Source organism: Numida meleagris, unplaced genomic scaffold, assembly GCF_002078875.1.
Source record: "Numida meleagris isolate 19003 breed g44 Domestic line unplaced genomic scaffold, NumMel1.0 unplaced_Scaffold180, whole genome shotgun sequence".
Lineage (NCBI taxonomy): Eukaryota > Metazoa > Chordata > Aves > Galliformes > Numididae > Numida > Numida meleagris.
Genome location: NW_018363597.1, coordinates 44349 through 154019, shown reverse-complemented (window position 1 = coordinate 154019; position 109671 = coordinate 44349). Strand labels below are relative to the sequence as shown.

Here is a 109671-nt window from a genome sequence, read left to right as displayed (position 1 = left end):
CGCAGCCCGTCCGTCCCTTCCCCGAGGCCGCCTCAAACGCCCCGCGGCGGGCGGGAGCCGTCCGCAGGGGCGCCCCGGGAACCGGGAACGTACGGCCCCCGCTCCCGCCTCCAGGAGGCGGCCCGCGCCGCCCCCGCGAGGCTCTCGCAGGGACCGCGGAGCTGCCGCCTTCCCGTCGCGGAAGCGGCGCTAAAACGCGAGCGGGGGCGGCGGGAGCGGCCGCCTTCACGCGGCGCCTCCTCCCCGGCGCTCGGGCTCTGCGGGAGGGCCGCTCCGCGCCGCCGCCCCTGCGCAGGGTGCGCGCGGTGCGCGCTTTGCAGACGGTCCCTGCGCCGCTTTCCGCAGCGTCGCGCAGGCGCCCAGCGCTGGGACGGCGGCCCCGGTGCGAGCGGGAGAGCGGCGCGGCGGCGGCGGGAGGAGCATGGCTGGGACGGTGAGCGCCGCGCCCCGCGTCCCGCTGCCCCCCCCCCCCTCCCCCCCGCCCCGGGCCGGCTCCGTCCCGCCGCCCGCGGAACGCCTCCGCCCGGATGCTGCTCTCCGGTAGCGGTGCCCTAGGGCCGGGGCTGACCCCGCGCCCCGGGGCTCGCGCCTGGCACCTGTTCCCTGCGGGCGCGGCGCTCCCCGCCCGCTCGGCCTCCGCCGTTTTCTCAGCGCGTGCCCCCGCATCTTCGGGACGGGCCGCGGTGGCTTCGCTGAGGCGGGCGGAGCGGGGAGCGTCGTCCCGGGATATCGCCCCACGCGTGGGTCGCGGAAGCCGTCGGGAGCCGCGCTGCGTGGGTTGAGCTTCCCGGGGGCGTGGAGCGTTCGTCCGAAGCCGCCCGGCTTTCCCCGTCCTCTCGCCCCGAGGCACCCGGTGCTGCCCTGCAGCGCTGCCTGTGAGCGGTGCCCGGCTGTGCGCTCGGAGGGACACGCATCGCCCCAGGTGCTCACAGAGTGCGAAGCGCTCCATATGTGACCGCTGCTCTGTGTCCTACCAGCGAGGCCCCCTGCCTCCCACCTGCAGGCCGTGCCGTGCTGCTTCGGCAGATGCTTCTCCCTCCCTCCGTCCCTGCATCCCGAGTCCTCCTCCAGTTCCTCTCTCAGCACCACCTGCGGAGGGACCCTGGGGCCAAGTTGCTGGGAAAGACCGGTAGAAATTAAATGTGAGAGCAGTGAGGTGAGGTGGTTCACCAGTTGTCGTGGTCTGGGGACTGTTTTTTCCGGGTTTTCTGGTGGTAGTTACATCTACCCCTGAAGCTGGTCTGCCACTGATGCTTCCAGATCCTTTCTTGAGTGGAACCAACCCCTCTGCACTGGTGAGAACCCAAGATCCCTCATCAGAGGTGGACCCTTCCAGCACCACGTCCTGGGGTGAGTGGTGGTTTTGACCGTCTCCTACCTCGTGCAGATGGACACCGCACGAGGGCCAATGCGCTCCTTGAACTTTCTTCTGGAAGAGACCACCATCCAACCTGCAAGAGAGCATCTGCATTGCTGGCCTTCTTCATGATGGTGGGAAGCAGGAGCTGCTTTGATTCTCCTTTCCTCCTCTTTGGGAAGGACACATACCCACCTCAGGGGAGTACTCTGGGGGGATGACATCCCCTTTGCCAGGTCCTGCGGGACGTCCTTGCCCAGTTTCCCAGGGAAGCTGCTGCTCTGTGCTGTCTGGTTGGCAATGAGACCAGCCCCATCTCAGACTGTGGTTTGGAGTTATCAGCAGTGCCCTTCTTGGAGAATGACTTCGCAGTACTGCGTGCCTGGAGGAGTCATGCACCTTCTGAAAAGAACCAGTTTCTTGGTAATGCCTCAGTAGCAGCCAACACCCAACTGTTCACCACGGGGACACTGCCATGAGGAACCAGACCTTCCTTCTGAGCAGGATCCCTGCCCTTTGGCGCTAGGGAAGGAATTTCCAGCCTGGCCCCACTCCTTGGGCGTGGTGAGGGTGAGACTCCCCCACTGTCAGCCTCTGATTCCTCCTGTTCTGCAGCATGGCAGTGCTGTTTCTGTACCTCATGCTCCGGCTCTTTATTCTCTTGGCCCAGTCCTTCTGACCTGCACTGCCTCTGTTGCTTTGTTGTACTCAGCCACTGCTGTCCCAGACCTTATCCTTCCTTGACTTTGACTCTTTTGGCACAATTCACCACAATCTTTCTGCCCTTTGTTCTTGCCTTGTTTTGACCCTGCTGAGCTGAGAGCCCTCCTACTGCCTTGATGGGGCTGTCTGCTCTTCTGCTGCCCAGGACTACCCAGCCTGGTGCTGTGATGCTCGTGTTTCCTGGTCTGTTCTCTGAACAGCTGCGTCTAACTGCATGGCTGGGTGTGAGCTTACACCTGTGAGTGCTGTGGGTGCACATTTGTTATGCTGTAATGCTTCTGCCCTTCATCACCTGCAGTGAAGAGCTGTTAAAACAAGGTCGTGCTCTTGTATGTTCCTTTCCAAGGAGTGGCCTTTTCCTCCTTAGCCAGGCCCATCTACTCTGGTCCTTGTTGTGAACGTGCAGCCGCTGAAGCTGCCTGACTGTACCCTGAGCCTGTGGGGTCATTTGTTCTCCTGTCTGCAGCACTGACCAACCTACCAGGACAGCCAGCAGTTCCTGTGGGAATGCCGTGAAGGCTGAGAGCCTTTAGAGATACCATTTTTGAAGCATGAAAGCAGACTGCTTGGTTAAAGTTCCCAAACTGACCTGCTTTCCCCAGGGTTACCAGAGATGTCCTGTAGAAGAAATATAACTGGGAGCATCCATGTGAGAAAATACCCGTCTTCTTGGTTAGGCCAGGCCAATTCCAGGGATGTTTTCCAAACTTAACCATGTTGTGATTCTTACCAGAGTGAGCCTCAACGTGTTGACAGATTACAGGGAAGTATACTTCATCTTATCTCCAACCTCCTCAAACACAAGCTGGCTCCAGGCTGACAGTTGAATAGCTTACAATCTCTTCAAGTATGGCGTAGTGCCTGGGCAGAAGTACCTTACAGGTACATAAATGTGCATCTGTCTGCAGGGAGGGCTTTAGTCACTGTCAGTTGCATCCTTCCTTTCAAGTTGCGTTGCTTATGAAGTGTCACATGGGTTGGTCTGTTCTAGGAAGCTTTTAGTTATATTTTGTATTTCTTCTCTCTCACTCAGTATGTGTTTTCTCTTTTCAGAGCTGGATCCAAATGTGTCCTCCACCTGCTGTCTTAGAACTGCTCCTGCTTCAGCTCAATTAGAATTTCTGCTTCTCATTCATCATGATACAGTATCTGGTTTCCTGCCCCATTCTGCTGTGGATGAGTTTGTTGCTCCCTCTTGGTCTGCACACATGTGACTCTAGGCGTTCACCATCTGCCTAGGCTGGCACAGGTAGGTGTTAGTCCTTTACAAAGTGACCTGTTCCAGCTGGGAAGAATGTGACTGTGACGTGTATTGGGACTAGAAGATAGATTGTTTTGGATATCTAGGAAATATTAGTATTTTGTGAAGTAAGCTCTGAACCGCTCGCTTGCTGTTGTTGCCCTCAGCTGCTCCTCTTGCTGGACAGCTCTTTCTCTGATAGTTTCTGCTGGTGCTGTCAGGGAAGGAGATGATGGGCAGAGTGAACAGGCTCAGAACAAGTGATGTTAGAGAACGCAGTGCTAAGAGCAGGCCCACGGAGAGGAGAACAAAGAAGAACGATAGCGAGTGTTCCTTGTGGTAGTTTATTACTTCAGCTGTTACAAGTAAATGTGATTAGTTCATGTGATGGTTATTGACTTGTAGGGCTACGCTGCTTTTCACAGTAGGTTTAAATTAGCATGTTTAAGTCTTAGCTATTAGGCTTCTCCAGTGCTGTTGTTGGAAGGTATTGGTCATCCCCATGTTAAGGCACTCTGCTCTTGTTGCTTCCACTTGTGTATGGGAACTGCTGAGTCACAGCCTGAACCGCTGATTGAGCACCTGGAGGAAAGACCCAGCCAGCCCTGGGAGCACAGGTGAAAGCAATTCACCTGTGCAACCAGAAGGGGTGGAGCCTGGCTCCACCCCTCTTAGGCCTCATTGAAGGGCTGACTGCCCCTGAGGAAGGATCTCTTCCTGGAAATCCCTCCTTGGTGGGAGTCTTTTCCTGTGAGCCTGAAATCTTCTGATCCAGGTGAGCGCTGTATTTTCCTTCCACCTTTTTTGTAACGCTATTTCTATTGCGTTAGTCCTTCTGATAGCTACACACTTGTAAGTGCCCAGTTGCATCCATTCTCAGTCAGTGATGCAGGATGTCTGTAAGGATCAGCACCGTTTTGTCTTTCCCAGCCTGCGCGGGTCATTTCACTAGTAAAGTTGCCCCTGGTAAAGTGGAAAAACAAAATCTGGTTTGCTTTGGAATTAAATAGCCTGGTTTATGGCTTTTTGGTTTTAAGAGACATTGGGCTTGTTGTCACTGTCTAGTTTGGCCTGTTAACAACCATGCTGCTCAGTTGCTGCAGCATGGTAATGGACTTTGCCTGGTGCCTGCAATGTGTGGCTCTTTGCTGCTGGCTAAGCTGGGGAAGTCTGGTACAGGAGATACTCGTAGTAGTTTACTGAGTGTGGTTTATATGAACCAAAGAGCTGTGCTGCACTTCATCAGACCAAAGCATCCCGTAATGGAAATATGAAAAAAGAAGAGGAAAATAAAGCAAAGACAGAATGCTTTCTGCATAACTTTCTGTTCAATTAATGATGGAATCAGCACTTTGGGCTAAATAATCTTAGAAAATTGTACAAATTCTTAGGTCTGCTGTTTCAGTGTTACCTTCACTGGAAGGAGTCATTCCACTTTATTGGTCTGCGCTAGTCTAGCCGTATTTTCAAACCATTTACTTTCCTGTGATTGTGTTTTCTGTTTCTGTTTTGTCCTTTCCTGTTCAACTGAACATTCTCTGGAATTCCAAGTCCAGGGAGGGCTATGGAACAATTTACTTTGCCTATTCCTGAAGGCACTGAGCACCTGAATCCAGCTCACAGCTGTTGCTGATGAAGGGTATGGCCACTGGAAGGGCAGTTTGGCAGTTCTTGTTATTCAGGCTCCTATGATAGAAGACTGGGGTTACTTGGCAGAGGCGGAGACCAGACAAAAAGGAAGAGAACTGCAGGTCCATTCCAAAAGAAATTGTACGTGAAGGCAATGAGAATAATAACCTGCTAATCACTGGAAGCTCATCTGTGATTTTCTTACTTGTGGATGGCTGGGATCAAGGTGTCCATTGACTGCATGGCAGCAAATGTGGCAAAACGCTTCTTGGAGCTAACACCTAGGGAAGTTAATTTCCTTTCCAGTTCTGACACTGCATTCAATTTGTTTCTCTTCCTGTAGCTGTCAGTGCCATAGCCTTTGTGCTGACTAATGTGTTAGAACCCACTGACAACAATGGTAATGCAGTGTATGGCTGCTAATACGGGTCTGACTTCCTGCAGAGAGTTTGTTCCCAAGCCCTCCTAGAAATCAGGAGAGTTTATGTATTAAAATTCCGTTAGCTTCTATAAGAGATAAGGATCTTAGTGGGACAGGGATCCCGTGAATTCTATGAAAAGCTGTTTTCATCTTCTTGCCACTTTAAAAAACCTCTTCTCATTGGCTCCAATGCTTGAGAGAGAAACCTGTTGTCCTTCATGGCCTCAACTGCCCATACTGGTTTGACCATTTACTGGTTTGTATTCTTAACAACAATATCTGCATTTGCTTGTGGTGGTTTACCTTCTGCACTGATGTCAGTTTTGGAGTCTATCAACACTGTACCTCAAAGCGTACCTCCTCTGGTAAATGAGAAAGGGGAACTGGCTATGACAGATACGGAGAAGGCTGAGGTACTAAATGAGTTTTTTGCCTCGATCTTTACTGGCAGACAGGATTCTTGTATTTCTCATGTCCCTGAAGCTCACATCCCTGGGCCTCTAAGTGAGAAGTGGGGGAGTAAATCCCCCCCTCTGCTATAAGGGCAGAGCAAGTCTGAGGCTGCCTCATGAGACTGATGTCATCCGGCCCCATGGACTTGTATACATGCATCCCAGGGTCCAAAAGGAGCTCGCTGATGTGGTTACTGAGCCGCTCTCCATCATATTTGAAAAGTCATGGCTGTTGGGTGAAGTTCCCAGGGACTGGAAAAAAGGAAATGTCACTCCCATTTACAATAAAGGGAGGAAAGAGGACCTGGGGAACTGCAGGCCAGTGAACCTCACCTCTGTGCCTGGGAAGATCTCCTAGCTGACATGTTAAGGCACATGAGGAATGAGGGGGTGATCCCAGCCAGCCAGCATGGCTTTACCAAGGGAAGGTCGTGCCTGACCAATCTGGTGGCCTTCTGTGATGGGGTGATGACATTGGTAGACAAAAGGAAGACGGCCAGTGTCATCTACCTGGGCTTGTGCAGGGCCGTTGGCATGGTCCCCCACCGCATCCTTATCTCTAAATTGGAGAGATACGGATTTGAGGGGTAGACTACTTGGTGGATAAGGAATTGGTTGGAAGGATGTAGACAGAGGGTTGTGTTGAATGGCTCTATGCCCAGGTGGAGGCTGGTGACGAGTGGTGTCCCCCAGGGGTCTGTCTTGGGACGGGTGCTCTTCAATATCATTTATCAATGACGGGCTTGAGTGCAACACAGTCTCGAGTGCACCCTCAGCAAGATTGCTGATGACACCAAGCTGAGTTGACACATTGGAAGGAAAGGATGCCATCCAGAGAGACCTTGACAAACTCGAAAGGTGGGCCCATGTGAACCTAATGAGGTTCAACATGGCAAAGTGCAAGGCTTTGCACTTGGGTCAGAGCAATCCCAGATGTGTATATGGACTGGGAGAAGAATTCCTCGAGAGTAGCCCTGTGGAGAAGGACCTGGGGGTCCTGGTGGATGAAAAACTGAACGTGAGCCAGCAGTGTGCTCTTGCAGCTCGGAAGGCCAATGGTATCCTGGGATCCATCAGAAGAGGGGTGACCAGCAGGGACAGGAGGGTAATTGTCCCTCTCTACTCTGCCCTTGTGGGGCCTGGTCTGGGGCCCCCAATATAGGAAAGATGTGGAGCTGTTGGAGAGGGTTCTGAGGAGGCCACAAAGATGCTCAGAGGGCTGGAGCATCTCCCCTACGAGGATGGGCTGAGGGAGCTGGGCCTGTTCAGCCTGGAGGAGAGAAGGGTGTGAGGAGACCTCACTACAGCCTTCCAGTATTTAAAAGGGGATTATAAACAGGAGGAGAATAAATTTTTTACTCTGTTAGATAGTGATAGGACAAGGGGGAATGGTTTTAAGCTCAAAGAAGGAAGGCTTAGATTGGATGTCAGGGGAAGTTCTTGACACAGTGGTGAGGTGCTGGCACAGGCTGCCCAGAGAGGCTGTGGATGCCCCATCCCTGGAGGTGTTCAGGACCAGGTTGGATGGGGCCCTGGGCAGCCTGGAGGCTGGTGGCCCTGCCTGTGGCAGGGGGCTTGGAACTTGATGATCTTTGGGGTCCCTTCCAACCCAAGCCATTCTTTGATTGTATCTTTTATTTTTATTTATTTTATTTTTACCCTGAAATTTAGCACACTCGTTCTCCGCCGGTAAATGCATTTTAAAAATAATTTGTTTAAAGCTGATTCCGCTCCTATCAAGATCCTAAACTGCAGTGAAGAAAATATAACTTACCAATCATGTACTCATAGTTTTTAGTTGCGCCGAAGTGGGAAAACACATAACCTTGAGTTTTAATATGCACACAGCCTTTGGTTTGCAAACGTGTTTTCAATTATATGAAAGAAATTGGAAGTGATGTGGAGGAAGTGCAAGGCCTAACATCCACAATGTATGAATTTGTGATGTCTAAAGATTGGCAAACATTTTCCCCTGGCAAAATATGTATGATGTATGGAAACGGAAGAATTTGCTGTTACAAGGTGATGTCCAGGTGGAGAGCAAAGAACTGTGCTTCTGTCTGCTGGGTGAGCAGAGAATCATTTTTAAATGTTACTCATTTTTAACTTTTTAAAGCTTTCCATTTTACTGGTATGAAAGGACAAGTTGCAGGGCTACTTCAGTTTCTTTTATTCCTGTGTTTTTCTTCTTTGGGATCATAGGAATAACCACGTGCGGTCGGATCAGCATCCTGGCCAGCTCTGCTGCTCTGTGGGCAGTGACCCGTATGAGCAGTTGCAGGAGAAAGCACAGAGCTCACGCTGTGGGTGATCGTGGCTAGCATGGTTAACAAAAACTTCTGTACCTCTTGACGTCTGTATTTTATTGGGCACTTGCATGTTAGTTACTGTGACAACCAGCATGAGTGAACGTGGGGCCAGGGGGTGAATCAGACTGGGTGCAGGCAGCCCTGGCCTTTCCTGCCAGCAGTTGCGAGGAGGGTGGGCTCATTCTGCAGATGAGGGATGCTGTGCTGGGTAAAATGGACAGGGGACGCAGGGGGACATACCTGCAGGGGTGACCTGTGTGGGAGGTCACAAAGTGCCCTATGCTGGCCATCTCAGCAGCACACAAATGGATCTGCCACACACACTAACACCTCTGTGAAAATGTATTTAATGTATTTAGCTGCTAGGCACAAGAGGAGGCACCTGAGCAGGGGCAGGATTGATGCTGGAGCAAAAGGAAGATGCCTGAACAGCAGTGGGGTATGCCCAGGCAAGGACAGGGAATGTTGCTGGAGCAGAGCAAGAGAAATGCAAGTGCAGAAAATATATCCAGAGGGAGAAGCACCAGAGCAGAACAGGAAAGACCATGGTGGGGAGAGACGCACAAGAGGAGGTGCCTGAGTAGGACAGAAAGGGGAAGGTGTGCCTCTAAGTGATTGTGACCCATGGAACAACTGATGCTGGAGCAGTTGGATAAGAAACCAAAGAGCTGTGAAAAGAAAAGGAACCAGCGTGTACCAACTGCAGCCTCCTGTATTAGCTGTCACCCCACCAGAGGGACTGAATGCAGCTTGTGGTTGGGGGATTGGAAACTGGCAAGTGGGAGGGGAATGTGTCCAGAGTGAAGCTGAGGTGTTTTCCCCGAGTGTGTGTCATCCTTATTTGTCAATACCAGAATAAGTAATTAAAGGTTTCTTAGTGCCAATAAATTAAGTGAAGTTCCCTGACCAAAGACCTTCCTTACCTGCTGCTGCAGTTTAAACCCAGCCTGCAGCTCAGCCCCATGCAGTTCCACTCTCGCTGCCCTACAGACTGCTTAACTGGTAGAGCAAAAGCTGCATGGAAGCAAAGCAGAGCAAGGAATCCAGTTACTTCTTCCAATTGGCAGGCAGATGGTCAGCCATTTCCAGGAAAGCGGGACTCGTTGTTCTTAAGGGTTTATTGGAAGGACAAATACAATCACTGCAAACACTTACCTCAACTTCCATCTTCTTTTCCCTAGCTTTTATCACCGTGAATGAATCCATATGGGAAGGAACATCCTTTTGACCAGGCCGGGTCAGCCCTCCTGGCTGTGCCAGCCTGTTCTGTGTGCCTCCCCCCAGCCCCTCACTGCAGCACAAGGGCAGAACCGTCCTAGGCTCTGTGCAGCACTGCTCAGCAGATGCCACAACATTGGTGCGCTGTCACCACCAGCTCCAGCCCGAACCCAAAACACAACATTGCATGAGCCTCTATGAAGGAAATTAACGAACCCAGACAAAACCAGGACACCTGGCCTTGTTGAACCACAGGTTGCTCCCACGGGCCCGGCTCTCAGGCCTTCCCACGTCCCTTGGGATGGCACCCCGTCCTTCCAGTGTGTGACTGCACTGCACAGCTTAGCGCTTGCTCCTTTCCAACTCTTGTGTGGTAAATGGCAGAGGCTGTCAAAGATTCTACTGCATCTCTGGCCCCATCCCGTGACACTGGTACTATCTAAATCAACTTGTCTCTCATCTTCCTGCCCTGCAGCTCTTTTTCCTTCTGCTCAGTCACTGCTATCAGCTGTCAGGTTGTTGCTGTTTTTCTTTTGTCAGTCTTGATGTGCACACATCTGTGCTCCATCTTAACTTGTCCCAGTAACTTCCTTGCACCCTCTTTGCAAGTTTCCTAATTCCCTTTCTAGTTAATGCTTTCTTTTCATACTTAAACCCTTTTGTGATTTCCTTTCCTGGTCCTATCACGCTTTTCCCTATCCTCCTGTTTTGGACAGGCTGCATTTTTTCTAGAGTTACTGTTGCTGTTTCCCTCTCTCCTGTCATACCCTTTCCCCTGTGTTTTGTCTGTGTCCCCTGTGGCTGTTTCAAGCCACCAGGCTGCACATGCTGCTACGAAGTGGGGTTAGCTCTGCTGCCAGGTTGTACGAGGCTCATGCCCCTGGGACTGCATGAGCTCTTCAGCTTTTGCTTTGTGGGGGCAGTTTAGGTGCGTTGTTTCTTCCATGTTTCTGAAGACCTTTCTCAATCTCATGCTTCCCAAGGGTGTACCTTCCATGCAACAAGTACCTTGTCTCCTCTTTTACGTTATCTGAATGCACATTTGTTTATATGTAGTTTTTTGTTCCCTGTTCACCGTGTGGATCAGATAACAGTACAAATGAGTCTGTCACTCATTTATGTGCCTGTCGCTGTCCCCCTGTGACTTATGAAATCTAAATTAATGTTCTTTTCCATTTCATGCTTTCTCCCGAATCACAGACATATTTTAAATGATGTTTTCACTTACGCTTACAACAGCCCCTATCTGAAGATGGTTCTTCATTTAGCTGTTATTATCCAGGGTTTGTTCTCTTTTGGATATATATTAAGTATGTGCTATATTGTTTTTGGGAAAGGTCGAGTATTTTATTAAAAAAAACTACAGAGTGCAGCAGAATACCTCAACAATGCATGGAATTGCTCCAAAAGCAATGCCTCCTATTTATTTCCATGAAAACTACAACAGATACAAAGAGTGCAATGGCACTATTTGATAGAGCACATTCTCAGCTACAAATTACTGTTTTTCAGCACAGACACTACAATTAGCTGTGCATTTTTGCCAGCGATGAACGAGGACCTGTGTGCTGCTCTCGTCACCATATGCACCAGTGGAAGTGACTCGCTGCCACCATCTCCACTGCTGAAATACACCACCCACCCTTCACCGTGCTCACATCTACTGTGCTCTCCAGAAATGTTCACAAGTGTTGATGAACGTTCATGGGTGCCATTGTTTCCACGTGACACATCTTTGCTTCACAGGGGCTTCCATGTCAGATGCCATCTTGTCAGGCTGCCCCTCTGCTGCCATGTGTCACATAGCAATGGAACGCCACGGAATATTAGTGGGAAGGTTCAACCTCTGCTACCGTACCATCAACATCTGCCTCTGATGCAGTGGGCCCACATAATAAAATAGGAGACGTTAGTTTTGGAGCAGCCCTAATCTAGAATCACAGCATGACTGAGGCTGGAAGGGACCTTAAAAATCATCCAGTTCCAACCTCCTGCCATGGGCTGGTTGCCACCCAGCAGATCAGGTTGCCCAGGGCCCCATCCAACCCGGCCTTGAGTCAGAGCTTCGAGTGTCCTAACGTGGATGGCATTTGAACTGCTGACATTCTGAGAAGGTCCCTGGCCTTTTCCTTTATCCTTTTTTTTTTCCAAAATTCACTCTTACTGAAGGGCTAACTCTGAGCTAACAACATTTAGCAATCTTGCTGTTATTCTTTGCCTGATTAATCAAAATTCGTTTATTTCAAATGTCTACAAATGCAACTAGTTACAAGGGAATTTAATTGTGAATATTCTTCACGTTTCTTGTTTGTAAACAATTACAACTGCTCTCCTTCCTTCCTATCTTTGAAAACATTGAAGTCATGGTTTTACAAGTTCTGTGTCCTTGGCTGCTTGTTCCCGTTTTTGTGGTGGTTTCTCTCCCCTACATTGCTTTGCTGCAAGCACCTGTGGGACCTGTGCATGATGCTAAGACTGGTTCTCAGCCTGAACAGTGTTCTTCTGTCACAGAATTCCTCTGTCACATCCATCTTGTGCAGAAATTCTTGAAATCTGGGTTAAATACAGGCTGTATGGCCCAGCTAAAGGCAATGAGGCGGCATTCTTCAGCTTGTGTGGTTCTTGACACGGTCATTGTTCCTGGAATTTGCTCAGCAGTTTTTTTTTTACCACAGCAGCTAACTGAAGAGTAGCAGCTTACATACAGCGTTCGCTTTGCAGCGGTACATTTCAGTGCTTGTTAAATAATTGTTACACAAAATGCTTTTGCAGTTTCAATTCTGACACTCTGTATTGCCAGTGTATAAGGAAGACTTGGTTTGCTTGATTAACTGTAGATTTCTGCATCTGAACTCCTTGCGGGTTCCTTTTACAGTGAGAAGAGAGCTTGACTCACCGCTCTGTAATACAAAGAACAGAATAGATCATGCAGTAATCTGCGGATTTAGAACTGTGGAGGGGTTGGGTTGGGTTGGATGGGTCCTTAAAGGTCATTTATTCCAACCCCTGCCGTGGGCTGGCTGTCACCTACCTGCTCAGGTTGCCCAGGGCCCCATCCATGGCCATGGGCACCTCCAGGCAAGGGGCACCCACAGCTCTGGGCAGTGCCAGGGCCTCACCCCCAGTTTGAAAAGAGAGACTTTAGCACCTTTATGTAGGAGCAGTTGTAGTAGTAAACATTTCTTTGTTTTGTTGTCATTATAAAATGTGAACATCTCCTGTGTCTTATTTCTAAATACTTAACAGACATGCTTAGTGTCAGCAACCATCTACATTTTCGTATCTATTGAATGAGACATGAATCAGAATCATTTCGAGGACATTTTTGTCACTGAAACACTACGTGAAACTCTTGTGTTGTTTTCAGCTTTGCATCACCATCGGTCTTGAGTCAATTACATTAAGTTCTTTAACTGAAAACAAGTTATAGCAGAGATTGCAGTGTGAGCACTGTCAATGTCATTTGGATTATTTATTTATTTATATTGATTATATCATTACTTTTCACTCCAAAAGAAGAATCTTTTTTTGATTTTGTTGTTATTGTTTGTTGTGGTTTTGTGGTTTTTTCGTCTTTTTTATTAATTTCCAGTAAGCGCTCCTAACTGAAGAGCTCCCCTGTATCACTCATCTTTCCTCTTAAATGTAAGTGACTTGGAAGTGCTATCAATACTTACTACTTATTTTTATGTATAAGTATTTATATATATATATATTTATATATGAGTATTTTCAGTTTGGAGCACTTTGCTCTTTAAAGAAAAGTACTGTGCATATTTTCATGATGATTGCTCATATTTTTAGGATATTTGTGTGTATGAAAGCCATGTTATTTCAGGTCAGTGAAAGAGCATATGCACATGTACTACTGCCTGATATTTATGTCTATGTATATCCCAAGCTGGGAGGAGCAGGCAGTGTTCAGAAGGCTGTAATGCCATCAGCCTCACCAGGAGCCAGCAGCATGCCCTGGCCACCAGGAGGGCCAACTGCATTTTGGGTTGCATTGAACTCAGCACAGCCTTCTGTCAAAAGAGGTAATTGTCCTGCTGGGTTCGGTGCAGGTGCAGCCACACCTTGAGTATTATGTGCTGCCTTGGGCTCTGCTCCTGGAAGCACTGGCAGGACGTGCAGGAATGGCACAGAGCTGTACCAGACAGGACATTAGGAAAATCTCTGTGCTGTAAGGGTGGTCAAGCACTGGAGGAGGTTTCCTGGTGAGATGGTCAGTGCCCCATGCCTGTCAGTGTTCGGGAGGCAGATGGATAATGATATTAATGATATTAATGCTATTAATAATTCAGTGATGTGCTGTAGCTTGTGGTTAGCCCTGAAGTGCTCAGGGCTGGATGATCTCTGTAGGTCACTTCCAACAGAACTGTTCAAATTCTCCTGGGGTGGGGGTGCATCCTTTTCTTTAAAAGGCATTTCCTTGCCATCATCTCGCGATATCTGCTGCCCCACAAAGAGTTCCTTCACTTTGAACTTCCTAGGACGGCCAGATTATTAACTGGACGCTCGTTATGATGTCACAGTTCTGCTGGCCAGGAATAGAGATGGCCATTCCTTCAGGTTTTCTTTTCCTCTTTGTAGGGAAGGTAGATAATACTATCCTCATTTTGAAAGCAGAGACACTTGGGTGCCCAGCAGTGAAGTGATAGTTAAAGATAATTGAAAATCCAGGACTTGTTACTGTGAAGACATAAATGAGAGGCACTGTCAGTTTGGCACTAGCTCTTCCTAGCAAGCTCTTTGAGGTTTCTGCTTCCTTTTTGTTTGTGGGTTGTTTTTTGTTTATTTGTTTTCGTTTTCAACCCAAATCAGATGAGGTTCAGATAGTTGTGCCCAACATGCCACATTTCATTCCAGTATTGCCTCGAAGTACCACCTAGTGACAACACACTGTACAGATTTTTGTTACAGCTTTCGCTTACTTTACCACCCACTTCTGTTTTTTATCTTTCTCTGTAAAGCCAGTGACAGTGATAAGATTTTTTTAGGTATCATAGGCTCAGGTACTTCTTCTGGTGCTCAGAGCTCCCTTTGGGCAAATCTGCTGTTCTTTGCACTCACTGAAGACCTCATGGGGCTGTACATTGCACAGGTGGATGGTATCTATTTCTTGGCTGGTTCATGCACTTGCTTACAGGCTGCATCAGTTGATCAGCAGCAGGGCTGTGCTGGCACTGAGGTTACAGAGTAATCTGAGTCCTTGGATGCAGGTGGAAATACGTGGAAGGACGTGTAAGATGATAGAATTAGTGCAATGATGAATATTGGGTAGAGTTACATTTTACCAGCCAATTTGGACTCTTTATATAGTTGATTTATACATTGGGTTCCTTTTAATGCTCATAATTTTTAGCAGAGAAATATGCAAGGATCGTATAGTGAGAAATAAAGACAAATTTGTTTAGGTACAAATGGCCTTTGGGATGGTGGTTATAGAGGAATGAAATCAGGGTCCAAGAAGGATGCCATTCTTGGGACATGACTACATTTTACTGTAATACAGGATCCATTTCAAATAGCTGTACTTCAGAAAGACTGCTGAAGTGTGAAAAAGTATTCAGAAGAGACATGTAAAGAGGTTAAAGGTGTAGTTAAAACTGTTTTATAGTGGGTGACCACAAGGACTCACTGTATTTAGTTTACCTGAGAGAAATAGAGGGGTTTTGTCCTCATCTCGAAGAACCTCAGTGAGGAAAATAGTTAGCCATGTTGTTTTATCTGAAGGCATGGACTCTTGATCTGATATGCGCAGCACACAGCAGTTAGCACGCAGGATTGATCTGCTCCTACCCAACCCTTCCTCTGTACCTGTCAGGTCGGGAAGATGACCTGGGGTCCTGCCTCCTTCACCCCTGCCCCAGAATTATCTTGATTTGTTGGGCTCCTGAGACAGTGCTGCTGTTTGTGGAGGAGGGCAGGGTTGGTTCACAGCCTGGACAAGCCTTAGTCCCTGCAACTTTCTTGGTCAGGGTCTGTTAGCAGTGAACCTCTGGTGACAGCATGTCCCACAGGAAGATATTGCCTCAGTAACTGCAGATGAGCGTCCAGCATGCCTTTCCTCGGGGTGTTAATGCATGATGCAGCCCAGGGGCTCTAAAATGTTCCTTGGAGCCCGGAGCTTGTTCCTCTTGGCTGTTAAGGTTAGCACTGGTTCTGTGAGTTCAGATAGAAGGGAGGAAGAGCCCTTCTGCTGCCAAAAATTCCACATTTCAAGGCTCTCCCACTGTAGGAGACTCCATCCATTGCCTCGCTGACCACAGTCTCCAGCTGTTGTGCTTCCCCACGTGGGAAGAGCGAGGGCCCGCTGCTCTCACATCAGCTGTCACTCCCCAAGCTGCTGCTTCTCAGCTACCAGGCTACCGGGGATTTTTTTTTCCTTGCTTTTTTCTTTCCCATCTGAAAGAATGGATCAAACAGTTGTATGAGGGAGGAAAGGATGTGTAAGGAGAACCCGTGTCAGCCCGGTGGGCGCTGCTCGCCGTGGCTCGGGGACCAGCCTTCGCTCCTCCCCAGCAGCCCGCGGGGCGCTGTGCCGGCTGCAGGCCGCTCCCTCCCGGCCCGGGGCCGTCCCCGCAGAGCTGCGGTCAGTGCTGGCGGCGGCCACACAGGGGCAGCAGGGGACCGCGCTGGCACGGCGCCTGTGTGACCGCGGCCTGAGGCAGAGCTCGAGTCGCTGCCGGAATCTGCGCCGTCCTCCTTTGTGCGCGCTGCCAGCCCCGAGGCCTGTAGTGCACACCGAGCCCTTTGGGTTTGTTTTTTTTTTTGTCTTTTGGTTTTCCATTTAAAAATAGCGAAAGTGAGGGAAGATGGAGGAGAGGTGCGCTGGTTTTGCCACCCAGCTTCTCTCTAAGTGCAGATCGGTTCCAAAGGAAGTGCTGGAGAGGAAGGAGCTGCTCGCGCTGCACGGTAGCTCAGGGTATCAGAGAAATGACCGCAGCTGCAGGGAGGACGGACTCTGGGCACGTGGAGGCGTTCCGGTTGGCAGTGCCATTTTAAATGCTGATATCAAAGCCAGTTATTTGGGAGAAACTAATACACTGTATCGAAGTGCTTAAAGCAGATGCAAAAAGGGAATGAAGAGAAGGGTGGACGTGGTTAACAGGGAGGGAGGTGCTTGTGTAACACTGCTCATGGTCTTAAGGATGCTGCAGTGCTTTGGGGACGGTGTTCACCAGGCTCAGAAAGTGGTGTGTCTCCTCGGCAACAGGAAAGGCATGTGTCTGTTCCCATGGAAATATGCAGAGCGCTTTGCAGGGAAGGCTCTTTTCAAAGCTCAGCAGCGCAGGCTCAGGGCTCCTCTTTGACTGTACCTGAAGCAAAGGCAGCCATACATCAGGTGCTCTGATCCCGTAGCCTCCAAAGAGTCAGCTGTGAATAGTGAGGTGCTGTTCCTGGCTCCCTGCATAAAACAAAGTAATTGTGCGCTGTTGTTCCCATCTGAAGAGTTCCTTCCTCAGTCACAAATTGCCACCATTGAAGAGGTGTCTGCAGTTTTTCATAAGGAAAGCAGCCAAAGAACTATCGGAGAGTTTCTGATATTAATTCTTTCAAAGGAGCAGGCAGACAAAACTAAAAATTGGGAAGCAAAGTGTATGCAGGGAGTCTATATCTCAGCAGTCCTTCATGCTACCTGAAGGGAGAGAAGGAGGGCCGTGTGAAAACGGTGGTGAGTCTGCTCACACTACATCCACCAAATAAGAAACTGATTTTTACAAATTGTATGCAACAGGCACTGCTTCTTCTAAAGCTATTGTGATGGTCTTTGAGGGGAGCAAACTTAGATTTAGCAGGGATCCAACAGCAAGAGACGGTAAATAGCAGTGCATCATTTACATTCTTTATCCTGATGTGTCCCCTTATCCCAGTCTTCTAAGGTAAGAAATGCTAGTGTTTTCACAGAATCCCAGAACTGTGGTGGTTGGAAAGAATGTTTGGAGCTCACCACGTCAGTCCCCCCCAAGGCATTTCACTATGGCAGGTACACAGGAAAGCATCTGGGTGGGTTTGGAATATCTTCAGAGAAGGAGACTTCCCCACCTCTGTGGGCTCTGTCCCAGGGCTTTGCCACCCTCACAGCACAGAATTTCTTCCTTACGTTCAGATGGAACATCCTGGGCTCCAGTTTGTGTCCGGTGCCCCTTGTCCTGTCACTGGGCGCCACCAAACAGAGCTGGGCCCCATCCTCCTGTCTGCTGCCCTTCAGATATTGATCAGCATTCATCAGATCCTTCTTTGCCTTCTCTTCTCCAGATGAACAGCCCCAGGGCTCTCAGCCTTTCCCTGTGATTAGATACTCCAGGGCCCCACCATCTTTGCGACCCTCCACTGGGCTCTTCCAAGCAGATCTTCAAACAGGGCAAAGTCTACTCTCCTGAAGTCTAGGACTGTGACCCTGTTTTCTGCTCTGCTCCATGCCCTCATATTCCTGATCGCCTCCATCTCATGGTCATAGCCGAGGTTACCCCTGACCTTCATGCTCCTGAGCAGTTCTTTCTTGAAAGAATGAGGTAGAGCAGAGCACCTCTGCTTGTCTGCTCCTCAGTCATCCATGTTATGAATTCATCGTCAGTGTTTTCTAGGAACCTCCCCGACTGCCTGTGCCCTTCTGTGTTGTCCCTTCTTCACATACTAGGATGGTAAATGTGTCCTGTGAGGATAAGGGCCTGTAAATAGGAGGATTCTTGAAGTTGTTTGCCTCTGTGGCAGACACCACGACAACAATGGTTTGAAGTATCAGAAAGTTGTGTTCCGCAGCCGTGCAAGAGGGCCCACAGAACTGGTGGATAGATAAATCAAGGTAACATATAAAGTGGGAAATAGCAAAGAACAAAGCCTTTAAAAAAGCCATAGCAAGGAGGGACTGTAGGCCTATAGCTGAGTCTTCTTTAATTTATTTCTAAAGAGGATTTGTGACTGTTGAATTGCAGCACTTGTTGGAGTTAAGTGCAATGATAAACACGTGGCAGAGCTATCATGGGGCAGGGTAAAGTCATCGAATATGTAAGACAGAAGGACGCACAAAAAGTGGATTTTAAGGCAGAATTGCAGTGGTGAAATATGTGATGGCAGGAATTGGACTGGGGAAAGGAGGGATTGACTCAAATGGCCGTGGGAGGTGGAGAAACTGAAGAAAAAAAAGAAAAAAAGGTTAGTGTTAAAACGATTGGATAAGTGGAAGAGTTGTTACAAATCAGATGCAGCAACGAAGGAACCAGTTACATTACAGATGTACAGAGAAGCTTTTCTAAAGGGCAGAAATAAGACAGGTTGTGTTTGTTTGTATTTTTTCTTCCAATATTCTGCATCCCTTATTTCTTATGAAATATTTGTGATAACTTTCCATTACATAAACTTTATGCTTTATTTTTAACTTTGTTTTATACTTGTTTAGATTAGGTATCATACTCCAGATTAATATCTGGGATTTCAGCTACAGAAATTTAAAGAAATAATTTACGTTTTTTACAACTTAAAATTTTAGAATCCTTCCTCTGTACAACCTTAGCAGAGATTTACTCCTTAGTATTTGCTGTCGCTTTTATAACCAACCTTGCTGTGCAATATGTCCACGTACCAGCTTGTCTGAAATATCTGAGCACTGGGGCATCTCTGTGAGGAATGAAGCACGCTTGCTTCCCAAGAGAGAGAGCAGGGCAGTCAAAATTCCCCACAAGCACATTGTTTCTATGGTTTCAAGTTGCAGGCTGAGTATAAATTGGTCAGGAAACAGGTGCTGATGATGGGGTGTGCAGCGTAGGAACTTGGTAGCCATTCAAAACAAGCACAGCAAGACAGCTGCTGTGCTGGGTCTGCTGCCTGTCACAGTGGCTGCTGCTCTCACTGTTCCTTTGCACACTCTTGCTATTTCCATCTGTTAACTTCATTTGTAAGCTGCAAAGGCCAGAGACCATGTCGTTTTATCTGTACCACCAAGAATTCTTGGGCCTGAGACACAACTGATTACCATGAGTGGGAAAACTGTGAAATGTGACAAATAACATGATATAACCTACAGCGGGTAGCTCTTCTTGTCACAGTTCACACAGAAACACTGCTATCTGAGCCTTACCAGCTAATTGTTAGTGTAAGCAATTGTAAATTATTCATTTTGCAAAGCACTGCACACCGTAAGGATTCCACTAATGCTTCTTCTAACCCCGGCGTTTTTGAGGTCTGGCTGACAACTGACTTGTGCCACCATTTAAGAGCCTTGTCCCCTTGGGAGCATAGGCAGTGCGTTACTTTATGGCTTCGTGACCTCGTTGCCAAATGGAGTTTGTTGCTGTGAGCCGTAGCCTGCCAGCCTGCCGTGCCTATTATATGGTGGGAGAGACAAGGAGGGAAACCACTGCCCAGTGCTGGAGCCAGCGGTTTTCTACTTTTGCAACATTCAGTTGCTCAAAAAGAGGCTCAGCTGAAAGCACATTGTCCAGCTACAGCCTGAGCGCTGTAATCATGTCACTGCACCATGTGCCTGGCATTTCCGTATTCCTGATTTCATGCATGTATTTATATACTAGGAGAATGGAAAGCTGGAAGGTTTAGAAAATGGCCTACCTGCTGCTATGGACAAATCACAGCTCCTTCAGGATGTATCTTCCACTGCTTTCTTGTGTTTTTCCAGCCAAAATCTTCTGCTATCTTAAGGCCCATTTGATTTTCTTTTTCTTTTGGCACAAGTGGCTGTGAAACTTTCCCCACATCTTCTCATGTAGATCTCCGAAGATGATAAAAGAATGAACGAAAGGAAAAAAAAAACCAACAAACGGACAAAAAGCTGCATCTAACAGCCATCCCCAGAGCTCCTGGCAGCTCCTTGTCTTCCACCTGTTCTTACCATATTTGTGACATTTTGTTTATAATCTTTCACCTAATTTTTATTTTGCTTGGAAATTACGTGCACAGTGTGTTCACGGTCAGAATTCCAGACACGTTTCCCTACACTACATTGAAGTTGCTTTTGTTGTTTTACCACTGGCTGCCATTGTTCAAAGTCATTGATCTTTGCTGTAATAATGTACTGTTTGAGATTAAAATTTACTTTTCTCAGGGGTCATCTTTTCATAATTTTGTGATTATTTTGCCAAATAAAATAATTTTAAGAGTCACTTGGGCTTGTCTAGCAATGCAGTTGCTGGTTGGTTTCTTTTTTAATAATTACCAGTATTACTTATCACTCTCGGTTCCATTGTGCTCCCAGGCTGTTGTGATTTTATTCACCTAATAATTGTTCTGCTAGCGTAGCTGCAATGAGAGGTGAATTTGTTGCTGTATGCCAAGATTGCTCTGTTCTCCTTCTTTGGTTATGGTGCGTTCTGCAGCCTCCCTGTGCTTTCTAAGATTGTCACGTCTCACATATTTTTCTGTATGAGTGCGTCCCTCAGTAAGTATTTACTCATTATTGATTTACTGAAGCTCTGAAACTATAGATTCTTTTCAAATGATTTTCAGTGAGACCAGAATATAAACATAGCGTTATTAATGAAAAGGGTCTTTCGAAAAATATTTTTTCCTAATAAAGAAACAGGAAATTCAGCTCGTTTTCCTATGTTACAGATGGGCAAAAATACTCCAGGCAGTTGCACTGATGTAATCCTAAGTCTGTGTGGCTCAAGGGAAAATAAAATAACTGAGCATGAGGAGGACGTAAATGGGATGAAAGAGTAGCGTAAATTTACTAATCTAATAGATTTCTGGCTAATTTTCAACAAAAAGGAAAAAGTGTGTGTCTTATTTATTTAGACTTCAGTGAAGCCTTTGATACAGTGCTATCTGAAAATGTAGTTGGGATTCAGAAGACAGGTAATAATAGAAGAATGGCAAGGCAGGTAAGGAAAATGAAGCAAAAGACATTGCATTTTTTCAGGAATTATCTTGGGATTAATGCCTTTTAATATTCTTCACTGAAGCCCTTGGCACAAATAATAGGAAGCATAGTAATGAAAAGTGTTGATGATGCAAATTAGACAGGGATTGTTGAAGCAAAAGAGTAAGTTATCATACCGAACGGAATGATTCTGAGGACCAACCAATGGAAATCAGTGCAGCTCACAGCTGTGCTCTCAAGGACCAGTAACAGCAGCCAGCATTGCAAGCCGAGGGCTTACCTAATGGCAGCAAAACAAACAACCTGGTGTATGAGACACTTGCAGCAGAATTTGGAGTTGTCACTGTCGTAATATTATGGAAAGCGGTCGTGAATCTCGGAAAATTTGATAGAGGGTTCTGCTGGTAAGAGAATTATCGGTGCCTCACCGTTACATGGCCTTTGAGAATATAGGTACTGTCCTGTTTACCCATGTTCTGGGTAGATTAACCAGGGCTTATTTAAGGAAACTTGATGAAATGATAGAAATGGGCATTTCTGTTTGAAGAGACCAAGTATGGGTCTCACTTGTTTAGCCTGGCGAAGGGTGGCTTAGTGTGGGCTATGACTGCTGTCTGTAAATGCCCCAAACCAGAAATGTTAGACTTAAAGAAGGGCAAAGTCGATAAAAGAACAAATGACAAATAGCCAGATATACTTAAAAAAAAGTCATTCAGATAATTTTTTTTTTAGCAGCTGTCTAATAAGACCAAGGTTTAAAGTGCAATACAATAAATTTATGTCTGAAAAGATTCTATATGACATGGCTGCTGTTGATTATACAGCACCAGCCTTGCTGGCCCAGCAATTCCGTCCTCTGTTCAGTCCATTTGTGATTGTGGATTGTGTGTGAATACTTCATGGTGCTGCCACCAAACACACCCCAACCCATCATTCTAATCAAGTACCATAAGATACCTGCCTGTTTTGGTCTGGGGGGCAGTAAATGTAGATCTGAAAGTATTATGTATCTTTTTCTCCACCTTTTGGCATCCCTGCTTTTGTCTGTGATTACTCTTAAAGTAATCAGGACATCTGTTTTTAATTATCTCCTTACCTCTGCAGAGTTATGTTTGGAAACTCTGGAGAAAGACAAACGTTTTTCTTTGCCTTTTATTTATTCTTTATTGCCTCTATTTCAAGCCTTTTTTCTTTATGCGTGATACAAATTGCTTATAGGATTTCTTCACTGCAAATAGATTTGAAAACCCAGTGGAAAGGTCTAATGTGAAGTGATATGTCTAGAGATGGTTATGTAGAATGGTAGTTGAAGGTCAAGGAAAATGTGAAAGGCCACAGTATAAAAGCTGTGTGGTACCTGGTAAGTTTCAAGGGGAACAGGCCGCAATCAGATACGTATTCTTTTTCCAAAATCAGAATTTTAAGGGACCCCTTCTGATCACCTCACACTTGTTTTGAAGCAGATCTGTAAAATCGGTCAAGGGGAGCCACTCTGGGTGGAGAAAAGCTGTATCTTTGTCTCACTAAATTCCATGCAATTTATGGAGGCAAATAGGGCAAAAGGAACCATTTGGAATCAGCTCGTCACCTGTCCTGCCCCACGTCAGGATCAACACCAGCTGCATCACTCAAAGCAGATGCTTGTCTGGCATGTTCCTAAAGACCTTCAGTTATGGAGGTTCCCATCCTTATCATAGAATCACAGAACCCTTAGAGTAGGAAGGGAGCTCTGAAGGCCATCTAGTGCAACTCCCCTGCGATGCACAGGGACACCACAGCTCCATCAGGTTGCCCAGGGCCTGATCCAGCCTCGCCTTGAAAGTCTGCAGGGTCGGGGCATCCACCACATCTCTGGGCAAGCTGTGCCAGTGCCGCAGCACCCTCACTGTAAAAGACCTTTTTCTTAGATCCAAACTAAATCTCCGCTCTTTGAGTTTGAATCCATCCTTGACGGAAAAAGTATCCCAGCACATTTCTACTTTTACTGCTGTACTCTTCTTTAATGTCTGAATCTTCCTGGGAGAAATTTCAATCTGTTAGTTCTTGCACTGTGAATATGCAGAGCAGCTCTTCTCCATATTTGCAGCAGCCTCGTGGCTGTTATCTTCTCTTTCCCTCTTTAGGCTTTACAGTTCTTATCACAATTATGTTCCTCAAACCATCTTGATTTCTCCCACACATGTTTTCTTTGACACACAGAGCCCCAAACTGCAAAGAATAGTTTGGCTGAGATGCTAACAGCGCATAGCGCATCAGAAGGATTACTTCAGAAGGGTTCCTCACCAATATTTGCAAAATTCAATTTTGCAGCCTCAGGGAAGTCTTGAGCTGGGAGTGTTTGTGCCTTGCAGGGAAGGGATGGGGAGAAGGTGTACCCAAAAAGTGGAGGAGAAAAATAAGAATCTGGAGTGTCATTGTCACTGCTTTTGTTGCCACCAAGGGGATGAGCAGTGGGGCAGCATTCATTGTTAATGCTCACTTGGTGTTGTGTGTGTGTCTGTTTACCTGGTGCAAGCATAGTACTATTAATTCACATTTAGCTTATGATCTTATATCCCCAAATATTTTTTCTGAAAAAAAAGGAGCAAAAAACAAACAAAACCAACCAAAATACCACCATCAGTTTTCTCCTCCCTCTCTTTATGCAGTTGATGATTCATGCCTTGGTCTGAAATCCTGTGCTCTTTCTGATTGCATTATGTCCTGCTCTTTCAAACTACATCTCCAGCTTTTTGGGATTTAGTTCTGATTCTCTCCCACAGCATACCTGTGACCACTGCAAACCATATCTTGCTAGGAAGTTTAATAAGCATGCTCTCTTATTCATTATCTATATTGTTAATGAGAATATTGAACAATTCTGAACTCAGGAACATGTTACCATTTCTTTAGAATACTCAGAACCTACATCTCAGGATATTTTCTGTCTCAGTTTGTTTTTTATGCAGTACTGCATAAATTCCAAAACTGTTGAGAATACTGGAGATGAGATGCTGGATAGCAGCCTTGCTGAAAGAGATTTGGGGGTTTTGGTTGACAGCAAATTGAATATGAGCCAACAGTGTGCTCAGGTAGCCAGGAAGACCAACCCAGGTAGCCAGGAAGACCAACCCTACCCTGGGGTACATCAAGCATGGTGTTGCTGGCCAGTCGAGGGAAATGATTGTCCTGCTTGACGTTGCACTGGTGTGGCCATACAGTGAGTACTGTGTATGGTTTGGGGCATCACAGTACAAAAAGGACATGAAACTTAGAGCCTCCAAAGGAGGGCTTCAAAGATGGGGAAGGGCCTGGAGAGGAAGACGTGAGAAGAGCAGCTGAAGTCCTTTGGTTTGTTCAGCCCGGAGAAGAGGAGACTAAGGATAGGCCTCATGGCATCCTGCAGCTCCTCACGATGGTCCACAGCTCCCTCATAGTGGCCTGCAGCTCTTCATGGCAGCCTGCAGCTCCTCACAGGGAGTGAACAGGCAGCACTGAGCTCTGGTCACAGTGACAGCACCTGAGGGAACAGCATGGAGCTGCGTCAAGGGAGGGTCGGGTGGGGATTAGGGAAAGGCTCTGCCCCAGAGATCAGTGGTCATGGCCCCAAGCTCAAGAAGCCTCTGGACAGCGCTCTCAGACACAGGGTCTGATTTGCATGTGGTTCTGTGTTGAGCCAGGGGTTGGACTCAGTGACCCCTGTGGGTCCCTTCCAACTCTGGATGGTCTATGAGTCTATGCTTTAAGCTTCCAAGCCCTGTTGACCTAAGTGAAAACTGGACGGCAGAAACCAGGCCCTTTTAGAGCAACCTTAATGTATTTCTTTAACTACTGTTCATTAAAAAAATTGAATGCAGCTGCAAACATATTCCTCCCCTCCCACAACTTGTGTTTCAGCTTTTTTAGCCTGACTAGTATAGTATAAAATAGCAAAGAAGTAAAAACAAACTAAGCAAATTTGTGGGAGAAAAGGTGGCCTCCTAAAGCCCAGATAAGGAGGACGAATGTCAGCTTTCCTTGCAATGCAGTGAGTTAAGAACATAGCACAAAGTGAGGCTGAAGAGAGCAGTGGAGGGCTGGAAAGATGTCCCACTCTGTGCTCAGCATCCAAGAACGTGTGAAGGAACGCAGGCACTGCGGGGTCCATCCATCCCCAGGGCCAGACATGGCAGGGAGCTGCAGAGCAGCTGTGGCAGCCGGGGAAGAGAGATACTTGGGTTGAGCCAGGCAGCTTTTTAAAACAACAGCAAATAACATTTATTTTCTACGCTTTTTGAAAGAAAATATGTGGGGAAAGTAGAGAAAAAAAGTGTGAATTTCAAAAAAAATTGTATGGTTTTTCTCTTGAGAGAAGACATGCCTGCACTGTAACCTTTATCCATTTGTTATGTTAGTGCATTTCACACCGGTCTTCTTTCGCAATATTGTGGTGAGGGGAAGAATTGTAGGAAATAAATGTAATTCTCAGGTAGGTGGTGATGGGCAAGTCAGTTCCATCCGTTTGTACCGTGGGCTTCCCCTTGGAAAAAGAAAAAAAAAAAAAAGCAAGTTACACTGTTTCCTAAAGTACTTCGTGAGCTACAATTGTACTAAAAGCTGAGTGTTATTGGTACATAATTGTTTTCTTTCAAGACTCATTAAGTCTATGGCTGCAGTGTGCCTGCAGCTCCTTAATTTTCGGGGGGCCGACCTGCTCGTCCGATGTTCTCCTTGTAACTCTCGTTACACAGTTCCTGCTAGGAACGTCCAGACAGAGGGCAATACCGATTCTGTCGTATTCCCTTGAAATCCAGTAGCACTTCCCGCCCCATCCTGGTGCTTCAGGATGTAGCCTGCTGCTGCCGGAGCGAGGAGCAGCTGCCTCACGTCGCTTTATCTGTAGCGGATCAAAACCACGAACGAAACCCCACCCTGAACCCTGCCGTGCTGCAGCAGCCCCCCCCCCCCGCCACCCATCTTACAGCGTCGGCAATGATGGCAGCGGACCGCGGGGCGCTGCGGCCGTCATCGCGACGGCTCCGACGGGCGCGTGCCCCTACCGGGCCGCCCCGAGCCCCGCGGCTCCTCAGCTCTCCCCGCACAGCGGTCGCAGTTCCCGGGGCGCCGCTCGACGCGGGAGCGGCACGGAAAGGGTTAATGCCGTTCCCTGCAGCGGCCCGGCCGCCCCCGCCCGCGCGTCCCCGCGAGGCCGCGGCTGACCTTCACGGAGCCGCGTCGGGCACGCGCGCCGCCGCCCGTGGCTCGCGGGAGCCGTAATCGGTCCGGCCGCGGCCCGCTCGGGTTCAGCGCGGACCTGGAGGGGGCCCGGCCCGAACCCGGCCCGCCGCCCACCCAGGCTCGCGGCTGGCGCACGCCCTGCCCGTGCCGGGCGCGCCGTGGCCATTCGGTGCCGACGGTGCTGGCGGAGGAGCGCGGGGGGACTCGAGGGGGGACCGCGCGCCGCGCCGCGCCGCACCGGAGCCGCGCCCTAAGAGCGCCGGGCCCGAGCTGGGGAGGCCGCGGGCCCCGGGGCCCCGTCCCGCGCCCATTGCGCCCTTTGCGGGCGGTGCCGCGGCTCCGAAGCAGTCACCGCTTCTAACGGGCGTTTGCTCGGAGCCTTCCCCAGAGACCCGCGCTGTGCTCGAGCACCGCGTTCGCTGCCGTTTCGTGGAATGAGGGTGGGGACGCGGTTCCCGTTAGGAGTGGGAACAGCGACGGGTACGGCTTTGTGTCAGCAGCGTTGCTGCGGGGGAACCGGTGCGTCCCTGCGCTGCGCAGTCTGCAAAGAGAAGGCACGTCGTCTGCTGGGAGCAGAAAAGGGCTCACAAGATGGGAGCTGATGTCACCGCGTGCTTTTGGGACCCGAGCCTCGCAGAGGCAGGGCAGTGCCGCCATGCTGACACGCAGCAGCTCGGTGCCAGATCCCACGCACGCTCGGTTCGGGTTGGCCAGAGCCGCAGCAGCACTTTGGTTCGTGCCCCGAACAAGGCTGTGCTGCTGTGCTGGGTGTGTCTGAGGGAGCGGAAGGGGGAGGGCATTGATAACAGCACCCACACGCCCCAACGCTGTGATTCTGTGGTATCCCACACAGCGCTGCCTGGGTTGGGGTCACCTTGAACATCAGCAGAGGTTGTTCCTCAGTCCCTGCGTGCACGATGCCGTGTGATCTCCATGGTCTGCTCTTCACTGCTGCCCGATTCAGTGTCTTTCCTGCGCTTGTTTTTAACCACTGGGTGAGGGCAGCGATTTTCTTAAATTCAGGTCCGATTCCCTTCTATTTGCAGTCTTACCAGAAAATTCAGAGTCCCTAGACAAGAATCTCAAGCAGAGGAATAGAGCAAAACCCTCTCGTAGCCTGGCAACATCTCTATCGCTGTATCAGACGGACGGGAGACGTGAGCCCCCCGGCAGCCGCACACACGCGCAGGGCTGCGGTCAGCAGTGAGCCCCAGGGCCGTGCTGCTGCGCCGTCATGGGAGGGGGCACCGCTCTGCCAGCACGAAGGTGTGGACGCAGTGCCATCATGGAGGGACCACCGCCATGCTCCATTATGGAGGGCACTGCTGCTCCGCACCGCGGAGAGCTTATTGCCGCTCTCCATCACGGAGCGGCCGCCACTACTGCGTGCAGAGTGGGCGCCAAGATCAGGAGCGCGGCAGAGGCCCCTTTCCGCCACGTGGGCCGCGGGGCCCGTGGGGTCTCGGGGTGCCGCACGGGGCTGTGTGCGAGGAGCTGCGGCTGCCTAACGGCGGCTGCGGCGTTAACAATGTCTGCGGCCGTCAGTCACGCGGGTCCTTCATGGATCCGTCGTGGCGGGGCCGGTGCGCCCCGGAGAGATCGCCCCGCGCGGGGCCGCCGCCATGCTGCCCGCCGCCCCCGCTGCTCGCACGCCCGCTCTCCCCTCGCCCCCGCGCTCTCCCTGCCCGCTCCTGGCTCTCCGCCTCCCGCTGCCTCCGCTCGCCGGAGGGACCGTTCTCAGACTCGCGCTGGAATCGCCGCCAGCGAATGTTTGCGCGCTGCCGGCGGTCCCCGGGGACGGGGCCTGGAGCGCGGCGCGGGCGGAGCGCTGCGAACGGGGGGAGCCATTGTTTCCCATCGCTCGCCCGCTGCATATTCTAATGGGAAAACTCCCGAGGAGCCGGGCTGATGCTGATGCTGATGCCGATGCCGCTGCCGATGCCGCTGCCGAGGCCGCCCCCTCCCCCTTGCCCCAGAATTTACCATACCCTGCGCCGAGGAGGAGCGGCTGCAGCTCTGCTGCGAAAGGCCGGGACGTGTTTTCAATTTGCCTGCCGCTTATCTCGGGTGTTTGGACAGAGAGGTTTAAAAAGCGGGATTTTCTGTCCCCGCAGAGTAAACATGCAGAGCCCGGCAGCGCAAACTATTTCTGGCTTATCAGTGGAGGAATGCAGCAGCTGAGGCCGACCGCGAGTGGGCCGTCAGGAAGGCCCTGAAGGGGCCCCCTCCCCACTCCGCGCTATTAGAAGTGTGAGAGCCCAGCAGGACTCAGAGGGGAGAGTTGGAGAAAAAGGCAGAAAAGGGAAAGAAAGAGGAAGAGAGAGAGTGAGAGAGGCTGAGCAGACCCCGATGGCTACAGACGAAGTTACAGGAGGGGCTCGCAAAGCTACGAAAAGCAAACTTTTTGAGTTTCTGGTCCATGGGGTGGTGAGTCGGGAAAGTTAGCGAGCTGGCTGGCTCCGAATCGAGGGATGAGTGGAAAGCGGAGGCTGCGCCGGGCTGGAGCGGCCCCTGCAGCGTGCTCGTGCGGCGCCGCTCCCCGCCAAGCCCGAGAGCCGCGGGGGCTGCCGGCGCACACGATGTGACCGATTCGTTGCTATAAGGCTTTGTCTGGGGGGTTGTGTGCTGTGATTGCTGCTTTGATTCTCCATGCTTGGCGAATAGCATGCTTCTGAGCCTCGTCACGGTGCGGGATCCGCACCGGGTCTGACCCAAATGGGCTCGTAGGACACTTCGTTCTGTGAGCAAACTTGTGTTTTGAAAAGCAATTCTGACGCTAGTCCGATGCAGCCGTGTGGTGCTGCCTCTGGTTCTTGTCTCCAGCCTTCGCTCTGATGTATCCTCTGGCTACTTAACAGGTGACTTTCAGGGGCTTGAAGAGATTAGCTCTGCAGATCTCTGCCAGCCGATGGGCGCTCACCCACGAGGGAACGTCATGTTGCCGCGCTTAATTAAAGGAATCACTCAGGTCTTTAAAAAATTACAAGCTTTTGTTTAAGGAATCAGGTCTTTGATCTCCATTTAAGGGGATGTGCTAACCTTGTTTTGCTGCCAGTGGAAACGATGTTCTTTAAATGACTCTAATGGTTGAAAGCGATCACCATTTATAGCGTCTGGATTTCTTGTGCTGATAGACTTTTAACGAAATAAGACCCAGGAAATGCAGCTATTGCTCAGATAGCGATAGTCCCTGTGTGTTTTCTCTCTCGTGCGTTCTGGCACCTTCTGTGACACCTTTTTGAAGACATCCTCTGGGTGTTCCTGCACAAAGGAATCTCGGGAGCTCACTGCAGGCCTCTGGGTTGTCTCCATAATTCAGGCTTGCTCCAGATTTATTGGATCTAGCTTGTGTCCTGCAGAGCCTGGCTATGATGAGCTTGCAGGGTGAAGGACTTTTAGATGGCATTCTGTTTTTTGAGAGCAGTGAGCAGGCAATGTGGTTGCCGATGTACATCAGCAGTCTGTTGCTAGATGGGCAGATATGACTGAAGCAGGTGTGCAGATCTGTGACAGCAGTTGTGCTGGGGACATAGGGTGTCATTACGATGGTCTGGCTCAGGGTGGCTGTAGCTGGGAGAAGCCATAGGCAACCTGGGAGGGCTGTGTGTATGGGAAGCTGTTTCCTTTTCCAAGGTTTCTGTCAGTATAACGCTGCTCCTCCTTCTGTATCATGAAGAGTTGCTAAGATAGTTGAGCGAATCTGCTTCTTTCCCATGTAGATGTGAAAGGAGCCGGCTAGCCTCTTAAGCAAGTGAAATGTTAATTCGTACCAGAATTAATGCAGCAGAACTTGTTTCCATTACTTGTTGGGATGCTAGAAAAGTCTGACTTGTCTGCACTGGCTGTTTCGCCATCGGTGGCGTCTCGCTTGGTATCTGCGTTGCCTGAGTACCTGCATCTGTTTGTCATCTTTCCACTGCCCACCAGTGAGACCAGAGCTTCTAGGCCGGCTCCTCCTGTAGGGCCCTCTGCACCCCTCCATGATTATTTCCTTTGATTCTGCTTTTCCTTCCATGTTTGTTCTTCACTTCTAGTTTCTTCCTGATCTCAGGTTCATTTTGATCAAAGCAGGTTGAGGTAGTCAGTCTTCCACTGCTTACAAAAGACCCAAAGTTACAACTTCATTTATCTGTTTATGTGTCCTATCAAATAGAAGAATGAGCCTCTACCCCGAGTTCACCTATTGCAGAGTCTTATAACCACACACGGTGTGTCTGCATCTGAAGAAATTCCTTGAAAATTCGAGCTGAAGAGCAAACTTCTCCAGAATGTCTTGGGATCAGGTTATGCCCCCACTTCAGGGAAAATCTCCTCTCCAAATTGTTACTGCTTTATTCCATCTTTGACAAAATTGTTTGATTATTACAAGTATTATTATCAGTATTGTTTTGTTTTTCAAAAATAGGGGCATATAGACAAGGATAGAACGTTGCGAGAAATATTTGTACTGTTTGAACAATTAAATAGTGGAGAATTTTGCAGTATTTACTAAGAGCTGTTAGATTTTGGGTTCATTCGATCTTTCTGAAAACAGACGTTCCTTTGCTAAGGTCACTTCGCCCTTTGCTCTTGTGTGTTTCATTTTGCCTTTGTTCTTTTCCATATTGCTGGCTTAGAAGATATCTTCTTCCTTTTATGTCATTCAGATTGGATCCCTCTGCGACGTCACATCAGTGGCCAGAAACCTCGTGTGATGCTTTGTCCTGCTTGACTAGTTTGTTACACCTCTTCTGAGCAGTTCTTCTCAGAAGGCCACGTTTCTTTCAGTTATTAGTTAGATTTCTCTAGCCCCTGGTCTGTTGCATCAGGGCCTTGCACGTTGTATCTGTGGGAACAGGGATTTTTTCAGGGGCCTCATCCTTCACTGTTGTTTTTTTTCCCCTCTGCTCCGTTTCCAGAACTTTTATGGATGAATACAGCTGTAATGTCCACCTTCATGCTGATATGTTTTTATTGATGTGTTTTCTACTGTCCACGGTATATTTTGGTCTGCCTTTATGACATCTCCCTCTGGGTGTCTAGTTGTTGTTTTCAACTCTTCTGACCCAAACTGAATTATTAATCTTCCTGCAGGGTACTCCTCGGTTTCTTCTGTCATGTAGACCCTAGCATCGGCTTCTTTGTTGTCTGGATCCCTTCTCTGGATGCTATCTTTGTCTTTTTTTCCTTCTTTTTCTTTCTCAAATAGGTATCTTCACGTATGGCCTTGAGAAGATGCATAGTGTGCATCTTGTCAAAGCTCTTGTCCGGACATTTGTCCTTTTGTGACTCAATTGCAGAAACGTTCTCCTCTTTGGTACTTGTGCTGTGGACCTTGCAGCGTCGTCTTCACACAGGAGGCAGCTGGGGGTTCATTTTCTGGTGTGGTTGTTCTGACCCTTTTTCAATCTGTTTCCCTGTCCTTTTTCTGTTCCCACTTTCTCTTCCTTCCAAAACTAACCTTTTTAAATTTTGCACACAAGCTATGCTTATAGAAGTCCGTGTCTGTTTCTCAACTATTGGGTCTTTTCTGTATCTACCATATACTTCTCAGTTCATATCTCCTTCTTTCTATAGGGATCTAGTTCTTTGCCCTCTGAGTTGTGCTTGGGTAGCTCTTCCTCCTAACTTAAGTGCTTATACATATTTATTTTCTGCTAATAAGTGTGATAGTTCCTGCTGATCTCTACAGTTTAATAGTCGTTATACGTCACTACTGTTAATGTATATAAACCCATACATCATTTCTGTGACTCCTTTTTTGATTCCCCATTCTTCTTATTGTGTGATTGTCCACTTCTCAAGTCTGGTCATAGAGTTTGACAGTAAGTTGAGAAGCTGTCTTATGTGAAACAGCATTTAGTACAGTGAAAGAAGGGTCTCAAAGCATGCCATGATGTATACAAATATTTAATACGGCAATTAAATAAGTAAAAATAGGTTAAAAGACAGGTCTGATGTCGCAAGGATGTATGTGGAGTGTTTAATAGATTTAGTACTGTTATGGAAAAAGGGATGAGCACTGAATTTCATAGACAAATTTTGCATCTCCTCATCCACTGCAGGGTTTAAATGAACTGTGACCATCCAGGAGGAAGACTCGGGTGTCACTGTGGGCTGCCTACTCTGCAGCAGCAGCCACTGCTACCAAGAAAGCAAATTAAATGTTAACTTCTTAATGAAGTGGGACAGAGGGTAATGCAGAAGATGTTGTAAATCAGTTGGAATATCCTTACCAGAATATATATTTTTTTCATGTTGATTATCTGCATGACAAATAAGCAAAAGGAGGAGTAACCCAGATGGCAGTGACAGTGGGAGGGCTGAGAAGACTTCATCAATAAGAGACTGGGAAACTGGCGGTGATTAGGCTTTGTAGGAAGCACATGTGTGTTTTATTCCATAATTCCTAAGGGTGGAGATTGACTAGGAAAGCTGTAAAATCTCCATCGTTGGAGGCTCTTAGAAACTGGTTGAAGAAGTAAATGTCTGTCGTAGATGGTGGAAACACTGGTGATGCTTTACTGAGAAAAGGAAGGACTGGATGACCTCAAAGATTCATATTTCAGTATGGCATAAAAATGGTGTTTATTCTGTTATCGTGGGAAGAACTAGAGGTCTTTTCCCCAAACTGAATGATGATCTATGTTAAGTAAATAAAACCAATCGTTTCTTTCAGCTATAGAAATCACTACAGAAGTAGTGAGGTGAGGAGAATAGTAGGCTTGAAAAAAAAATAACTTTGCTACTGAAAGATATCTCAGCAATTTTTATGTTATCATGGATATAAATACTATCTTGTCAGTGCCCAAACTCTAGAATGGGTAGAAAAGAGCTTCATGAACAGTCATTTTTGAACAGTTTGTTCCACTTGCCTAATACAGGGTGCTCTGTGCTAGGACATTGTCAGAGCATAGTTTCTGGAACACAGTCACTGGTTTTCTGCATATGCATTTCCTGTTTTATTAAACAAGGAGATGTTTGGGTTGAGCTTAAGGCAGCCTGGGGAATTGAGCGTTTGTTTGGGAAGGTACTTGTAGAAAGCTGGTAGAGTAAGAACATTGTACAGCCTTCAGAAACATAAGCAAGCTGCCAGTGGGAACTGAGGGCTGGCCTTCTCCTAGCTCTCAGCTGATTGCAGAAAAGTTCACAAATAATTAAGAAAATCGAATCATCCTAATTCTTGATGCGTTTTTAATAAATAGTTAATGAGACTTTGCAAAATGAGCTTGTTCAAAATATTTGTGTTGTCCACTGAGAAAAGTTGAATATGCTGATAAATAGAGGTGCACAGATGTAACTGGTATGTGAGATGTTTCAGTTGCTCTTCTGTTTTTCTCAAAAAGAAACACTGTAGAAACATGAATCGAGTTACACTGGATCACTGAGCCCCGAGTCCCCAGGCCCCCAGGCCCGAGGGGAGCAGCAGTAACTGCATGGAAGTATAGGAGCAAGGCAAAAAATTAGCAGTGCTCCTTCCAAATACTCTGCGCTTTGTAGCCCTGGAGTTTTCTGACCCAGAGGGGTACTGCATATTTAGCACCTCTGTGAATTTTATTTATGGAAATTAGTTTGCTGATATTTTCTTGAACGCACACGAACTTTTAGCAGGCACAGTGTTCTGTGTCAGGAAGTTTTTGCAGCTTATCTTGCATAAAGAAATGCCTGATGCCACCAGCTGTTAGCTGCTGTCTGGTTCTTGTAAGGGAAGAGACAGTGAGGACTTGATGAATCTCCTCCTCCTCCATGCGAGCCGTGATGCTGCAGAGCTCTGCACTCTGTCCCCTCCCCAAACCGCTCCTTCTACAGAGTGCAAAGGCACATTCTGGCTGTTGTTCCTCACACAAAATCCATTCCATAGCACATAGATCGCTGCAGTGGATGTGATCAGATTTATTAAAAGTAGCAAGCTGATTGAACTTAAAGATAGTACATTGGGTCTGCTAGTTTCAGTTCCAAAGGCTGTTCGTGTTTGCTTGTTTGTTTGTTGAACTGTTTGTATCCAAGTGCTTTGTTTGAGGTTCAGTATCTGGTTGTTCTGAGCGATGAATAGGCATGCATGAAAGAGACGTTCACTGACCTTTGTCTCAAGTTACAATTCACAGTTCTGTAAATGTAGTATTTTTCAAGTGAAATATTTTTGGATTGTTGTGCACATTTTTCAAAATGGATGGAACTTGGAAGTCACAGTGGTGGAACGCTTGGACCCTATTCCTAGGATGTGAGTGCTTTAGAGAAATGGAAGGTGAATACGGTAGGTGAGCAATAAGAATGAAAATACTGATGTTTCTGCTTACTAAATTTATAAAAGACTCATAGATGTTAAAAACAGGAACCCATACGAGGTCATAGCTTTAATTGTCATAGGGCAGGGGAGAAGCTGTCTCCAACTTCTTTTATTGTATGAGTCCATTTGGAAATGGCACATTCGGTAGGGCAATCTCTGTTGGGAAACCATTTGCGCGGTCACGATTCTGTTGCCATGAGACAATATCACCTCAGCTGAATTTCTTAGCTGTTACGTATACTTCTAGTGACCTGTTCTTAGCTCAAGACATCATCTGATGTCTCGCTTATACCATAAATGAATTAGCAGCTACTGTAATGCTGTTTTGTAAAGAAAGGTTGCCTAGCCAAGGTAGCTCCTATTTCTAGTTTCCGGACTACTCTGTAATTTTTGTTGTTCTTGTGAAAATGTATCAGTTTGTTTGTGAACAAGAAGCCCGTAGTTGTTCACTGCTTGCCATCAGAATCCTCCTACACGGTACTAAGGTGGATAGACTCTTTGCTTTTCAGAACTGTAAGTTGCTGTATGCACAGCTCGGTGCTATGTTGCACTGCAGTGACTCCCAGCTCTCCATTCAGCCCCTTTCTCAATCTTCTGTAGGTGCCTTTGCTTTTCCTGACACCTTCTTTTCCTTGTACCTATCAGTTCTCCATGTTTTTGTCCTCTCTCTGCTATGTGCAGACAGCAGCCCTCTTTTTATCTACTTCAGCATTTTGACTACTGTGATGATGATGTTGCTTGAGAAAAGCCTTTGCAGTAGAAATTCACAGAAATGCACCTCTCCACTGTGGTCTCATTTCTTCCATCAGAGAGAAGTTCGCATCAAGAATGTATTAGGTTGGAAGGGACCCTAATGATCATCTGCTTCCAAACCCCTGATGTGGGAAGGGTTGTCGGGCAGGGCCCCATCCAGTCTGGCCTTGAACGCCTCCAGAGATGGGGCACCCACATCTCTCTGGGCAGCCTGTGCCAGGGACTCCCCACCTCTGAGTAAAGAATTTTTTCCTCACATCTGACCTAAATCTCCCCTCTTTTGGTTCAAAGCCATTCCCCCTTGTCCTGTCACTATTGGACCATGTACAAAGTTGCTCTCCCTCCTGTTTATACTCTCCCTTTAAGTACTGAAAGGCTGCAGTGAGGTCTCCCCAGAGCCATCTCTTCTCCAGGCCGAACAAGCTCTGCTCCCTCAGCCTTTCGAAGAAGGAGAGGTGCTCCAGCCCTCTGAACACCTTTGTGCCCTCCTCTGGATCTGCTCCCTCAGCCCCACGTTTCTCTGTGCTGGGGGCCCCAGGACTGGACGCAGTGCTCCAGATGCGGCCTCACAAGGGCAGAGCAGAGGGGGACGAGCCACTCCCTGCCCTGGTGCCACTCCTCAGTTGATGCAGCTCAGGATGCAGTTGGCCTTCTGGGCTGCAGGTGCGCACTGCTGGCTCATGTCCAGCTTTTTGTCCATCAGGTGCTGCAAGTCCCTCTCAGCAGGGCTGCTCTCAGTGAGCTTTTCCCCCAGTCTGTACACATGTCTGGGATTGCACTGACCCAAGTGCAGAACCTTGTTGAAATTTGTTAGGTTCACATGGGTGAACCTGTTCACTTTTCAGACCTGTGCAGATCTCTTTGGATGGCATCCCTTCCTTCTGTTCTATCAACTGCACCACTCAGCTTAGTGCCATCTGCAAACTTGCTGAGGGTGCACTCAATCCCAGCAACTATGTCACTGATAAAGATATTGAAGAAGATGAGTGCTGTCCCCCAGGGGTCAGTGCTGGGACCAGTACTCTTTAATATCTTCATCAATGACATCGACAGTGGGGTGGAATGCACCCTCAGCAAGCTTGCTGCTGACACCAATATGTGGGGTGCAGTCGATGCACCAGAGGGACAGGATGCCATCCAGAAGGACCTAGGCAAACTTGAGCAGTGGGCTTAGGAGAACCTCATGAGGTTCAACAAATCCAAATGCAAGATCTTGCACGTCGTTCGAGGCAGCCCTCACTACCAGTACAAGGTGGGGGATGAAAGGATTGAGCACAGCTCTGCTGAAAAAGACCTGGGGATGCTGGTGGATGGGAGGCTGGACACGAGCCAGCAATGTGTCCTCGCAGCTCAGAAAGCCAACTGTATCAAAAACTGTGTCAAAAGAAGCGTGGGCAGCAGGGCGAGGGAGGGGATCCTGCCCCTCTGCTCTGCACTGTGAGACCTCACCTGGAGCAGATATGTCCAGATGTGGAGTCCCCAGTACAGGAGAGATGTCAACCTGGTGGAGTGCATCCAGAGGAGGGCCACAAAAATGTCCCAAGGGATGGAACACCTCCCATACGAGGACAGGTTGCGAGAGCCAGGACTGTGCAGCCTGGAGAAGAGAAGGCTCCAAAGTGACTTGGTAGCAGCCTTTCAATATCTAGAGGGGATCTATAGAAAAAAAGGGACAGACTCTTCAGCAGAATCTGTGGTGATAGAACAAGGAGGAATGGCTTCAAGCTCAAAGAGGGTAGATTTAGTTTGGATCTAAGGAAAAGGTCTTTTACAGTGAGGGTGGTGAGACACTGGCACAGCTTGCCCACAGATGTGGTGGATGCCCCGACCCTGGAGACTTTCAAGGCGAGGCTGGATCAGGCCCTGGGCAACCTGATGGATCTGTGGTGTCCCTGTGCATCGCAGGGGGCTTGGACTAGATGGCCTTTAAAGGTCCCTTCCAACTCTAAGGATTCTATGATTCTAAGAACACTGGTCCCAAGACAGACACTTGCTCATCAGTGTCCTGCACCTGGTCATGGAGCCATTGACCACAACCCTCTGGCTGCGGTTGCATCCAAATAATTCCTTATCCACTCAATAGTCAGCTCTTCAAATCCTCTCTCTCGAGTTTAGAGATAAGAGTGTGGTGTTGAACCATATCAAAAGCCTTGCAGAAGTCCAGGGAGATGACATCAGTTGCCCTTTGTCCACTGATGCTGTCATATCATCACAGGAGGCCACCAGACTGGTCAGGCACAATCTGCCCTTGGTGAATCCATGCTAGCTGTCGTGGATCATCTCCTTATCTTGCATGTCCTTTAATATAGCTTCCAGGGGCACGTGCTCCATGATCTTCCCAGGCACTGACATGAAGTTCACTGGCCTGTAGTTCCCCAGGTCTTCCTTTATCCCTTTCTTAAAGATGGGAGTGAAGTCACTGGGGTCTTCACCCGACAGACGTGACTTTTCAAATACAATGGAGTATGGCTTGACAACATGAGGACGAGGGCAGAGTCAGAGGTACTTCATAGCCATAGCCAGTGGTACTTCACTCTCAGAAGACGTAATAGTACTGTAATGTTCTTTAGTATCATGACTACTTTTTTAATGTCGGTATTGTGAAAAATTCAGTGTGTTGTCTGCCACTGTCTTCTCTTGCACATGTGTTTGAGAGCAAAAGAAACCTTCAGGTAAGATAAAGTACTCCTTCTACAAAGGCTTAAATAGAGAAAGCATTTCTATATCTGTTGGGAGCCTGATGGGTTTTCAGCAGGGAAATGGCAGTTGTACAGTGAGTAATATTTTATCTACATATGATGTAGGATATGAGAGGGTAAGAAGTTAAGGGAAGGACTGAAGCATGTGAAGGGGTGAGATTAAACGAGCTGTCCACGATGTTGCAGCACTTGCTAGAGCTGTCTCCTTCTGTTTTGTCCTTTCAATGTTTTCATCTTAACAAAGGGAACTGAAAGAAATTTGAAGATGTCATCCTTAGGTCAGGAGTAGGCCTGGCTTGCTGACCTCGTTCCCCAGTCTTTAAGGTGTTCTTTGCGGAATCAGAACAGTGGGCCTGCAGCGTGATCCCTGTGGCCAGACAGGCTCCATGGGGAATGAAACATGAGATGGCTCTGCCCAGGATCTTGACTCTTCTGAGTAACTGTCAAATGTCCCAGAATGATCAATAGGCAACAGCAGGCCCAGTTCTTTGGAAGAAGGCCACAATTTGTAGATTGACAGACAACGGAAAGATCTTAAATACAAGCTCAAGTGTGAAGCCTGTTCTGGGCCATTTGTTTCTACTGCATCTGCCAGGGTCAGAAAGTGGGAAAGGAGGGGGCTGCTGTGTTCCAGCAGTCTTCATAGTTCAATGTTTATGAAAGAAAATGTTTTCAGTTCTGCACAGAGCCTCCATTTTGCCTGTTTGCTGCCTCCTGCTGCTTCTGTTCTCAGTGGCCATACCCATAATCAATCCCCTACGTGAATACTTGCTGAAGCCTGCTTGGCTGGCTGTGCTGCTCTCTCTCCCCTCAACCTTCCCTCTCTGTCCAAACCAGTTATAACCCTTGGCTCTTTAGTGATCATTTCCCTTCTTTCTTTCTTCCTTTTCCTTCAGGCATCCAGGCACAAGGAATATGTAAGACTGGTAATGAGTTGGGAGGGCGCTGAGCTGGGGCTTTGGGAGCTATGGAGGACGTGGTTTGCTAATTTGGAGATGCAGCAAAGCACTGTTGTTTAGGGCTTGCAGCCAGAATAGGTGCTTTTTTACTGTAAAATGTATGTTGGAGCATAACATAGGAGCAGCTTTTGTGGCTCAGAAAAGGTTCCCCTGGGCCTGCAACGCTGTGTATAACAGCAACCATAGCAGATGGCTACAGTAGACAAGGACAGGACAGCTGTACAAAGCAGCCGTCTCCAAACTCTTTTGGTCTTGCATTCCTATCATTACTAATGTACCAATATGAACAGAGATTAAAAAAGAGACAAGACAAAGATGAAATAATCTAAGTAAAAATATATATATATTTTTAATGGTACAGAAAATGTTTTCTTTCTGCATCCCAGCGTACCCCCTGGGGTGCACACATCCCACTTTAGTGACCACCAGAATACTGCTCCCACGTATTTTTTCATTCTTCAACTGTTGATACCTCAGAGAAGTTTCTAAGCCAAAAATATTTTCTATGTCTTTAACATCTCTTAGAAAAGTAGTTCCACAGGCTCACTACCCACTGTGTGGCAAACCACCCCATTTTGTCTATGAACGTGACTCCTTGTAGGTTCCTCTGCTGGCCATGGTTTATGTACCAGATGGGACAGTGAACAGTCAGTCTCCATCTGCCCTCTCCAGGCTGCTCATGATTTTGCAGAGCTCTTGGAAATGCCCACGTAAGATTATCATCATAATTCACTTTCACCTCATTTATATTCTATAACCAATTGTTTATCCATAATGGATGCTATGGCCTCATAGCTACATTAAAAGAATTTGTAGAGAGAATCACACGGAATCACAGAATTGTAGGGGCTGGAAGGGACCTCTAGAGACCATCGAGTCCAACCCCCCTGCCAAAGCAGGCTCCCTAGAGCAGGTTGCACAGGTAGGTGGCCAGGCAGGTCTTGAATGTCTCCAGAGAAGGAAACTCCACCACCTCCCTGGGCAGCCTGTTCCAGGGCTCCGTCGCCTCACTGTGAAGAAGTTCTCATGTACATTTCTGCGGAACTTCCTATGCTCCAGAGAGGGTTTACAGAATCACATAATCCCAGAGCTGTAGGGGTTGGGAGGGACCTCTGGAGCTCCTTCACTCCAACCTCCCATGGCAGTTCTCTGCAGCAGTTAGTTGCACAGTGTCCAGAAGCGTTTGGGATATCTCCAGAGGAGATGCCTCCACGTCTCTGTGCTCCGTTCCAGGGCTCTGCTACCATCACAGCACAGAAATTCCTCCTCACACTCAGATGGAACTCCCTGAGCTCCAGTCTGTGCCCACTGTTCCTTGTCCTGGTGTTGGGTACCACTGAGCAGAGCCTGGCCCCCTCCTCCAGCCCTCTCCCTTCAGATATCGATCAGAGATACCTGCTCAGAGATCCCCCTCAGCCTTCTCTCCTCCAGGTGCACAGCCCCGGGGCTCTCAGCCTGTCCCCATCAGGAGCTGCTCCAGGCCCCCACCATCTCTGCACCCCCCACTGGGCTGTCTCCAGCAGTTCCCAGTCTGCCTGGAACTGGACAGCCCAGCACTGGCTGCAGCGCTCCTGATGTGCTCCCACCAGGGCAGAGCGGAGGGGAGGAGCACCTCCCTCACCCTGCTGGCCACGCTCTCTGCAGTGTCCAGGGTCCCATTGGTCTTCTTGGCCACCAGTGCACACTGCCAGCTCATCATCAGCCTGTGGTCAGCCACTGCTTGACTGTTGGCTACCATGACGCCCAGGTCCTTCTCTGAAGAGCTTCTTTCCAGCAGCTTGGCCTCCAACCTGTACTAATACTGCAGTTATTCCTTGTCACATGTAGGACTCTACACTCGCCGTTGCTTAGAATTTCAAAAGTCTTTTCTGTATGATAGTTTTTATTTATATATTAGTTCAAATGTATATAATACGTGTGTGTGCATCTGTATTTTCAAAGATACATAAAGATCTGTAACACATATTTTGATTCTTCTTAGAGAGAAACTAAGCTCTTTCCTCTGTTTTGAATCACGTTTTTCGGGTGGCAATTATTTTAATGGTGGTTTTCCTTGAGTAATATAAACTTCTGTATGGCATCGACTTTGCTGAGTGTCTCGTTCAGCGTTAAGCTTGCAGTCTCACCTAAAGGGAGAGTCCAGAGCGTGCTGAAGTCAACATAAATGTCTGGACTTTAGAATGCCTTCAGGGGTTGCTGACAAAGTATCACTTTGTTTTTCTTCTTGATCTGAGACATGACCTTTCCTTAAACGGTTCTTGGCGTATCATGAACTTACGGTGCTCTCCAGTGTAGGTGGATGCAAGGGCTTTCGGTGGAAAATGCTTTACTGCAGTGCTTCCGTAGTTCAGCTCTGCTTGTTTCAGTGTCCCTACTGCTCAAAGCATCCTGTTGGCCCATTCAAAATCTGGAGTACTGTAGATGTCACTTTGCTTTTGCTTTGATTAGCCTGCGGAGTGCATCTGTTTGAACTGTGTGTTGCATGCCATGTCAGCTTCTGTAAGAAGGTAGAGCTGTCTGCTGTAAGCTGGCCTGAGTGTTGCTGACCACTGAGTGCTTTCCCATGTCCAGTATTTTTCATCTCTGTTTCCCGTCTCCATTATCACTGTGTTCCGCTTTATGATGTCCAGGGAGTTCCAATTCAGATCTCTTGTGCTCTGTGTTGCTGCTTATATGTAAGGTTGGTAAAAATGGGGAAATTGCGGGAACTAGAGTCTGATTGTGTACAAATATTATCGCAGCTGGAGAAGCAGGGACCAAACTGGCTCTTTTTTCCTGTTTTGCTTCTTCCCTAGCGACCTGGGATGCCATCAGGAGCTCGAATGCCCCATCAGGGGGCTCCCATGGGTCCCCCAGGCCCTCCATATGTTGGAAGCCCCTCGGTGAGACCTGGGATGCCCCAGACTGTGATGGAAACAACAAGAAAACGAACTGCACCGCAGCAGGTCCAGCAACAGCAGGTGCAGCAGCAAGTGCAACAGCAGCAGCAAGCTACTCAGAACCGAACCAGGAGGTGAGTGTTCCAGAAAGGAAGTGTGGGAGAAAAACTTGAGGAAGAAAATCTTTATTTAGCAATAACTAAGACCTTTAAGATTGAATGAGACAAACCAGAAGATGTATGTAGTGTCAGTTTCTTAAAGCAGGAAAACAAAGGTAAATTTTACTCCATGCTTTGTTTAGGAATGGTCTCTAAAGATGATGACCTTTACTGATGTCTGTTTCTGCAGATAAAATGCTTTCACCTTGCAGGTATATCGGGCTATAGAGCTGGCCATCACATTTAGCCCATAAAATTAATGATTAGTTCTTTTGTAATATAATGCAATTATTGTATAATTTGTTATCTGTTCTCTATAGTTTCTCTGATTTCTGACTGGCTAACAAATTGGTTTGTAAACAAGGCAAGTGGAAAAGATCTTTTTGTTGGTGACATGAATACTTGTACTATGGTCACTCAAAGGAGTGGTCATAAAGCTTGCAATTTTTGTAGGCATTGCTGCGTTAAAGGAGAGAGATACTCATGGGAATTTTTCCTACAGTCTGAGGATTTTTTTTTTTAAAGAAGCTTTCTTTCAAATATATGTCCACTTTCTACAGTGCTGATTGCATTCTGTCTTAAATAATATTTCTCTGATTTCTTTCTGCAACTTATTAGACCTTATCATACTTGTGTTCTGAGGTATGAGCCAGTTCCTGATAAACTGATAGGGTGCAGTCATCTAGGTTTGACTGCCCTTTGCAAGATTCTTATGGGTATATATAGGATCATACAGTGTTCTAGCGGTGTCATCATATCCAGTTTTAGGTAAAACACGATTTCCTAAGATCTATGCTTCGGGAGCCCTACTCTGTCTAGTTTATATGCCTTGGGTCAGCAAGCCAGACTCGAGAATGCTTATGTCTTGGATGCATCTGGAAAGGACACAAGTCCTGAGAGTATTAATATATTAAGGTTCAACAAGATTAAATATAGAAGGAATGTGTGTGGGTGCAGCATAAGATGCATGTGCGTCATGGAGGCCTTGCCCATGCACTAGCAAAAATGTGCATTCCACAGCACCTCCCAGGAGATCCTCCAGGAAGCTGCACACGAGAATGCCTAGCCCTCAAATAAATGGGATAGATTCAACCTGAAAAATTGCCATAGCTGAATGATCAAGTTAAACTTCAGTCACTAACCAGTTTCCAGGGATAATTAAGGAAGAATAGTTTGTTTCCTAAAAGTCAGTGTCATAAATCACAGAAGGAAGCAGTTCTTCCCTCCCAGTTCTTAATTTCCACACTTCTAGCAATAATCACTACTGTTATGAGTACAGTTTACACCAGTGCATGTTAGTTACTTAGGGAAGTTTCTCTGTTCCTTCTGCCATACTGTCACTCCAGATAATCTTTGCAGTGTTTCCCCCTGGTTCATTCCCACCTCCCTGTCATTTCCCATTGAAACTTTCCTAGTTTTTCAGGCAAACTTTTCTGGAACATTGGGTCCCGTTCTAGGATTAATTGAGCCCCATGTTTTATGGCACAAAAGGGCCAAGAAAGTGTAATTTTCCTTTCTTGGCAGGTTTGCAAGACAAAAAGCAGGTAAATCTTTTTTTGTAACAGTCATGGAAAACTTTTTAGAGCCACGTTGTTGGGGTTTTGTCACCTTGTTTGTTTTTGCTACTTAGCTGAAAGCCTTTGGGGTTGCTGTGGGTGCATATTCCACTTCTGTTTGGGAGGATGGAGCTTGCTCCAGAATCTTTGAAGAGTTTCAGTGCAGTTTTGATTTTTGTCAGTTGCAGAAGGTGTTGGAGGTTTAAACCATGTAATGTTCTGGTCCCGTTATTTCTGCACTTTTAAAAAAGGGGCATTGTTCATCTGTGAAATCGTGTGTGACTGCGTGCATAAATTTTCTGCCCGAGGAAGGATGTAGTTTTCACCTCCAAGCACAAGGAGTTCCTCAGGGTTAGGCTTCTGTGCAGATGGGGAAGAATCTGGTATTTCAGGCCAGGCTTATTATTAGCAAATGTAAGAATAGAGTTTGTCACACGGGTGTGTGTGGAAACAGCTTTGATGTGGACGTGGCTGATGACAGATTTCCTAGATGAAAGCCATGAGGAAGGGCATCCCTGTGACGTAGCAGATCAGCGGCGGGCGGTTCTCTTTACCTCATTTGTCTGTGTCACAGATGGAGTGATTAATCTTCTGCTTAAGACAAAGGCCTCACAACTTACGGAGGTGAAGAGTAAGGTTTGAATTTCCTCTTAGCCTCGCTAGAGAAAGCGAGGTGTCAGTTTGATGGGAGCAAATGCTTTTCAGAATCTGACGACTTCAAATTACAATATATTTGGCAGTTTTCCTAGCAGTACCGTTTCTGAGGCATATATAAATTTGGCTGTATGCATATGAACACAGGAATGTGTTTAAAAGCATACTTCTATAAATGTGCTTGTGTATGGGCTTGGACACATTATACATATGCACTACAGGCACACGTTTATCTTCTCGCATTGACATTCATAACATGACTGATGAACAAGCATGGAGACAAACTGAATTGGCATTGTAAGTCACTCATTTCAGTAAAACGAGCGTATATATGTAAGGGTGCGTATATATGTGTGTTTTCATACGCAAATGAACATTACCACTCAATTTTGGGCACGAACGAATGCATACTCGGATCCATTTGAACAAGTTCGCATCAGCTTACAGGCACTCACCTCTTCCTTGTGCATGTACGTAGGTATGTCTGTGCACACTTCCACACACGTGCTGTCCTTCGACATGCTCTTTCTGTATCCGTGGACGGCACGTGCACATGTACTTGCATACATTGCTGCTCTGCACCGTAGAAGATGCCGCGATCAAAGAACTTGCGTACTTCTTTCCAAGATGCATAACAGACAGCCCTGATTTGTTCTTAGCTAACTGCCTCCCCAGGCTGCTGAGAGAAGGGGTCCTAGGTCCTGGGCATGGGTGAGACCCTTTTGCTGATGCATGCACAGCTGTGCACCAGCATGTGGAGATGTCAGGATAATTTAGCAGGTGGCCTCGTTACTCCTAGATCTGTCACCATGGTAACGTGTTTTTTTCTTTAAAAAATGTACAGTGCCAAGAGGAGGAAGATGGCTGACAAAATTCTCCCTCAGAGGGTGAGTCGCTTTCATTTCCTATTCCCTTCACAATCAGTTCAGCATCTTAGCGTAATTAGAGGGATTTTAGAAAATACTTTCAGTTTTTGTTTAAAAATCTAATTAAAAAGTAAGTAGGCAGTGGGTGAAAGTCTAGAGAGCCAGGCTGGGGCTGGGGCTGGGGGCTGGGAGCGTGGGGTGCAGCCTGGCCTGTCATCCTCTTGTGCTGGGTTAGCTGTGCCAGCACTGCCACTTGCTGGATGGACAGTGGTGCTGGACTGTGAAGTACATTACTTGATGCTGGGGCTCTTTGAGGTTTAAAGATGTTTTTGATCAATTTTTGAGGCTGGTTCAGAGTGCAGCTGTGCTTGTAGGAGGTGGACTTGTTCTTAGTTCTCCCTGGCCCAGTAGACCTGCCAGTTTCTAGTTTTTGCAGTTGTGTCTTAGAATCTACATAAACAACAGAGTTCAGTGGGCCTGTGTTATTCAGGCAGTTATTAATTCTCTTATCTCTGCAGATATGTCCATCTCTTAGTTGCTGACTGTGCTTGATCCTCAATGCTTAAATCTTCCACTTCCTTTTTAAACACAAGAATTTCTCTTGTGTTCTCTTTCATTATTCCCAGGCTTCTCTGTTCCTGTCCCCTCCTTAGTATAGTTCCCCTAAAACCTGTATGGTCCCAAAGGACAAGATCCTTGAGTCTTCAAAGCACATACACTCGTCATAAGGTAGTCCCAGTTTCTTTGGCTTCTGTTGCTCTTTCTGGGCTCAGAATTCTTTTCATAGGTGTGTAGCTCTCCTCTTCAACTCTACCTTTCAACCACTAGCGTAAACCCAAACTCTGCAGCAACCTCCAGATTCTCTTCTGTGACATTCCAAAGGTACCTAGTTACAATCAATTGAAGAAATGAGCCCTTTTTGGTACACCTGATAGCAAATTTTCACTGCCTATCACTCTGCCACTCTCTGATAATACAGTCTCTCATGGGTTAGCCATTCATTTTCTCATGCTACTGTCTTGAAAGGAGCAGGCTACCGTGAAATCCAGAGCTCTGAACTACTTGCAGACTCCAAGGTGTCTTAAAGCCTCATTCCTTCTTGGAGTCTGTACTTTCTTAGAATGAAAGCTTCATTTCTTGTCTGTCTCACAAATTGTGTTTCAGAGACAATGATCCCTTATGGATGACATTTTAAACGTGTCTATTTGAAAGCTGTTTTTAAAAAATTTTCCTTTATCTGGTGCCTTTACAAGATGCAAGGGTCTGAAAACAGAGGTAACCAAACTTCTCTGGCAATAGAAGACTTAACGCCTCTTTATCAAATCCGTGATAATTTTTAATAGATGGAGCCTAACTTCACATAAGTCAAAAAGCTCTACAAGTGCTTGCACCATTCAGAACCATGCTGTCACCAAGTCTTCCTGCCTTTCATTGCCTTTGTTACTGTCAGCCAGTAATTTTAACTGATGTGATAATATGACAACACAAATTGCTAGAGTCCTGTCTGTAATGGAGTTTTTATCAGTGCAGCTGAAGTGATGATATCAATGGTATGATTTTGTGTCTGGATTAAAGTACTTCATTTGGCGTAGTCAAGTCTATCAGAACCTCCTTATTCTCACCATTCATGAGATAGTGAAATGCTGTGTAAATCAGCGTCCTGTCAAGTGGAAGATTTATGCTCTGGATAAGGAATGAGATGAAACTCGGGATAGAAGTTCCAACTTCCCAAAGCTACTTCTTGAGTGTTTTCCAGCCAGTCAGCATTTGTTGCCGCAGGCATTCTGCAGACTCTTCCTTGTGTTTTCTGGGAACCGTGAAGGGGAGAGGTGTTATATTAAACAGATTTTACTCCTGAGAAGTGTCTTATGTGACAGTAGAAAAGGAGGTGAGTTCTCAGGGTTAGTTGCTGTGATAGTCAGGTAGCTGCATAGCTAACCAGTTACAAGACTTCCAGGTTTCTTTACCAAGACTGTGCTTTGGATGGAGTGTCTTGCTAGTTGGGTGGGGTTGCTTATCTGCTGCAGTTCAGCTATTCGACATGAACTTAATTTTACATAGGTATCATTGTATAAGAACAGTCCAGCCTACCCAACTGTTGCACACAGGAAGATATTACAGAACGGTAGGTGACTTCCTGTCACATCCAGTCCTGTTCGCTCTGTCATGGAAGCCATCTCATGTAATTACTGCCTCAAGACTAATTAGCTTCCTTACTTCTGCGATATTTAAATTTGGCAGCTTCCCCTCCACACATTTTTTTTGGTTGTTGTTAGGCTCAGCAAGGAAAGTGCTTTTAGTTTTCCAAACACGAATGGCTCCCTATGTTTCTAATGCTCACAGTCCTTCATTATGTCTATTCTAGGCTAAATTCACATCTTTTGAACCTCTTTAAATTTAATTCTCGGGAAACCAGAACTATACGTGGTATTCCAGATTACCTATATCACCAATACTTGAAAAGCAGTAAGGCATTTTTATGTCCACTGGAAAGAGCAAGTGATGCCCATTAGAATTAGATTCTCCTTTTTACAGCCTTGCCACAGTGATATAGCATATAGTCATTCTATGATTGATTAATACTCACAAGTATTTCTATTTTTTTGCAAGTGATGAATTCCCATGTTAGAGCAGGAATTATTGGTATAGACTTCGAGGAACATGATCTTGTGCTTTGTAATGTTATATTTCATCCCATTTCTATTGTACATTTCTTTGCTTTCTTACGTTCTTTGTACTATCCTCTGCCGTGTATTCACGATACTACCCAAATTTATCATTATTAAGTTTTGTTAGCATGCTTCTCCTTTTTTTATTTTTGATGCTAGAGCTATTAGTAAAATTATCTGAATAAAATCATTTTCAAGACCAGTCCATGAGGTACTTTCTGCTTATTTTCTTTTCTATGCCTGTTCTTTACCACATCGTTTTTGTTCTAATCCCCACTTTTTCAGTCTTAGGTAGCTCTTCCCTTTATGACTGTATTTTAAATGCTTTGCTTAAATGAAGGAGACCGGATCTGCTGAATATCTTTTGTCTAAAATGCAGTTTTAATGAACAGAAAGAGACTTCATGAACTCCAGGCTGACATACTGTAACACAACAAGGTTTAGAGGTTTTTGTAGTGTGTTCAACATTAATTACAGTTCTGTGCTGCAGGATATGCCATGCCCTGTTTTCTTTACCTCTGGATCCTGTCTTTCTTCTCAGGTCATTAATACCCTCATAAAATTTCAGGAAAGTTCATAGGCATCTTCATTCATAGTTGGGTATGCAGATGTCACCAGCTGACATGGCCTTTGTGACCTGAGTCTATAAGGTGTGCTTCAGTTTTGACCTGAGGCCGCAGACTGCCCTTAGAGAAACATGACTGCACATCAGACTGCTCTTCTTTCTTCAGGCCATGTCTTCTCATTACTTCTGGTCAGTGTCTATCTTTTCTTAGTTCTGAGTCATTACATATTTTTCCAGACACTGTGACTGTGATTCACTGTTCTCTTTCTCCAGCTTTTATGCCTACTCATTCTAATGCAAGAAGCTCTACTGAAAATTCTTCTGACTCCACAGCTGTGCGTCTCTTTTCTTTTCCCCATTTAGCTTGCTGAGTGGAGTGCAACTTTAGAACAGGAAACTATGCCTCCTTTGGAGGCAGGCTTGCTTCTTACTGTTAGTTACTGTCTTTCCTAGTGCTTCTCAGATTCTTCAGAAGACTTCTCGACTAGCTGTGTTGATGGGTTTTCATACAGCTGTCCTTTCTTTTTAATTTTCTCTTCTTCATTCTCCCTTATAAAGATAGTCAACTCCTGCTGCCGTTCACTGACCACTATAAGGGATTCCTCTGCTTTACTCTCATGCTGTGATAGCTGTCCTGTTGTTTTTTGGTTACTGCATGGCTGTTGTCCACCTTTTTCTCCATCTGTGCCAGGATGTAGTGAGACATATCTGGATCTGCTATTTGTTCATAAGGAAGAAAGGGCAATCTTAGCAGTAGTAAAGATGAAATAAAGAAGTTCCAGATCCTGAAGGGAATAAGAAAGGGGAGAGGTGAAGTATGGACCATGGACTTTAAACAAGCAGAGTTTGTCTTATTCAGGGAACAGGTATGTGCAATCCCATTGGGAGGCAACTCTGAAGGGACAAGTGGCACGGGGAAGCTGGCAGGTATTTAAAGACAGCGTCTTTCATGTGCAAGAGCAGTCCATCCAGATACCCAGAAAAATGCTAAGACTTATGAGGAGCCCAGCTTGACGAAGTGGGAAACTCAGAGTGGAACTCCCAGCATCAAAAGGTAGTACACAGGAGGTGGAAGCAGAGATAGGCTACACAGGAGGAATTTAGATATATTGCCTGGGCTTGTAGGGAGTAGTACCAGGAAATGCTGAACCTTTATGAGGTTCAGCAAGGGTGAGTGTAGAGTCCTACATGTGAGAAGCGATAGCCACATGCATCAGGTTAGGGGCTGTCCTTCTGGAAAGCAGCTCTGCAGAGAAGGACCTGAGTGTCCTGGTGGACAGCAAGTTGATAACGAGCCAGCATTGTGCCCTAGGAGCCAAGAAGGCCAGTGGCACGCTGAGATAGGCTGCACAGAGCGTAGCCAGCAGGGTGAGGGAGGTGATCTTCTACTCTGCTCTGCCCCGGGGTGGCCACATCTGGAGCAGTGCACCCAGTGCTGGGCTCCTCAGTTCCAGGCAGACTGGCAACTGCTGGAGAGAGCCCAGTGGAGGGCTGCAGAGATGGTGGGGGCTTGGAGCATCTCCTGATGGGGAAAGGCTGAGAGCCCTTGGGCTGTTCAGTTGGGAAAGAGAAGGCTGAGAGGGATCTGATCAGTGCTGATCAGTATCTGAAGAGTGGGGATCAGGAGGATGGGCATGTTTCTGTTCAGTGGTGCCCAGCACCAGGACAAGGGGCAGTGGGCATTGACTGGAGCCCAGGGAGTTCCATCTGAACATAAGGAGGAATTTCTGTGCTGTGAGGGTGGCAGAGCCCTGGAACAGAGCCCAAGGAGGTGGAGAAGTCTCCTTCTTCAGAGATATTCCAGACTCTTCTGGACACTGTGCAACCTCCTCTAGGGAACCTGCTTTGCAGGGTTGGACTGGAGAATCTCCAGAGGTCCCTTCCAACCCCTACAATACTGTGGAAGTCTAAGTTCAGCTGTAGTTGAGACTTGAAGGGATCATCGGGGCAACAAGAAGAGTTTTTACTGGCATATTATTAATAAAAGGCTGGCCAAAGGAAATGTGGGCCTGATGCTGAGTGAACTAGGTGATACAGGGATAATGGAGACACATAAGACTGAAGTACTCAAAGCCTACTTTGTCTCAGCCTGCACTAACAATGTCTGCCATACCACTGTGATCAGAGAACACATTCAAGAAGAGCAACCAAGAATGGACAGGGATTAAGCCAGGGATTCCTTGAGGGAACTTGACCATACAAGCCACTGAAACTCAACAGGCTGCATCCTTGTTGTTGATGGGACTGGGCAAGGTCCTTGCAAGGCCAATCTCTATCACCTCTAAAGTGTTGTAGAAAGCAGGGCACGTCTCTGATGACTAGAGAAAAGCAGTTGTTGTGCCCATCCTCACAAAAGGTGGAAAAAACAATCCAAAGAACTGCAGGCTACTCAAACTCACTTTGATCCTTGGGAAAATTGTGGAGCAAGTCCTCTGAAATACATTTCTGAGCATGTGAAGGAGAAGGGTAAATCATGCCTGAGCAACTTAATTGGCTCCTCTGATAAAATGACTGGATCTGTGACCAAGAGATAGCAGTGGATGGATTTCATTTATCTTGGCTTTTGCAAAGTTTTCAGCATTATATTATTGTATTCAAGTTGATACATTCTGGTCTAGTTTGGTGGACAACCATGCAAGTTAAAATATAGTTGCATGACTGTGCCTAGAGAATAGTGGCCAGTGGGTCACTCAACCCATTGTGGAAGACAGGGACAAGCCAAGTATCACAGGGATCTGTCTTGGCAGCTGTTCTGTTTAGCACCTTTGTCACTGACCTGGAGGAGGCAGTTGATGTGCTTGCTCATAAAATTTGCAGGTGACGTGAAATTGGGAAGGTGAAGACATATGCTTGAGGGAAGGCTGCCATCTAAGAGAAGCTCAGCAGGCTGGAGGAATGGGCTGACAGGAGCCTCATGAAATTCAACAAAGTCAAATACAGAGTTCTGCCCTGAAAGAAGAGTAAGCAGTTGCTGGGACTGCCAGTATTGGGAGCACCTCTGCTGGAAAGGCTCTGAAGGTCATCTTGGTCAGTGAGCTGAACATGAGCAAGCAGTGTGTTCTGGCCACAAAGGCAGCTAATGACATACTAGCCTGTATGAGCAGGAGCAGAGATTAAAAGAGATTAAGAGATGTGACCACGCCTCATAGCTAGAATGCTTGTGTTTTGTATTGGGAAGCCTGATTCAAGAAAGACATAGGAAAACTGGAGTGAGTTCAGCTGAGGGTCTTCACAAGTCAGGAAACTGGAGCAACACCTGTACCTTCAGGAGAGGCTGAGAGAGCTGGACTTGTTCATGCTGGAGAAGGAGTGGTTCTGAGCCAAAGATCCACTGGAATTGGACCTAGCAAGAGACATGACAAGCAGCAAGAAAGCCTTCTGCAAGTGAGTCAGAAAGAGAATGAAGACTAAGGAAAAACCTGCGTCTGCTGCTTAAGTCAAATTCTATGGAAAAGGCTGAGGTGCTCAGTGCTGTTTTTGCCTCTGTTTCTCTTGGTAAGTCGTGTCCTCTGACCCTGAGCCTGAGTCAGAGTTGGGGGAGCAGGGCTATCGGAAGAGATGAGACCTTCACAGGTTGCACAAAGAAGATAGCAATTCGACATCATAAAGTTCAATGCAGGCAAGTACAAAGTTCTGCTCCTGGGATAGAATAACCACCTGCACTGCTGCAGGTGGGCATCAACTGAGTAGAAAGCAGCTTTGCAGTGCAGGACCTGGTGGCCCTCATGGACAACAGGTGGTGAATAAGTCCATGAGCTAATCCAGCCATGATAAAGGTTGACTGCAAAGTGGGCTGTATTAGCCTGAGTGATGCCATCAAGTCAAGGAAAGAGGCTATTCCCTGCTATGCCGTACTTGTGAAACTGCACCTGGTCTTCCGAACAGAGGACCAGAAAGACACCTGATGTACTGGAATGAAGCCCACAGTGGGCCACGAGGATGGAGCACATGTCTACCAAGAGAAACTGCAAGAGCTGGCTCCCACCTCCATGCACTCTTTTTTTGCGTTTGAAGGCATTCAGGAATTCCCTATTTAACTCTGCTTGTCTTCTGCCAGGCCTGTTCAACTTTGCACTTTGGTCTGGATTGTTCCCCTGTGCTTTGAAAAGACTGTCCTTGAAGGTCAGCCCACATCCCCTGAGCTCCTTTGTCCTTTAGGGATCCCCATCATCCCATGGAATCCTTCTGAGCAGATACCTGAACATGCCAAAACCTGCTCTTCTGAAGCCCCGATCTTGCTCTCTTCACAGAGCATCCCCAACTCCACTATCTCATTCTTTTTCTGCAGCCAGGGTTGCCTTTAATCTTCATATCCACAACCAGTTCTTCCTTCCTTGTTTGTAATAGGTTCGGCAAAGCACATCTTGTCAGTTTGTTGATCACCTGTGTTAAGAAATTATCATCAGTCCAATGCAGAAATCTCCTTAGTGCTTATGCCTGGTGCTGTGCCTAGGCAGATGTCAAGGCGGTTAAAGTCTTCCATAAGTATGAGGGTCTGCAACAATGGAGCATTTTTAAGATGTAGAAAAGGCTGTGTCTCCTCCTTGGTCAGGTGGCTTGTAGGAGATCCATCCCACGGTCTCAGCTGTTCTAGAGCAACACTCACTCTTTAGATCAGGCCTTTGTGTAGCGTGCAACTTGTTGTCATTGCCTTCCAAGACATCACACTCTGCCAAGTCATAGAAGTTATCCCATGATGTTTCGGTTATCCAAGAAATGGTAGTGCTGCAACTGTTCACTGACTTTGGATTCCATCTGTTTGTTTGTTTCACAAGCTGTGTGTATTTGTTTACAGGCACATGCATATTGTGCTGCTTCTACAAGGAAGTTGTAAGCCTTCCCCATTATGCCATTCCTGCTCACTGTCCTCATTGCCTCAGTTCTACTTTTTCCATTCTTTGGCCACCATCAGTATAAAATAAGTCCATGGAAATCAAGGATAAAAGCACAGAAATTAATAAGTATGTTCTTATTTTTTAAAAATTTTTGAAATGTTTGAATTTTCACAGTAGAAAGAAAAAGAGCCTCAGCCCCTAGAAAAACCCTACCTTACTAATGTTAATACGAATTTGTTCCAGTTATCCATATAATTATAAGAGAGGATTTAGCATACATGCTTCAAAATATCAGAGGATGAGTTGCTGCTGCTCAGTAATTTTTGTAGCTTCTTGGAATGGAAAAAGGCCGGAGTAGGTAATTCAGGTCTTGAAGTACGCTTCACACGTTTATACCTAAAACTTTCATAGAAGAGAGTAAGCTTGCATGAAAAGCTATGGACTTTTCAGTTAGGGGAAAGTGCAAGAAGAAAACTCTGTAGGTTGTGCAGATCCTTATGACATAAACACCAAGATAACTGAGTCTCAGTTACCTATGAAGAAAACAGAAAAATGAATTACGTACTATTGGCTGCAGTTCAAAAATATCTTTCTCTTTTTGAGCTATTATGTTAGAGAAACAAATCAAATTATTCTTTGTGATGTGCTACTCCTGGAGCTTACCTTTGATTATTCTCTTTCTTGAGGCAAAATTGGGAAAGAGTATGGGATTGGATCATTACCATGCTTCCCCCAGAATATTCCAGTACTACACTGAGAAAGCAAAAGACTGTAAGAGCAGTCAAAACTGAACTGAGTGGACCTTTGTTCTAGCTCAGTATCCTATATTCTCTGCAGCTGTAGCATGTACCTGCAAGAGAGTACAAACACAGGAAAGTACATACAATTTTTCTCCCAAGCACTTTCTCAACCTGCAGCCTCTTGCATTCCGAGAATTATATGCAATATTATCTTTGTTGGCTAATTTTGGAGTGTATGCTTTCTCAAATGTTGTTTAATATCCAGTTTGGTTATAGGTGGAATAGGAAATAGGAAATACCTTTCACTCTCACGTGGTAAGAGATGTAAAAGTGTGGAATAGAAATATTTATTGATGATTACTGTTTCTACAAGCTTACTAGAAATTTCATTATGTCCTATCTCTAGTACTTTGAGAACCAGCAGGAGAAGTTGTACCACAGCTGTAGAATATGCTTGAAGTGGAGGGCTGTGTAGGCGAGCTCCCTGCTTTGTTGTGTGCCTGGGAGTTCATGAACTGACTGTGCTGTGACTCAGAGGTAAAAGTCAGAAACTATGTCCAGAATTTTTTAAACAACACAGTACAACATGATTCATTTGCTCTGTGTTGAAGGAGCTGAGGAATCCTTTCTTCTCTGTGTGGCAAGATAGTGGTGTGGGGGTATTTTCTCACATGCCAAGTTTTGTATTCACTATGGGGAGGAAGTATTGCCTAGCTCTCCTTATTCTGCAGACTGTCTGGAAACTCTTTGAAGCTTTCAGAGCAATGCTTGCTCTTTGTGCTTTGCTCCAAAAAATATTCATGTTCTTCTATTATTCAGTTGATAGTGAGACTGAGTAGAATACAAGCAGTTAAAAATATAGTGGTTCAGCTAAAGCTGAACAGAATTTCATGGAATAAAAGCAAAGCATTTCTTTGGCTCCATGGTTTCTGCTTTTCAAAAGCATCAGTCTTGATGCAAATAGTACAGGTGTTCTAGCACCTCAAATGAAACAAACAAATAATATTGAAAGAGACATTTATTTGATAGTCTTGATCAGTGTAAATGCAGTAGGGTGTGATTGTTTGTCTTGGAAAAGGATGACAGAAAACTATCAACCTCTGAAAAATGTATAGGCAGTATGGAGAAGGTGCTTAGAGAGATCCTGCCCGCTGCTCCTCCAACCCTACAAGAAGATGACATCAAAAGAAACAAACAGGTGGCAGGTTCAGAATGAACAAAATGAATTAGTTTGCATACTGTCTCTAGAGGTTCTGAAACACCATACCTTAGGCTATTGTAGGTGATAAAGGACATCAACTTTCAAATGCTGTCAGGGGTTCAATACTGGGAGAGACTGATTTTGGGATGACTCAGTGCAGTAGTCGTTATGTCCTTGCAACGCATAGTGAACAGGTGTATGGACAAGATATGATCATAAAACAGGATGATTTTACTAGGAACCTGTCAGGCTCCCTAACACCAACAGGCTAGGTGAACAGATGCCAGTTATGGGCAGCACTGTGAGTAGCCTCCCCGCTACTTCAGGGTTTGATGTCAAGTGGCCGTGTGTCAGCACCATGGATCAATTGTCATTAGTAGCTCTTCATATGAAAAAAAAATGACTGATCTTGATCCAAAAGAAGCCTGGGGTTTTCTCTTGTGAAGTGAAATGGTTTTGTACACAGTATGCACAACGTGCTGAAGTTGTACCCACGCTTGGGAAGCTCTCTTGCCTTGCCCTGTTCCTCTTTGCCAGGTATTTCTCACATACATGCTTGTGTCTTAAACCAAATTCAGACTGCAGACTTCTCATTTTAAAGCAGAACAGGAATACCAATTTGCTCTTAATTCTTATGGAACAGATATTCTAACAGCTGAATATTTTAATTATGTAGGTGAAAGCTGGAGTATCATAAAAATTGACATGGCAGTCCAGTAGAGTATTTTTATACTTAGAGTTTCTTTTTTTTGTGGTTTGCTTGCTTAAGTTATTCCCAGTTAAGAACTGACTTTTTCTTGCAAGGGTGTACTTGTCTGTTTCTAGACTCAGATCTTAAGTACTTTCTCTTTACACAGAATCATAGAATGGTTCAGGTTAGAGAGGACCTCTGGAGGTCATCTGGTCCAACTCCTTCCCCTGTTCATGCAGGAGCCCTGAGAAGAGGTTGCCCAGAGCCATGTCAGCATAGCTTTTGAGTATCTCCAAGAAGGAGGGTTATCTGCACCATATCTACGAGAAACCTGTGGCCAGTGCTCAGTCACTCTTACAGTAAAGAAGTGTTTGCTGGTGTTCAGTGAGAATCCTGTGTTCCATTTTGTACCAATTGCCTCTTGTCCTGTCGCTGGGTACCATACAGAGAAGAGCCTGGCTCCATCCTCTTTGCACCACCCCTTCAGGTGTTTACAGACATTCATGAGATCCCCCTGATCTTTCTCTTCTCCAGACTGAGTAGTCCCAGTTCTCTCAGCCTCTTCTTGTAGGATGGGTGCTTCAGTCACTTCATCACCTTCATGGCTCTTCACTGGACTCTCTGCAGGATGTCCATGTCTCTCTTGTACTGAGTAGGAGACTTCTGTCTCTTTCTTCCTCCTAACCTACTTCTATCACATCCTCTGCTAACCTTTCTGGAATAAGGTGAATAAAAATGGATTTTTTTCTTACAGCTAATATGGCTTAGCTAATATATTAAATAGCAGTAAAATTTAGCAAGAACATAAGTTGACTCTGCATCTCTGTATCTGTATCTCTGTTGACTCAGCATCTCATATAAAAACTTAAATTTTTAGGTCAGTTTCATGTCAGCCAAGAAGATATGGTAACAATGGCTGCCTTCCTAAATTGCAGTTTTGACTTATTGCAGGATCATAGGATCCCACAACTGTAGAGGCTGGAAGGGATCTACCAGTCCAGCTCCCTACTAAAGCAGGTTCCCTACAGCAGACTGCACAGGAGAGCATCCAGGTAGATTTAGAATATCTCCAGAGAATGAGACTCCACCACCTCTCTGGGCAGCTTGTTCCAGTGCTGTGTAACACTCAAAGTAAAGAAGTTTTTCCTCATGTTCATATGGAACTTCCTGTGTTCCAATCTGTACCCATTGCCCCTTGTCCTCACTGACTTGACTCCTGACCATTAAATATTTATAAGGATAAGAACGCGCTCCCCCCCCCCCCCCCCCGAGTCTTCTCCTCTCCAGGCTGAGCAGTTCTAGGTCTCTTTCCTCATACAGGAGGTGCTCCATGCCCCCCTGAAGCAACACTTGAATATCACTTGCTTTTATTAAAAAAACAACATGAATAACTAACCTTTTATTTTCAGTCTAGAGAGAACTTTTTTAGCTTAAACAGGACAAATTTAAAGTACTTTGCATTCCCAAGAAAAGTGGCTCCCAGGGTACTTGTAGCTAAGGCTTACTTGAAAAATTCATCAGTGGCTCCAGCCTTGTGGATCCAAAGTTCATTAGCCCTAATTCCATGTTCCAGCTTTTCAGTCATGCTTGTACTACGCCACTGAAACCTGCCCCACTAGAAACTTAGCATCTTAGGGATAACAGCTTCTTAGCACATCTGTCTAGTGGCTGGGAAAGAGTATTGCTGCTCTGGAACATAGCATGTTCTTGCTTCCAATGCTTGGATATTCCTTCCTTCCTTCTCAGATCCGGGAGCTGGTTCCTGAGTCCCAGGCCTACATGGATCTGTTGGCTTTTGAACGCAAACTAGACCAGACCATTATGCGGAAGCGCGTGGATATTCAGGAAGCGCTGAAGAGGCCAATGAAGGTATGTCAAGAAAAATTCCTAGACTGATGTAAGGGGAAAAAAAATCCTTGTCTTAGGTGGAGGAATGATCTTTCCAGTAAAGGCCCTGTTAACAGAGACATTTTAAAATGAATCACACAAAGCTCCTAAGAACAAGCAGCTGGGGAGCAATGTGTATGGAAATATGGTGGAGGAAATTCTGTGGATATTACCAGCTATAACTTCTGAAAGTCTTTAATAAATGGAATACAGCTTATGGAAAAGAAATGCTGTTTGAAGAACTTTGTATTAGATTGACTAGAAAGACGAAAGTAAGAGTTTAGAGTGGTGTAATGAAGAAATATATTACATTTCGTATTAGTTTTCAGTCAAAATGTAAAATTGTGGAGCGAGGAAACATATAATGGGAAAAAATACTTATGGAAAAATGTTAAAGATCTTGCAAAAATATATACATTTAAATAGCCTATAAAAGGATGATTCGTGTAAGAAAAGGATGGGTGAAGTTTTTTACGATTTCTACTAGATCAAGTTCAGCACTTCCCTATTAATTTATCCTACTGAAATGATACTTTCATCAGTTTTCCAATGCCGTTTCACTGAATCACAGAAAAGACTGGGCTAAGGAGGAACTGTGGAATGCATCTAGTTCAACTTCCTGCTCAAAACAGGATTGTTCAAGGCCGCATTGAGTTGAAAATCTCTAAGGATGGAAGTTTCACAGCCTTTTTAGAACCACAGACTTAGAGCCTAGTGTTGTTCAGGCTTTGGTTTTTCTTTTTTCTTTTTTTTCCGTGTTGGAAGATAAGTTATTCTGGAGAGAGTTTTGAGGGAGATGGTTCAAACATTTTTGATTGGAGACTGCATAAAATACACTGAGCCTGTCTCTATTTCTTTGATCTTGTGTGAACAGCTGCACTGTTGAAACGGGTGACATCTGTGGTATTACTCAGAAGCAAGGAGGTCTTGATTTTCTCTGAGGTTGGTTGAGGGAGCAGGGTGATGTCATTAGCCACCTGCTAGCTCACTTTACCCCTATCAACAGCCCCTCCCAGCAGCCAATTTTTCCAGTTCTACTCCCTTCTTTCCTTTTATCTGCCTCCAAGGTAGTAGTATTCTCTCCCTCTGTCCCACGTTCTTGGACTGCACCTCTCAGAAGAGTTTCAGAATTCCTCATCCGCAGAGCGGCATCTGCTGCATGCCACTTGTGGCAAGCACCCCTGTGCTGACTTGATGAAATAGCCACCTACCCATATGTTCAGAATTCTAGAAAGAATGTTGGAGGAGGGAGTTAGGCAGGTAGGGCTTTTTGAAGTATGGACTGCAATGTGACCAGATGTACAGGCCTCCACAGCCTAAAGAAAACAGAAAGAATATTGTTCAGCTTAGAACCAGTGGGTATCATTGACAAAGAACAAGTGAGTGAAAATCTGGACAGTGCATGGTGGACATATGAAGTGGAATTTACTGGGCTAATATAGCCATCTATACTGTATTTATTTGTTTGCAGTAATAAACAAGGGGAAATGGCCTCAAGCTGCGCCAGGGGAGGTTTAGGTTGGAGATCAAGAAAATCTACTTTATAGAAAGGGGTTGTTAAGCACTGGAACAGGCTCCCCAGGGAGGTGGTTGAGTCACCATCCCTGAATGTGTTTAAAAACTGTTTGGATGTGGTGCTCGTGGACATGATTTAGTGGTGGGCTGTTAGAGTTAGAGTAGTATGGTTAGGTTGTGGTTGGACTTGATGATCTTTAAGGTCTTTTTCAACCTGAACAATTCTATGATTCTGTGATTAATAGCTCAAATTTCCTGTATCAGCAGAAAAGTTCTAGTATTACCACAGAAGACCATATTGACATATTACTGTTGAATCTGGAATACATTGTTATCAGTGTTCAAAATGAACAGTTCAAACTAGAATGGTCATGAAAAAAAAGCTTCTGGAGCCACTTAGGGAAAAGAAGACTTACCCTATGAATGTCACTTGAGTGTCACAAAGCAGGTTGGGAGGGACTGGGTGCAGCTGCCTTTTTGGTAAAGGGGTGGGAAAGTGTCAGTGTTGAGGCTAAAGGACAATGTTGACACAAGAACAAATGGGGAAGTGTGGAGCTGTTGGAGTGGGTCCAGAGGAGGGCCACAGAGATGCTCAGAGGCTGGAACACCTCTGCTATGAGGAAAGGCTGAGGGAGCTGGGGGTGTTCAGACTATAGAAGGCTCTGGGGAGACCAAACAGTGGCCTTCCAGTAATTAAAGAGAGCTTATAAACTGGAGGGAGAGTGACTTTTTACACGATCTGATAGTGATAGGACAAGGGGGAATAGCTTTAAACTAAAAGAGAAAAGATTTATATTAGATATTAGGAAGAAATATTTTACTTGATGCTAAATGTGGTGAGGGCCTGGCACTGCTGCACAGAGCTGTGGGTGCCCCATCCCTGGAAGTGTCCAGTGCCATGGATGGGCCTTGGGCAGCCTGATCTGGTGGGTGCCCCTTGCCCACGGCAGGGGGGGTTGGAACTAAATGATCTTTAAGGTCCCTTCCAACCCAAGTCCTTCTGTGATTCAGTGAAAATGTGACCAAGTAATGGTTAGGCTTGAAATTAGAAAGGTTGTAGAGAAGCAACATTTCTCTAAGTCAAGGAGGAGTAACAAAGACCTTGTTTATTAAACTGTGTCTTCATGAGTTTCTGTATGGCACAACATGATACAGACACATGAGATGTGGACTTCTGTGTTGCTGCCAGCTCAGTGACCCTATGGCTCAGTGGTGTACTCCATAAAGTACTACTAAGGTTTTTGAAAAGGTATCTAAATCTTTTTAAGGGAAATGTCTGTGCAAGCCATTCACAGAAACGTTGTAGGCAAAACAGAATCTAGGACAGTTTCAATTTAAACAAACAGTGTACTGAGAGAATTGTATTAGGAATTTTCTCATCTTTAGTTGTCAAACATAACATTTTCAATTAAAATAAAAAGCCAAATAGCTTACAGTTTCCCTAGACTGAGGAGATCAGTCTGGCAAGAGATATATCCTCTGATTAGTAGGTGATCATAGATTGAGAGTATTGGTTTATGGCTTACATTTGTCTTACTGTCCTTAGCTTTAACATGTATATTGATCTTGCAATCATTTGATCTTTGAGGGTCACCTCAGAGTCAGCAGGCTTTGGGTGGAACTACATCCTTTTGAGTGTTCATGAATTTGATCCTAGGAGTTCCAGTTGTATTCCTTTCTGGGAATTCTTGCACATTGTTATTGAGAGGACTGAATTGGCAGTGGTGCCGCACCAGTGTGTTACTGTATTCCTGATTGGCTTCTTGGCTGGATAATTACATGCTATCAGAAATTGTGCCTTACCATACTATGCTACTTGTAACTAGTTAGGGCTGAATCAAGCCACTTGGATAAAAGGCTTATAATTTTCAACACGAACCGGCAAAATGTGCATGCATTCTTAGAATCATAGAATCACCAAGGCTGGAAAAGACCTTCAAGGTCACCTAGTCCAACCACCCACCTGTCACCAATATAACCCCACTAAACCATGTCCCTCAGTACAACATCTAAACATTCCTTGAACACCTCCAAGAATGGTGACTTCAACCAGAGAGGTCTCAGAGGATTAGGGGCTTGCCAGTGTGACTCCCATCTACAAGAAGGGTCGTAAGGAAGACCCAGGAAACTACAGGCCTGTCAGCCTGACCTCGGTGCCAGGAAAGGTTATGGAGCAGATAATCTTGAGGGACAACACACAGCATGTGTGGGAGAACCAGGGGATCAGGCCTAGCCAGCATGGGTTTGTGAAGGGCAGGTCCTGCTTGACCATCCTGATCTCCTTCTATGATCCAGTGACCCGCCTGATGCATGAGGGAAAGGCTGTTGACGTAGTTTACCTAGACTTCAGCAAAGCCTTTGACACTGTCTCCCACAGTATTCTCCTGGAGAAACTGGCAGCCCGTGTGGCTTGGACAGGCACACTCTTTGCTGGGTAACTGGCTGAATGGCCAGGCCCAGAGAGTTGGTAGTGAATGGAGTTAAATCGAGCCAGCAACTGGTCATGAGTGGTGTTCCCCATGGGTAGGTACTGGGGCCTGTCCTGTTCAATATCTTTATTGATGACCCGGATGAGGGCATTGAGTGCACCCTCACTAAGTTTGCAGACAACACCAAGTCGCAAGTAACTGTCGATCTGCCTGGGGGTAGCAAGGCCCTGCAGAGGGATCTGGACAGGCTGGATCACTGGGCTGAAGCCACTGGGATGAGGTTCAACAAGACCAAGTGCCGGGTCCTGCACTTTGGCCACAACAACCCCAGGCAACGCTATAGGCTTGGGGCAGAGTGGCTGGAAGACTGTGTAGAGGAAACGGACCTGGGTGAGTCAGTCAACACTTTGCTGAACATGAGCCAGCAGTGTGCCCAGGTGGCCAAGAAGGCCAGTGGCATCCTGGCTTGTATCAGAAATAGTGTTGCCAGTAGGAGCAGGGAAGTGATCATCCCTCTGTACTCATCACTGGTGAGGCCGCATCTCAAGTACTGTGTTCAGTTTTGGGCCCTTCACTACAAGGAAGACATTGAGGCCCTGGAGCGTGTTCAGAGGAGGGCGATGAAGCTGGTGAGGGGTCTGGAGCACAGGGCTGATGAGGAGCGGCTGAGGGAGCTGGTGAAGAGGAGGCTCGGGGGAGACCTCATCACTCCCTATAACTACCTGAAGGAAGGTTGTAGTGAGCTGGGGGTCGGCCTCTTCTCTCTCGTAACTAGTGACAGGATGAGAGGGAATGGCCTCAAGTTGTGTGAGGGGAGATTCAGGCTGGACATTAGGAAGTAATTCTTTTCTGAAAGAGTGGTCAGGTGCTGGAATGGGCTGCCCAGGGAGGTGGTGGAGTCACCGTCCTTGGAGGAGTTCAAGGAATGTTTAGATGTACTGAGGGACATGGTTTAGTGGGGTTATATTGGTGGTAGGTGGATGGTTGGACTGGATGATCTTGTAGGTCTTTTCCAACCTAGCTAATTCTATGATTCTATTAATCTTATAACCGGAGTGTTGACCACGATGTCTGCAGGCCGTGTACCTATTTCTGGGAGGACTACCAATCCCCCAGCCTCCAATAATCTCCCCCAAGTCCACATCACTTTGGTCCTACATGCACCTTCCAAGGCCATTCTATTGTATGGGTACCTGGTTCTAGATTCTCAGAGGCAGGGAGCAGAAGATTATTTTCATTGCCAGTTTGGGGTCTTACCTGATTATCAGTGCCTGTAATTTGGATCCTAAGTGGGGAGCCCCGTGTTGTCTGTAGCATCTTCAGGGTACTGGGTCTGCCATCTCTAGGCCTTTCATTCAGATCCTGCAGAGTTTTGTAGAGTCACTTTGTCCTCCCCTGCAGGGACTGACAGTCTGTCCTCAGGGCAGCCTTAAGAATACCGTTATAACATTCAATAAGGCCTGCTCCCATTGTATTATATGGCAGGTGGAATCGCCTCTCAGTGTTATTTTCTTCTGCCCAGTGTTGTACCGTTGTGCCAGTGAAATGAGTCCCTTGGTCACTCTCAATGACTTGAGGCATCCCATAGGCAGCCATCAACTTGGTGAGTGCCTTGATGGTATATGCCTGGCTTGGTCTTGGCACTGGACAGGCCTGCATTAGCCCACTGGCTGTGTCAGTGCAAGTCAGGGCATATCTTGCCGCCTCAGACCGAGGGAGAGGCCCAATGTAATCAGCCTGCCATCACTGGAGAGGATTGTGTCCTCTAGCAAGATGGGCCACTGTTTCAGGCAACGCTCTCGGTCTCATCTTGGAGTAAACATCACAGTCTCGGCATGCCTGGACGATACCAGACAGTTGTATGGGCAGCCCCCATGCTTTAGCATCTGCCCACATTGTCTTTTGACCAGCATGCTGCAGCTTCTAATGTAACCAGCGGGCGATGTTATCGGATGGTGAATCCTCAATCCATCGGACTCGAGCCTGTGTGTTGGCTTCATCGCTTCCCGGTGACTGTAGAGACTGGTGGCCAGAAACATGGTAAATGTGTATGGTCCTGTTTAACCACATTCCATGTGTCTGTATGGGAACTGCTGAGTCACGGCCTGAACTGCTGATTGAGCACCTGGAGGAAAGACCCAGCCAGCCCTGGGAGCACAGGTGGAGGCAATTCACTGTGTGACCAGAAGGGCTGGAGCCTGGCTCCACCCCTCTTAGGCCTCATTGAAGGGCTGACTGCCCCTGAGGAAGGATCTCTTTCTAGAGATCCCTTCTTGGTGGAAGCTTTTCCCTGCAAGCCCAGAATCTTCTGATACCGGTGAGTGATCTACTTCTCTTTCCTTGTAGCACCTTGCTCTTGTGCTGGTCCTTCCACCTCTTTTGTAACGCCTTTTCTGTTGTGTTGGTCTTTCCAATTGCTACAATGTTGAACCGCATATCTCTGCCCCAGATTGGTTGGGTGTGAATAGTCCATTCCTTAGTGGCTCACTGTGCAATCCAAAGAGTTAGCCCCTGGTATGCAGCCTAGCTTTCTGTGTGGATATTCAGATATCATCACCAGGTTCCTTGGTCATAACCATCCACATGGCTCACACTTCTGCCCCTTGGCTACTCTGACCATCTGTTGATGGTATGCCACTGCTCTCCTGTTGCTTGGGATACCGTTGCTGGACCCATCCGTATACTAGGCATCTTCAGGAATGGGATATTTCCCTTCCTGAATGGGACTCTTCTCCTGTGGAGCAACCACTGTCTCCTCTGGCGTGTCACTGTGGTACATCACCAGGCCTAGATTCTTCTGAAGCTCTTCTTTCAACAGTGACAAAGACAGAATACTCCTCTGGCTGAGATAGGCAACCCATCGTGTCACTGCCTGCTCTTGGGCCACCCCTGTCTTAGGAAGGTGGGTCAGATCTTTCACCCACCCCTGAATTGGCAAGGTGGTCTTAACTATAACTTCAGCTGTTTTGATTATTGGCTCTACTGCCTGTAATGTAATGTGGAGTAGGTGGCCAATAACTGTTTTTCAGTTATACTATACCTCTCTTCTGCTCCATTCCAGACCTGAGACCAGAACCCAACTGGGGTTTGAACGAAGTTCTGGCTCTGCCATAGGCCCCAGCCAAACCCGTCCTGAGTTACATGGACGTATAGTTTTGCTGGAAGCGTGGAATTATATATACGCAGAGCCTGGGCCTCTGTGACAGCTAGTTTTGCTTGCTGGAAGGCCTATTGTTCCGTTGTCCCCCAGTCCAATTTCTGGCCTTTCTTTGTCTTTCTTTGTGAGTCAGTATAAAGGCCTCAGCAGCTGTGCTAAGTGAGGCATAAAAGAATGCCAGTATCCCAGTATACTCCAAAATTCTTGCAGCTGCCTTGACATGGTGGGGACAGGGAACACCTGAACCTTGTTTGTTATCACACTGGGTAGTACTTTAGTCTCCCTTGACCAAACCACACCCAGGAATTTCACTGACAGGCTTTGTCCTTGCACCTTCTGTGAGTTTATAGCCCACCCTTTCTCTTATAGATAGGCAGTAAATTCATTGACTGCCTTTCCTAATGCCTCCAGTGAGCCAGATGTCAACATGAGATCATCAATATAGTGGTACAGTATGATGTTATTGTGATTATTCCAATCTGCTAAGTCATGCACCACTAAGTTATGACAGTAGGTGAGTGCCCATACCCTTGTGGCAGGACCTGAAAGGTCCACCGCCCGCCTCCCCGTGTAAATGCAAACTGATCTTGCGGTTCTTCATGGATGGGAATACCGAAGAATGCATTTTCCAAGTCTAGGACACAGTGGTAGGTTTCTCTCTGCTACTCAATGTGTCCATCAGGGAGGCGATATTGGGCACAGCTGCATGAGTGGTGTGACCTTATTTAATTCTCTGTAATTCACTGTCATTCTCCACGTGCTATCTGACTTTTGTACTGGCCGTATGGGGGAATTACACAGGCTATGTTCAGGTCTTATGATTCCTACTACTTCTAGGTCCTGCGCTGTTCTTGAGGTATCCTCTTGCCCCCCACCAGGAGTCTATGCTGTTTAGAATTAGTAATCTGGCACGGCTCTGGCAGGCAAATAGGCTCATGTTTCATATGGTCTCTTAATATTGCTTGCACTGCCTGGATACTAATCCATCTCTCTCTCTGTCTGAACCCTCCCACGGCCATCTGGAGAGTCAGACCCCATAGTATGTCTGTGCCCAGTATATACTCTGGGACTGGGGCAATAGACACCTAATACTCCCAGGGTGGGAGATGCCCAACCCCCAACTTCAGCCATGTCTGGGTTATGGGGATGGTCTATCCCCTAAACCCGCCAATCATCGCTCTATCTCCATGGAATTTAGTTGGATCACCATGAATAATCAAGGTTTCTGCACAGTGTCTAGTAATGCTGTCACTCACTGTATGTTCTTCTGGGACCGAAAAAATAGTTAATTCAACATAGGGCCTCTGGTCCCATCTGGGGGCCCTAGGTGCAGGGAAGCTGGCATCCCCCATTACGCAAGTAACTGCGCAGTCACCAATTCTTTGTCCTCAGGTGGCTCAGGCATAGCAGCCCGGGTCACTTGAGGAGGCTTTTTCCTTTTGTTAGGAACTATGAAATCTTCTAAGTTCCATCTTCTTGTTGGTACTTCTTCAGTAATTCTTACCACTACTATTTTGGGGGTATTTTGAAACTTTTGATTTTCCACCAGCTGCCCCCCAGCACGAGAAAGATGTGGAGCTCTTGGAACGGGTCCAGAGGAGGGCCACCAAGATGATCAGAGGCTGGAGCACCTCTCCTATGAGGAAAGGATGAGGGAACTGGGCTTGTTTCTCTTGGAGAAGAGAAGGCTCTGGGGAGACCTCATTGTGGCCTTCCAATACTTGAAAGGAGCGTATAAACAGGAGGGGGTACAACTGTTTCCATGGGTGGATAGTGATAGGACAAGGGGGAATGGTTTTAAACTGAGACAGGGGAGATATAGGTTAGATGTTAGGAGGAAGTTCTTCACACAGAGGTTGGTGATGTGCTGGAACAGGTTGCCCAAGGAGGTTATGGATGCCCCATCCCTGGAGGCATTCAAGGCCAGGCTGGACGTGGCTCTGGGCAGCCTGGTCTAGTGGTTGGCAACCCTGCTCTCAGCAGGGGGCTTGAAACTAGATGATCATTATGGTCCTTTTCAACCCAGGCCATTCTATGATTCATTAATATTTAGTAGTAGCAGCTATGCTACAGCAGATGCTGCTAATACTCTTTCCTCTGTTGTTAAGGAAGTTTGTTCTAATTTATTAAAAAATTCTGTCATCTTGGAATGGTATTTAATACTGGAACCATTGTCTCATATAGGTCCCCATTCTTCAATAATTTGCTCAACACTCTGTCATAGGGAATCCAGGAATTTCCCCCAGGAATTCCTCTTTTGGAATATTAGGGATCCAATGACCAGCCAACGCATTATCTTTTTAAGGTAACCCATCCTAAGTATGTATACTGCTATTACACCTGGCTGGCTCACCAAGTGTAATGTGGTGGTAAGTGCAACAATGACAGCAAAGCAGCAAGGTCCCAGGCTGCAGTGAGTGAGGGTTTGCTCAAATGCAACAGCAGTGAGCACAGAAATAAAGGAAAGAAGCTACTTGCCTCCAGAAGGCCTCAGGTACACAGGGACCTCCTGAGACATACCCTTAACTCCACTGCCAACCCTTAAATGAGGTCTGCATGCACCTGAGCTCCCCTGGGCTGCCCCTGCCTTCCCACCAGGTGCTCAGTCACTGTTTCAAGCTGTGACTTAGCATTTCCTCTACAGGTGTTATTGTCCAGTTTCCCAGATAAAAAGGTGTTGTGCCAATATAGTCAGTCTCAAGCTTTCTTGAGCACAGCTATTCCCATGTAGCTTTTATGAAGAGCCAGTAATGCTGGCAACACTAGACTTGAATAAGGAGGGGTGGCAGTGCGAATACTTGAGAAAGAAAGAAGTAAAAAGTAAAGCAGCAGCTCATAAGGGAACAAATAGGAGGCAAATGTGTTGGCAGCAGCCTCAAAGAGGTAGTTGTGGAGGCTGAAATGCTTCCAGGTCATTACAGTGCTGCATAGTGGAGGACCCATTTGTCTGTTCCAGTAATGTTCATTGCTCAAGTGCTTTTTTTCGTAGTTGTTTTTAGACCACTTCCCACAATTTCTTTGGCAGATCTGACTGTATTCTGTAAGTTGGGTCTAGAGTTACTGATTGTGACAACTGCGATGGCTGACACCTGATTGCAGTTTACTATGTAAGCTATTTTTAAGGGTGGTGGTCCAGCTACAGAAAGGGAGACTGGTATTTGCTATGACCCTGAGGATCACCTGGTGTGGTAGGTCTCTCAGAGGGAGGCCAGGGGTGGGGGAAGGGAGAGATTGTGCCATCTGGAATGCAGGTTGGAGGGGCAGGAAGGATCGGAGACTGCCTCATCAAGTAAGAAGTCTGAAGCACAAGCAGATATTTGGGGACTTCTGAGAGAGAGAAGGCAATAGCACAAACACTGTTGTATCTTAAAGAATTAAAAGAAAAAAAGAGAATTCTGTGTCTCCCTGAGAAGTTATCCTACAGAGTTTCCTACGCCCAGCAAGTTACTAAGTTGCTGGACTAAGGGTAAGCGTAAAGAAATGAATCACCACCAGTGACACTTTAGCAGGGAAAACATAGTTTAGAAACACTTCAGATCTAAGAAAAAAAAAAAGGTTTTATTTAAGCTCCAACAAATATGAGTTTTCTTTCTTTGTGCTCCCTTATTCTGCTTCTACTGAAGACTTTTTTCTAGATTTAAAGCCTCTTTGGTACTGGAAGCCTGTTGCATTTGCTCGGTTTCCCTAGGTACGTATTATGAGTCAGGAGCAAGGGTATTTCTGTGTGTTTCATGGGTTATGATCACTGCCTTAATAGTGTTGTAATTCTTCAGTATCTTTTGGATCAATCTCCAAAGGAGACCCGCAGGGTACAAGTTACATGTTTTACTTATCAGTTTGAATGTCTTTGTTTAGCAGAGATTAAAGGCTCAGCTTTCCACCACACTTGCAGATGTCAGTAATACCTGCAGGTTTAAAGACAGCTATTGCTTAGAATTTTTATTTGTAATTATTCTTAGATTCTTAGAATTAGGCATCGTCATTAACTCAGTTTTAGGTGGACTGTATAAGGAAGCTAGAAACTGAAAGCTAAGAGAAAGGAAGATGTCTAAAATATTCAGATGTGATCAAGATCACCTTCTATTACAGAAGATTGTTAGTGATGATGTGTCAAATTTTGTGGAAAACAGACACAATTCCTACTTGGATATGGGCAAATATGAGGAGAGATGGAGTTGCCAGGGTAAAAAGAAGAATGGAAATAATGCCATTGGAAATCAAAAGGAGAGGAAATGGAATCAGAGATAAAACTGAAATATCACTAGAGAGTCCAGAAGGAACTATTAAGAGAAAAAGACCACTCCAGTACATAGAACTGGGATTGCAACATGTTTGATTAAAGTGAAATGGAATAAAAAAGAAGGCTAGGAAGCAGGGATGTGCCAGTGCGGATGTCGGGGCAGGAGGGTGTTGAGGACTATACCAGGCTGTGCATGATGGTGGAGGTAAGATGGGGCATAGGGCATGTGATTTGCAGCAGTAGCTGGATTCTTTAATGCAGTTTAGAAATCTGAACTGATGCAACTATGAAGAATGTTCATGTAGCAGGAGATGTGCAACTGAATTTTAGCAATCTAGCTAGTGTCTAGGAAGGAAGGGCGTTATATGGTGCTTTCCTTACAACGACATCTCAAATATCCAAACCATAAGTACAGGATCTATAGCCCTCGTAGGTTTGGCCCTGCAGCGTCCTGTCTTTCTCACTTACAACATATTCATATACATGCAAATTCTCTACTGAAAAATCTTTCCTGTGGCTGCCTTGAGTCCTGGACTTAACCTAGATATGTCCTTTTCTCTTTTTGTGTAACAGCAAAAGCGGAAGCTGAGACTTTATATCTCCAACACATTTAATCCTGCAAAATCTGACGCTGATGACTCTGATGGCAGCATCGCATCGTGGGAGCTTCGAGTGGAGGGGAAGCTCCTGGATGACGTATGACTTACGTGTGCTTCAGTGGGGCTGGGAAAGAGAGATTGTCCTGTAGGGTGATGGGCTTTATTGGGAGCATTCACTCAGTCAAGACATTTCTAAATGGTGGCACTGGCTTATTGCTGCTAGGAAGGCAGTATGTCCAGCGGGAGTGAGGGATACAGCCATAATGGCAATGCTGGGGTGGGCAGCAGGAAACAGAGCAGACTGAAGGACAGAACAGGTAGGATGATGTAGAAGGAGTACTGCTTCAAAGATATGACAGGATCCAGGCCATGAGAGGGGTGGCAGGTCAGACCTACAGCAGCCCATTGCATCTTGTGAGGGGTAGGACAGTAAAGAGAAGGGCATTGTTCATTTTCTTGGGGAGTGCAAGAGGGTCTATGGATGGTCAGAGCAAGGATGGAAGAGAAGTTTTATTACCTGAAGCAATCAGAAATATCTGTGATGGTTTTCACTTTCATTTGTGAAGACTTGGCTTTCCCAATAAGGGTGTCAGCTATTTACATAGACTTCACAAGCTAAGTATTTCATAAGATAAACAGATGGAGAAAGCAAATCATTCAATGTGTGTCTATCTGGAGATAACAGTGCGTGAATCAGAATCTTGCTAGAAAATGAAGGGTAAACAAACTGCAGCATCTGGAAACTGAAGTTAGACAAATTCAGATTAGAGTATATGTTTTAATAACAAAAAAAAGTTCATTATTGGAAAAACCTGCCACTTTTTATCATGGCATCTCAGTTACTGGCAAATTTTAAACTGAAGGAGGATGTCCTTCCAAGTAATTTCCAGTAAATAAGAATAAAATCATTGAAACCTCACCTGGAGCACTGCGTCCAGATGTGGAGTCCGCAGTATAGGGGAGATGTGGACCTGTTGGAGTGCGTCCAGAGGAGGCCCACAAAAATAATCAAAGGGATGAAACACCTCTCCTACGAGGACAAGCTGAGAGAGCTGGAGAAGAGAAGGCTCTGGGGAGCCCTGAGAGTGGCCCTGCTGTATCTAAAGGGGGTTGTAAGAAGGAAGAGGACAGACTCTTTTGTGAGGTCTGCTGTGATAGGGCAAGGGGAAATGGTGTCAAACTAAAGGAGGGGAGATTTAGACTGGATGTTAGGAAGAAGTTGTTCACAATAAGGTGGTGAGGCGCTGGTACAGGTTGCCCAAAGAGGAAGTGGATGCCCTGTCCCTGGAGATGTTTGAGGTGAGGTGGGATGGGTCTCTGAGCACCTGATTGAGCTGTAGGTGTCTCTGTTCACAGCTGGGGAGTTGGACCTGATGGCCTTTAGAGGTCCCTTCCAACTCAAATGATTCTATGATTGAAAGAAACACTGTGGAGTGTGTTGTCCAGAAAGTGAGATTATGTGATCATAGATCTCCCAGCTTTTAATTCTACAGTATGAACTGTAGAGTAAACAACGAATACTGCTAATTAGCTTACAGGACAGAATGTAAAAGGAAATACTTAGCATATGACTAATCTGTAAGACTTGCTATTTGATAATTTAGACCAAGAATTTGGCATTTATGAAAAAATACAAACTTAAAAGGCATACAGTGACCTTGTTCACATCGCAAGAGTTCATTAACATAAGATTAAAAGAGTCAATGAAGTTTTTTCCTTCGCTGTGTGCTGTTCTACCACTGCTAGATTTTCGCCTATTTCCCTGCATTTGTCAGAGGGAAAATTCGATTAGATTGATCACACTTGTGATCTGTATGAGTAAAGAGCCAGAGAAGAAAGCACCTAACACAGGCTATTGTATACAGTCTAAAACATTTATGTTTCTTCTGATTATACAGCTCAGCAAACAGAAACGGAAGTTTTCATCTTTTTTCAAGAGTTTAGTCATTGAACTGGACAAAGATCTTTATGGACCTGACAACCATCTTGTGGAGGTAGGAAATTCATGCACCTTTGCATGCATACGCTGTACTAGCACAGATAAACAGCTATGTGCCTGTTGCCTACCTTGTTTAAGTTACGTTGAATTTATTATCTCAAGGTGTTTTCAGAGGTTTCAAAGTATCATTCTTTTTTGGAATGTTTACTAACAGAATCTATATAGCATGAAAACATAAGTGTAGTAGTGATGTAGTGTGACTCTTAGAAAAAGAATGCATGTAATGAAAAAGTGTGCACATTTCTCCTGACAGGTAAAGCATACTGGCATCCAGACAGGTTATAGAACAGGCTACAACAGCCTTGTAAGGGCAGAGCAAGAAATGATGTGGGTTTTTTGTTTGGTTTGTTTTTGTTTTTAATTGGAAGTTGTTCGAGGGCTTACTGCTTGTCTTATTTTTGTTTGGAGCGCTGTGCAAGATGCGCCATCGATGGACACGCAGTTTTCTGTATCATGTTAATGCTTTAGGGCTAAAGGCTTGCTTTATTTATTTTTGGCAGTGGCACAGAACTCCCACTACTCAGGAGACTGATGGCTTCCAGGTGAAAAGACCTGGTGATGTCAGTGTGCGCTGCACATTGCTCCTGATGTTGGATTACCAGGTCAGTGTATGCTTTTGTCATGGAAAGTACACCTGTTAGGGCATACTGCAACAGAGCAAATTCATCCTGTCACGTTCATCAAGAAATAATAAATGTGGACACAGAGTGTCACATTGTCCAAAGAGATTATAATTATACCAACCTGCCAGATGATTTAAAATATTAGGAGGGCACATCAAATGAGTTTCTATAGTAGTCTGGCAAAATACTATTCTTGGCGTGATGAAGATTAGTATTACCTGCAGAAAGATTATACATTGCCCCCTCAGACTTCTTGCTAAATAGTCAGGTAAGATGCACATGAAGGGGAGGTTTCCTGTATGCTACATTTCAAAGGCCTTTCTGTTGCTGAAGGTACCTGAACCAGCTGTGCAGCTGTGGCAGTGTATTGTCAGAGCAGACACACAGCTTTCTGACATTGTTAAATTTTGGTTATACTGTCACTCTGATCTGGCATAAAATATTGCCTGCATGGGTTAGACTTGGCATTACTGTCAAGGCTTTTTAAGCATTCCTGCTTCCTCTCTTTTACCAGTAGTAGTTCTATTATACTGTATGTATCTGGACTGAACGCACACAAAAAAAAGTGAGATCCACTTCAGAGCTAGCAAAGCTTACTTCCAAATCAGTTTCCTGATTCCAGTCACAGGAAACAAACGAAACAAACAAAAAAAAGGAAAAGTTAAGATAGTCTTCCTAGAATAGAAAATGTTATTAATTTTAGAGAGCACATGACTTAACTGAGATGCTGATATAGCGGCAATCATTATTGTTAGGAAAATATAATTAGAGTTTATGATCACCATTATTATAAATTTATGCTTTTAGATGTTTTCTTACCCTGAAGTTTTGTCTTGTTATAAATCCGACTTTGGATGACCTGAAACCCAACAAGGTAATCCTTGCAGAAGAATGTAGCAAATATTACTCATGAATATGAGTACACTAGAAGAGGCACCAGACTCCAGGGTACCTAAAGAATGTATGTTGCTAAAAATGTAAAGCAGGGTAATTGAAGAGTTGTACTACAGAAGTCAGGAAAAGAAATAGATTCCATTGACAAGTTGTGATCGGGTACGTTTTCTGATATGCAGCAGCACTGTGGGAACATGCCTGAAAAAAAGAGTTCCAAGGGAGTTTGTTGATGGGAGGCAGCTGAACGATTATTAGAAATAGCAAAGTATCATCCTGAATCCTTGCTCTCTATTTGTGGCTAACCTCTGATAGTTCAGAGGCAGGATCATTCTTCTTTGTCTTCCACTCCCTAAAGCCAAATTGTGCATAAAAAGTAAACAGAAAAACTCTTTTCTGGCTCTGTGTGCAACTCATTATCTAAAGCACATGATACAGGTAGCCTGTTTGCATGGCACATGTACAGTGTCCTTTTTTCTTTTCAAACACTAGACATGGAATAACTGTGGTGGTGGTGCACATCTGAACAGTTTATATTTATGCAACCTCCACCATTGAAAGGGGTATTTCACCTGTGGAACAAAGTCCCCAGAAAATTAAAGTTAAAACTCTATCCGTGCAGGTGTCCACTTCTCTCTCTATTGCCGTCTCTCCTTTTCATTTTGTTGCAGCCTCCACAGTTTAAACTGGACCCACGATTAGCCCGTTTGCTGGGGATACACACGCAGACGCGATCAGCCATCATCCAGGCTCTCTGGCAGTACATCAAAACAAATAAGCTGCAGGATTCCCATGATAAGGAATATATTAACTGCGACAAGTACTTCCAACAGGTAACTCCTTTTGGACACAGTATCTTTCAAGGCAATCTATAATATCCACCTGCAAATTTTGGATGGAACAAAATTTCTGAATTTTCTCTTAATAATTTGCAGTCTCTTCAGTACTGAATGGCTTTCAACAGACATTACGACTCATAAAATAATAAAAGTAAGCACCTCCCCCATTTGCCAATGTTGTCAAGAATCTGATGGTTTATGACTTGTGCAAAAGCTGTAGCCTTTCCAGGAAGAAAAGTTTTTTCACTGTCTTGATTTATAGTTGTGTTGTTTTTTTTTTTCCTTAGTGTAAGATGATATCTCAGTAACATGATAAAGTCTGCTGCTTTGGAATACCAGATCATATGTATAGCCTTTTCCATCCCTTCTTTTTCTCCATCTATGAGAAGCAGAAGACATGAAAGATAGGATTAGAAAAGCTATCTTTTTCCTAAATCTGCTTCAAATTATATAATACACTCAATGATCTGCATGATGTTTTCAAAGTAGCACACTTTTTTTTTGTCTTTCATAACAACCTCTAGAATTAACCAAGAAGAATGCTTGGAGGGATCTCCACCCTTTCTGTAAATAAGATGACATTTATTTAGTAAAAGTGATATTATCTGAGCTATCATTATCTTAAGTGGCTTTGTTTTTCTGTAGCTTCCAGGATACCTAATTTATTTTGAAAGTTCTTAAAGGGAGGGTTTGTGAGCCAAGTGTAACACCTGGCATTTGGCCTTGTTTAATATCATGTGATTGAATTTGGCCTATCGGTCTAGTTTATCCAGATTGCTCTGCAAATGTTAGTCGTAGTTAGACCAATACTGAGCCCTGGGGAATGCCACTGTTGACTGTCCACCATCTGGATTGGACTCTGTTCACTCTGACTCTTTGAGACCAGCCATACTGCCAGTTCTTCACCTAGTGAACTGTATACCTGTAAGTCACAGAATCAAAGAATTGTAGAATCATTTAGGTTGGGAGAGACCCGTAAGAAGTCTGTTTACCCAGTACTGCCAAGTCTACTACTAGACCATGTCCCTGAGCTCCACATCTACAGGCCTTTTCAATACCTACAGGGATGGTGACTCAGCTACTTCCGTGGGCAGCCCATTCCAACACTACATAATCCTTACACTGAAGAATTTTTTTCTAATACCTAACCTAAGCCTCCCTTGGTGCAACTTGATGCCATTTACTCTCCTCCTATCACTGAAGAACAGCCAATTTCCTCCTCTCGCCCCAGCTTTTTTTTTGCAGACATCCATTTAAGTGGAGTACTTTAGAGGAAAGTCTTTTCACCTGTTCAGTGTCAAAACTTTCAGTAGGAAAAAAGACTATTTCTGAAAAATCTGGGTATAAGGAGTGGTTCTAGACTAGTGGCAAGATACTGTAGTTACTCAGAAAATTTCTGTAAACTACAAATGTTGATGCTTCCCAAATTTATTTTTTTCCCCTGAACTTAGCACATACTTAGCTTCTTTTTTTTTTTTCTTAAGCTTCTATTGTCCCTCTTTACTCTGCCCTTGTGAGGCCCCATCTGGAGTACTGTGTCCAGGTCTGGGGCCCTCAATACAGGAAAGATGTGGAGCTGTTGGAGAGTGTCCAGAGGAGGGCCACGAATCTCACAGAACCACAGAATTGTAGGGGCTGGAAGGGACCTCTAGAGACCATCGAGTCCAACCCCCCTGCCAAAGCAGGCTCCCTAGAGCAGGTTGCACAGGTAAGTGGCCAGGCAGGTCTTGAATGTCTGCAGAAAGGAGACTGCACATCCTCTCTGGGCAGCCTGTTCCAGTGCTCCGTCACCTCACTGTGAAGAAGTTCTCATGTACATCTGTGCAGAACTTCCTATGCTTCAGTTTGTGGCTGTTTCCTCTTGTCCTATCACCGTGCACTGCTGAAAAGAGTCTGGCCTCGTCCCTTTGCCTCCCCCACCTTAGATATTTATAAACATTAATCCGATCCCCTCTGAGTCATCTTTTCTCAAGGCTGAACAGATCCAGGTTGCTCAGCCTCTCCTCATAAGAGAGGTGCTCCAGGCCCTTTATCATCTTTGTGGCCTTCCACTGGACTCTCTCCATGAAATCCCTGTCTTTTTTGTACTGGGGAGCCCAGAACTGGACACAATACTCCAGGTGAGGCCTGACCAGGGCAGAGCAGTGGGGGAGGATCATGCTCTTTTTAATGCACCCCAGGATGCCATTGGCATTCTTAGCCGCCAGGGCACACGGCTGGCTCATGGCCAATGTGTCGTCCACCAGGACCCAGAAGATGCTCAGAGGGCTGCAGCACCTCCCCCACTGTTAAGGGTCTAAGGCCAGTTAGGCCCAGTTCCATGACTAATGGGGTAGGGGGACCCAACAACCCACGCCCCTGGAAAGGGTGGAGGAGGAAAATGGGATAGGGTAGGGAGACTGGCCTAAAAACAAAAGAGTTGCAACAATCTGAGGGGGAAAGTTAATTTACTAAATATGATATTGTAATGCATGATAACACAGTATAATACAATATAATTAGAACTGAGACTAATAAATAGAGTGTCCAAAACCAAAGGCCTTACTATTGTGCTGAAGGTGAGATGTCTAGGGAGCGTGTACTGCAGGGATGAGTAGTAGAAGAAGGGACATCTCGTGACTTGCAGTTTTATCTTTCCCTTGAATGGAACAGTGGAAGTCTTCTGGAATGTGTAGTAGTTCTTCTCTTCTGAGAACCAGGTACCCAGAAATACTGTCAATCCATGGAACTGGAGCATTAACTCTTTAATTCCCAGTGCACTACATGATGTTATGATGTGGAATACTGATAACAAAAATCATTAAATCTCTCAGCCTATGAAGACAGGCTGAGGGAGTAGGGCTTGTTCAGCCTGGAGAAGAGAAGGCTGCGGGGTGACCTCATTGCAGCCTTCCAGTATTTAAAATGGAATTACAAACAAGAGGGGAATTGACTTTTTACAAGGGTAGGCAGTGATAGGACAAGGGGGAATGGTTTTTAGCTCAAAGAGGGAAGGCTTAGATTGGATGTCAGGGGAAGTTCTTTACACAGTGGTGAGGTGCTGGCACAGGCTGCCCAGAGAGGCTGTGGATGCCCCGTCCCTGGAGGTGTTCAGGACCAGGTTGGATGGGGCCCTGGGCAGCCTGGAGTAGTGGAGGCAGCCTGGAGGCTGGTGGCCCTGCCTGTGGCAGGGGGTTTGGAACTTGATGATCTTTGGGGTCTCTTCCAATCCAAATTATTCTATGATTATGGACTGTAGTAAAAGAAGGAAACCATGAGATACTGCAGTTCTGGGAAAGGTGCTATTTAGATTTTGGTTTAAAGTAAGTAAAACCATTTTGAATTTTGGTTTGTTTGTTTTCTAGGGGAAAAAAAAAGCCAAAACCAAATAGTTTTAAAATTCTACAATGTTTTATTGTGTTTTTCCTTGGCACAAAATATTGCAGGAAACATACCCTGGAGTAAAAAGCAGACTGCTTTTACATTTATCTGGAAAAAAAATGTTTTCTTTACAGTAAGCTGCCACAAACCCTCAGTGAGAGAGGAGGTGATCGCTTCTTTCCCATTATTAATACAGTCGATCCTGTTTACCTGATCCATGTAAACCAATAGTGGAACATCTGAAACTGTCATCATCTGTTGCAACTGCCAGAAGATTGTAAATGCAGTAGCAGTTCGTAGGGGCAGTGTCCAAAACCTGACACTGCTCAAGGAGACAGAACTATAGCTTGCAGCATCCCCTTACTTTTGAGCCAATGGTTTGCTTTCTTTCTTAACTGAAAATTAGATTTTGGACAAGGATAACATACTTTATTGTATTCCAGATTTTTGACTGTCCACGGCTAAAGTTTTCTGAAATTCCTCAGAGACTAACTAACCTGCTGCTGCCACCAGACCCTATTGTGATAAACCATATCATCAGGTAAGCTGGTCAGTCAGGTCAGCACCGTCATGGGCAAAACTTGCATAAGCACAGAAACAGCTACTGTAGCAAGGACCAGAATCCGGGTTTTCTGACATCCTAGTGAGTGCCTTGGACTTCATGTGTTTATTCTCTTTGACGTTCTGGTCTATATAATTCTGAATTATTTTCAATGGAGTGGCACCATTTCTGTATGAGAATGCAAAACTTCTCACTCTTTCTATCCATACTAAGATAATATTTAAGGAGTTGACCGGATTTTTTTCCTAATGGGGGAACAAGTCTGTATCCACTGGGGGATAAAAAGGGATTGAAATACTGTGGACATTCATTCTAACCACCCAGTTATTATGTAAAATATCCAACAGCGTAATGGTTTCAAATACAGCGGCCAATCCGTGCATGCTTGGTTGGGATTGGATCATCTGGTTTAGGTGCCATTCCTACCCTAAGAATGCAAGCTATTCAGAGATCCTCTAAAGAGTTAATCCAAAGAATCCCAAGATTCAGAGAAGGTTATTACAGCCAAGGCAATGAACTTCCTGGAATCCTTGCCAAAACGGGACTATTTTTGGCATAGTTAATGTACAACTGTACATATATGTAGGGCACATTCAGCACATTCCATACTTAAGTGACATCTTGGGAGGAGGGAAGAGATTCTTGAGGATTGCGAACTTGCTGTGGGATATTTCAATCTTTTTTTAAGTTCCTTTGTGGTCTTGATCAAAACTGAGTGTTTAAATGTTACCATTAACTGAGCTTAGGAATTTGATTTCCTACAGGATATTGACAACAAATATTCCTGAATATGCTTAAAATTGATTTTTTGGGGGTTTTTTTGTAATATATGTGGTAAGAAATTTTTAAGTTACAAAAGCTGTAAAAAATAAAACTTGTTTTTCAATTCATATGACTATATAAAATGGTAGTCTAGAAGAGCCTTGACTACTATGTGAGTTGATAACTCTGTATATACTGTCACTGAAGACTTAGTGACATTTGATGGAGCAAAAAGAAAAAGCTGAGGTCCTCAGAGGCATGTAGTCATTACCTAGGAAAAAAATGTCAAGGAACTAACTGATAGTCATTTTTTTGGAGCCATGGTGAAGAAGTTCTGGGGGCAAGATAATTTCTTTCAGCTAGAAGCTGAAGAGTGAATGTAGTCAACCACTGAAACCATTTGTCAGCCACTACCAGGAATTTTTAGTTGCTAGTGATTTTAAATATATATGCTCTTCAGATAAATCTCTAGGCCTATCTTGTACAAGAGGGTCACCTAGATTAGTTATTCATTTTAGGTTTTTAGGATGCACACAGATGAAAACAGGAGCTATTCTAATCTCATTATGGCATTTTAGAACTACTGTTCAGACACAAACCATCCCCACTTTTTGAGAAAGAAAGCAACAAAAAAAAATGGAGTGAGAATGAAGTGGAAATCAAATAGAAATGGACAGAACTTTTAATTTGAATAAATACTTTTAAAAGGTCTGTAGCCTAAAAGAGGATCCCATAAAAAATATGGAGTGGATAATAGTTTCTGAACTATGCAAAACTGAGTGCATCAGATTTAAAACTCATAGAAGTAAGATCTTCTTACATGAGCCTAAGCTGGAGCTAGAGCTATTCTTGAGTTGCAGTCCTCTTTGCTGCTGTTATTTCTGAAATTAGAGGTAGCATTTTCCACTTCTGCAAAGAAGCAAGCCATCTCTTACCGCCTTAACATTGCACAAATGTACTACGAAGTGTAGTTCTCCAATATTCTTGTATCGCAAACCCGTTAGATGTTTATTTATCCCTTTAATTACAATCATGTGTTATATAAAGATTTTAAAAGTTCCATCCACTGAGTCAGTTTCCCAAGTCTCTTTTTCTGGGCTGGATAAACCCAGCTCTGGCAGCTTCTCTGGGTAGGCATTTTCTCCAGCCCCTAGTCATCCTTGTGGCTCACTATGAGCCTTAACTCCAGAGTGACACATGGATTTCTGGTCCTGTGCCCGGAAATCCAGGCGCACAAGTGTGGCATTACAGGGGATAGCTTCCTTTCTTTCTGGAGCTGCTTTCTACTCTGTTGAGTAGAAAGTACTCTACACCTGTACCAGGTGTACGGGTGTACATAAAAAAGAGCATGGCCAGCAGGACAAGGAAGGTAATTCTCCCCCTCTACACGGACTACAGAGACCTGGTGATGCCTCATCTGGAGTACTTTGTCCTGTTCCCAGCTCCCCAGCACATGAGAATCTGGCAAAGAGCCACGTAGGTGATAAAGGGTCTGGAACAGCTCTGCTAGGAGGAAACACTGAGAGAGCTGGGACTCATCTTCCAATCTGCACTTGTCTGGCATTCCTCCATGCCAGATGTGGAAATCAACATTTATCCTTACTGAATTTAATGCGATTGACAATTGCCCAATTATCCAATCTACTTAAATCCCTCTTCAAGGCTTCTTGTCCCTCAAGAGAGTCAGCAGCACTTCACAGTTTAGTATGGTCACCAAACTCCTGATCTAGATCACTGATAAATGTATTGAACAAGACTGACCCTAGAATTGAGTCCTGGGGAACACTGCGAGTGACTGATTGCCAGCCAGATGTAGCCACGCATCACTACAACTCTGAGCTCTACCATTCAGCCACTTCATCAGCCAGTGTAATGTGACCCTATTCAGGTCATGGTTAGATGATTTGTTCAGAAGGATGATGTGAGGGACCGTATCAAAGGCCTTACTAAAATCCAATAAGATTTCATCCACTGCCTTCCCTTGACCCACTAAGAGGGTGACCTCATTGTAGAAGGAGGTCACATTACAGAGACAGGCTTTTCCCACTGTGAATCTGTGTTGACTATGCCTGATAACATCTTTGTTCTTTAAATACCCTTTCATAGTACCCAGGAAAATCTTCTCTGTATTTTTTTCATGTACTGAGGTTAGATTGTAGTTTTCTAGGTCTTCTCTCTTGACCTTCTTGAAAGTCCTTATAACATTATATTCCAGCGAGCAAGAATCTCCATGGCATCCCAAGACCTTTAGTAAACTGTTGATAGAGGTCCAGTTATAACATGTGCTAACACTTTCAGTGCTCTGAGATGAATCCCATCAGGCCCCCTAGACTTAAGAACTGTTGTAACTGATCTCTTACAATTTCAGTGACTTCAAGTGGAAAGTCACTAATCCCCCAGTCAGGGTCTTCCAACTCAATTATTAGCATTGGAACTGATAACCAATGTCATTAAGTGCTCACATCCAGAATGGTAGTGTACGGCTCTACTTACCCCAAACAGGTGCAGTGGAACAGAAACCATACTGAAGTGTTATTTGCAACTGGAAATTACTTTGGAGGCCAGAGTTATAACTGTTCTCAGAAAATGTTAAACAATTTAATGAAGACTGTGAGCGTTAGTAGTTATTAAATTTGATAGTTTGGACAAAATCTCTGACTCAAAAGTCTGAATTCTAACTGATGAAAGGTAAAATGATATGTTGGGATACAAGGCAACTGATTCTTAAACTCTTCTCACAGCATCTGCAACAGTCCTTAGCAGAAAGTATATTCTGGGTATTTACTCTGATTCATTACAGCAGTTCTTATGATATTCTATTATCCTCTCTTTAGTGTTGACCCCAATGATCAGAAGAAGACGGCTTGTTATGACATAGATGTAGAAGTTGAAGACCCATTAAAGGGACAGATGAGTAGTTTTCTTCTCTCAACAGCTAACCAACAGGAGATTACAGCATTGGACAACAAGGTACTGGTCCAGGAGTGAAGTATCACATGGCGTGTATACATCTTGTGTACCTTCAGTGTGGCTTTGGTGCCACACATCAGAGTAATATGAGAAAGGGATTTCTCATTCGGATTTGCTTTCAAGGGTTGAATAAGTCACATGCAATGGAAATACAGTGAAGTGAGTGGAGTTTGATGATAGGATTTGATCCAGGGCCTGATACCGTTGTCAGGGTGATAGAAGCAGAGTTTCACAGGCAGTATAATGAATCCGTTGGCATGTGACGTAAAGTGTGTGCCACTCTGTGCTGTAGGATTTCAGAACCCTCTGAACTATTTAGTACATCTGTTGTGTTCTGTGGGAAGCAACACGGCTTGTTTACAGCTAAAAACGCTTTAGAGCACATGAGGTGGATCAATTATAGTCTTCCAAGGTGTGTGTTAAGGGAATTAGGCTGGAGCTGAGAGAAGGAAGGGTGCCATAGCTCCGTTACTGCAGATCCAACCAGCAAAAAGGCTGAACATGTATTCCCAGTAAGTGTGCACCCAGATGCATGTGTGTCTGTATACACTACAGATACACGTATTTGCAGAGGAAAAAAAATTAGAAAGGCGAAAACCCTGCAAGGACTTAAACTGGCTACCATTGTTAAAGATAATAAAAAGTGTTTTTACAAATATATTTCGAGCAAGAGGAGGACCAAGGAGAATCTCCATCCTTCATTGCATGCGGCAGGGAACATTAATCACAGAGGATGAGGAAATGGCTGAGGTTCTCAGTGCCTCCTTTACTTACATTTTTAATATCAGACCAGTTATCCTCAGGGTACTCAGCCCTCTGAGCTGGAATACAGGGATAAGGAGCAGAATAAACCCCCCACAATTCAGTTAGTGACCTGCTGCTCCTCCTGGACTGTTAGAAGCCCATGGGGCTGGATGGGACCCACCCACGGATGCTGAGGGAGCTGTCAGAGGTGATTGCCAAGCTGCTTTCTGTCATTTATCAGCAGTCCTGGTCAACCAGGGAGGTCTTGCTAATGTGATACCCATCTACAAGAAGGGTCATAAGGAGGATCTGGTAAACTACAGCTTGACCTCAATGCCAGGTAATGTTGTGGTGCAGATCATCTTGAGGGAGATCACACTGCATGTGCGGGACAACCAGGGGATCAGGCCTGGCCAGCATGGGTTCATGATAGGCAAGTCTTGCTTGATCAGCCTCATCTCCTTCTATGACCAGGTGACCTCTCTGATGGATGAGGAAAAGGCTGTTGATGTAGTCTACCTAGATTTTAGTAAAGCCTTTGACTCTGTCTCTGTTGTGCTTTAACCTGGCAAACAGATAAACATTACACAGCCTTTTGCTCTCTCTCCCTCCCCACTCAGTGGGATAGGGAGAGAGAATTGGAAAGAAAAAAAGTAGAACTCCTAGGTTGAGATACTAGGGCAGAAAGGGAAGAGACAAATAACAGTAATGATAATAATTGACTCATAATGTAATGATATAATTGATAATAATTGGCAATAATTCACCAACTGATGCCTAGCCAGCCTCTCCTTGGCTTCATTGTTTTCTCACATTGTGTCATATGGTATTGAATATCTCTTTGGCCAGCTTAGATCAGCTGTCCTGGTTTTGTTCTCTCCCAGCTACTTGTGTCCCACAGCCCCCTTGCTGGCAGAGCAGTAAGAGAAGCTGAAAAACTAAAATGTCCTTGGCTCTGTACGGCGCTGCTCAGCAACAACTAGAAACATCAGTGTATTATCAACATTGTTTTTCTCCTGAAGCCAAAACACAACATCATACTAGCCACTATTGAAGAAAATCAACTCTTTACCAGCTGAAACCAGGACAGTCTCCCACAGTATTCTGCTGGATAAGCTGGCAGCCCGGGGCTTGGACAGGCACACTCTTTCCTGGGTAAAGAACTAGCTGGATTGCCAGGCTCAGAGAGTAGTGGCGAATGGAGTTAAATCCAGCTGGCAACTGGTAATGAGCGGTGTTCCCCAGGCATCAGTATTGGGGCCCATCCTGTGTAATATATTTATTGATGATCTGGATGAGAGCATTGAGTGCACCCTCAGTACGTCTGCAGATGACACCAAGTTCAGAGGAACTGTTGATTTGCCTGAGGCTAGGAAGGCCCTACAAAGGGTTCTGGATAGGCTGGATCAGTGGACTGAGGCCAATGAGATGAAGTTCAGCAAGAGCAAGTGCTAGGTCCTGCAGTTTGGTCACAACAACCCCATGCATTGCTGCAAGCTTGGGGCAGAGTGGCTGGCAAACTGCAGAGGGAAGTGACGTGGGGGTGCTGGTTGACAGCCAGCTGAACACAAGCTAACAGTGTGCCCAGGTGGCCAAGAAGACCGATGGCATCCTGGATTGTATCTGAAATAGTGCAATCAGCAGGAGCAGGGAGTTGATCATCCCTCTGTTCTTGGCACTGGTGAGGCCATACCTTAATACTATGTTTACAAAGAATCACGGAATTGCAGGGGTTGGAAAGGATCTCAAGAGATCATCAAGTCCAACCCCTCTGCTGAAGCAGATACCCTACAATGGGTCTCAGAGGTAGGCATCCAGATGAGTCTTGAATATCTGCATGGAAGGAGATTCCACAGCCCCTCTGGACAACCTGTTCCGGTGCTCCGTCACCCTTACCTTAAAGAAGGTCCTTTTCAACCCAGGCCATTTTATGATTCTAAGTTATTCTGCATGTTAATACCGAACTTCCTATGTTCAAGTTTTAGGCCATTACTTCTTGTCCTATTGCTGCACACCACGGAGAAGAACCTGGCCGCATCCATTTGCCTCCCACTGCCCTTTACATACTTACCAACATTTATCGGATTCCCTCTCAGTCTTCTTTTCCCCAGGCTGAACAGACCCAGATTATTCAGCCTTTCCTCACAGGGGAGATGCTTCAGGCCCTTAATCATCTTTCCACTGGACTCCTTCTTGGAGATCTGTCTTTTTTGAACTGGGTAGCCCAGAACTGGACACAGTGGTCTAAATGTGGCCTCACCAGGGCAGAGTAGAGGGGAGGGATCACCTCCCTCACTCTGCTGGCCATACTCTTTTTAATGCACCCCAGGATACCATTGGCCTTCTTGACCACAAGAGCACATTGCTGTCTCATAGCCAATGTGTTGTCCACCAGGACCCCCATGTCCTTCTTTGCACAGCTCCTCTCCAGCAGTTCATCCCCTAACCTGTACTGGTGCATGCGGTTATTCCTCCCCAGGTGCCGGACTCTATACTTGCTCTTGTTAAACCTCATCAGGTTCCTCCCTGCCCAACTCTCCAGTCTGTCCAGGTCTTGTTGAATGGTAGCACAGCCTTGAGGTGTGTCAGCCAGTCCTCCCAGCTTTGTATCATCAGCAAACTTTTGAGGGTGCATTCTATCCCTTCATCCAGGTCATTGATGAAGATGTTGAATAAGACTGGACCCAGCACTGACCCCTGGGGAACTCTGCTAGTTACAGGCCTACAACCAGACTCTGTACTGCTGATGACAACTTTCTGAGCTCTGCCAGTCAGCCAGTTCTCGATCCACCTCACTGTCTACTCATCTGTCCCACATATTCTAAATTTCACAACAAGATGCTGTCAAACACCTTGCTGAAGTCAAAGTAAACAACATCCATTGCTCTCCCCACATCTACCCAGCCAGTGATGAGATCATAGAAAGCTATCAGGTTGGTCAAGCATGATTTCTCCTTGGTGAATCCACATTGACTACTCCTGATAACCTTCTTCTTTTCCAGTTGCTTGCATCCAGAACAGGTTGTTCCATCACCTTTCCTGGTACAGGGGTGAGGCTGACTGGCCTGTAGTTTCCTGGATGCTCCTTCTTGCCCTCTTTGAAGGCTGGAGTGACATTGGCTATCCTCCAGTCTTCAGGCACTTCTCCCATTTGCCAAGACAAATTCAAAGATGATAGAGAGCGGGTTAGCAATCACTTCTATACAGAGAAGGGCAACAAAGCTGGTGAAGGGTCTGGAATACAGATCTTACGGGGAGTGGCTGAGGTCGGGGGAGACCTCATTGTTCTCTCCAACTGTTGAAAGGCGGTTGGAGTGAGGTAGGGATAGGCCTCTGCTCCCAGCTAATAGCGATAAGACGAGAGGTGATGGCCGATTAGGGTTGGAAAAATTTATTCTCTAAAAGAGCGGTCAGGCATTGGAACAGGCTGCCCAGGGAAGTGGTGGAGTCACTGTCCTTGAAAGTGTTCAAGAACCGTGGAGACATGACACTTGGGGACATGGTTAGTGGACGTGGTGGGGATGAGTTGGGGTTGTACTTGGGAATCTCAGAGGTCTCTTCTAACATTAATGCTTCTGTGTTACGTACATGGCCAGCAGCACAGATCAACAGAGGCATTTACTCAGAGCTCTTTTATGAACACAAAGATCACAAATGATCTCATCACAATCCCTCTCTGGGTGAGCAGAATGGAAGTCAGCTAGTGTGAATTTTTAGATATGTCCTACTGACAGCTGGGCTTGGACGCTGTCTTCCTACTATCTGTCTCTTGATCCAAGTCTCCCCTTTTGCTGACACCTTGCCATACAAGCCCCCAAGGCTGCAGCCCCACTCCAAATGATGGTATAGGTAGCCTCACACACACACACAAGTGTACACATTCACACAGAGGCAGAGACATACACAAACACCAACACATGCGCACGCGTACACACGTACGCGGCTGGCTGGGACTTTCCTGGTTCCTCAGTTGCTACCTTGCTGTGGTCTGACCCTTAGTGGTGCATGCACACACACAAGTGGATCTCACCCCTAGCATCTCCAAAACCTCCCCTCTGGTCCCTCACCCTTAGAGACACCCTTAGAGCCCCATGGCTCCCAGATCATTTTACCTACTTGCTGACTAGTCCTGCTAGATCTTTGCCCGCTCTCATACAGTTGCACTCCTGCACTGTATCAAGTATTGGCACCCAGGCCTAACAAACCATGTTTTACTCAGAGGGTGGTGAGGTGCTAGAACAAATTGCCCAGAGAGGTTTGTGGATGCTCCATCTCTGGAGGCATACAAGGCTAGGTTGGATGGGGCCCCGGGCAGCCTGAGCTGGTGGTTGACAACCCTGTCGATGGCAGTGGGATTGTAACTGGATGATCTTTAAGGTCCTCTCCAACATAAGTCATTCTATGATTCTGTGTTTTTGCTGGAGTTGCTGGCACATAGGTCCCCCCCCGTGCAAACAGAATAAAGACTTCCTCACTCAGTAAGAGTTAAAAATGGAATCTGATAACATGGTAGGACAAACAGCTCTGATCAGGCTTAGGAGACAGCTGGATAAGCTTAGCAATGAGCAAATCATTTACACAGGAGTCCCTTTATCTATTTTTCTACTGTTGTTCTTCCCTATATGGCATAGATCCATCCCTTTCCACACCTTTGATTTGTTCCCTAAACATGCCATGTCATGTTCTGTGCAATTACAAGATGCTCTTCCCCTACATCTCATAATATGTCCCATAACCCATAGGCAGCAACTGCTCTCGGTCCCCATGCTCTGGTGTTCAGGATTTGTTTATACTGTTGTAGGGTTGCTCCATTAAGTGCACTATTCCTAGCTGTTAGAGACAGTAGGAATCATTTCTCTCATCTAGATGGGTGTTCTGTATACTCTAAGACAGAGCTTCAGTTTTTCATATTTTAAACTTTCGTTTAGCAGAGTATTTTGTGTTCAAGATGTCTCTATAGTCAGGCCTGCTCATCAAATTTGTTTAAGTGTGCAGTTTGCCTGATCTTAGAGTTCATCCTTAGCACACAGGATGCTCTTTTTCTAATGAGGATTCTTAATTACCACATTAAGATCACTTCCTGATATTTTACCTCCAGATCTTACTTTCTTCTTCATCTAATACAAACCAGAAAGATACATCTTTGAAAACGTAGCATGTAGGCAAGTAAGACTGGCTTCACAGATTTTTTTTTATTTTTATTTTTAATGATGTGAAACAGAAGCCACTAAGGGAAGTCAAGTGCTTGGTAATAAGCCTAAGTATTCCACTGGATATAAACAAGGTGAGATTACAGTTAGCAAGACCTAAGAGAAAAATGTGATTGTAGTTAAAATATGTTAACTCCTGTATCTTCTGATAGAAGATTCTATGTCTTATACAGAAATACAAGGAAAAGAACCTGTGAAAGTCAGACATTGTTTGGATATGGGAATCAGAGGTGCTAAAAAGTTGAAGATGACACCAGAGTTGCCTATGCTCAGTTATGGAAGTAGTGGAAAAGCTTTGATACTCGGGAGACTTGGGATTACGAAGGATTAAGAGCAGAAGGATAACAGGATCAATGTGCTTTGTGGAAGTCCAAGTTCAGAAATCTGCATTCAACCTTGTTGTTCCAGTTCACTTTGCAAGTTACTGGGGAAATAAGGAAGAAAGAAGAAGTATTTGGGGGTGTCAGTTGTTGAAAGACTCACCATGAGCCAGCAGTGTGCACTTGCAGCCCAGAAGGCCAACCATACTCTGGGTTGCATCAAGAGAAGCGTGACCAGTAGTTCAAGAGAGGTGATTGTTCCCCTCTACACTGCTCTTGTGAGACCCCACCTGGAGTACTGTGTCCAGGCCTGGGGCCCCCAACACCAGAAGGACATGGAGCTGTTGGAGCGGGTCCAGAGGAGGGCCATGAAGGTGATCAGTGGGCTTGAGCACCAACCTTATGGGGACAGACTGAGAAAGTTGGAGCTCTTCAGCCTGGAGAAGAGAAGGGTCCTTATAGTGGTCTTCCAGTACTTGAAGGGGGCCTAAAGAAAAGGGGGGAGGAGTTTTTTATAAGGGCGGGCAGTAACTGGATGAGGGGAAATGGCTTTAAACTAAAAGAGGGTGGATTTAGACTAGATATTGGAAAGAAATTCTGTACTGTGAGGGTGGTGAGGGACTGCAACAGGTTTCCTAGAGAGGCTGTGGATACTCTCTCCCTGGAAGCATTCAAAGCCAGGCTGGATAGGGCTTTGAGCAACCTGGTCTAGTAGGACGTGTCTCTGCCTATAGCAGGGGGTTGGGACTAGATGACCTTAAAGGTCTCTTTCAACCCAAACCGTTCTGTGACTCTATGGAAGTAATCTTATCCAAAGCAGAACCTAAGTAGGTCACATGAGAGATAATAAGAAAGTGTGTGTTTCTCTCCATTGACTATTGAAAATAAAAATCTAACCTGTTACCTGTACGTGAATATTAGGCAAAGAAGATGAGTGCAAGACTATGGTGATGATACAAGATGGCTTGATAAGATAGTGGAGTAAGAAACACAAGCCTGAATGGGAAGGAGATAAGAGGTGGAGTAAGATGCAAGGAAAGTGGGGAAATGCAGCATGTATAGTGAGCAAAGAAAGATTAATACTGTAGTTTAAATGATGGATGGCATGTTTTGAGCTACAAGAGCCTCTAGGACAGCCATAAATTGAGGTTTTAATCGTGGTGATAATAAATTGGGAAGGAAAAATAATTTGCTTTTGATTTATGCTGATGAGAAAGAGAAGGAAGCAGTCTTCTGTGGAGCATGAACGGAGATGAGCGAGACATCAGGAACAGCCGGGCTGGTAACACTGGCACAACTTCCAAGTGAGCTGATCAGGGTGCTTACATTTTTACTGTGGAGGAAGAAGAAAAAGAAGCTAAAATGTTGGGAATGTCTGGGCAAACAGATACTCTGCATTACATTTAGTCATCAAGCAATATAAAATCTCTTTTACACTGTGTCCACATGGTGCAACTGATCAGACAGCAAATGTGTGCTTTAGGATGAGATGAATTATTTTGTGGTCTCTACTGTGACTGTATTGTCATGATCTCTTTTGACTGTAGAGAGAACTTATAAATGCAGAAATATTTAGAAGTCCAGATATAGTTGTTCTGCCCTAGGTAATTTTCCAGAATGAGTGTCTCCTATAACGTTTGCAGAGATAAATAAACTCGAATTCCTGCTCACCATTGCTCTTTTTTAATGTATTCAAGAATTGCATAAGCTGTTTGACTATAAATTTTTATTGATATGTCATGAAGCATTGCTAAATTTCTATGTGGGAAAACTAAGAGAATCCCATATTTCAGATGTGGGCTGTATATGCACTATTGCAGAGCAGCTCACTGCACTGGTAGCAACAGTAGAAGATGAATGTCAGAAAAATCACTTGGAACAGTTTGGCTGAATTGTATCCTGGTGTATTAAATGAGAATGATGCACACTTACAGCAGTGGTGAGCTCTACAGGCTGTGTTAGGGATTCACGTCAAGAGGACTGTTAGCCAGCAAAGGCTGACTAACAGCTACCTGTGTAAATGGCTGATTTGGCTTGATAAGAGATAAATAAAAGTGACGTCTCAGAGCAAGGGAGGAGAAGGTGTGATATAATGGAACAGAGATTATTTGTGTCACATACTCATGCCCAGTTTCCGCCGATTTCTAACTATGTGCAACTGTTGCCTAGGTACTGTTTTAAAGGTGGTTTGAATACCAGCAGTCCTATGGATTCTGGTAAAAGATCCTTTTCAGCAGAGCAGCTGCTCAGACAGTTAGTTCCCAGCCTAGAGGATTGTTGTTTCCAGCACAGCTCCCCATTTTTGACATCTCTACTACCTTTTATAGAGCATTTGCCACAGCAGAGTGCAAGCTGTGATTAGTGTAGCTACTGAAGTCACTTCTGGGTAAGCAGGCCTTGGCTTCGGTATTTCTGTTTGTGCCATTTGTTGCTGTGCTGCCACAGAGTCATCTGGAGGGAACTTGTTGCATGCCAATGGGAGATTTCTCTCTAGCGTGGCTACTTCATTTCCCAAATGAGGAATATTTAAAGTTGAAAGCGGCTCTCTTCAGTTAACATAATATGCATTTGTGCCTACACTAGTGGACTTGGTGGCATAGCCATATCAGGGGAGAAATATGTTCCTCCCTCTGTGCCTGGCCACATTAGCTGTTTTGGTAAAATAGATTTGTACAGGAAAATTAAAGAGACAAATTTACAGTTTCAAGCTAGAATTTCAGTGGAACAGGGTAACAAAATTTTTGTTTGTGCATGTGCTAATAAATCATTAACTATCATCATAATTGATATTGTTATCCAGGATAATTATACGTCCTTAACTCTTCATTGGAGTCTTCATTCTTCCCTGCTGGTTATTGTTCATTTATTTAATGATAATTTCGAGAATATGACTCATTTTTTTATAAAACTTCCATACTCCCAGTTTCTCATTGTTCACATTCCTTTTTGCAGCCATAATGACATCAGTAGGCTTTCTTGCAAGAAAAAAATCTAGAAGTCATGGCTGTTATGTAAGTGTATTTAACATGGACTTGATTAGACAATCACTACCACAAAATTTGAGCATCACAACAGGTTATTGAAGGTATAATGATGATTAACCAGAGAAATAACTGCTTTCTTGCATTGGACAATGTTTAAAAAGCATACAGTACCGTAACCGAAAAATCCCTGACTTGGCGAAAAGACTGCTCATACACAGGAAATCATGACATTAGGGCAAGACTTGGCTCTTCAGTATTGCATATACGTGCCACCCAGCAGTTCAATGCAGGAAGTGAAGAATATGCTTGTATTGCAGAAATACACGTGAAACCAAGGTGTAATTTTAAGATGAGGGTTAACTTCTACTTTGAAGGGAAAATTCAGTGGGATCTTTCGTGGGTCTTTGGTGTAGAATTGTCACCTTCGCACATTACAAGAACCACAAAGATACTAATGGGGCTGGCCTCAAGGTTGTGGAAGCATGCGAGGAATTAAGTAACATCTGGCTTATTTTTTTCTCTTAGATTCATGAAACAATCGAATCCATAAATCAGCTAAAAATACAACGTGATTTCATGCTGAGTTTCTCCAAAGATCCCAAAGGATACATCCAAGACCTTCTCCGTTCCCAAAGTAGGGATCTTAAGGTGAGCTAAGATTTGAAGGGTGGAACAAGAATTTAAGAACTAGAGTTAAATGTGTATAGCATGTATGGCTAAAACGTCCAGGATAGAAAATTGGTGGAAGAGAGTTAGTGTAATGCTGCTGCCCCAGAGCAGGAAGTGTGCAGAAGAGACGAGTTAGGTGGTATTACACTTCCAGAATAGGGGCTAGGTGAATTTGTAATTAGCCAGTAAGATGGAGGTGCAGAGACATGCTGGTGTACTCAGTAAGATTAAAGGTATGTGAAACTTATTAGGAGGATTCTGTAGCACAATAACACAATTTGAGTGTTTTGTTATTTTTTATAATTAAATCTTATTTAAGAAATAGCAGATTAAGTATCAGCTGCCTTTGAGCTAAGCATTTAAATTTCCAAGAAACAGAATGTAAGGGAGTTCAGTTGTTTGCCAGCAAAACAAGAGTTTCTCACAAAGTTTCACACTTTGTATCTTTAAATCAGACACCTCAAAACCAGTTATATCAGTAAGGCCATGAAATTATTTTAATGAACTAATCGTCTTTCAAATATAAATATCTACTTTGTTAATCAGTAATCTTCCAATGATCTATTGTTAAGATTCTGATTATTATTTATATTCAAAAGGGGGATAGACATCTAAAAGAATGTTCAAATATACCTTCAGCTTGAAGAGCTTACAAACTGAGGTGTTGTGGAGCTTCTGTAGCTGCATACATGGAACAGTTGTTCAGCATTCTCCCTGCTGTTAAAAGTGTTAGAGATCTGCAGCACTTAGCTTGGGCAGCTGACTTACTCCTTAGCATAGCTCTGGAGCAGAGGTTAGGAGCCGTTCACAATTTGCATGTTATCGTCATGTATTGGCTGTGACCACACGTGCCATTCATGCTGTTCGTTTTCCATTTGCCTTGGGCTTAGAGGTCAGTCCTGAATATTTTTAATGTAGCAGTGTAGATAAATGTTGACTCCAGGTAAATCTAAATATTTCTCTATGTGGTAGGGTAGCTGTAGTGAAAAGTATTTTTATTTTTGTCACAGGTGATGACTGATGTAGTTGGAAATCCAGAAGAAGAACGCAGAGCTGAATTTTATCATGAGCCGTGGTCTCAAGAGGCAGTGAGCAGATATTTCTACTGCAAGGTATGAAGGAGTTAGCCACACTAATGGCTCATCAATGAATCTTCCTGTCACTGAACCATTGAATCTGCCGAACTGTACAGATTCTCTTTTTCTTTCAGATCCAGCAGCGCCGACAGGAACTGGAACAGTCTCTGGGAGTGCGCAACACATAAGTGTTGCTCAAAACATCACGTTGGCATCATGACCACAGAACAAGTGGACTCCTCAGTGTTACTTAGCTCACTGTTACACATGGACCCGCTTCCTGACTGGATGGGAAAGTGCCATCAACAAACCAGTCAGAACACCAGCTTTAGAGTGACCCTTGAAAAAACCGCCCGTGGGAGGTGTCTCAAACCATTCCAGGCCATAGATAGCAGAAGATTGCTGTGCTTTATACAGGTGTCTGTGCTAAAGAAGATTAAAGATTCATTCATCAACTTGCATCCTTGAGTTCTAGTGGAAAGTTCAGACACTGTGCAGCAAATCCTTATGGGTTATGCGTAGAATCATGGGTGGTATTGATGGAGGAGGTTGAGTTGAGTGTTATAAAAGACTACAGATTTAGAGAAATAAAGGTAGTTCTCATCCTGTGTTACCTAAGAGTCTCAAATAGTAACTTCTCTGGAATTAGACAAGATGGTCCTGATAGTTGTGGAATGGTTTATATTCCTGAATACAACTTTAATTCCATTGCGAGGAGCCATCATGCGATGTAAAATAACTAACTAGGAGAACTTTCATTCCTGGAATGAAAAGCTCCTCTGGAAGAAAAAAGTGTATTCAGGACATACATTCTGCAAACTGTAACACTCCCCCTTCCCCCTGCCCCTGCACTGAAAGCCAAACTGATTTATATATCACATGAGTATGATCTATGTGTTATACTGAGAGGAAGAAAATTTTTCTAGAATGAAAGCCTCTTAAGCATTCTCAAGTATCAGTGGGTTAGCAAAGCAGAAGTTGAAGCAAGAAATGAGACAATCTGAGAAAATGCAAATAACTGAATGGTGCTTTGCTGATACCTGCCTTGAACACAGCAGATATTAACAATAAGCCTATAGGTAAAATAGGAGGTTTCTTAAACATTTCTTTCTCTATGTGCCATTAGAGATCAAGACTGTAAAGAAGTTCTCTAATTGCTAAGTTGGTTCAGAATCCAAGAGGCTTAACTTCATGTAATGTGGCAGTTTTCTCTTTACTTCACAGTCTTAACAGAGTCCCTGGATTGTTCTTCTTCAATCACAGGTAAACTACCTTTTCCCATGGATCATTCAGTTCCCCCATTCACTCTATGTGCTGGTTACATAGGATGCTGTTATGAAGCACTATCAGCCTTAAATATCCCTTGGAAACCACCTTCTTTGCAAATATGTGAAAAATTCAATGGGAATTACACCATACTGACTTGGAAGCAGAGGCATCTTCATTGAATCCTTCCCCCTGTCCTGCTTTTCGTAGTGCATAGATTAGTTTGTCATTAATGAACCAACATGATTTCTAGTCCAAAAAGCAACTGCCAAAGTATAACTGTGTCCTGATGATGTAGCACTCAAAATCCTCTTCTAGGCTGCTCCTCTTCATCTCCTGTCTTTCACTTTCTTGGAATGAAAGTTCACACGTGGTAAGGAATGGAGGCAGCTCTTCTAAGTACGTAATTTTGCTGTAGCAATGTCCTCTTCTTCTGTCTTTGCCACTTTCTTTCATATTTGAACATAAAAATTTCTTCTGTCCAGTCACAGAAGACACAAGTCTTCCCTCCCACTGCTTCACTGAGTACATCTGCTTACATGTTACCAGTGCCATAGCTTTCACTCTGTCCGCTGTGTTCAGAGGTGTCAGAAAATACACGCTTGACTGCAGTCATATGTTGGCAGTACCGTCATGTAACAACATTGGTGTGAGAAAAAGCACAGCTGTACCTCTTTGCCCAAGGCCTTTTCCTGGGAATGGCTTGGTTCGGATTTATTTTATTTTATTTTATTTTATTTTAGTTAAAAACCCCTTTTTACACTAAAACCTGAAATCCTGCAGTCTTAAACTGAGTCTAGCTAGGGGCTGAGAGGTTGCCAGGCAGTTAATGACTTTAAATCTTATTCGCTGTAGGACTGTGCTAATTGCACTACAAGCAAAAATTATGAAGGAAAACAGCGGGGATCATCTGCTACTGTGCTTCCATATTTGTTACGCTGCTGTGTCAGTTGTGTGCATGCCGTCCAGTGTATAAAATCTTTTCTGTATGTGGTAAACAGAGCAGCTACATTCAGGGGATGCATTTGATCTCCAGGAATAATAAATGCAGAGAAAGATAAGTGGGGATGCGAGAAGGGCGTGAAGCTGGGACAGATGTCATCAGCCAGGGGCTCTCGGTATTGCGGACGTTGCCATCTGAGTGGCAAATATTTCTTTAGAGAAATTCCAGTTACATGCCACAGCTGGCAAAATAACTGAGTCCAATCTACTTTTGGAATCTTTCTTTAGAATTCATTAATTGGATGAGTTTTTCAGAGCAAATTAATGTAAGTAATGTGTTGCTGCTGCCCAGTGGAGCCAGAACAGCACCACTGGAAGTCGATGCTGTGTTCAATAGCAGTGCTGTTCTGAAGCGTGTGTGTGAGCGTGCATGTGCATGCTCGTGCATGATTCAGCCACTGTACATGGCAATCCAAAATCTAAATTCTTATGTCCTGCTGTCCATATTCCTGCTGCACATAAGAAGACTGTTCACCAACGATGAGTCTTAGGAGTAGCTGTCAGGTGTCTTCCTTTTGGTTAAAATGCGTCTTGAGATTTTGACGCTTTTGTCCTGGGCTCAGAAGCACGTTGTGCCTTTGTCATCCATCCCAGGAGCGTAGCCAGGGGCTTGGTGTTTGGAAAATGAGACGTTGTATTTGAGGAGAAGCAATGGAACAATTCTGGGAGGAACTGGACCAAATGCAGCTTAGGCATGTGAAAATGGAAGTTCATGGTACTGAACAGGCATGTAACTGCAGCAGATGTTGAATAATAAATTCGTCTTCTTCTCAAGATGACGGTATTTTTTGGCTGAAAAAAAAATGGCAAGAAAATTTTTGGGGTGTCTTTGGTTTCTACCACAGTACAATACAAATATGTGCACACTGCAAAAATAAATTGAACAAATAAGTAAAATCTGTGCGCAGAAGTAGCTAATTTATAGGTGATAATATAGATTGTTAGAAAATATAGCACAAAATTAGGACAGAGTTAAAACAATTTCTGGAATGCAATAAAAGGGAAATATATCTCGAAGCTGGAATGTTGGCATAACAGCTAAAGGAAAAACGAATGTTTGATGGTGGAAGAAAAATACCAGGATAGAGAGAAGAATACCAGAATTGAAAAAGAAAGAAAAAGATGGGAGCAGAGTGCCACTGAAGTGCCATTAAGACATAGCACAGGATAATGTGCAGAGTACTGCTGGAAATAGCACAGCTGGTGTGGTTTTGTATAATTTGTGTGCATGTGAATATGTATACATGTAGAGGTCAGGTGTGAGTGCCATTCTCAACGGGTGTGTAGTTTGGGAAATGGGCATGCAGGGCACAGCCTTGTGTTCTGCATGTGACTTTGGAGACACATTGTCAAAACTTTTCCCCCTGTGAACAGCAGGGATTTAGCTGTTCCGCTTACCAGCACTGGTTGTTCTAGTGCATGCATGGCTTCAGTTGACAGCTTTTTATATCACACTGTATAGAATTTATTCTGCTGAAACTTGTGAAAATATTGGTATTATATGCTACAACTCCACATTTTTCTAATACAGTAGTGAGGTGTTGGTTTTTTTTTTCCTGTTTGTGTTGAGAACCCTTTTAATGGCAGTGTGAAGAGATGAAGGGGAAACAAAGGCTCCTGAAGAAAGAGGTGTCCTTTCTGTAACTGCTCTGTTGTTTAATAGGATGTACCTGTTCTACCAGATCCTGTATGATAACTCCTTTTCCAATCTCATTGAAGAAAAGTACTCCATTTAAAAAACACAGCTGTGAGTTTGTGAGTGAGCAAATATATGCATAAGGGGAGATGGAAGAGAGACTCCCTCTACTCTGTAGCCACCATACCTTCACTGTATGATGATGAGTGAGTGGTAGAAAAGCTTTTAACAATAAATACTTTGTTTCTTTGTAACTCTTGCACTTACCTTATGCCTCTTAACGAAGAAAACTCCTTTACAAACTTCCTTTGTGTAAAAGTAATGTTGTAGGAGTTTTTTTTCCATACATTTCCTTTACAGAAAACTTTATCTGAGGACTAGGAAGAGATCACTTTCTGTGTGAGGCTGCTCAGAGAGCTGGAGACGAATGAGCAATGTGGGGCCATTTACACCAGTCCGTGGTGAAGAAATGATGCATGAGGCGATGATCTCAGGTTCTGCTAAAAGGGCTAACCTGGTCTGATTGGTTTCCTTCTGCTCCTGATACAGGCTCTAACGTTCTCAAGTTTTCAGATTTCTGCTGACTTGTGTGTACACGCACACATAAGGAGGGCATGCAAACACAGGCTTTTAACTGGACTTGGCAACACTGAGAACTGTTACTCTTTGGGTCTTATGTATATGTAGGAGTTTGATGATCTGCTGCCAGTTGCAAAGTGTCAAAGTGACAATGAGAAACCCTTAATACTGGAGAGATCTGGCTTCTGTGCTTGGTCCTTTGATGTATACTTTGCCACTGTTATTAGGTACAGTCAGTGAACAAAAATTTGCAGCTGGATCTAGAGCTTGGAAGCTGAGAGGAGACTGGAATAAGCCGTGCCAACAGCCAGCAGACTTCCTCCACACAAACATTAGGAATACTTGACAGGATGAAAAAGCTGCAGTTCACCAGCTCAATGAAGAAAGTTTTGTTTCAGAGTTAAAGTGTCATAGCCCAACAGACTGTCAAGAAAGAACAACATGAAGAAGTGGAATGCGTGGAGAGCAGAAAGAAGAAAAAAGGTGGATGAGGAAAGGAAGGCCTAGAGTTATATCAGCAGCTCAGTGAAACTGGAAGCAGAAGTAGTAACCTTAATTTGAGAAGAAAGCAAACAGCCTGTGCAAAAAGAATCGTAAATGTCTATAAAGATAATCCACCTGGAATAGAGAAGTTCTATCTGGAAGGTTATCTAGGAAATCTCAGCAGATGAGAAAAAAATCGATTTTGAAAAAAATACATCTACACACTTCCTAATGGAGGGAAAAGCAAGTTCCAATAGCAGCAATCGTGTCTTGCGGTGATAACAAGTCCCATCCTTTTATCCCTTTCCTCCTGGAGCAGCAGAAGCATGCTGTTTTTCCAGGAATCTGAGGGGAGGAATGCACATGCACTATTTAGTTTCCTGTCACTTTTTCACTTTTCTCAGAGGAAAAAAAACCACTAGTGAGTACAATGCAAAGAATGTGGCTAAATACAGAAAGAGAGATTAGGATGATCATAGGTAGTTGCTCTTTCCAAGAGGAGCTGGAAGGTAGAAGTTAGAGTAAATCTGTTATGAAAGTTGTGGTGGGGGACAGCTCAAACTTAAGACGTAGTCAAGGGAGAGCTAATCAGAGCAGCCAGATTTTATGTCATGACACAGCTGAGCAGCTGAACATAACTATTTCAGGTTAAGGTATTTTGCTGTCCAGACTGCACTGATCAGACTGCAAGCTTAGACACCTGGTTCATGTATGTCTACAATTTTTTTTTTTTTTTTTTTTTTTTGTCTTCGTAAGCAGAGACTTATGCTATATGCCTTCTAAAATTTGAGATTGATCATTACCCGCTATTTTGGTCTTCCTTCCCCCAGCACAGCATACTAGTCACTGTCCTTATTGTACTAATAGGTTTTCATGACTCACCAGCCTCACATGCAGCTCCCACCTCCACATCCTGCCCTCAGGCCCAGGGGCTCAGTATAAACTCAGGCCTGGTCATTTGGCTTCTGTACGAGTTATATTGCTGGTGTGACTGTTACCTACTTGGCTATAAGTATACTTTGCTGTGGGGCCTGTTGTTTCTGTAAGGTAGCCTGACTTTGATGTTTGACTTTAGATGTACCTCATAACCATGTGCTTTTCTGATGAGTTGGACTCTGAACATGACTACCGCCTCCAGGTTTGCATTGCTTGCCTTGTTCAGATGCTGCTAGGCTGGGTCTTGGCTGAGGAGCCTCTTCCCTGTCAGTTGTGCTGCCATGTTTTGCAGCTGGCTGCCTGTCCTTAGGTAGCAGCTGCCTCTTGCTGCTCCCTGACAGCCATTGTGCCTATATCCTCCTGTCTTATGTGTGCTGCGTCATTTGCAGACATTTTTTTTCCCATGCATTTAATACGTCTTAAATAGTATTCTCCCTTTCCAAATGTCATACCTATTCTACCTGGGTGCTATCTTTATCACCCACCATTTCAAACACTCAACTGAACTTTGAAACACTTCAGTTCCCTCCATGCATTTATGCTGTTTCAGTTGATCTTGCTGATCAGCTTTTTTTTTTCCATCGGTGCACGTTCCTAGCCTTTAGCCATAACTTCACCTGGGACAGCATTAAGCAATTTGATACTTTCTTACTTTACTTTTGTAATCTAGGATGAAGTGCCTTTCTAGAAGCAGGACAGGAAGTGACAGTAGGAAGGAAGTGGTGAAGCAAATGAGTGTCTTTTGAAAACCAATTTCCCGTACCCTATGCAAGGCAGGTTCCAGAATGAGATAAAAATGGATGAGGATGAATGCAGTGATGGATATTTTGGGCCTAAGGTAAAGGGTTAAGGCTTCAGACAGATTGAAGGGAAGTTAAATTTAGGAAAAGTGTTGGGATTAGGAGTTGGAATAGGGTTCAAGTTAGGCTTTATATTGGGAGTTAAGTTTAGTTAAGAATTCATATTAAAGATAAGAGTCAGGGTTAATTTAGGATTTGAATTGAGAAGGCAAGGAATAGAGTTTTGGAAGCCTAAGATACCAAAGAATGTACATGGCTATCTGCAGACATTGTGCCAATGTTGTCTGCAGTCCCTGTGTCACACCAAGTTATTGCTGATGCTGGAGCAGTTCCTGAGCATCCTGTCCGTGGAGATGCAATAGAGAGTGTAGCCCTGTGGCCCTGACGAAGACTTCCATTGCAGGGTGGGTAATGCTGCAATGTGGGCAAAGATGGATGATTGTGAGGAAGTAGGCCTCCTATCCTTGTTGTTGGTCAGGGCTGTGTCTTGTTACATGCTCCTTACCTTCTCCTACAGGATTACTACCACTGGCTGTAATAAGGGGTGGCCCAGGAGTCTTTGTGTTTTTATTCCTCCTCAGACATCCTTCTATCCATTGTCCTTCTCCCCAGCGTCACCATAAAAATGGAAGAGGAAAAACCCAGTGTTGGTGAAGTCTGCTCCTGAAGGACCATTGGAAAATCCTGCTTCCTGACCAGTCCTCAAGTGAGGAGATGCCGGGCATCCTCTGACCCAAGACAGCATGCACTACCAAATAACAGTCCAAGACTCCTATGGACCGCAAGCAGGAAAGACAAAGCCTTGCCATCAGTGGACTGTCCATAGGGGGCACAAGATGGCCAGTGGGAATGGCTGTTATTCCCTCGGTACCAGTGGGAAGACTGGTCTAACCCTGTAACCCTGTCTTTCTCTTCTCCTCCTTCTTCTTCAGTATTACTTTTTTTAACTTTCTCCCTCTTACAGTCCTGCTCCCTGTCACAGTTTTTGCTCCAGTGCTGGCCTCCTCCCTGTCCCTTTGTTCTGATCCCTGTTCCTGTTGACATGCGGAATCAAACTCTATAACCCACATAAGGTTATAAAGCAGGTACGTTTATTACGGTGCCAGGTGCGAGGGGGATGTCTCCTCCTAACTCACACACCGAGCAAAGCAGCAACTACATATTTATAGGCACAGCATATACATATTCATCAGATTTCCAAGAAATTGGTTACATATAAATTGGATGTCCCCCCTTCTAAGCATATGTCCTAGAATGTGTGGAGGGTCTCTGGGCCCATCTGGTAGTCATCTATTGCAATACCTTTAGGGGGTTGCACTGTGTTGCAACAGTAACACTGCCTCCTTATCTTCATGGGACCCCCCCACACACACTGAGTTGCAGACAGCAAGTCCACTTATCTTCACTGGACCCTCCATCGTACTGAAAACAACAACTCTATGGTTTCTGTGTTCCTCCCTAAAGTTTGTGCAAGCTATGAGACCTAATTTAACAAAATTATAGTTTCCTTGATTCACTGTCCTGCCCTTTAATATTCTCAGTCCTGCTCACTCACCACAGATTCTTGCTTTCTACCTCTGACCCACTGGCTATCCATTTATTTTCTCTCTGCTCCTGACACACACCCTTTTCCTTAGTTTTTCTTCCTCCTCTGCTCTGCAGTGCATGGCTACAGGAGGCAGCTGCTCTCCATGAGATGGACGAAAGAAGGCTGCTCCAGGTCTGAGTGCTGTAGTGCCCCAGAAGAAGAGAGAGCGTATGGGCAGTGTCCCTCCTGGGATTATGTGCATGAGTTAATACAGGGTTGCATTTTTGCTTGCACTCTTGGTTGTGTTTGTAGTCCTTTTGCACTGGGTGAGCAGTTATCATTTGTATCAAGCTTACATAGCAAAGTTTTGGTAGGGGGGTTCTGCAGGAGTGGCCTTTACAAGGAATTCAGAAGCTGCCCCATGCTAGATAAGAGCCGGTTCCAGGCAGCTCTGAAAGGGACCTGCTGCTGACCAGGGCTGAAACAATGAGTGATGCTGGTCACGCCTCCGGGAGAATACACTGAAGAAAGGAAAGAAGTGCTGCATAGCAGCAGCTGGGAAAGAGGAGTGAGAAAATGTGGGTAGAAACAACACGATGAAGAAGAAGGGGGAAGAGGTGCCCCAGGCAGCAGAGCAGAAGGTCCCTTGCAGTGTGTGGAGAGATGCATGGTGGAGCAGGCATCCCTCTGCAGAGCAGAGCAGATGTCCATGCTGCAAGCCTGTGGAGAGGACCATGGTGCAGCCAATGGAGAGCCTCCACAGGAACAGACTTTGGGCTAGAACATCAACCCTTGGAGAGGAGCCCTTGGAGCAGGAGATTTGGTGGGAGCTGCCCCGTGTGGAAATCCATGCTGGAGTTCTGTGGTGCAGATCCATTTTGAAGCAGTTCTTGAAGAACTGCAGTCTGTGGGAAGGATGGCAGCCCACAGGAGGAACCCCACACAGGAGTAGGTAAAGAGAGTGAAGAAGGAGGATTAGCAAAGACCAAGAATTATGGACTGATTGCAACATCTGTTCCCCACTTCCATGTGCAGCATGGAGGGAGGAAGTAGGAAAAGGTAAATGAGGGGTATTGGTTTTAGTTTCCTTTTGGTTCTTACTACTCTGGTCTGTTATTAGTAGGCAATAAACGATATTATCTCCCCATGCTGACTCTGTTTTGACTGTGTAATTGGTGAGTGATTTTCCTGTCCTTATCTCAGTCTTTGAGACTTTTTTCATCATATTTTCTCTCCCTGTCTTTTCAAGGAGAGAAAGAGAGAGCAGTATGGTAGTGCTTAGCCTACCCACCAGGGGGAAACCACTACACACTGTGTCCAGGGGCACAGGCTCTGTACTGGGGTCTGTGTGTGCGGAGGGGACAGTGCTGTCAAGTGGTGGCCCTATGTTCCTGAAGGAGTGTAGCTGTGGGCTGGGGCTGGAGGAGCCCCTGCTGCAGCAGTGAGGGTGCTGATGGGGATGGACTACCCTCTGGGTAAGGGGTTTGCCCCTGATGGGGGGGCTGTGGTCCTGGTGGAGCCTGCTCCCTGTCCCATTTTTTTTCTTTTCTTCCTCTGCGTCAGTCCTGCATCCCACCTCTGCTTTTTCCCTTCTCCCTTCTCTTTGCCCTGAGCTGCACACCTCTCTTCCATGCTGCCCCACTGATCCCTTTGTCAGCTCCTTGGCATTCTTTTTCTATTTGCCTGTTCATCCCACTGTCTGTCCCAGCCTTTCTCTCAGTTCTCTCTGAGAACGTAAGACTCTTCCCCTTAGAGCATGCGCAGTCACCTGTGGGGGTCTTTTCAGTGGTAGTCGGGGGGTCAAGGGAGGAAGGCTGGTAGTCTTCATCGATCCTGAACTTTTGACTTTCTCTGGTATGTCCTGATGGGATCCATCCATCTTCAGTTTGACTTCGTTTTCCTTCCTTATCTTTAAGGTAGTATATATGGTTCCTCCAGATGTTGGTGCTTGCAATACTTGAGGTCCTCGCTCCATCACCCTCAACTGCATGCTCTTTCTGTATCCCTCTGCTCTGCCCTGCCCTGTTTCTTTTTGCTGTAACTATCCCTGTACTACTACCTATCCTGATTAGCCTCCACCTCTGTGCTGCTGCATCCCTTTTTTCTCGCTCTGTACTGTCATCCGAAATCTGGGAAGAAAACTCTCTAACTCCACTGTGGTGTTAGAAAGTGGCATTCCTTTATTCCTCACAATATGTCCTGGGCGACGTGACAAGCAAGCCTTTCAGAGTTCAGGTTCCACATTTAAACAGACAGGAGAAGCAATAGACTGAACACAAACCCTAACAAACATTAGTCAGCGGTGACAGTAACGAGCACCAGAAATCTTAACTGAGTGGAGCCATTGCAGTAACCACTGAAATATAACCTTAAAGAGGTTCATCCAGAATCTGCAATTATGTGAAATTATAGGCCTTACAGAAGAGAGCAAATGTGAGATTTTATTAAGGAAGGATGGTAGGACTGTGCAAACAATATTACATAATTTTTAGGGGGAACAAAATCAGTTCTGCATGCTATAGTCTATATACAAACATTGATAAAAATGTCTTCTCATCACACAACTGCAAAGTAGTCACATGCACAGTAACAAATAAGTGTTAATAATTAGAGCTACAACTGTTTATAATAAAAACTTTTGTTTTGACTTTGAGTTTTTGGGTGTTAAATCTTCCAAAATTGTTGGCAGCATTTATTAATAATCTATTGCTTATATTCATTTTTCTCTTTTTGCGTGACTTAATTGGAAAAATTGTTTTTCTTCAGGGTTGCTATGTGCATGCTTCATAAAACCAGGTTAACGGAATCAAAGCGCAGGCCTCTTTAGCCCAAGGCCCTGTGTCTGATACTGGTCAGCTGAGAATACTGAGGGACAGAGAATACAAACAAGGAGTGGGATCCCTTCTCACACAGCAGCGGGACCCTCCTGAGCATTCGATTGCCTTTGATCAACTTCTGAATTTAAGTAATTCCTTTTTGAGTCCGTTCTATTGGGCTTCAAATTTATATTTCATAGAATCATAGAATCATAGAATTAGCTAGGTTGGAAAAGACCTACAAGATCATCCAGTCCAACCATCCACCTACCACCAATAACCCCACTGAACCTTCTGTTTGGTTTAAAACTGGGTTTGTTTGGTTAAATTTTTGACTACCTGTTCTGTATTTTATGAGAAGGAATGGAGAAATCATTTTGTTCTGTCTCATTTTCTCCCTCCCCTTTTTTTTTCTCCTGGTTACCTCTTTTGTCAGCTGTATAGCCTTAATTTGTTTCTTCTCGTGCGAAAATCATTCTGTAGTTCTGATGAACACTGTTGCATTTTTGTGTGTACCTATTTTTGTTCTTTTATATTCTATTTTTAAAGGAGAAATGCACACAGACTCTTGCATTTGCAAGATCCACCGAGATCTTTCCAGCTGGTTTGTAAAGCTGGTCTTTGCAATGGTGATATGCTTCCATCTTTCAACACTCTGATGTTGAGACTATATATTCTTAAAAACTTCTTTTCATACGACTTTGCTTTATCCCAGCTTTCCTCTTTCAATAATGGAGAGCTGGTGTTGCACTGTGTGTTAGCTGTAGAAATTTGAACGTTCTTATGGTTTGGATGCATAGTAAAGGCTGAACATGGTCGGAGGGTGATGCTGTTGTCCAGCGAAACGTACGGGCCGAGCCAGCCGGTACCGCGGGGCCGGGCCGGGCAGAGGCATCTTCCCACCCGAACCACAGCAGATGGAACCGGTAAAGGAATGAGTGGCACGGCTCCTCCTCCACCGCACCCGCTACTGCGGGAAGAGGAACAGCCGCGCCCAGCTCCTGGCCGGCCCCGGAGCAGCGCAGAGCTGTGGCGGCGGAGGAGGTGGACGGGCTGGGTGCGTTCCGGCCGCGCTACGGCTGTGAGTACCGGGGGGGCTGGGTTCGGCTCCGGGAATGGGCGCCGCCGCCTCCAGGAGGGATCCTGACCGGGGACGTCCAGCCCGGCCTGCGCGGTCCGTCCCTTCCCGGGGCCGGTGCTGGGCGCGAAGGCTCCGGCGCGGGGCCGGGGCGGTCTCGCCCCCGCTCCGGCCTGCGGGCGCGGGGAGCCTCAGCAGCCGTGCCCGCGCGCCTCCCACGAGGCGGGTGCCGTGGGTCGCGCGAGCTCGCCCGAGCCGTATGGTTTTTCCACGGGCGGCAGACGGGCAGCGCGGGGGGCATCCTCCGCTTCTCCGCGCGGGGGTTGCTCTCGTCTCCCACGGGCGGGCTGCGCGCCTCTCCCAAGATGCCCGCCGCTCGGAGGGGAGCGCGGCCGGGCGGGGGCACCGCTAGAGGATGGAGAGGGGAGTGGCGGCGGACCGTTCTTTATGCCTCCCTGCTGTTTCGGCCCCTACCAGCCGAAACGATCGGATGCGTTTAGATTGAGCGCCTTCGTCTCCTCGGAAATATGCTTTGAAGAGGGAGGCTTCGACTCGATGTTTCTGTGGCACGTGGTCGCTCGTGCCAGAAAGTCATGTCAAAAATGAGCAAAGATGAAGAAAACGCTGTGAGGCGGATGGGAGATGGCGTAAAGGACCGCTGGTCAGTGCGGTGCGGGCGGCAGCGGGTGGGGTCTGGAGAAAGGGGTGTGTGTGCAGCCCACCTCGTAATGGTGGGAAGCTCCCTGCTGGTAGATGTTACCTTGTGGCAGCTTTTAGCTCTTGTAACTTTGGAAAGGTGGAACTGGAAAGATACTTCTGAGATATCCTTGCAGTTCTTACGGAGGCCTTGCTTGATCCCAAGTGCTGTAGTTGATACCTCATCCATTGTTTTTGTTTGGTGAAAGTATTTTAGGTGTAAGCTGGCCTTTGAGTAATGATGGTACAGGAAGTTTCCTATTTGTCAACGTTGGTCCATAAAACCTAAAAAAAAAAAACCCAAACAGTGACTTTTTAAACATGAGAACATGGATGAGGTGTTTAGCAGTAAGGGTGGAAAGGACAGTTGTATCACTGAGTGTTTGAACACATAGAAATCTGAAATATTTGGGCTCATAATCCTGGGAGCTTTAATGTTTGACTACCGAAATCAGTAGGTAGGTGGAGAGAGATGTAGTCACTGATGTGCTTCTGAAGAAGAGAAAGGCAAAGCTAGAAGAAAGTGAGAAAGTAAAGGGTGGTTTCAGAGAAACTGGAAGATGGGGAAAAGTTGAATCTGAGTCAAATAGAGAAACCTGCGAGGGAAGGTGGCAAACTTATGCAATAAGGGAGGAAGGATAAGGATACCACACATCTCTTCTGTTACTTGCAAAGAACAGGTGCGTTTGTTCCTTTGTTTTTCTGTTTCAGACAACACCTGCGGTGAGTTCCTGTGGGGAAGGTTGGATATGATTTTTGATGTTCAGTCTTCAACTGTCTGAGAGTGTTTGACTATGTGCAGCTGTCTTGGATATTGGGAAATTAACAGCAGAGGAAATGGACGAAAGATGATGCCAGAATGTAGCCTATGAATACTGTTGTCATCCAGACGAAGCAAAGAGGAACCAAAAACCTCTACTTGGTGGTCCTCCAGACTGTCTATTCTGTTTTTCTGCCTGAAGGAGGAAAAAACATCTGTGCCCAGTACAAGTTCTTGTTATGCTTCTCTAACAGGCTCTTAAAATATTTTTTTGTGACAGGAACTCCTCAGCTCTGGTACTATGATATTCCCAGCACTGGAAAGGTTCCCCTTTACCTACCTTGTGTTTGTCTTGGTGTAATACTGCCTTACTAATTGCTGGTGGACATGAAGAATAGAGCTTCCTCTTAGCTGCAGCCCTCGCAAATTTTAATTGTAACCTTGCTTTTTTTCTCTTAAACCGAAGACCCAGTACTTCTGTATTTCTTTGTAGATCCTATTCAGTAGATCAGTAGTTCTTCTTCTTGGATTGTTCTGGCTTCTCTCAGCTCTGTGTCTTTCTGGAACCGAGGTGCTGAAACAGAGAAAAGTTTTCCACATGGGGTATTACACGCACACTTGAAGAATGCAAGGATTGTTTTGTATACTCTGACAGATGTACTAGCATCATACATTGCAACCTGGTATCTGCATTTTCATGGTGATGTCAAGTGGTAGTCTTGCTGAATTGCCACCTTTTTACTTGAAGATGTGCTACTGAATGCTGTAGGGAGTCTGCTTTGCAGCGGGTAGGACTTGATCTCTAGAGGTCCCTTCCAACCCATACAATTCTGTGATTGTAATTGTATATATAAGAGTTCTGACATCTTCTTTTCTGTAAAAGTGCAGTTTTTTCACTATATGTATTGTCATCTCTGGTATTTTGTATGCCCTCCTCATGTTTTTGCCAATTTTTATTTCAGGCAACTGGTCTTCGCTTCTGGCGAACTGATAATGTAATTCAGTGGTTGAACGCCATGGCTGAGATTGGTCTCCCCAAGGTAATTTATGTGTTGTATGTGTGGATAAATATATAATCTCAAAAAAAGAAAAAAACCCTTTACTTTCTGTGGGAGCATTTGCTGTTGCGTTAAAATCAGCAGAGTTCAAGTAATTAGTTTTTCATTCTCTAGATTTGCATCTCTATAGAAATTCTATCAAAAAAATTGCTGAAATATTTCATTCTGCTGTGAGTGAGAATGATTAGGTGCATAACAATTGCTTCTTCTGTGCCATAATCTTAATATCATAAATCTTGCATGTCGTCTACACCACACTGTTATTACCCTGCATTCTACTGATCAGTATCTGAGCAGCAGTTAGATTGGGGCAGTTTTTCAGAAATCTATATTAAAAGAAGCAGTGGAACAGAAAACAGTACATTCTCCATTTCTTCAGATTTGCCTATGAAATTTTTACATTAGTTTGAAATATGTTCCTGGTATGGCTTAAATATAAATTACTGGCTCTACTAACGGAATGGCCCAGTAGCTCACAGGAGTTCAATAAACACTGTTGCTTGAAAATAATTGGACTTTGTTATGTTGTGTGGGCACATGAAGGAAAGAGAATATGCTCTCATGTCTGTAGAACAGGTAAAGGGGAGCCTTGGTTTGGGTGGAAGGAAAAAAAAAGAGTGGCACTTCAAGCAGGAGAAATGTGCTAGGTTGGAGAAGCTTGAAGAGATTTGTTTTTGTAGATTGTTTCATTAGTGTACTGCAGAAGATTTGGTCTTAGCACAGTTAGAGCACTTGATTATATAGTGTGGGTATCATTTAGACTGCTAATTTTGCTTTACCTTCAGATGTTCTACCCAGAAACTACAAATATCTAGGATCACAAGAATATGTCACACTGTATCTATTGTATTCATGCGCTCAGGTAAGGCACGATAGGCAGAAATTTCTAGTTCCTTCTGAAATCTGCCTGGAAAGTTGAAAGGTGAGGGAAAGAAGGCTTAACTGAAAGGTGGATAGGGACAGAATCACAGAGGTTGGAAGGGACCTCAAGAGATCATCGAGTCCAACCATCCTGCTAAAGCAGGTACCCTACGATGGATCACACAGGTTGGTGACCAGATCCATCTTGATTATCTTCATAGAAGGAGACTCTGCCACCTCTCTGGGCAACCTGTTCCAGTGCTCCGTCAGCCTTACCTTAAAGAAGTTCTGCATGTTAGTACCGAACTTCCTATGTTCAAGTTTTAGGCTGTTACTCCTTGTCCTATTGCTACACGCCATGGAGAAGAGCCTGACCTCATCCATTTGCGTCCTACCTCCCTTTGCATACCTATAAACATTAATCAGATTCCCTCTCAGTCTTCTCTTCCCCGGGCTGAACAGACCCAGGTCATCCAGCCTTTCCTCACAGGGGAGATGCTTCAGGCCCTTAATCATCCTTGTGGCCCTCTGCTGGACTCCTTCTTGGAGATCCCTGTTGTATGGGAACTGGTGAGTCATGGCCTGAACCACTGATTGAGCACCTGGAGGAAAGACCCAGCCAGCCCTGAGAGCACAGGTGGAGGCAATTCACTGTGTGACCAGAAGGGCTGGAGCCTGGCTCCATCCCTCTTAGGCCTCACTTAAGGGCTGACTGCCCCTGAGGAAGGTTATCTTCCTGGAGATCCCTGCTTGGTGGGAGCGTTTCCCTGCGAGCCCAAAATCTTCTGATCTGGGTGAGCGCTGTATTTTCCTTCCACCTTTTTTGTAACGCTATTTCCATTGCGTTAGTCCTTCTGATAGCTACACCTGTCTTTTTTGAACTGGGGAGCTCAGAACTAGACACGTATGGTGTTAACATTTAGACTACTTAGTAAGTTATGTCAGCTTACGAAGGCTGTTTTGACAGTGCAAGAGAGACATAGAGCTCCTGGAAGGAGTTCAGCAGGGCCACTGAGATGATTCAGGGACTGGAGCGTCTGTCATATGAGGAAAGGCTGGAGAGCTGGGGCAGTTTAGCCTCGAGAAGAGAAGGCCTGCAGGGGAAAGAAGGATCAGATCTGATCAATGTATATTAGTATTTGAAGGGAATGTGTAGAGAAAACTGAGCCAGGTTTTATTCGGTGGTTTCCAGGGACAAGGGAAGATGTAATGAGGCACAAGAGGTTCCTTTAGAACATCAGGATGCACTGTATTTACTGTGAGGGTAACCAAGCAGTGGAATAGGTTGCTGGTGAGGCTAGGAGATCCTTTCCCTTGGAACTGTTCAAAAGCTATCTGGACACTGTCCTGGACAACTGGCTGAAGGTGGCATTGCTCAAGCAGTGGGGTTGGACAAGATGACCTCCAGAGGTCCCTTCCAACTTCAACCATTCTGTGAAGGCTTCGGAGTGGCGAGTGAGT

General features: G+C 45.4%; 1 protein-coding gene and 1 long non-coding RNA gene across 15 annotated transcripts; one reads left to right on the top strand and one right to left on the bottom strand.

The window, feature by feature from the left end:
• The first annotated feature begins 287 nt into the window (after positions 1–287).
• Positions 288–96869, top strand: SMARCD3 (SWI/SNF related, matrix associated, actin dependent regulator of chromatin, subfamily d, member 3). 13 transcript variants are annotated; one of them, XM_021382098.1, is made up of 14 exons: positions 288–433; positions 3134–3329; positions 41857–42074; positions 45153–45195; positions 57622–57744; positions 69677–69799; positions 71601–71696; positions 72202–72303; positions 73887–74048; positions 77858–77955; positions 81573–81708; positions 91492–91614; positions 92646–92747; positions 92828–96869. In XM_021382098.1, the coding sequence occupies exons 3-14, from the start codon at positions 41866–41868 to the stop codon at positions 92897–92899; spliced, it is 1389 nt and encodes a 462-aa protein (XP_021237773.1). In that variant the 5' UTR covers positions 288–433; positions 3134–3329; positions 41857–41865; the 3' UTR covers positions 92900–96869. The 13 variants fall into 13 exon arrangements, with proteins under 13 accessions (XP_021237773.1, XP_021237772.1, XP_021237768.1 ...); XM_021382097.1 differs by lacking the exon at positions 288–433 and adding an exon at positions 773–1927; XM_021382093.1 differs by lacking the exons at positions 288–433; positions 3134–3329 and adding an exon at positions 27287–27379 and having other exon boundaries at positions 92846–96869.
• LOC110390683 lies at positions 25397–26360 on the bottom strand. Of its 2 annotated transcripts, none has more exons than XR_002433829.1 (2): positions 26129–26360; positions 25397–26078 (listed from the first exon to the last, which is right to left on the bottom strand). It is a non-coding gene; the product is annotated as an uncharacterized LOC110390683 (long non-coding RNA). The 2 variants fall into 2 exon arrangements; XR_002433830.1 differs by having other exon boundaries at positions 25397–26043.
• Positions 96870–109671: the final 12802 nt, after the last annotated feature.

Excerpts from the sequence above, each read along its gene's own strand:
- SMARCD3 (XM_021382091.1), top strand. The coding sequence starts at position 27,302 with ATGCCGTGTGATCTCCATGGTCTGCTCTTCACTGCTGCCCGATTCAGT. Across the intron at positions 71,697-72,201 it reads CTGACAACCATCTTGTGGAG|TGGCACAGAACTCCCACTAC; the intron begins GTAGGAAATTCA and ends TATTTTTGGCAG. Across the intron at positions 74,049-77,857 it reads GCGACAAGTACTTCCAACAG|ATTTTTGACTGTCCACGGCT; the intron begins GTAACTCCTTTT and ends ATTGTATTCCAG.